At 37.1% G+C, this 109464-nt stretch overlaps 3 protein-coding genes and 1 pseudogene across 5 annotated transcripts; 2 read left to right on the top strand and 2 right to left on the bottom strand.

Moving 5' to 3' along the window:
• The first annotated feature begins 18669 nt into the window (after positions 1–18669).
• Positions 18670–46269, top strand: LOC127421628 (collagen alpha-1(XI) chain-like). Its single transcript, XM_051664767.1, has 8 exons — positions 18670–18748; positions 29912–30073; positions 30757–30967; positions 31462–31624; positions 32889–33011; positions 43144–43272; positions 45870–46085; positions 46237–46269. Exons 1-8 carry the CDS (start codon positions 18670–18672, stop codon positions 46267–46269), a joined length of 1116 nt encoding a protein of 371 aa, XP_051520727.1.
• A 1010-nt stretch (positions 46270–47279) lies between these two features.
• LOC127420987 (collagen alpha-2(XI) chain-like) lies at positions 47280–72878 on the top strand. Its single transcript, XM_051663665.1, has 57 exons — positions 47280–47338; positions 47630–47671; positions 48809–48871; positions 49079–49153; positions 49602–49688; positions 49786–49842; positions 49987–50040; positions 50206–50259; positions 50458–50511; positions 51030–51083; positions 51327–51380; positions 52024–52068; positions 52231–52284; positions 52542–52586; positions 52728–52781; positions 52970–53014; positions 53211–53264; positions 53485–53529; positions 53839–53892; positions 54316–54360; positions 54437–54490; positions 55085–55192; positions 55407–55460; positions 55554–55607; positions 56173–56217; positions 56330–56383; positions 56506–56550; positions 56647–56700; positions 56787–56840; positions 56943–56996; positions 57149–57346; positions 57517–57570; positions 57846–57953; positions 59306–59413; positions 59558–59611; positions 59695–59748; positions 59934–60041; positions 60138–60191; positions 60349–60402; positions 60866–60919; positions 61030–61083; positions 61405–61512; positions 61596–61649; positions 61779–61832; positions 61936–61989; positions 62293–62346; positions 62442–62549; positions 65708–65761; positions 65876–66037; positions 66226–66279; positions 66397–66432; positions 66622–66675; positions 66771–67050; positions 67142–67254; positions 68368–68436; positions 68866–69102; positions 70599–72878. The coding sequence occupies exons 2-57, from the start codon at positions 47633–47635 to the stop codon at positions 70743–70745; spliced, it is 4146 nt and encodes a 1381-aa protein (XP_051519625.1). The 5' UTR covers positions 47280–47338; positions 47630–47632; the 3' UTR covers positions 70746–72878.
• Positions 72879–73254: 376 nt separating this feature from the next.
• On the bottom strand, positions 73255–85255 carry LOC127421627 ((3R)-3-hydroxyacyl-CoA dehydrogenase-like; annotated as a pseudogene).
• Positions 84782–105415, bottom strand: LOC127420993 (bromodomain-containing protein 2-like). Of its 3 annotated transcripts, none has more exons than XM_051663683.1 (12): positions 103331–105415; positions 99307–99601; positions 98891–99028; positions 92470–92614; positions 92159–92355; positions 91370–91828; positions 90708–90836; positions 90193–90417; positions 89828–90081; positions 88922–89247; positions 86443–86571; positions 84782–86327 (listed from the first exon to the last, which is right to left on the bottom strand). In XM_051663683.1, exons 1-12 carry the CDS (start codon positions 103360–103362, stop codon positions 86203–86205), a joined length of 2454 nt encoding a protein of 817 aa, XP_051519643.1. In that variant the 5' UTR covers positions 103363–105415; the 3' UTR covers positions 84782–86202. The 3 variants fall into 3 exon arrangements, with proteins under 3 accessions (XP_051519643.1, XP_051519645.1, XP_051519644.1); XM_051663685.1 differs by having other exon boundaries at positions 104820–105415; XM_051663684.1 differs by having other exon boundaries at positions 90205–90417; positions 103331–105414.
• Between the last annotated feature and the right edge of the window lie 4049 nt (positions 105416–109464).

Here is a 109464-nt window from a genome sequence, read left to right as displayed (position 1 = left end):
ATACAAAAATAATACAGCAACAAGACAGAGATGACAATAAACTAGAGTAAAAGTGAATGGAAAATAAGTATATATGGAAATGCACAATAGGACAAAATATATACATATGTACAATATACAAATACAAATCTGTTATATACAGAAGCAAGGGGTTGTTGTTGCCACAGCCTCGTCGTCATTCCTAGCGTGAATAAGGTCTATGCTCACAGTTTATCCACCTTATTTTTCAGCAAAACTAGGGTGCCGCCATTATCAACCTTGAATGTTGGCCACTTCCAGCTATTTTAGCTATACAAAAATACCTCATTATGCTGCTTTATATTACAGACTGGCAATACATGTCGACATATTATCATTAATTACGATTTTTATAAACATATTGGTTTTGAACGCATATAGTTTTACCGTTTGTTGCATTTTGCCATTGTTTTATCACACACTGTTGCACTGGCAGAATGAATGAAAACAGGCGCTGACAGTCCTGGGCGCCATCTGACACACCTCCACAAACCTTACACAACCAGCAGAGAGAAGATGCCGGGAAAATGCTGCTTCAACTTTCTTTGCATCAAAACTGCATCTTGTTTCATCTTGACAAAATAAATAGTAAACGCCTTTTACTCTCTGTTCTTGTCAGAGAGCATTCTCTCTTTCTTAGCAGTGTATAGTAAACAGACACGCAGATCTCACATCCAGCATGGCTTATGAAACATTGCCTTTGGAAATAAATAAAGGCATCATCGGAGGTTATGCAGTTACATATGAACGGAGATTTACATAGAGACAAGAAAGACTGCATCGTCACAATCTCATAAAAGAAAGAAGCAGATTTTATTACCGTCTCTTCAATACAACAACACAGCAACAAGTGAATTATTGACTTTTTTTACTATAAATGCTGACGTTAGAAAACTATCTGATATTGGCACATAATTGTGCTGTACATCCTGTGGTTGTGTGATACTTTATAAGACCATATCACTAAATTCTGGTATTATAACCTTCTAGTTATTTACACTGCGGTCAATGCCAGCGGAACTTTCTCACATTCGCCGAAGTGCAGCTGCTGCTTACTTCCGAGTTGCTAAATAAGGTGGATACGAGTAAGTGAACACCAGCTGTCACGAGCAGATGAGCCCTTAACTGTTACACAACAATAAAAGGATAGAGGAGCCCCCACATCACAAGTTTCATGAAGTGTCCTGCAGTGTGTGAGCTGTTATAAATCTGAAACTATTTGAAATATTTGTTATAATTGTACACTCAAAAGAATATTTGAGCATATTTTTAAGATTTATGCTTTTCAGTTTTTGTAATAAAACGGCAAAAAATTGACAAGTTTTTTAATTTAACCAAATTAAATGAATAAAACTTAAATGGAGTTTTCATAAAAATATTTTAGCCTATTTTTAAGATTTATGTGTTTAAATTTTTAGAACAAAATTCAGTCAAATTGAATTGAGGAGTCTTTAACAAAAGTGAGTAAAACTTTATGAAATGTGTAAATCTTAAAAATAGGCTAAAATATTTTTGTGTACATGCAGATTTACTACATGAATCATTAGTAGGCCTACTTCTGATCATTTAAATGAATAGGGGAAAAAAAGCTTAAAGGTGACTAAAAAATGTAGGTGTCTTGGAAGAAATGGTGACTAGTTATAGAACCTTAAATATACATATAAATACATTTTAACCAGACATTTTGATGTTGAGAAAATGTTCATGGACACATTATTTGTTAGCTACTCTTAAACTGGGGTTTTCCCCTCTTTCACAAATTTAGTTGTCTAGTGAATTTGTCTTTGACCTGTCTTTAGTTACGAGGTGGTAGCGTCCCGTTTGCTTTTGGGGGTCCCTCGGGCGCACATGTGAGTTAGTTTGGACCTCAGTCCAGCAGGACCCCCGGGTTCTGAGCGGCTGCTGGCGCTGCAGTGTTCTGCTGTCACCGCTAGAGGGAGCACTTCTGAATCACCAGATTAAGCAACAGTAAAGAGATGTTCTGGCTCCACACCTTCACTTCATTCTCCTCCCTATTTTTTCTAAATTATTGGCTACGCTTACAAATAAATAAATAAATAAAAATAAGGATGATAAATTTAAGTCAAAATGTTCAGTGCCAGTGACTTAACGCCTACTGACATGTGACTAGTGCATTTTTATTCACAGAGAGCTTATATATAACTACAAAAAAAAAAATATATATCAAACTTGCTCAAACCGTGCATCAACATGAGGTCTGTTGAACCATTCTGTTAGTGTGACGGATTTTAAGTCAGTTAATTGAATAATTGTACATGGTTTTGGAAAAAGAGGTTGCGACATAAAAATAATTTGAACCTGCACAGAAATGTCTCCCTGCCCTGTGTGAATGATGCGCCTGTAGTTCTCCTGTCGGCCTGTAGGCGGAGCTCTTACAATGACTGCTCTGTATTGGAATGATGCTGAGTCCACTTTAGGGCCGCATATTTTCACAGTCATATTTGCGCAGTAAACTCACTGCATTTCAACATCTAAAGCCAAATCCTGAAGCCATTTCAGAATTTTGTTTGCAAAAATAGTAATTTATGTTATTTCTCACAACTCTGCCTTCGTATTACTCTGAAAGTAGTGACCCCTCTTCACTCTGTTCCTCTCATGTAGTCATTTATTGATTGTGGAGGGTAAAATAGCAAAATATTGAATTTTTTTTTTTATGAGAAAGGAGTTTACCTTTAAAGTGGCTAATTTACACTGGAGCTGCATAGGTGGGGTTGCTTATCAATTAGCAGTACGGGTCATCCATAAGAGGATTGCAAATTAGCACTTTGGCATGTGAATTTTAAAAGCAAAATGAGGGGACTTACAGAGTTCCAAAGAACCCAAATGGCTGGTTCTCAAGCGGCAGTATATGGCAAACATAGACATATTGCTTATTCAAAAAGAAACTCAAAATGTCAGTGACGTGATAGACCCTTTAAAAAGGTTTAATGAATACCAGATTAAATCTACATATACAAGGGCTCCCTAATCTTCTAACTGAACATGCAGACATAATTTAATCTTAAGGGAAGTACCACAAGTCGACTTCCTCAGTCTTTATCCCTCGATATATTAATATTAACATATATGGCCACATATATTCTTAGGTGTGTTTCTCATTTGTCAATACTGCCTGTTTGCATTGCATTCAACATTCAAACCTGTGCAAAAGGTTTAGCATTATTTGAAGTTCCTGGATTGTTTTATTATTATTTTTTTTTGTCTCTGGTTTGGTTTGTGTCGCAGTGCAAAATCAAAGACATGCATGCTTGTTGTCGACCAAAATATAGAATAGTTGTGGTGGATACTTCTATAACCGTGTGGAACTGCCAAGCCTGTTCTCTCAGAGAGAATTCTGCTCATGGTCAATATAATTTCAAATGTATAGTTACAGTCAGAAGTCTTTGTGTAAGTACACATTGGACAGCAAAAGAGAACAAGTACTGGACACACTAACCAGCTACATCATTCTGGACTTTTCAAAACATGGAAGGATGTTTTTTCCCCTTTCTTTTTTCAATAAAATCAGAAGCTAGAGAAATGTAGTGAACATCAGAAACAGGAAGACGGAAAGGGGAGAGGAGGAGTTTATTATTCCATGTGGTTATTTATTTATGATGTCACTCACTAGATGTGACAAAAGCTTGATGGCTTTGGGTTTCTGTGTTTTGATGGCTGGACAAGAGAACACATTATTGTTTTACATTTGACAACGATTTGCACATCCTAATGTATTACCATTACATTTTAATGGATTACATAGAACTAAAAAAAATTAATTCTAAATGTTGCTTTTATTCAAACTAAAATATCATGCTTTTATTGTTTGTGTTGTTTAGTCAGTTAACTTATAATTAGTTAGACTTATCACTTTAAAAAATCTTGTTGTTTCAACTTAAAAAAATAAGTGTTGGTGTTACCTTAAAATTTTAAGTTTTGTCAGTTTGAGTGGTGGTGGTGTAGTGGACTAAAGCACAGAACTGGTAAGCAGAAGGTTGTTGGTTCAATCCCCACAGCCACCACCATTGTGTCCTTGAGAAAGGCACTTAACTCCAGGTTGCTCCAGGGGGATTGTCCCTGTAATAAGGGCACTGTAAGTCACTTTGAATAAAAGCATCTGCCAAACGTAAGAGGGAAAGTTGTTTAAACAGAACAAAGTTTAATTAAATCAATATAACTTGTTAAATGAGCACAATGTCTTCATAAGTAAACTTGACTTTCTTAGTTCAATCAACTTTGTTCTAATTTAATTCAAACTGAATACAGAGGTTCAATTACTTATATTATCATTTAATATTATTAATAATCATAGACTGAATTAGGGCTATCCCATTGACAGAGACTGACATCCGATCCTTTTATTATATTCAAACTTAAGCTTGTCAACGAGACACGCATGGGCCTTGAGACTTTACAATCAAATCACAATGATGGTGGCAATCATCAAACACACTGAGTAAAAAGATGAGCTTTAATTTGTTGCTACATAACAAATTACTGAAAGCAGTGGTGTAGCCAAGGGTGGGCCGTAGACCCAGGCCCATCTAGAATGTTAGAGATCATTCTTTGACTTCAAATATATATTTATAGACTTTTTTCACAGCAGCGCCATCTTTGATTTTTGATGGGAATGACAACGAGGCTGTGAGGGATAGACGTACAGTCAATTCAATGGGTTGTGCAGTTGTTTAAAGTGTTCTTGGATCATTCTGTTGCCGAAACATTGAAAAAATATCTTTCCAAGAAATTTCAGTAGGCAAAAACTCTAGGAAATACAAGTTGTGGAAAATTAGATGTGATCTAGGAGCTTTTTGATAGCTTTATGGACTGAATGCCATTGAAGAAACTGTAAGTATATCCCTCACAGCCTTGTTTTCATTCCCACCAGAAATCAAAGATGGCACTTCTGTGAATAAAATAGTTTTAAAACTGCATAAATTCAGATTTCTGAAAGTGTGACAGAACTGTTTGAATGTGCCTTCTCTGTTGTAAAAGAAAATTTGGAGAAAAAAAAATTTGGGCGAAAACTTGGCCCATCCATTTTGATTGAGGCCCACCCAAAAGTAATTTCCTGGCTACGCCCTTGACTGAAAGTGATAACAACCACAACAACCAACAGCATAAATAAAAGCAGCAAACACTAAATAAAAAATTAAAAGACAGTAACAATGCAATTTGCATAATTTATTCATGCCGCAGTGCATGCTGGGAATATGCACAAATATGTAAATGAGATGTGCGTAGTTCTCTTGACTTTTATTATTTATTTCTGCTGAATAGTTTTTCTAAGTTCAATAACTTATCACAAGTTCAGCCAAAAAAAAACTTGGATAATTGAGTGATCTCAACAAGATCAATCCAGGGCAGTTATTCTAACTCAATACAAGTTAAGCTCAATCGACAGCATTTGTGGCAAAATGTTGATTACCGCAAAAATATTTTATTTGTTTTTAAAAAAAATGCAAAAATCGTATTTACAGTAAGGCATTTACAATGGAAGTGAATGGAGCTCGTCCATAAACATAGCACATGTACATCTCCGAGATGTTTGTTTAAGAGCGTTTAATCTGAAAAGACACTACAAAACTCTATTAAACAGTATTACACACAAATAGGAACAAGTACTGCTCCATGTTTTCGTTTCGGGAGCAAATTGCTTGTCTTGTAAGTCCACTTCTCTCTCTACCTCCCTCCACTCCTCTCAGTGTTCTACTGTACCTCCCGCTCTCTGTATGTCTCTCCCTTCCTGCCTCACAAAAGACCCTTCTGTACTCTGCCTTACTCTGGCTGCCTCACTCCTTTCCTCAACACCTAACTGGTACATTCCCTTTTCTCCTCATCCTGCCCCTGGAGTGCAGGTCTCATTGATCACTCCCATTGTGTGAGCTCTCTCCTCCTCAACTTTAGCTTTAGTCTGGCCACAAAGGAGAATTATTACAGTGCAGTGTACAGATAGTCTGTGCCACAGACACCTCAAGCTGAGGTGTGAGCACTGGTTCTGCAAATAGGCCTGTTGTTTCACACAAGCTGTTGAGGAGCATAGTGCAATGTAAAGATGCTTGCCTCTTACACATTTTGCCTAAAGACTGATGCCTTAAAGGGATAGTGTGCCCAAAAATGATAATTCAGATATTTACTCTCATCATGTTGTTTCTAAACCTGTATGCCTCTCTTTCTTCAGTGGACAATGAAACGAGATGTTGGCAGTATGTTTAGTTTCAGTCACCTTGCACTTTAATTGTATAGAAACAAGATGCAATGCAGCAGCATAGCTAGAACCTGGCTGATGGACTGAAGCCCCAGATCTTTTCTTAATAGCCCCAAATGTTTTTTTGTGATGAAAAAATAAAAAATGAAGGCTTAATGTTAATTGCATTAGGGTACAAATGCAACAAGTCAGGCTTCAGTTCTGGCTTCAAATGTAAATTCCGATCAGTGATCCCAACTTGCATTAGACAGTTTGCACTTTGACTTTTACCTGCTGTTCGTGCTCAAGTTCATCAGACACGTTATGAACGCCTCGAGTGGAGGCTTTCTGTTTTCTCTCATGGGGGTGCAGCTTTTCTGTATCAGAGGCAGGGCTGTAGCAAGGTAATCTGGGCCCCCTGACTGTACTTTGCTTTGGGCCCCTTCTTAAAAAATACAGTTTAGAATTTGTTGTGGGGCCCCCTGGATCTTTGGGCCTCTAGAATCGTTACCAGCTTTCACCCCACTAGCTACGGCCCTGATCAGAGGCACTGAGGTTTGAAGCGTTGAAACTTTGCCTTGTTAAAAACAACCTGGAATCATGTTTAATAACAGTCATGAACCCCAACGCAGGTGTTTCGAGTTATTTTTAACTTTACATGGCGATCCCACGATGGGATTTAATTGCCACGTAAATAAAATAAATAAATACGATTTGATAATAAAGTCGTAATATTTTGAGAATAAATTTATAGCATTATGATATTAAATTTCGTATGAAAATAAAGTCAAAATATTTAGAATAAAGTCATAGAATTTTGAGATTATAGTCATCATAATATTTTGAGAATAAAGTAAAAATTATTAGAATAAAATCTTAGCATTGTGAGAATAAAGTAGTATATTGTGTAAATTAAGTAGAAATATTAGAGAGAAAAATATCTCAATATTAGGCTAAACAGAGCATCATCACAACGATAGAACGGACGCAGAGTCAGCAGCTTCATTAATACAAGAGATGGATGTAGAGGATGTAGTTAAATCATACTTTAGGATAGGATTTAGCAATAAAGAAATTCTTGATCTTCTGGCGCATCAGCACATAGTAATTAGTATCCGGACACTGCTAGCGGTTATTTAGGAAATTTAATTTATTCACAAGAAAGAACCAGACAGATTCGAGCAGTCCTGCTAAGTGTTGTTATCAGTTTTTCCTCTCTAAACAATACTGTAACCGAGGGTATGTTACGATGTATAATATCTTGATACTGACTTATATAAATCACAGCAGTTTCAGTTATTTTTTGCTTCACTTGAGTGCGAGCCAATATCTCGTGCCTCCCTTGACAGACGCCCACATGTTGAAAACACCTGTACGTTTTGTCTGGCACACCTCATTCATGAACGGAGAGCTCTCAAAACTTCCCACAAATTCAGCTCGGTTGTAAAGCCAAGTTATCTTCCTGATTAGTGGTGCTGTATGTAAAGACCCAGATGCTCCACTTTGCTGTTATCCACCACATCACTTTGATGTCACTAACCTTACTAATGAACAATGAGCCAACAAGTTGTAATTCTCAATTTGATCATCTGCAATTTAAATTAAAACGTGTTTGATCCGTTTATTGTGCACCTGGCGTTTGCTCATATAAAGTTCTGAACTGGTGTCAGTGTTGCACTTAATATAATTATTATTTGACAGATAGGGTGGTAATATTTTATGTCATGGAAGGAAGGGTTCTTCTTATTTTTATATTGTAATATGGCATGTGGGCTAAGCCCTGGGTGACCCTGAAGTCTAGTGACGCCCCTGATGCAATGAAAGTGAATGGTGACTGAGGTCACTATGTACACAAAGCACATTTTCTTATGCTCAGAATAATAATTATTACGTGTATCACTGTTGACTTCAGGGTTTACAGTGAGGTAAAACCAAAGCATATAAAATGGATAGTTAAAATTTTAAAATCTAGTCTACTGAGCCTAGTTTGGAGGCATTGTAAAATAACCTACAGTATAAATACACACCTGTGATGTCATTTTTAATTTAGATTAAAGTGGCACATTATTAAATAAACAAATTACTTTGTGGAAGAAGTGCTTATTCTGATTTTAACATTTGGTGTCTTATCATAATGCTTTAAAAAAAGGTAATTTTTGTCACGCTTCGCTTTGCCCTAATAACACCCCTTAACCTTGTGTAAACCGCTGTAACGGATGGTTTCTCGTGGCTTAATGCTTTATTTTGTAACATATTAAAACATATTAATGGAGTCAGAATAGATATTAGAGCAAGGTAATGGTTAGAGTTTAGAAACAATACTGAGTGCATTCACATGCACAGCAATACACTGTTAACTGCTAAATATCACCTTATTCAAAAATGTGACAATGCAAGAAAACAATGCAATAAACATTATTATCTGCTTTTGACGTTAAAATGTAAACAGGCATGCACACAATCCTTGTGCACAATGGATAAGCTGGTGAGAACACCAGTTAAGGTGTTAACATGCGACAGGGAATGAGGGTAATGGACAAAAATCTGTGTGCTGATAGTTTTTAGCTTAAAATCTTTCTTAAAAACCTTACCCTGATAATGGAAACCATTTACAGCATTTACTTTACCTCACATGTTGTCAGCTTATTAAGCATAACTATGCATCAGTGCACCTTGAACAGCCCTAGATAACTCCAAAACGAAAACATTAGGTTGATTTATCTTTAGCTAAATTCGCTCTTTGCTTACTGAAATGCAAAACACTGCCTCCAGTGTCCAAAATGGTAACTGTTATTGGGTGTATGGGCATGTGTGAGCTCTATTTTCTGGGTTAAATGTCCACCGGGGGGCGCCAAAAGCGAGTTGTGAAGCGAGTGTTTTTTCAGCTGTACAGGCAGTAATACAGTGAAGAGGAATTCATATTTTATAAACTGTACCTCCAACCCAAACCCCAAACCTAACCCAAACCATCAGTGAAGTAAAAATGTACTGTTAGAGGGAAAAATGTAACCTCTGAATCACGCTTGTCACTGATTATGCAAACGTGACTGCTACCTGGATTCAACAAGGTATCCAAACCCGCACCACAAGGGAAGGCAAACACACTTGAGCTGATGCAAAACATGTTTGATGGGAGTTAGCGCTTGTCTGTAAGTCAGCATAATGTGTCCGCTATAGGGTACTAGAGCTCTTTTAAACAACATGCTGACTTCCCGTCTTGTTGCAGATATCTCCAGCGTTGCAACGTGTGTAGAGGTCAGGTGGGGCATTTTGACATTAGTATGATGCTTTGCAGTGTGAACACACAGGCTTTGTTTATGAACCACAGACCAGAGGGCTTTTCCTCATTTCCTGTTTTTTTTTTCATACCAAAATCTGTGTAGTCAAGTTAACTCTTCACTGTTTGACCCACTAATTTTATGTGAGAATTTGTTATACTTAATTTATGAGGGATTACAAACTGATTACCTGTAAAAAGGTTTATAATGTAAACAGCTGGAGGACACCTGGGCTGGAAGCTACAAACAACTTACTATACAGTGTGCAGTTACCACGAGTTACAAATTAAGTTGGTGAAGAGGGTTGCTTGTTTGAACTCCCAGAGAAGAGAACTATGATCAATCACCACTGTGCCCTTAAAGGAATATTTCGTGTTCAATACAAGTTAAGCTCAGTTGACAGCATTTGTGGCATAATGTTGATTACCACTTAAAATGTAAAAAAAAAAAATTTTATTTTAAAAAAAGCACTTACATTAATTCTTCTGTTAAAACTCATGTATTATTTGGCTGTAAAGGGTTTTAAGGTTTGTTGACATCATCATGGCGATGAAGTTGTAAAATTGGATATAACTTTACACAGAAAAGGTTAGTTAGGGATTTTATCACACTAAAATCATGTTAACATATTTTTTATGTCTTTTTATGACTTTCGAAACAGTGAATATTTTAATGTTTGAAAACTGGCCTATTCACTTCCATTGTAAGTGTCTCACTGTAATCCAGATTTAGCTTTTTTTTAAAGAAAAGGAGGGGCAAGTCATAATTTATTTTTGTGGTAATCAATATAATGCCACAAATGCTGTCGATTAAGCTTAACTTGTGTTGAACCCGGAATATTCCTTTAAGCAAAGCACTTAACCCCAAGTTTGTTGGGTTGTCCATGAAATAAGTGTACTATACATCATTTTAGTTAAAATAATCTGGTAAATGACTAAAATAACTGATACTTTGAAATTGGATCATAAAATTTAAACAAGATTTAAAAAAAATAATGCGCCTCTTCTTCAGCTTGGACTCCTTTATTTGTCATTGACCCAAATTTTCAGGGATATTATTTATGTTTGTTTGTCTGTAACAATATGACTACATGTCTAGGACTAATAGCCAATGGATAGTTGTTTTTCAATGCTATGTTTCAAAAGTAATTTATCTTTGTAATGCAATTTGATATTGCAACCAGGAAATTCTCAACCTCTCTCTCTCTCTCTCTTTGTCCTTTCCATCACTGTCCCCTCCATTGACTCATCAGTATGTCTCCAGATTTCCACTTCCGTCAGTGGGTCATTTGAACCTCCTCCCTTCTGCTCCTGCTGTCTGACTCCCTCATACCTCTCTCTCTCTCTCTCTTTCTCTCTCTCTCTCAGTCTGAGTAAATAATGTTTGATCTCTCTCTCTCTTTCACTCTCTCGCTCTCTCTCTCCCTCCATTTCCATCAATAGGTCTCATTCATTCCCTCTCTTCTCCTGCATGCCATTAGACCCCCTTTACCATCACTGTTCATTCCAGTGATTTTTTTTCCTCCATGAAGCTTTCTGTGACTTCTCCAGTGCTGTTCATGACGTGTTCTTTCTCTTCACATCATCTCTTTCCAAAGCCCTTTTTAAGACATTCTCTCTCTCTCTCTCTCTCTCTCTCTCTCTCTCTCTCTCTCTCTCTCCTCGTCTGTCCATGTTTGTTAAATAAACATTGTATTATTTCTGTGACATAGGTTACTGTAAGTCACTCAGGATAAATGTGTCTGCTAAATGCATACATGTAAATGTATGTCATAATACATGCATAACATAGAGTAAATGGCAAACTTTCTGTTGCTCAGAGGTTGCCCTTTCATTGCTCAGGAAATTTAATGGATGTCTCGTTTATGTTTCATTCAAGCATTGGAAAATGGAAACAAATGTGACAATTGTTGACAAATAACAAGTAGAGATTTAAAATTAAAGGAATATTCCAGGTTTAATACAAGTCAAGCTCAGTCGACAGCATTTGTGCCATAATGTTGATTACCACAAAACTTTTTGTTGTGACCCTCCTTTTCTGTAAGAAAAAAAGAAGCAAAAATCGAGGTTACAATGGAATTGAATGGGGGCAAATTTGAGGGGGTTTAAAGGCAGAAATGTGGAGTGTATTGTGTGTTATTTGAGCTGTTGTTTAGATTGTCGTTTTTATGGTGGTTTTGGGTTTATGGCCTTACGTCTTAATGGCAACAATGTTGTAAAACTGGCTATAACTTTACACAGAAAAGGTTAGTAAGTGATTTGACCACACTAAAATCATTTTAACATGCATATTGTTTATGTCTTGTTGCTATACTTTTCAAACAGTGTGTATTTTAACATTTATGGATTGGCTCCATTAACTTCCATTGTAAGTGCCTCACTGTCTAGATTTTTGTTTCTTAAAAAAGGAGGGAAGGGTCTAAATGCATTTTTGTGGTAATCAGTATTATGCCACAAATGCTGTCGATTGTGCGGAACATTCCTTTAAAATTCGCATAGCTCAGATAATGTAGTCTTGGAGGAGTTTGATGAGAATTGTTTTAAATTAAAATTGAAACTTTAGAGGAGACACATCAAGATTACATGTGTTATCTTCTCTGGAGAAAACTCTGAGAAGCAAGAGAAGTAGGTAAAGTCTCCTTTTGCACTTTATTTGACCTCATTGCTGTGATTTTTTCCCCTCATCTTATGGTTACAAATGTCCCAAACATTTTCCTAAATTCCCATTAAATGAGCTTTAATTATTTATTTATTTTTATACATTTTCTTACATTCCTGACTTCTGTAAGTAGCTATTTAATATTGTTTAATGGTCACCATTAGTAAGGGGACTGAGAAACTTCAAGTAAATTTTGCTTAATGATGCATAATTGTGCTAAATGATCTGAGGCAGTTTGAGTGGCCACACTCAGAAAGTCAAAGAGAGATCTTAAAGCAATAGTTCACTCCAAATGAAAATTCTATCATCATTTACTCACCCTCATGTTGTTCCAGTCATCATTCACTTTCATTGCATCTTTTTTTCATACAATGAAACTGAATGGTAACTGAGGCTAACATTATTCCTAACATCTCCTTTTGTGTTTCACTGAAGAAAGAAAATCATACAGGTTTGGAACAACATGCAGGTGGGTAGATATGTTCAGACTTTTGGGTAAACAATCCAAGTAATAAAAGCCTTTTATATCAGTGTTTACACACTCACACATAATACTCATTAGGCAATTATCAGTGAATCAAACAAATAAACATATATTTGTTGGTGTTTTAAACTCATACTGAAATTTGATATAGCCACACATACAAAAAAACTCTTATATACAAACTGGCATAGCAACATTTAAGATTGCAAACATTTGCTTTGCACAAATACCGCTCGCCGAAAACGTCTAACTGGCCCTCATTGTCTAACCCTCTCTTGCCCTTCCCAATTTCACATTTGATCTGGGCATGCATGAGTACCATATCTAAAATCACTGACCCATTCTTTCTACCTCTCTCATTCTGTGTGGTTATATCAGGGTCCCCACTTACGGGGAGCTCATAGCTTACACACAGAGTCACATACATCAAGTCATTTTTTCAATGCTTCTGCTGTAACCCTGTACCAACCCAGTCCATTTCCTCACAAACACACATGCACAAATACACACATGGCAGTCTATTTCCTCACCCCCTCTTCTCCGATCTATTTCTGTATGTTGTACTGTAGTGGGCTAGGGTGTGTGTGCATGGTTTGCAGCCCTGCCCAGTAAAATACAGACTTTTTAAAAAGAAGTCTGCAATATAATCTGGTTGCTTTATTGTAATTACAAGGTCCCCATTTTGGAACTAACCAGGCTGTCTACAAGCACTTGCCATGTCTGTCTCCAAGGAAAAATTATGCTGGCTTTTGTGTGTTCCCCCTGCGTGGTTCCTACCAACACGTAGCCCGAGAGCCGGTTGTCTATCGGCAGATAATTCATTTTCTCAAAGGTAGCAAATTTAATTTGCTCATTCAGATATAAAATATGTTAGCATGGGTGGCCAACCGAAACCTACATAACCGCATGGCTAGTGGCCTGTTGTCAAACCCTGAAATCACTGTGGACAAATTAGTAGGCTGTATTAATCTACACAGCTGTATTCACTCAAGGTGGGAAACATCTGTCTTGATGATTTCTATGTCAAAGTTTGAGTGGCTTTTTACCTTTTCATATTCTTCTTTGTCCCAATAATGGGTCCTAATAATTTGTTTTGATATGTTTAGGGTTTGTACACATGCCAAGACATTATGTCAGTCATCTGTTTATGAGTTCTTCTCTACAGCGCTTTTCACTGTTTGAGTTGAAGTTGTGTTTCAATGCCTCCCTGGATGTAAACTGGTCTTGGTCCATTCAACCCCAGCTGGACTTTTATAACTTCTCAAGGTCTGTGTTCACCTGTGCTTTAACCCCAGATTAGTTTTAATACATTGTATTCTGAATGTCCAAGGACCATGTTCTCATAATCAACCATGAGCACAGTGCAAGAATGGGGAGGTTTTATTGTTTTTATTAATGTTAAATCTCAACCATTTTATTGTCTGCCAGTTGAAAATTGTATACAATGGCTTAGGAAAGTCATAGTGCAGTAATAGTACGATTTGACATTGTTCATGTCTGTAGCACAAACTGTCCGAGATATTTGTTTATTATGCAATCATGGCTCCTGTGAGGTGATTCTGCTCACGTTCCTCATTCTCCATGATCGTTTTTCATTTTTAAAAACATCTTTATTTTTTCTCACATTCTTATTTTGCCTCTCTGTGTCAATCGGTACACCTCACATTTAAAGGGTATGATTATACTGTTTTAGTATGGAAACACACTTAAGTGCACTGGCAAGAGGCAAGACAAAACACATGCTATGATTGTTTAAGGATTGTCTCTTTTGGACTAGAATGGGCAACAGCACAGAAGCACCGAATTGAATCACTGTTGTACTTAGCTGCAAGAATTTCTGTTACAACAATATTCAGTGCTCATAATCATGCACAATGCAAATCCAGTCATATAAATCACCCTGTAAACAATATGAAAGCAATCCAATTGAAAGCCCTCTTCAGCAACTAATGTTATTGGTGAGAGTTTTAATGTTGTTAAAGAACAGTGCAGATAATTATGTTATTAGTGGCTGCTCACAGTGTGGCACTTTACGACCGATTAATGGCAATAATTCTAAGGAACCCAAGTCTCACTATAAAAGTGGGGTTTCTTTAAAAGCTCATGCATTTATAAAGATCCTTGGACAGAGGAAAGGTGTAACCTAAATACTGTAAATTACTATTTATTTTTTATCCTTTACTTTGAAGAAATGGAGTCTGCTGCATCTATAAAGTAGGCTGAGAGAGTGAGGGAACAAACAAAAGAAAGAACAAAACTCAAAATTAACCAGTTTCTTTGGTGTATCAGAGAATAAATTAGATATCAAAATTAGAGAGGGAAAGCATGATTAAACATAGACTTAATCATTCTGACTAGTGCCGCTGATGTAAAGCCATGAAATTTAAAACACATGTACCTAAATTTATATATGTTAACACCCTAAGCAAAGCAAAAAACAATTTTTTTAAAGAAAAGAAAAATGCCTCAATAGAGGCTCACATTTACTCAAAGTTTACTGCATAAATATACAATTTCTTTCCTCAGCCTGACCAACACCACTGTTTACAATACTTATACTATACTATACTGTGCTATACTATACTACTGTATACTATACTATACTATACTACACAACACTGTACTACACAACACTAGACTAGACTACACTATACTACATTATACTAAACTAAACTGTTCTATACTATACTAAACTAATCAAAATTCTGAATTCAGGTAAATTGGGCCATGTTTTGACACTGAGATGACACTTCTTGACTTTTACTGGAATTCACTATTCCATACTTTACTATCCTACACTATTTACCTGAATTCCCCCTTCTATACCATACTATACTTAACTATACTAAAGTCTGAATTCAGGTAAATTAGGCCTCTTCTTGACATTTAGATGACATTACTTGATATTTACTTGAATTCATTATAGTATATTACTCTATTTACCTGAATTCACCTTACTATACTATACTATATTATACTATACTATACTATACTATACTGTACTATTCTATACTATACTATGCTATATTATACCATACTATACTGTACTATACTATATTGTACTATACTATATTATGCTATAGTATACTATACTGTACTATACTATACTATGCTATATTGTACTATACTGTACTATACTATACTATATTATATTATATTGACCTTTACTATGCTATATTATACTATACTGTACTATACTATACTATGTTATATTATACTATACTGTACTATTCTATACTATACTGTGCTATATAGTATACTATACTATACTATGCTATATTATACTATACTATACTATACTATACTATACTATGCTATATTATACTATACTGTACTATACTATGCTATGCTATATTATACTATACTGTACTATACTATACTATGTTATATTATACTATACTATGTTATATTATACTATACTATACTATAATATACTATACTGTACTATTCTATACTATGCTATGCTATATTATACTATACTGTACTATACTATACTATACTATACTATGCTATATTATACTATACTATATTGTACTATACTATATTATGCTATAGTATACTATACTGTACTATACTATACTATGCTATATTGTACTATACTGTACTATACTATACTATATTATATTATATTGTACTTTACTATGCTATATTATACTATACTATACTATGTTATATTGTACTATACTATACTGTACTATTCTATACTATACTATGCTATATACTATACTATACTATACTATGCTATATTATACTATACTATACTGTACTATACTATGCTATACTATACTATGCTATATTATACTATACTGTACTATACTATGCTATGCTATATTATACTATACTGTACTATACTATACTATGTTATATTATACTATACAATACTATAATATACTATACTGTACTATTCTATACTATGCTATGCTCTATTATACTATACTGTACTATACTATACTATGTTATATTATACTATACTATAATATACTATACTGTACTATTCTATACTATACTATACTATACCATACTATGCTATATTATACTATACTGTACTATATTATACTATATTATAATAGATTATACTATACTGTACTATACTATGCTATGCTATATTATACTATACTGTACTATACTATACTATGTTATACTATACTATACTATAATATACTATACTGTACTATTCTATACTATACTATGCTATATTATACTATACTTTACTATACTATACTATACTATACTATTTTATACTAAAGTCTGAATTCAGGGAAATTGAGCCACTTTTTGAGATTGAGATGGCATTTCTTGGCATTTACCTGAATTCACTAAAAAGTGGAGAAATTTACCTGAATTTACCTTACTATACTTTCTATACTATGCTATGAGATGCTAAACTCTGAGCTCAGGTAAACTGTGCCACTTCTTGACATTGAGATTGAGATTACATTTCTTGACATTTACATGAAATCACTATACTATACTATACTGTTTACCTGAATTCACCCTACTATACTATACTGAAGTCTGAATTCAGGTCAATTGAGACACTTTTTGACACCGTTAAAAAGTGGACCAATTTACCTGAATTCAACCAACTATTATATACTATACTATACTGTACTATACTATACTATACTATGCGATGCTATGTTATGCCATGCTTTACTACATTTTCTATACTATTCTATACTACACTAAAGTCTGAATTCAGGAAAAATTCTGAATTTGTTTTCATTCCCGTTAAAAATAAAAGATGGCACCACTGTGAAAAAGGTCTATGAATACTGTGACTAGACTATACTATACTGTAGGCTACTGTACTGTACTGTACTATACTATGCTATATTATTCTATACTATACTTTACGATGCTATGTTATTCCATGCTATACTACATTTTTCTATACTATACAATACTATACTATACTCTGCCATGCTATGTTATGCCATGCTATACTACATTTTACTATACTACACTATACAACACTAAAGTCTGAAAAATTCTGAATTCGTTTTCATTTCCATTTAAAAATAAAAGATGGCACCACTGTGAAAAGGTCTATGAACACTATACTATACTACACTACACTACTCTATACTACACTATACTTCAATAAACTAAAATAGACTACAATAAACTTCAGTAACGGTAGACTACTGCTTTGCAATATATCAAAATAAAGTGAAGTATTGCTGACAGGGCTGAGCTTTCACCCCGTTCTGTACCTGCTGACTTGGTCATTTACGAGTCGGACCGGGGCATGAAAATGTAGGTGGACGGTGACGTCACGAGCGGATATGGATCTGATTGGCTGACGAAATTCTCCATGGCTATACGGACCCATCGGTCCTACATGGTTCAGCTGTCTAACAGAAATAAATACGGAGAAATAATCTGGCTGATCTACATGCCTATCGTTGGCACGTCAACATTAAAAGCTCCTTTAACCATTAAAGATATTTTGGGCCATACAGATCCTTTCGTTAGTTCAAACAATTCACATGAATCGTGTAAAGGACCACGAAAGTCCGTATGCATGATTTCCCCTCCCTCTCCTTTTGCTCTCTGCCCCCTCATTCACTCTCTCTCCACACACACACACACACACACACACACACACACACACACACACACACACACACACACACACACACCCGTGCTCCTTCGCATTTCGTGGGAGAAAGTAAGAAGAGGGAGAGAGAAAGAGAGAGACTGAGAGAGACTGAAAGAGAGTGATTTCAAGTCTCTCTCTGCTTTCTTGTTAACTCAATGGGGCTCTAGCATTAAGGATTTCAAGCTGTAAAAATACATATTTATTACCCGTTCCCTTTTTTCTATTTAAGTTTTGTACATAAGATAGGTAACTTATTAAAGAACAAGGTGGGTGTGCGTAAAAAGACGTCTCTTAAGGCGCACCAAGAATTTTGTGGCTCCCTGAAAGTCAAGTCGAAGTTGATCTCGACTGACTTTCTGTGAGAGAAAGAAAAAAGTAACGCTAATTTGACATTGTCCTGCCTTATAGTCCAACCAAACCGGTCAAAAGCTTGGAAAATATGGATATTCGGAAGAAGCGGAGGCCGTGGTGCGCTCTGGTGTTTGTCGCGCTCATGTGCCTAACTCTGGCACATGCAGGTGAGGATTTTACTTTTATTTTGGTGAATTTTTGGACGTCTGTGGAACTGACTTAATTTGGACAAAAATGTGTTTTCTTTAAGCTGTTTGCATGCAACGTTGGGCGTTGCGCGCCTTTACGCGCTCCAGGTAAATCTGTATTTGTGTTTTTGGTTGATTATGGATGAATTACATGCACTCGTTTTGTTTATTCTAATTTATCTGCAGTTAAATCACAGGTGATTATATTGTCAGTTGTTCACCTTTAATTTTATTGGGACATCCTTTGGATGTAATTGCCTCCTTGGTTGAACTCAGTCTAAACTATTATATTTTGGTTCAAATAATAATGATGTAGCCATTCGACTAAAAGCAGGTGTTTAGCTTGTAAAGATGTGTGAAGAGCTGAAATTTACACACAATCACAAAAAGGAAAATATAGGCCCATTTGTTGCTTCAGGCCGTGTTGGCATATAGGATAATGTGGCATCACCGGCGGGGGCATAGGATAGGACGGTGCGTTTAAGTGCCAAGGTTACATCTTCTTCTTAGTTCGCCGAGCTTCCTTTCAGCACAAAAAAGATAAAATAAAATAAAAAATCTTTTGTTGCTCGTTTGTTGATATAGTGCAAACAAACATATATAATGCACTAAACTAATCGTAGATAGCCTACCACCAGTATGTCAGAGTTTATTGATTTGACTGACTCTCACTTCTTAATATAATTTTTATTTTTCGTTTTTATTTTTATTATTAATTCATTTTTATCAACTTCTTTTTCTGCTGCATTTTCAATTAATGACAGAATTTTCTATCTGAATTTTTGTCGGAACATTTTTACGTTTTTTTATTATTATTATTATTATTTTTAATCTCTATATTTTAATACTTCACAATTCACCCCAAAACATCCCACCAGGGCCAAATGCACTATTTAATTTTGCGTACTTAATGTAATAAGCAGCATACACTGTACTGTTAATTAAAGGCTGCAATTCTAGCGTTCACCACTAGTTGGCGACAGACAGTAAATAAATATTCTGCACATTTTCCGCGAAACGTTTTCCAGAGGATAGCAGGCATAATCGAATAAGACATTTAAGAGTAGAAATGATAAACCGGACTTCATTAATCTGCTTAACCACCTGTTTAACAAAAGTAAACAAAGAAAATATATTTTAGATGATTGCGTGCACCTACATTTCCCTCAAGCGTGGATGTACTTCCAAATCTCAGATTCGATCGCTCCTGTTTCTCCCCATTCGATTCCCTTGTATATTTGAAGGAAGTCTCTATATTTTTCCTTGCATGAGTAGGTTATTATTCTGCAGTGAGAGAGCGGTGTAGTGAATGAGTTTAGTGTCTCCATGTGTGAGCTCAGTGATATTTGTGTCTATTACACATGAAGAGTATTTTCCACAGTAGGCTAGTGAATGTGTCACTACTGAAATGTTTCCACAGTCTTATGAGGCTATTTTTGAGATTAAAACAGAGAACTAATGTTTCTTGCCACTATGAGTGCAAGTAAAAAGAAGAAAGTAAGGTTGTGTTGTTTAAAACGGTCCCCTTCCACTTTTTAACCAGTCCCATTTCATATTGTCGAAGTTGCGAGAGTTTTGAGGGACAGTAGACTTTTGAGAGCGCAGTGATTTTAGGTGGGGAATATTTATTTAACATGGATGTTCCTTCAACCTCATTTCAAAGGCAGTATTCTCAAAGAACGGTCTGTCTCACTTCTGTTAACCAAACACACTGAACCAAAGCAAGGCAGAGGACTGAATGGAGCCACTGTGTGTAAAGGAAATGCCGGTGTTGTGTCAAAGTCTGTTCCCCCTGTGTTTCACCTTAGGTTAGTGTCGAAGTCTGTTCCCCCTATGTTTCGCCTTACTTTAATGTCAAAGTCTGTTTCCCCTATGTTTCCCCTTAAGGTTAGCGGCGAAGTCTGTTCACCATTTGTTTCCCCTTAGATTAGTGTTCCCTGTAGCACCGTTAAACATTAAACATAGGGGGAACAGACTTCAACACTAATCTAAGGCAAAACATAGGGGGAATAGACTTCAAAACTTAACCTAAGGCAAAACATAGGGGGAATAGACTTCAACACTTAACATAAGGTGAAACATAGGGGGAACAGACTTTGAAACTAACTTAAGGCGAAACATAGGGGGAACAGACTTTGAAACTAACCTAAGGTGAAACATAGGGGGAACAGACTTCAACACTTAACCTAAGGCGAAACATAGGGGGAACAGACTTTGAAACTAACCTAAGGCGAAACATAGGGGGAACAGACTTCAACACTAACCTAAGGCAAAACATAGGGGGAACAGACTTCAACACTTAACCTAAGGTGAAACATAGGGGGAACAGACTTTGAAACTAACCTAAGGCGAAACATAGGGGGAACAGACTTCAACACTTAACCTAAGGTGAAACATAGGGGGAACAGACTTCAACACTTAACCTAAGGTGAAACATAGGGGGAACAGACTTCAACACTTAACCTAAGGTGAAACATAGGGGGAACAGACTTTGAAACTAACCTAAGGCGAAACATAGGGGGAACAGACTTCAACACTAACCTAAGGCAAAACATAGGGGGAACAGACTTCAACACTAACCTAAGGCAAAACATAGGGGGAACAGACTTCAACACTTAACCTAAGGTGAAACATAGGGGGAACAGACTTTGAAACTAACCTAAGGCGAAACACAGGGGGAACAGACTTCAACACTAACCTAAGGCAAAACATAGGGGGAACAGACTTCAACACTTAACCTAAGGTGAAACATAGGGGGAACATACTTTGAAACTAACCTAAGGCGAAACATAGGGGGAACAGACTTCAACACTTAACCTAAGGAGAAACATAGGGGGAACAGACTTTGAAACTAACCTAAGGCGAAACATAGGGGGAACAGACTTTGAAACTAACCTAAGGCAAAACATAGGGGGAACAGACTTCAACACTAACCTAAGGCAAAACATAGGGGGAACAGACTTCAACACTAACCTAAGGCAAAACATAGGGGGAACAGACTTCAACACTTAACCTAAGGCGAAACATAGGGGGAACAGACTTCAACACTAACCTAAGGCAAAACATAGGGGGAACAGACTTTGAAACTAACCTAAGGCGAAACATAAGGGGAACAGACTTTGAAACTAACCTAAGGCGAAACATAGGGGGAACAGACTTCAACACTAACCTAAGGCGAAACATAGGGGGAACAGACTTCAACACTTAACCTAAGGCGAAACATAGGGGGAACAGACTTCAACACTAACCTAAGGCAAAACATAGGGGGAACAGACTTCAACACTAACCTAAGGTGAAACATAGGGGGAACAGACTTCAACACTAACCTAAGGCGAAACATAGGGGGAACAGACTTCAACACTTAACCTAAGGTGAAACATAGGGGGAACAGACTTTGAAACTAACCTAAGGCGAAACATAGGGGGAACAGACTTCAACACTAACCTAAGGCAAAACATAGGGGGAACAGACTTCAACACTTAACCTAAGGTGAAACATAGGGGGAACAGACTTCAACACTAACCTAAGGTGAAACATAGGGGGAACAGACTTCAACACTAACCTAAGGCGAAACATAGGGGGAACAGACTTTGAAACTAACCTAAGGCGAAACATAGGGGGAACAGACTTCAACACTAACCTAAGGCGAAACACAGGGGGAACAGACTTCAACACTAACCTAAGGCGAAACATAGGGGGAACAGACTTCAACACTAACCTAAGGCAAAACATAGGGGGAACAGACTTCAACACTAACCTAAGGCGAAACACAGGGGGAACAGACTTCAACACTAACCTAAGGCAAAACATAGGGGGAACAGACTTCAACACTAACCTAAGGCGAAACATAGGGGGAACAGACTTTGAAACTAACCTAAGGCAAAACATAGGGGGAACAGACTTCAACACTAACCTAAGGTGAAACATAGGGGGAACAGACTTCAACACTTAACCTAAGGCGAAACATAGGGGGAACAGACTTCAACACTTAACCTAAGGTGAAACATAGGGGGAACAGACTTTGAAACTAACCTAAGGCGAAACATAGGGGGAACAGACTTCAACACTAACCTAAGGCAAAACATAGGGGGAACAGACTTCAACACTTAACCTAAGGTGAAACATAGGGGGAACAGACTTTGAAACTAACCTAAGGCGAAACATAGGGGGAACAGACTTCAACACTAACCTAAGGCAAAACATAGGGGGAACAGACTTCAACACTAACCTAAGGCGAAACATAGGGGGAACAGACTTTGAAACTAACCTAAGGCGAAACATAGGGGGAACAGACTTCAACACTTAACCTAAGGCGAAACATAGGGGGAACAGACTTCGACAGAACACCTAGAATATTTTCGTTGCACGTGAAAAAAGACTGTTCTCACTGGAGTGTCCGTCAGTCCTCACAGTTTCATGAAATGCAGCTTGTCATCATTTGTTACTTTCATTCATAACCTGCTCCCTCATCACCTGAAGTAAGTTGGCTATATGAGGGCCTAGAGCCTTCAAGGGCCCTCTTATAAGAGGGCTCTTTCAATTTGGGCTAGTAAGCAACCTCCTAGCAACCACCTATAACACCCTATAATCATAGCAGCACCTTGCACATCTTTTCTTCAGAGCATGCAAAATTTTGTTAGATGATGCATATATCATTACATTAATATCCTTAAACTTTTAATATTATTTTGATATCTTTAACATTATTAATCACCCACTGAGATGCATTGTCTGTTGAAACAATACTATCCCTAGTCATCCAATTCCATTTCCACAACCTAACCACAACAGGGCCACTAGAGGCTTCACACTTCCACAAAGTGTCAACAGACTGATTCCTTTGGTTGAAGAAGCCAGCTTTGTGGTATGTTTGACAGACATAGTTAGTCACCAAGGTTCAGTCAACACATTCTTTGTTGGAAAGGGTTCCTTCTCTCTATCATTTGTTTTAGCTTTAAAAAGGTCATAGGATATTGGTGTAGTGGTTTGTGCAAATCCACAGATGCATTTGCCTTGCATAAATACCTGAAATAGATTTCTTTTTCACACATTTCCTTTGTGTTGTGGAGTTGGTTACACTGGAAATATTTTTAAAAGTGAAAACAATACAAATGGCTTTATCAAGATAGTTGATTCTGTAAAAGTTTAACACCTCTTGGTCTAGTCTGTCATTATACAGCTGCAATGTCTGCAAATTTCAGTATGTTTTATATCTCAGAATAATTTCTGGATCTCAAGGTTTGTTTAAAATTAAGTTTTTGTAGAATGCAGACAACTGCACCACAAGAGGGCCAAACTTACGCTCAAGCTTTTTAACTCGGTAGCACCACATCTAAGGGATTCACTGAGCACATAATAAGCACTCTCATCCTTTGAGTCTGGCTTATTTTCTATTAGTCTAGGAGAAATTTTTTGCATGCCTTATGATAGTAACTGTCTAAGTTCTTCAATGACAGATGGTCAACTTTTCAAGTTGATGAAAGTTGTCTCTTCTCAGACTGGGAAAACTCAGTGCTTAAGATCACAAAGACTTATCAAGTTCATCAAGCTATCTGTCAACAATAGAATTGCTTTACCATTGAGAATTGCTTTACCATAGAAATAAAGTTAAATAGTGTATTTGTTTGGTTGGTATACTGTGAATGAGGTGCCTGTGTGCTTGCATTTGCAGTGGACTTAAACACACCGTCATGGCCAGTCTTTTCCAGCATTTTTTTTTTCATACAAAAAATAAAAGAGAGCACCCTGCAAACAATGTTCTCTTTCACCTTAATAGTTCAGAAATAGCAAGAGGTTCAGTGCAGAACCAACCATTACTGTGATCCTGAATTGCTATTAATAGATGCTCAGAGTTTGAGTAATTCTTATGTTTTTCTTAGGTTATTATATAGTCATTTTTTTCTAAATTGTGTATACTTTGGTTTACAGTGAAGGGTGTATACAGTATCTGTGGGGAGTCTGTATAAATGTTCAATCTTTTTTTAGTTTACATGATGTTTAATATAGTGTCCATGTGGTCAGTTTATCCAGCCTGGCAGTGCCAAGCAGAGGTGCTCTGTGCACCCACACTGACTCATACTAAACCACACAGAACCAGCACATGCTGGCACTGGAGATATACTGTATATAATATACAATCAATGTATGGCCTTTGTTCATATATTCAGATGCAGTGCTACCACAAATGTGTATGATCTAAGCAGACTTACAAAGGCTCCTTCATTTTAATGCATATATACTGTATAGGGCATGATAAACTCAAAGGTTTGATCCCCAGGGAACACATAAACTGATCAAATTTACTGTATACCATTATTACACTGTAAGTCACTTTGGAAAAATCTGTCAAATGCATAAATTTGACATATTTTTCTAAAGAATTATTTGGAAATGGAGCAACATAAATGTTTTTCTAGCATGAAATAACTAGTCTGGTATACATAGGTAGATAACAGTACATGTTTGTTCACAAATCATTTTTAAAATCTCAGTGGGTGTCTTAAAGTCATGAAAGTATTAGATATCAGTAAAATGTCTAAAATGTAAAATCCCTTAAAATGTACATGTACTTACATCTGCCATAGGCAATTTTTTAACCTTTCATCAAGATCAAGGAAGTATGAACCGCACTGACACACTTGGCAATCTGTGAACATAAAATGCTTGTTTGATATATACAGTATGTCTCTGTAACCCAATATTATGCCAGTAGTTGGTATGATGGCATAGCTGTCTGAGTATTATAAATAAATCATAAATATAGAGAGCAATGATCTAAATTATACATGCATGAATAACTATTGTGGTTGACTGGAAGAGAGGGAAGAGACAGATCCAAACACATGATGGATTTATCTTTTAATCTATTTGAAGTTTGTAGTCGCAGTTGTTGCAGGTGTTTGATATATTCACAAGCGTCTTCTTGCGTTTGTTTCTGAATAGTTTAATCTTTTCTCGATCTTCTTCCTCTTCTTCTTTTTCCTCTTCTTCATTTTTTTCTTCTTACTTTGTTTTCTCTTTTTCCGTTTTTTTCTTTCTTCTTTTTCTTCTTCTCTGTTTTCTTTTTATCTGCCACTGCAGCTGTTGCTTCAATCCATTAGTTTCACCCAAAACAAGGGCATCTTTGTGAGACGGTGAAGGTGAGAGTAGAAAGGTCAAGGTGTCAGGTGATACTGTCTTGCTGGTATTTAGCATAGTTATTTGAAGAACCTCACAAGAATGGGAGTTTGGAGAAGGTAGAGAACCAAAGGTCAAGGAAGAAGAAGATGGAGTTAGATCATCAGGAATGTTTTGTCACCCACATTGCATGGTCACAATAGAGTTCGGGTGGTGGAAATGCGTTTGGAAATGTTGGAATCACCTTGACTATCAGTGGCTGACTGTTTGGAATGTCTGTGCTAGGCATCGTACCTAGAGAACCTTTGTCTGTTTCTGTGTTTGCACTCCGTGTGAACACACACAGTGTTTGTTTGTATGAATGGGTTGTGAGAGCTACAGGTCTCACTTGGTTTTGTACCTTAAAAGACATGTTTGCAATGCACATAATGTTTTTTCTTCTCTGTGTGTGCTCTTACCTCTATTCAATGCTCTTATATGGTAGATGCAATTGGAGCTATACAAACAATTAGAAATTATGTCTCATAATATATACATGGCTTAGCAGAATTGGTGACAGTCTTATCAAGCGGACCAGTCAGGATTAGTTTTTGACTGGTACTGTGATCATTCTGATTTTGTGATCTAATGAAACAATATAAGAGTTAGATGTCTCATTCTGATCATTTGAAAGTGTTTATGATTGAACATGATCTTCTTTCAGTTGAACAGATTGAGCAAACTTCTTACAATCCCAAATGTTTTTTGTGTTATTTTTAATTTATCCAACAGTTAGTTCCGGTCTTTGAATCTGATTGAACGAGAGATGTTCCAAGAGTGCTGATGTCTCACACCATCTGCACTGGGACACTTTACTGTTTGCATCACTCCGCTTGTGTTCCTGGTGTTCTAAACTAAAGTGTAAGAGCAGCTCAGATATGTTAAAAGCAGCTTGATTTGTGTCTTTTCATTGTTCCCTGTGACATTAAAGATTTTAGGCAGCAGGTGGCAACAAAAGACCTTTTTTATGTGTTATGAGCCAGATCAGTTGATGTTCATTTGAGTCCACGCTGTCAATCAGCGAGTGGTTTCTTAGAAGTCGTTGGGATTGTCTCTCACTCCATAATAGCTCTGATTACTACTACACTACAGCTGGGAAATACAGTTAAACTAACAGCTTATGTTAATAATCATGGCTGTGATTACCTGCAGCACTCGGCCTGTGGCTGAATCACAGCGGTGCTGATATAGGGCCAAACAGCATTTTTACTTGTGTAATATTGCTTTAGTATGATTAGTATGGTGCCATGGTATCTCACAATTGTGACTTTTATTTTTTGCAATTGTGACTTTAATACTCGTAATTGCATGTTTATGTCTTGCAATTGCAACTCTATTTCTTACAACTGCGAGATATAAACTTGTAGTTACAAGAAACAAAGTCACAGTTGTGAGCTAATAAGTCAGAATTAGGCTACCTTTTTATCGTATTTTTGTCCTGTGGCGGGATCAGGCTTCCATAGATTAGGCGCTATTATTATTGCTAATACTTGTGATTAGAGATTTGAACAAATCCCAAAACCTATAGTAGGCATATTTAACTTTGGTACTTAACTCGTCTGTACTGTTTGTGCTTCATGAGTGGTAACTCTAATCATGCAGCTTGCAGAGGAGACTTGTGCTATTATTTTACTAAGTCATCAGACTTATTATTTTCTCCTGGTGGATGATTAAATGGATGGAAAATCCCATAGACTTGCATTGAAGTAGGGACCAGAGTCATATCTAGAGAAGACCCGAATATCATAGAACCTTGGTTGTGGGCTCTTTTGACTTATGCCAACCACTCAGAACACCCTACCGCATCGCAACATACTGACAACTGCCCACAACAGACAACACCCTATAGCATCAGGGCAGCCATATCAGAAAGTCCTAGCGGCAAATTTACCATTTAAAGTGAAAATTCCAGTCCTAGTCAAAATCTGTGAATATTCTACAGAATAAGCAATAATAGTGCCTCTGAATCATCCACAATGTCTAATGTACTGTACTTACCTTTATTCCTACTTTCATATTAAATTTTAAATAAATATTTTAAGCAGGGGACTGTTTTCTCACTTTCTCTGCCCCTTTAAAAGCTGTATGAACCAGAAAGGACCAATGGGCAGATGTTTTTTTTTTGTTTTTGTTTTTTTGGCTGAGCTCTCAAACAGTGGCATACATTGTGCACATTGTCCTTCTTTGGAAACTGATACAGTGACCAGAGACTTAGAGAGTCAGAGCTCTCTCATTCTTGTTGACCTCTCTCCGCTGCATTTAATTTGGTTCACCTTTTGAAAATCACAGAAGCATTGCATTTAAGCTAGAAACTCTTTATGGGTTATTCTTGAACTGCTGTCAGACAGTTTTCTCTCAGTGTTGGAATGAATATTGTACACTGCACTATTTTGTTCTCCTCTGTAGTGTATTAGGCTCTTTATAAACATGTCTTTTTATTTCAAGTGGCTAACTGTGAACACACATTCTAATTAGTTTCCATAAGTAGTATCCCTTGTTGCTGGTCTACAATATGAATTTCTTAGTTACTAAATACAAAATGACTTTACCACCCCATTGTGGTAACTACACAGACCATATTTTGGTCAGTGTGGTTATAGGGACTGAAAATACTGGCAAAACCTAGAGAAAAATGCCACCACTAATTTCAAACAAAAACAAAGATTTTTTAGTGTTTAGAAAGTGTATGGCAGTTTTAAAATTCTAAACCTCAAATATGTGTTGCAGATACATTAAGGCTTATTACAGAGTTCAACATTGTTTTAATATAGTGAACAGTACAGACAGTGAGTGGAGCAGATGGCATCAGGATTCACTTGAAGCCCACAAAGACAGACATTGCTGCCAAGAGCAATAATAAGATGGAAATAAACAAAAATGTGAAGCTTGCCTGTGGGGGGCATGTTGATTCAACATCTGTTTTCAAACCACTTTTCAAATGCATCATGGGAACTTTTGAATATTTTGAGCCATGTAAAGTGGTGTTTGCAGAAACAACTGTATTTTTTAAGTCAGGCACATGTCTGACTTTTGGGATATATCATTTTGCAAGGCCCAGACTACAAAGAATCTATATGCTGTTGATATTGTCAAACATTTTAGATACAAATGAATGAGAACTGATGTAATGGATTATTCTAAAGTGAACAAACAGTCTTGGAATGTGTAGAAATTGATAATGATATCGTTTGAATTCTGCTGAAATATCCAGAGCATTCTGCGAAGTTCTGAAGTCCGCTGGTTTTATGTGGGCTGATCATAATGTTCGAAATGATCAATTAAAAGGAATGTTCCAGGTTCAGTACAAGTTAAGCAAAATCAACAGCATTTGTGACAAAATATTGATTACCACAAAAATGTATTTTGACTCGTCCCTCCTTTTCTTGAAAAAAAAAAGCAAAAATCTGGGTTCCAGTGAGGCACTTACAATGGAAGTGTATGGGGCCAATTCTTGAACATTAAAATACTCACTGTTTCAAAAGTATAGCCACAAGACATAAAAGATATGCGTGTAAAAGGATTTTAGTGTGATAAAATCACTTACTAACCTTATAGTAAGTTATAGCCAATTTTACAACTTCATTACCATGACGATTTAATGTCAACAATCCCTAAAACGACTGTAAAAATTACAGTTTAAACCATTTTACAGCTAAAATAGTTTAACGGAAGAATTAATGCAAGTGCATTTATAGAATTATAAGCATCACATTTCAGTGTTTAAACCCTCCAAAAATGGACCCCATTCACTTCCATTGTAAGTGCCTCACAGTAACCTTTTTTTTTTTTTTTTGTAAGAAAAGGAGGGACGAGTCTAAATAAATTTTTGTGGTAATCAACATTATGCTAAAAATGCTGTAGATTGAGCTTAACTTGTATTGAACCCGGAATATTCCTTTAATGTTTAAACCTAATAAACTTTTCTCTCCAGTTGAATTTAGGATTTTTTCTTCTTCTTGAACACCAAACTATGTTTTCCCCCTAAAGATCCAGTTGATGTTTTGCGGGTGCTGCAGTTGCCTTCCCTCCCTGAAGGTGTACAAAAGGTTCCGGGTTTCTGCACATCACGTCGAGCCGGTACTCCTGATCATGCCTACCGTATCACCAAGAAAGCCCAGATCTCTGCCCCCACTAAACAACTATTCTCAGGTACGTTCCTTAATATCTGATCATTTTGATATGATATGATATGATATGATCGTGAATTGCATCATAGATCAAAAATAATTTCATATCAACACAAGGTATTCCATTGTGTTCATAGTCAGTGGCCTAAAATCACTTCAGTCAAGACTTCTATAAAAACAGATGTAACAGTCTTACTAAAGTCATTTATGGTGTATGTTGGTATGTCTATGTCTAGAATATGAAATAATACATACAAAAGGCTATGGTTTGAGCAAAAGATAGGTTTATAATTGAAAGGTTTGCAAGGAAAATGCTGAGACTTTTTATGTTTAGCAATTGAATTTTGATTATAGAGAATGTACATTATAGAGAAGGGATTATATTAACTGAGAAATTAAATATATAATCTTAAATTAATATTGTTGTTTTCTTGACAGTGTAATTCTCACACTCAAGGCTTTTTGTTTGCATGCTGTTTTATTATGCCTAAAAAGAATACTGGGTTGTGCGAAAATCGTTTGAGTTCCAACCGTGTAATTACTCCACCAGAACAGGATGAGAACTTTTCAGCAGCTTATACAATTACTACTGGATCTGAATGTCAACTTTGGTGTGATCCTGCAAGGAAAGGTTTTATGGGTACCATTTATGCAGGTTGATTTATGAAACATGGGGCTTTTTTTTTTTTTTTTTTTTTTTTGTAGGACGTTTCCCAGAGAACTTCTCCATCATGACTCTTCTAAAACCCAAGGCTGGTCTTCAGGCCTTCCTTTTGTCCATATACAATGAACAGGGCGTACAGCAACTTGGTCTAGAATTGGGACGCTCGCCCATCTTCCTTTATGAGGACCAGAATCGCAAACCTGCCCCAGAGGACTACCCACTGTTCAGAGGGGTCAACTTGGCTGACGGCAAGTCAGTAACCAACTGTCCAGAAAATATATCCAGAATCCAGAAAACTATAGTCTTCGTGACTTTCATTTATTTATTTTTTATTTTTTTTGTGGATCACAAAAGGAGATCTTTGGCAGAATGTTAGCCTCAGTTAACATTTACTTAAATTGTGTCGGAGGAAAAAATGGCATGAAGGTGAATAGTGAATGAGGTTCCACAAAATAAATAAAGCAATGGATCTGGAGTAAAATAATGATTACAAAATTATTTTTTGGGTGAACTTTCCAGTTAAGCCAAGCAGTGTGTAATTCTTAGTAATAAATATCACTTTCTAAACTAGGAAGCACATAAGCAGGGACTCAAAAGTCTATTTCACTGTCCCTTGGCCATAATCCTTAAGAAATTGTGTTACATAATAATGGGAAACCTAAAACTTTATATACATGCAGTACTTTATGACTAAATGCACCAAGTTCTCATGCACACTTACCTGTAATACCTCTCACATCTTGTAGGTGGCACCGCATTGCTATTTCTGTGCAGAAGAAAAACATTACTTTGATTCTGGACTGCAAGAATCGCATCACCAAAGCTCTGCCGCGTAGCAAAAACTCAGTCTTGGACACCAAGGGCATCACTGTCTTTGGGGCCCGTTTACTGGACGAGGAAGTGTTCCAGGTCTGATATACTCAAAAAGTTCTTAATGCATGTAAAAACTCCACATAATAAATAATTCACTGTCCTTAACTGTCATTTGTCAATCGAAAAGGTCCTTAAGGAATTCTGTGAAAGACAGTTTTTGTGATCAACAAAGGACAATTAAGAAGGGTGTTTTTTATTATGTCGATTAGATTATGTGTAGATTATGTGTTTATACTATAACACTGATGCAACAAGAATTGTAGACAACAACATTAAATATAAATGCACCATATTAACTTGCTTAATATACATTTTTGATCTTATCATGCATATTATTCCAAAAAATAAAAATGTTTGTCATTGTTATCAAAATATATTAACTTGCTCTGCCTCTGAAACGACTTTCCTTTTCAGCTGACGTCACCTAGGTGTGGCAGGCTATTGGGTAATGCTTAATTTATAGCCTAATAGTTATTTTGCCATTGTTTTTTGGTTTTGTACTGTAGGTAATACAGCTTAAAGTTTTTTATTTTGTATTTTTTATCCCCTTTTCCCCCAATTTGGAATGGCAAATTCCCACTACTTAGCAGGTTCTCGTAGTGGCGCGGTTACTCGCGTATCTTATCACGTGGCTCGTTGTGCATGACACCATGGAGACTCCGCATGTGGAGGCTCATGCTACTCTCCGCGATCCACGAACAACTTACCACGTGCCCCATTAACCGTGACTACGAGGAGGTTACCCCATGTGACTCTACCCTCCCTTGCAACCGGGCCAATTTGGTTGCTTAGGAGACCTGGCTGGAGTCACTCAGCACACCCTGGATTTGAACTCGTGACTCCAGGGGTGGTAGTCAGCGTCAATACTCGCTGATCTACCCAGGCCCCCAAGCCTAAAGTTTTAAAAAAGTCATTCTCTACAATTGACTGCAAACTCACTTTCAGTTCTGGCTCCATTCAAGTGTTGAACGCCCATTTTTAACAATCCAATCAATTCCCAATGGATAAAATCAAGTCCCGAGACTCCCTCCCTTCATTCTGTTTCACTCAGAAATGTCATATTAAAGAAGTAAAATGGGTTGCGAATGCTGTTTTATATGACATAATCAGTGAATGATATTAACATACAACAATTTCAAGTACAGTTCACTTCACAAAAATCTTAATCTTTGTTTTAATTAAATAACCTTGCACAATGCTGTAGTATCCCAGATGCTCTGACTTTGACCCCAAAGATGGATGTTTCATTCACAACTGATTATTGAACTGGCATTCCTTTCCTTTCTTTGGTTCGTTCCAGGGTGAGATCCAGCAGTTGCTGATCGCTTCCAACCCTCAGGCTGCCTATGACTTCTGTGAGCACTACAGCCCGGATTGTGACTCCCCCCTGCCCAAAGTCCAGTCTCAGGACCCAAACACCTACGTGAGTACCACAGCACATTTGTCCAACAATCTTTGCCATTTGAGTGAGAACTTTGAGTAAAGTATCCTGATGTGAGATATACAAATGTTGTTCCATTACTAGCAGGTGTTTGATGGATAGTTTATATCTATGCACTTATTCTCAAGGCATCTAATTACCCTGCTGGAAAAAAACAAAAACAGGCTAGGATGCTTAGCTGGTCATCAAGTCTGGCCAAGCTGGTCGGTTTTATTGGTTTTAAATGGGTTTTAAGCAGGGGCGGGTTTACGATTTCTGACGCCCCAAGCAACCGACCAACCCGGGGCCCCATTTAGAAAATTTTGCTTACCATTTACATAAATTTCATAAAATTGATTTAAATCATAATTTTAAATTCATCCTATCAGCCGTTGTAGCCAAGTACATTCAAAATGTTTAATGAAATAAAATTCTAGTTCAAGATAATTAATGCATGTTTTCCAGTTTTTTCAACAATACATAATTATATGCAATATTTACCTACATAGATTTTTACAAAACACTTTTTTTTTTTTTATGAACAGGGTGTGCAAAACCTACTACTTCACTCAATAACATTTTGAAATTCAGTTGTTATATATTATTATTATAACCCAACAATTATTCATTGTTGTCCAGTTTTTCATTATAATACAGTATGATACAGTCTTATTTACTTTCACCTGGAGCTTATATTCTAATGCTGCAGTGTACTGTTCATCATATTGCAAAAGGCTGTATTTTATATAAGCATCGTAGACAACATTCGTTACAGTAACAGTAAACATAGAAGGCATGGCAGCCCCTCAGCACACTAGAGCAGAAGAAGAAAAAAAACATTGCTGTTTATCAAGTGCTGAAAATTTACTTGGTGCAGAATAATCTGGAATAATGTTAAACATTGTAACAGTCCCCTCTTTGCAACCTAAATTTGTTCAAAACGTAAAATCGTTGTGACACAAAGACAGACACAGTGCAACGAATGAAACAGAACGCAGGTGTGTCGACATGCATTTTTGAGACCTGAAGTTATTTTTAACTTGACACAGTGTCTAAAAATGCGCCGGTCCTGCGTGAGACGGCCCCCCACGTCCGAAGCCCCACACAATTGCGTGGTTTGCGTAGTGGTTAAAACCGCTACTGGTTTTAGGCACTTTCAGCTGGTTAGGATAAGAGACCAGCTGGCTGACCAGCTAAAAACCAGCTTGGCCAGGCTGGGAGACCTGCTAAAAACTAAATCTTAAACCTGCCGACATAAGACCGGCAAACCACTTTAGGCTGGTTCAAGCAGTTTTTTTGTTGTTGTTGTTTTTTTAAGCAAATTTAAAGTTTCTGAATGAATGCCACATTTTTTATTTACTTTCTCAACAGAAACACTACCAAATATTTGCTGTAGGATGTTTGACTTAGATTGGACATGTGCTAAATGCTTGAATAAATATGGGCCGATGAAGGTCTTGTCAATGTAACACATCAGAATGCAGGCTAATTATTTATATTACATACCTCTGAAAATCAACCTCTGCAATTTTTACAAAAATATAGTATTGTGAAATGTTTATGTAGTTTCCATTAAGACCTTTTCAAGATTCATTAGCATTAGTCCTTCATTTTACACACTGTATGTAGAGCCCCTACATTTTAGCTTACCCACATCAACACATTTTCATGCATCCAAAGCTCTTCCATGTCATCAAAGGTGCTCTGTACTAATGCAGTCTCAGTTTGCATCAGCTATGTCTTATCTTTTCAGCACTGTTTGCTTTATTCTGCCTTTTGTGAGATTTACAGTATCTCTTATGAAAAATACATAAGAGATATGGAATTTCACTTTTTCATTTAAGCGTGAATGGATTTGAAATGACTACAATATGTGCTGGTAAAATGGATATACCATGATGAAAATTAAATGTTGCTTTTTTAGTTTTGTTTTCCTTAAGTTTTAATAATCAAAGATGCTTTAACTACATAATAATAATAATAATAATAATAATAATAATATATATATATATATATATATATATATATATATATATATATATATATATATATATATATATATATTTTATAGAAATGGATAGTTTTGACGACCACATGAAATGTTTTTAGGAACATGAATTTCTCTTTTAAACAGGAATCATTTTTTATTTTGCCAATAGCTTTTAGTTTGCATTATAGGCCGGCAAAACCATGAATTCAATATTTGCTTATATTAGAGATCATTTTATTGGATAAATGTTTAATATGCCTTTGCGTACAAGATTTTTAATCCATTTTCCCATATAAATGCAGAAGTTTACTTTTTGGAGAACACTAGCATATAGAGCATTTCAAATGTGTTACTAAAGTCACAAAACTTCCATTTTTTATTTCATGGGGTCTATAAAGGAATAGTTCACCCAATAATGAAAATTCTCTCATCATTTACTCACCCTCATGCCATACCAAATGTGTATGACTTTCTTTTTTCAGCAGAACACAAAAGAAGATTTTTAGAAGAATATCTCAGCACTGTATGCCCATACAATGTAAGTGAATGGTGATCAGATCTTTGTAGCTCCAAAAATCACATAAAGGAAACATAGGAGTAATCAATAAGTCTCCAGTGTTTAAATCTATACAGTATCTTCAGAAGCGATAGTATAGGTGTGGGTGAGAAACAGATAAAAAAATAAGTATTTTTTTACTCTAAATTTCCACTTTCACTTTAACCTTTACATCTGAAAGTCACATGTCGTGCCTGTTTAGTTTCACGTTCACATCTGAAAGTGAAAATTAAGAATTATAGTAGAAAACAGTAAATATTGAACTGTTTCTCACCCACACCTATTATATTGCTTCTGAAGATATAGATTTAAACACTGGAGTCGTATGGATTACTTCTGTTTCCTTTATGTGATTTTTGGAGCTACAAAGGTCTGATCACCATTCACCTGCATTGTAAGGGCCTTCAGAGCTGAGATATTTTCTAAAAATCTTCGTTTGTGTTCTGCTGAAGAAAGAAAGTCATACACATCTGAGATGCCTTGAGGGTGAGTAAATGATGAGAAAATGTTCATTTTTCGGTGAACCTTCCCTTCAAAGGAAGTATTTTCCTAATTTTCTTCCTTTTTTTATGAATGAGCTTTATTTCTACAGACAGTATACTTGTGTGTTAGCTTTTAAGATGAATGCATCTGTTTTCTTGTTCATTAAAGTTCTCAGTGTGTTTTGCAGTAATGCAATAACATAAAAGTCTTACTCAAACTCATGAGTCTGATGAACAAATGAAAAAGAAACATCATGCTTTCACCCTACCTTTGCTAAGACCCTCATTTCTATATTTCTATAGTTCTGTATCTCACTCTACTCATCCCTCACATTTCTCTCCTCTCCACCTATTATTCTCTTTCTGAAGTCTTTCTTAAGTTTCTCTCCAATGCTCATTCTATCATTTTCTAGATTCCCTCACTACCACTCACGTGCCCTCTCTCTCCATCTCTGCATTCCTCTGGCTTCACTTCTCCTCTCTCTCTCTCCGTTCCCTCCATGTCTCTCAGTACTTTGATGAAGAGCGGGATGATTATGAATACCCCTATTATTATGAAGGAACTACCAATGCCCCTCCTGCCCCATCCAGCCCTCACTCAGTCCCAACCGGCACCCTCATTGAACAGGTAAAGAGGGAGAGCGAGAATGGAGTAAATCAGAAAAGAGAGGAACAAAAGAGACGACACAAGAGTAGAGTAATAAAGAAAAAAATAGATTTGCATTTCATGAAGGAAATATCAGCGCTTGCATGGCAGCAAAAGAATAGCACACAACAGTGACTACCCAGTTTTTCTCTGGCATTGGTTCTGGAAGTATTGTATTTTTGGCATTAATTTTCTCCATTGTGATTTAAAAAAATGACTCAATAAAGATTTGTTAAGCCTTGATCTAAACCAACCAGCACTGAGTTGAATCACAACATGACAAACTTTTATTTGAAGCAAAATAATGATTGAAAATAGAAGAAAAAGACTGAAAAAGTATAATTAGTATAATAATAATTAGTATAATAACTAGTATTATTTGAAGTTTATTGCAAATGATTAAAATATATACAAAAGTAAAAGTAGTCTTGAGTGTGAGTGTACATAAAGTGAAAGTGAAGTAACACTGACGTATTCACAATTGTTTCATGGTAATGGGAGGGAGCTGCTGAGCACTTTCTCATTTCCTTGGTAAAAGCGACTTCTCTGATTGGTGGTGGATTCAAGGAGGCTGAAATAAGTCTGTACATTAAGTGGTTCAATCTAAATTGACTGCAGAAGTTTAACAGTTAGTGTTCAGGGTTTAGAACAAGCCAGAATGCTTGACGCATGCCAATAAAGTGCTGTCTTCAAGCACTGTTATAAAAAGATGAGTATCAATACAATTATAAATGTTAGACTAAGGTTCAAGTCAACAGCTCAGCTCAAACAAGAGTGATGTCACAACTGAGTGATGTCACAATTGGACTATGAACGTGTAGTTCATCCTCTCTTTTCTGTTCACTCGTCTCTCGCATCATCATATGTAATGTACCTCCTCTTTCCGTACGCCACCTAGTTTCACCATTACCATTACACTATATTGATGTTATTTGTGTCATCGTATTTGTACCTGTATTAGTGTTGGAATGTTTGTGTTGATCAATACATGCTTGTGTGTATGTGGACTTTAAAGGGGCACTGGAGACACAGCTAAAGCAGTGCTGTTACAGACACACACACACACACACACACACACACACACACACACACACACTGTGATCATGGCCCCACTGTGTTAAATCAACAGCTCTGTAGACAGACTCTGCAAACAGAGAGGGACGTTTTAGTACTTTTGAGTATGAATATAATATTTGGAATAAACTTTATAATTTTTTAATATAGAACAAGTTGTTTCTAGTTTCACCTTGATTTATTTATTTATTTGTTTGTTTGTTTGTTGTTTATTTCAGTCATTAGAACAGAATAGTTCAGGTAGCTCAGTTTATCGCCACTGTGATAACCACTGTTCATTCTTCGTATTTGCATGACATTACTTTTCCTGAAAGCTGGTTTTATTCTATCATACGTATATTTGCATGTTTTCACATTTCATCTGTTGTGTCTTCACTCTTGTCTGTTATTATGTACCAGCAGCGTCTGTGTCCATGTGTTAATTCATATCCATCTCTTCACTTCTTTGCCCTGCAGTAGGTTTACTTTCACTTTGGCCAACTTTTTACTCATTTAGTGTTGTCTTGCCTGCCTTGTGGACAGTCAAATATGTGCCCTCTTGAATGTTGAAATAGCTTGAATTTATTATGTGTTTTACTGTGAGTGTAATTCCACTGTAATTATTGTTTAATTTACATAAAAATGTGTTGACGTGTAGATTAGTCTTCAGTTAAGATGCCTGTTTTATACTCTGTACAATTTTTGCTTGTCATCTCATCTTGGGCAGTCTAATTCAGTAGTTCTCAACCTGGGGGTCGGGGCCCACTAGGGGGCCTCAGCACACTTCCAGGGGGGCTTCAAGAGCTCTTAAAATTATTAAAAATATGATAGATTATTATAATTTATTTATAATTATTATAATTCAACTTATTGAAAATGCTAAAAGTTTAATAACTCCCTTCAACAGCTTGCTTTTTATGAAGAATATACAGTTCTAGACATTTCTGGAATCACAAGTTTTAAGGAAATATCTTATAATATAAATATCTAATAGCCTACATGGGGAGCCTTCAAATATTTTCTCTGACAGTGGGGGGCCTTGGAGTCAAAAAGGTTGAGAACCACTGGTCTAAGCCATTCATACAGAGCCTTCACAATGATTCATGAAAAATAATAATAATATTAGAATCAATATTAGAAATTGTTGATGTTACATGCTTAAAGGAATGTTCTGGGTTTAAAACATGTTAAGCTCAATTGACAGCATTGGTGGCATAATATTCATTACCACAAAAGATAATTTTAACTCGTAAATCGCTGATACAGTGGAAGTGAAGGAGGCCAATAAAAGTAATTGTAGCCAATCCATAAACGCTAAAATACGCACCGTGTAACCGCCAGTAATGCCACTAAATCCCTGATTTTGTCACACTTACAGTAAATCATGTGAACATGTATAATGTTTAGGTCTCGTGCCTGTACTTTTTTTTTAATAGTGTGTATTTTAATGTTTATGGACTGGCCTCATTCACTTTCATTGTAAGTGCCCTTTTGTAACGCAACCTTTACTTTAAAAAATATAAATAAACAAAGTCTGTTGATTGAGCTTAAAGGGATAGTTCACCCAAAAATGTAAATTCTCTCACCATTTACTTACCCTCATGTCATCCCAGAAGTGTATGACTTTCTTTCTTTCTGCAGAACACAAATTAAGATTTTTAGAAGAATATCTTAGCTTTGTTGGTCCACACAATGCAAATGAATGGGCACCATAATTCTGAACTTCCAAAAAGCACATAAAGGCAGCATATAAGTAATCTACAAGACTCCAGTGGTTAAATCCATATATTCAGAAGTCATATGATAGGTGTGGATGAGAAACAGGTAAATATTTAAGTACTTTTTTGCTTGCAATTCTCCTTCCTGCCCAGTAGGTGGCAATATGCATGAAGAATGTGAATCACTGAAAACACAAGAAGAAGAGTGTGAAAATGAAAGTGGAGACTGATAGTAAAAAAAAGACTTAAATATTGATCTGTTTCTCACCCACACTTATTATATTGTGTAATGGATTTAACCACTAGAGTCTTATGGATTACTTTTATGCTGCCTTTATGTACTATTGGGGCTTAAAAATGTTGGTCACTGTTCACTTGCATTGTATAGACCTACAGAGCTGAGAAATTTTTCTAAAAATCTTAATTTGTGTTCAGCAGAAGAAAGAAAGTCATACACATCTGAGATGGCATGAGGGTGAGTAAATGATTAGAGAATTTTCATTTTTGGGTGAACTACCCTTTAACTTTAACTTGTGTTGAACCTGGAACATTCCTTAAAAAAAAGAAAAATTGTTTTATGATGTGACACTGGACTAATTGATCAAATTTACAATAATCATTAATAAAAATAGTCAACAATAAATTTGCCCCTTCCCCCTGATTATTTAAAAAACTCAACAGATTAATCGATTATAAAAATACTGTTAGTTGCAGCCTTATGTGGCACTTGCAGGTATCATTGTGAAGGTATTTATGATAGCATAATGAATGGTGTGACATGACTATCTCACTTCCTTCATCTATATATCTCTTCCTCCTTGCAGATAGGCAGCACAGTATACCAGCCATGCATCAGTTTTATCAGCATATGCTTAATTTAAGCATATTTCGCCCCGGTGCCTCAGCATTATGTCCCCATGCGCACAACATGCTGCTTTTTTAATGTGGAGAATGGCATTACTGGAAAAAACAGTGTAAATTGTGTAGTTATGACCAATTAAATCTGATTTGAACTTTTACTGTATCCAGTAATGCCAGTAAAATCTCAGTCAGCGCAAGTGATCTTGAATTCATTGTGTTGTAAAACACCAACTCATTGTCTCTCTCTCTCTCTCTCTCTCTCTCTCTCTCTTTCTGTCCATCCCACTGCTTTCAATCCCACCCACCCCTGATATCTTCCTCTCTCTGTCCTTTTCTCATTCACTCTCTTTCCAACAATTCTGACCATATAAAATATGACACTTAAAAACAAATAAATAAAAATAGGACAGCAAGGCTAACAATGGCAAAGCTAATAAATCCAAACCTGCCCCAACCAAACCCACCCCTGGTGCCAAGTCTGCTCCTGAAAAGACTAAATCTGCTTCAGCTAAACCAGCTAAAGCCAAACCTACTCAAACAAAACAAACCCCAAAATCTGCCAAGCCGAAACCTACTGCAGCGCAAATGTTGCTTTCAAAAATCAAACCTACCTTAGCTTCAAAGCTAGCACCCAAACCAAAAGCAACATCAGCCCCAAAGAATGCCAAGAAAGCCAATGATAATGGAAAAGCAGTTGTGGATAAAACAAACAATGGTCAGGGAAAAGTAAATGGTAATGGTAACGGTAATAGTAATGGCAATGCCGCTAATGGTGATACTAAAGTAAATGGCAACTTACCAAATGGCAAGGCTAAAATCAGTGGCGAAGCCAAGGCTGGCAGCAGGGCCAAAGCTAATAACAATGGCAATGGGAAAGCAGCTGAAGCTAAAAAAACAAACGGCAATGGCAAAGCAGCTGACAAGAAAAATGGCGAAGCTAAGGCTAATGGCAATGGTGCAAAAATGGCAAAGATTGAAAAGACAGCAGTGAGCAAATTAACAACAGCAAAGAAATCAGAGACAACCAAAAAGACCACCAAAACGGCGACAAGCGAGGTGAAAGCAACGAAAAGCGAGACTGTGAAAGCTAAAGCTAAAGAGGTCAAACCAAAAGTAGCTAAACCTGAAGTGTCCAAATACAAGACTGAAAAGCTAAAAGCCAATCAAGCACCCACAAAGCCTAAGGTGACTAAAACGGTGGTAGAGAAGGCTCAGACAAAAGTCAAGGAGGTCAAAGTAGCAGCTGTAACTCAAAAGCCTGTTGTTTTCAAACCTACACCTGCGCCTTTGCCTGTCCCCATTCCTTCAAAGACCAGGGTGGTGTTGGACGTCAATAACATCAAATCCATGTCCAAAAATGTCCCACCCTTCGACAAGGCTGCTGTGAGTGGCCGGACCATCTCGTCTTCAGAAATACCCAAGAAGAAACCAACCAATGGTTATCAACAGGTATAAAATCGAGAGCCCGAGTTGGCTGTCCAAAGCTGTATCTCCAACCTCATCTTCCCAGTCTAGGACTGCATTCATAAACAATCCCAAAATACGTTTTGCATATATCTGAGGGTTTTTTACAGTAAACTGAAACTTTTTAATGCAATTTCCCGTAAAACCCATCAGAAAGACCATTCCAGTTAATGAGCTTCACCAACTGGTCCTGTACTTTCCAACAAGCTAGACCAGCACCAAACAAGCATAAATAAGTCTGGGCCAGAATGGAAATTCATGTTGGTCTAAGTTGGTCTTTCCAGTAGGGCAGCAATTTGTAAAGGAAACAGTGGCCATTTTTAATCTACAGTTGACAATAACTCCCTCTTCCTGAAACTTGTTCAACTCAGGATTAAAAAAAAAAAAAAAAGTAAAATCATAAAGGTACCATGACTTTGATCAGCTATGAGGTTGGAGACATACAGACTCACTGGATCTTCTCCACCCTGTCATATATCAAATGATCTGAGCGATCATGAGACAAATATGATAAGCGGTATTGACTGTTTCATCACCACATGGCTATTTGTACAGTCTTTTGTTTGTCTTCCATTTTATTCCATCACTCAAAATGTACACGTCCTTACAGCTCTATAACTTGGGTAGTTTGTAGAATGTAGATGTACAAATTAGAGCATGTGATCTGTTCAGAACCTACAGAATAATGAGTTTTAGGTATAGAGCTCAATGTTACACATGACACAACGAGTCTCTTTTCTCAATCTCACTTTTTCATTTTCAACCTGTTTCTCTTGTATGTGTTGTTAAAAAAATGCTGTCCACTTTTATTTGAATTTAATAGGTGACAAGCAGTTTCACAGAACAGATCTTATTTAAAAGAGTGACTCTGTGATACTGTGCTCTATTATTAACAATGTCTCCATGAAATTTAGAACAAATGTCCAAAAAGGTGTGTCCATTGTGTTTCAATGGAAATGACCATTGACACTAATGTCACCAACTGTAAAGTCAAGTTTCGACCCAAACGTGACCAACTTGACTTCACTATTTCCTTGACATGGCAATGTGGCTTATTGAACCACTTCAAATCGGAAGGAAAATCGGTCTTGGACAGCAAATCTTGGTGATTTATGCCAAGATTTTTGAGTCCAGCTATAAAAGTTTCCTGTTCTGATTTAACTATGAATCGAGAGCAATTGCGTTTTGCCACAAGACATATCGTCTTGACAGACATGTTGTCTTGGCAAAGGCACATTGGTCTCTTCTCTCTGCTTGTAACAAGTTCATAAGACCTGAGCTTGTTTCGTACTAATTAATCTCTCCCCTTCAAATCTGCTTACCTCCTCCCCCAACTCCACCCACCTCTTGGCCTCCTCCAATCAGGATGTAGATCCTGCTTACTCTGAGGCTGACCACACCCCCACAGAGACTGATTATTATTACACAGTAGAAGAAGAGGCGAGTCCACAGCCAGAGAGTGATCTAACTGGATATGAAGAAACCATTACACAGGTAACCCACACCATTTAGACAACTGGGAGAGATGGAACAGTTTCTAAATAGCTCACTGTCAAATTACTCTAAATCACTGGAGGTGAGACCAGCCTTATCTTAACTTAAAGACCCCACGAAATCACCAATAACCTTTATTTTACGTCACAGCCATGAACTATGACTAAATGTGTATAAATATCTGCTAAAAGATAATCTTGTCAACTCCTATGTGTACCCTAACATAAAAACCACCAAACTAAAATGTTGATTTCTTGGGGTCTTCAAAAAGTTTTTTTTACCTTAACAATTAACAATTCTCCAGCCACTTGTGCCAGGATAATTGCTGTACTTAATAGTAAAATGAACTGCATAGCATCCATTTTATACAATATTCTTTTGTGATTCTTATTTAACTTGTCTCAAGATTTTGCCTTGTTCCTATATCAAAGCTGGATATCTCATCTATGCACCAGTTGTTGACATACAGTAAGAACAGAAAACTTGAGAAACAGTGATCACACTGGAATGGTATAAATATGGAATGAAAACCATGCATTCATTGCTGGACAGCTTCTTTTGGAAGTCAGATGTTTTTTGGGAGTCACACTTACAGTACTGCTGATCAGTAAGGTTTGAGAAACTGATTTAAAAAATCATATATACGAATTTCTACTGTTAGTGATGGAATTACTCGACTTGATTAGACCTAACTTAAATCTCTTTAAAAGATATTTCTTCAAAAGGGTTCAAAGGATATTTTTTGTGTAGAGTGGGGCTTGACTTTTTTTGTCAGGTTTGTATTTAGGTATAAATCGGATTGCTGAGAAGTAGTTTGGAAATGGATATCCTACATGGCCATTAAGTTTAAAGAAAGATGATGAGACAACGATACAATGGTAAGAAACTAGCAGGAAGTAGTGCTTTGGTTCTTGCCTCGAAGGAAGTGTGTTGCTATAGATGTGAGTGGTTCTGCGTTCTCCTTTTCAAATAAATGTTTGGATGTACAACAGAATCAAAGATCACCATGGCTGTGTTCAAAACCTGAAAAGTGCTGCCTTCACAGGCTGTTCACAGAGGTAGGAATGCATTAAGTCATGTTAAAATCCAATCTCTGTAACATCCTGTCCACTAAAAAGCCTACTTCTGGATGGTTTGAAGGCAGCATAGATCTATTTTTGACTGCCAATGATATACCACAATCCAAAAAGAATACATATCAGTGGTGTTTGATGGAGGCGTTGAAGTTGAAATTAACTGAATTTGTTGTAGATCAAAAAACCGTTAGACATGACGTTATGGTGCCTTGGAAGCATGTCGAAACCAGTTGCCTCAGGTTAAAATGTATTTATTTATTTTTATTTTATTTTATCCCCTTTTCTCCCCAATTTGGAATGCCCAATTCCCACAACTTAGTAGGTCCTCGTGGTGGCACGGTTACTCACCTCAATCCAGGTGGCAGAGGACAAGTCTCAGTTGCCTCTGCTTCTGAGACCGTCAATCCGCGCATCTTATCACGTGGCTTGTTGTGCATGACACCGCAGAGACTCACAGCATGTGGAGGCTCATGCTACTCTCCACGATCCACGCACAACTTACCACACGCCCCATTGAGAGTGAGAACCACTAATCGTGACCACGAGGATGTTACCCCATGTGACTCTACCCTCCCTAGCAACCGGGCCAATTTGGTTGCTTAGGAGACCTGGCTGGAGTCACTCAGCACAGCCTGGATTCGAACTCGCGACTCCAGGGGTGGTAGTCAGCGTCAATACTCGCTGAGCTACCCAGGCCCCTTCAGGAGGTACTTTTATACGAAAATGCTGCCTTGGAAGTCATTGACTGTCATTGACAGCCTTTGGATTCGGACACAGCCTATGACTTCAATTTCATTTGAGGCACAACACTCAAACATCATCACAAATTTTGACTTAATAATAGATGCTTAGTCAATATCTTGAGGGCTGAGAGAATGGAAGGAGAAATGGACGTAGGAGAAGACAACTTTCTTATACTAAGCAATAAAATGGTGAAAGCGACAATAGATTATTACTGTAAAAATTAAAAGATACTTGAGGCACCATTTGGAGTTCCTCAGGTGGAACCCCATGTAGAACCACTAGGCGTCCTTTAAAGGAGTCTCAAATATATTGTTTATGTACACCAGTAACTTCAATATATATTTCAAGTTCCTTAAAGTTTTTTCCTCATGGTCTAACTGAAGGAACCAACTGACAGTCTTGAAGGAACAAAAACGAAGTTGTTTAGAGAACTGAAAGGGTGTTTAGAGGTTCAGAGGATGTCAGAGGGTCCTTCCAGTGTGGCATCCAAGTAACTCCAAATGGAGCCTTGAGAATCTTTAAATTTTTCAGTATTTAAATTCAGGTTGAGTGTATGTGTGTGTGTCTGTAAAACTGTGCCCGTGTCTTTCATTCAGGTAAGACTTATTATTATGTCTCTCTGCCCTGTCCTTTTCATTTTTTTCTCCATTTTCCCATCCTCTATCCATTTCTGCCCCATCACACCAAATATTCTTCCATTCCTCTTATTACGTCTCCATCACTATGCACTCCACCTCTACCTGCACCCCCACCTCTTCTTCCAATGGTACACCCCAGGTTGACGAGCCTGTCCCGGGTGAGGAGATAGATCTTACAGGTGTTGAAGGGGAGTCTCAGATGCCTGATGAGCCCTTCACTGAGGAGTACATAACCAGCGACTTTGGAATGAAGGAATATGACTATTCCTACAAGGACTACAATGAACCCATCTTTGAAAGCAAGACAGAAGACAGCCTAGGTCCCGCCCTGTCCGCTGTGACAGATGAGGGGGGCGTAAGTTACTTTATGCTTTCCAACAAATTTTCTTTCAAGCTTTGAGGAAAGCTGAAATTGAATTTGCTATGGTTTCACATCTTGGAAACTTGCAGAGGCATCTGGCAAGTAAATGTTAAGATCAACTAAGCCCAACTCTCTAATGTGTAAGCAATCTACAGGAGATGGTTCCCCTGACAGCTAGACTTATCCTTCACAAAACTTGAACACTGCTCCATTGTAACCTGTCTGCACAAGATTCCTCTGCAAGTCTGCATAGAGTGCTTGGTTTACTATTGCACTATCATAATTGGTTGACTCAGCTCTGATCTGAGACAAGACTACAATTTCATCAGTTCTTGATCAGCATAAAAGAGCAGCTTCTTCCTGGAAGGGCACCTGCACTGTTTCTGATCCCCAGAGCTTTTCAGTATGTGTTAATGTACTGTCGGCATTAGATCACATTACGTATGGAAACAAGTGAAAAAAAAAGAAAACGTATAGCAGTTGCTTCAGTCTCTAATGTACAGGACTGCAAAGCATGTTGAACATTTAGATGAATGCCATCACAACAGCAGACACGTGGAATTTTTAAGCCATTGCTCAACTATTTAAGTGACTTGTATCCTTAGAAAATACATGTAATTGTCGGTCATGAAAGGTAGCTTTCAATCTCACGAGAGTTTTGCCGAACAAGGGTTACCATCTAGACCAAACCATATACGTATCTTCAGTGTCATTGCTATATTGCAAGGACTCCCATTTTATGGGAAATAGGTCACGCTCTTAACTACAAAATGAATTGTAATACAGGTGGGTATACAATGCTCAGCTAGTACTGTACCTCCACGGCTACAGCTGCATTTTAAATGTGGACAAATGGAGGTTGTTTGGACCACTTTTAAAATGTTTTAAATAAATACTTCTAAGAATCGAGAAGCTTTGTTAATAATGTGAGGATCTATAGTACAGTAAGTATGATCGCAATAATACAATGCATAGACAACATAAATAAGAAACCTCATAGGCAATGTCAACACACATTGTCAATCAAACCAGTATCAATCAATCAAGTTCTCTTTTAAAGATTTGCATTCCTTTTTAAATCATTGTTTTAAAAGTTTTAACACTGTCCTTCAGTTATTGTTCTACTTTCTGGTTTCTTCACTTATTGTGTATTGACTGGACTCTATTTTGGGTTACATATCTGTTTTCCTCAGGCCTCCGTGCTAGCCCTGAAGGGAGAGAAGGGAGAGCCTGCTGTCCTTGAACCTGTAAGCATAATTTTTATAATGGCAACTTCAATAAAATTTTAGCCGCAGCCATTATGGCAAGAAATAACATTTGGAAATAGCAAAGGCAATGATGCTACAAAGTTGCAACCACTGCATATGTTCAGACTGTCTTTATATGGTAATTCATTTAATTTAAATAATGAATGACATAAAATTGGTCTTTAGTAGAATAAATAAGTGGTGTATAATAACTAATAAGTCATTTCTAAATGTATTATTTCATTTTTGAATGTGTTATATATGTCTTTAATTTTTTTATCACCCTCACAGGGCATGCTGATTGAAGGACCACCCGGCCCAGAAGGACCAGCAGTTAGTGCACCTTTCCTTAAATTTCTGATAAAATAGCATGTCCAGACCTCAGAAACATCCAAATTAGTCCCCTTTTTTATTTCTTTATCCAGGAGGAACCTATAATGTAATTTAGAGAAAAAAATACACATTTTACATACACCAATCAGCCACAACATTACAACCACCTGTCTAATATTGTGTAGGTCCCCTTTGTGCTGCCAAAACAGTGCCAACCCACATCTGAGAATAACATTCTGAGCTGATATTCTTCTCACCACAATTGTACAGAGCGGTTATCTGAGTTACCGTAGACATTGTCAGTTCTAACCAGTCTGGCCATTCTCTGTTGACCTCTCTCATCAACAAGGCGTTTCCATCCACAGAACTTCTGCTCACTGGATGTTGTTTTTGCCACCATTTGGAGTAAATTCTAGAGACTGTTGTGTGTGAAAATTCCAGGAGATCAGCAGTTACAGGAATACTCAAACCAGCCTATCTGGCACCAACAGTCATGCCACAGTCCAAATCACTGAGATCACATTTTTGATGGTTGATGTGAACATTAACTGAAGCTCCTGACCCGTATCTGCATGATTTTATGCACTGCACTGCTGCCACATGATTGACTGATTAGATAATCGCATGGATGATTGTTGGTGTCAGATGGGCTGGTTTGAATATTCCTGTAACTGCTGATCTTCTGGGATTTTCACACACAACAGTCTCTAGATTTTACTCCGAATGGTGCCAAAAACAAAAAACATCCAGTGAGGGGCATTTATGCGGATGGAAACGCCTTGTTGATGAGAGAGGTCAATAGAGAATGGCCAGATTGGTTCCAACTGACAAAGTCTACGGTAACTCAGATAACCACTCTGTACAATTGTGGTGAGAAGGATAGCATCTCAGAATGCTGTTCTGAGATGCGGGTTGGCGCTGTTTTGGCAGCACAAGGGGGATCTACACAATATTAGGCAGGTGGTTTTAATTTTGTGGCTGATCGGTGTATATATACTTACACATTTCAATGAACTACTGCTAGCAAAATGGCCAATTATGTTTCATGATTATGCTTGCTGGTTTGTGTAAAATATACACTGTAATTAAATACTATTGTAAATAATATTGTTTTTTCTTTCTGATTCTCTGTGTTAGGGTCTCCCTGGCCCCTCTGGCCCGCCTGGACCTCCTGGTTCTGTTGGTGATCCAGGTGAGAGGGTGAGTATGTATCCAAAGTTTTTATTTTTGACACTGTTTTCTGAGTGTGTTGCTGTCAATTATACATGGTGATGCTTATTGCTTTACTATGTTTTTCAGTAATTCCCAGTGCAGTTTCAAATCCAGTGCTTTACATTTATATTGCGTTAACTGTAGTGAGTAGTACTGTATAAAGCATATACATTTTTAATTTGGTTGTTTCTACAGGGTCCTCCTGGTAAGGCTGGTCTACCTGGAGCAGATGGTGTCCCGGGACCTCCAGGAACTTCAGTCATGCTTCCTGTAAGTATCCTGTCCTCTTTCTCTCTTTCACCCAACTCTCTGTTTTACCTTTGTTTTGAATCACTCTCTTCTGTCCACATATATTGTTACCATCCATCTCCTACTCTACTTCAATAATCAGGTCTCTAAAATTTTTACCTTTGGCCAGTGTTGCATACACTGTCCTCTATTTTTGCTCTATTTGTCATTTATATTTTGTAAATGCTACCACATTGCAATAATGCTCAGTGTTCATACAGTTCTCACACCACTAGATGTCAGCCTTACATAATAATTAAGCAATTGATATATGTATTTTGTGCTTGTTAAACTTTTGCTTTTATTTTAGTCTTGTTTATTAAATATCTCCTAAACATCCACAAGTTGATTCAAAGAAATGTAGTTTATGTCAAGCTCTTAATTTTCAAATCTCGCTCTCTCTCTTTTTTTAATTTTTATTTTCCTGTAGTTCCGTTTTGGACAGAGTGGGGGCGACAAAGGGCCCATTGTCTCAGCACAGGAGGCCCAAGCTCAAGCCATTCTGTCTCAAGCACGGGTTAGTAATATCTTTCTACACTACTTTCAGCAATTCATTAATTATTGATTTATTTATGAATCTGAATTTGGAATTAATGTAATCTTCTTCTATCTAGCTGGCTCTGAAGGGCCCGCCAGGGCCAATGGGCTTTACTGGCCGTCCTGGACCTTTGGTAAAGAAAATTAATTCAATTAATTAATTAATTAATTGATTAATTCATTAATTTACATTGTGGATTACTTAGATTGTGTTAATAATGTGATTATTAGTGTGATTAATGTGCTATTTTTGATTTTGTTTTCTGGTTCTTAAATAGGGAGCACCTGGAAGTCCTGGTTTAAAGGGAGAGAGTGGAGACCCTGGTCCTCAGGTAACCTCCTGTGTTTGTTTGTCTGTGCCATTATGACTCTTGGTCAAGAATATTAGAAGGACAGCATTGTTCATTTATTATTTATGTTTTTTAACACAAACAGAATCTAAAGAAACAACCTTCGCATTTCAGGCATTTATCATGTGTCACTCCTCTGTTTTATAGGGCCCCAGAGGTCCTCAAGGATTGTCTGGTTCTCCTGGCAAAGCTGGTCGTAGGGTGAGTCTACTTCAATTTCCCTAACTTTCATTCTGTTGATAGAAGTGTTTGTTGGGATTGTTATTCGTGATTGTTCAGAACATGAATGATACCTCACTAAGTGATCTGACTTTTGCCAAGTGAACGATAGAAACACCACTCACATTTCTTTAGAACATGTAAAAATTTAGTTGTTTATATGTGATTTTGTTTCTACAGGGTCGTGCTGGTGCTGATGGGGCCAGAGGAATGCCAGGAGAGCCCGGAATTAAGGTTGCGTAAAGCTGTGTTTTGTGTGTGATCCATTGTGTTATTATATATATATATATATATATATATATATATATATATATATATATATATATATATATGTATTTTTTTTTTTTTGTTTTTTTTTTTTTATTTCAGCTGTATGTGTCTACTCCATGTAAATTACTTAGACCCAAGGGTGTAGCCAGGAAATTACTTTTGGGTGGACCTCAATAAAAATGGATGGGCCAAGTTTTCGGCCCCAATTTTATTTTTACCATGTTTTCATTTACAGCAGAGAAGCAGCACATTCAAACAGTTCTTTCACACTTTCAGAAAACAGAATTTATGCATTTTTTATGAACTATTTTATGAATATATATTTGAAGTCAAAGAATAATCTCTAATATTCAGGGTGGGCTTGGGTCAAACCAGGCCAAGCCCAGCCCATCCTTGGCTATGCCACTGCTTAGACCTTTGAGTCTTTTGGGCAAGCATCCTCAACTCTTAAGTCCTTATATGTGTGTGTCTTTCTTTATTAGGGTGACCGTGGCTTTGATGGCCTTCCTGGTTTGCCTGGTGAAAAAGGTTATCGTGTAAGTGCTGGCATTTTTACTTCTTTGGTAATGTTAATAACCAGCTCTGTTCCAAAACTTAGTGAGCTGCCTACCTAGACAGCATATGCCAATTACTTTTGGACCAAAATCTAAGTCATCGTTGCATGTATCCTTCATGGAGAAGACCAGGCAACTCACTAGGATTTAGAATAGAGCTAAAGAATGTGTAATATCTACATTAAAACAAATTTAATTTAATTTGTGTCTTCTTGTTTTACACAGGGTCAAACTGGAGGAATGGGACCCCCAGGACCCTCTGGAGAGGATGGAGAGAGGGTACTTCTCAAGTATTTTGTTTTTCTATTGTGTTATTACAGTAAACTGACAGTAGCCAGTTTATAGTTCTTCATAGTTTAGTCATGACAACTCTCGGAATGATTTAGCATGTTAATGTGGGTATGACATATTGATTGGATATTGGTGAAGTTAAGCAACTGGACATGCAGCTGCACAATTAGACAAACATAAGATATGCTGAATCAAGCATGTATGACATGTATAGACATAAATAGAAATAAATGCAATCCCCATGTAGCAGAACTAGAAAGGTGGTGCTGGGGAGGTGGAGGGTTTCAGAGAAAACTCTCCAGAAAACCTCCAGCGTGCTGCAGTAAAACTGGCTGACTTGCAAACTGTGCAAATGTAAATGTTAGGCAAAAGAGACTATAAAAATTGACTGGCTGCCCGATTACATGTCAAAGGACCAATCAACTTACAACATGTAAGCTGATTGGCTTCACATATCATGTGTGAGTAAGGTGATTGGCTAACAGATAACTTAGCTTGCGCCAAGTAGAGTTTTATTTCTGAACTTTGGTCATTTATTTAAGCTTTTTTATTCTTAAATATCTTTTGTGAAACACAAAAATTGTGACCTCCTGGCCTTTATTTATTTATTTATTTATTTTCTAATTTTCAGGGAGATGATGGAGAGGTCGGACCCAGGGGTCTTCCAGGCGAACCGGTAGGTGTTTTTGTTTGTCAGACACTGTGCACACATAAGACAGTGTATATGTTATTATAGGCCCATTTAACTCATATTTGCTCTTCATTTTGTATCTATAAGGCTCTGTGTTGTATGTTGTAGAACTGTTGATGAGCCATTTCTATCTCTCTCATTCTGTAGGGGCCCCGTGGTTTGCTGGGGCCTAAAGGGCCCACTGGACTTCCTGGACCTCCTGTGAGTATTCATCGAAATAATTAAACTTATTTAAAATTATATATGTGCAATAAGTAGTCTTATATAACTAGTTAATTTTTTAATTGCTGTGGTTGTGCACCACGGTTACTCACAAGTTAAAACACAAAAAGCACAAATTTGTACCAAGGATCTGCAAATCTTCAGCACACAGTTATAAACAGAAGCATGATGATATTTATGCATGGATATCCAGATGTTTCTTTCCTTTATTTATCAATTTTATCTGCCTCTGTCAGGGTGTTCAAGGAAATGATGGTCCACATGGTCCAAAAGGAAACTTGGTAAGTGAAACAGAGTTCTCTGGTGTTCATCTAGAAGAAATAAAACAATTCAATATATAAACAAAAACCTACAAAAAAACTAAAACATGTAATATCTCTCCTCATTTATACATACTCATTCTCTTTGTCACTCTTTTTAAGGGACCCCAAGGAGAGCCAGGTCCTCCAGGACAGCAGGGGGCCCCAGGAACACAGGTGACCGATGACAATTTGTTCACCTTAAACTGATTACAATCAAAAGACAAAAACTCAGAACCGATGCACTTTCTTACATTTTTAAATAATTTGTTTTCTTAAAGTGTAAGACTTTAAAAAGTATTAATCTTTAGGAAAAAAATGTAAATTTGAAATGTATTTGATATTCATGCTTTTCTGTGCAACAGGGAATGCCTGGTCCACAGGGGCCTCATGGTCCACCAGGAGAGAAAGTGAGTGTTTTTATCCTAGCAGAACACAGAAATGTAAATAATAATAACTGGTGAATGTGCTTTACAAAATGTGCTCTATGCATCCGATAAGAATATATGAACATACATATTCAGTCGTATACAGAGATCATAACGTTTTCAATGCGTGTGTCTTTAGAAGTGAAAATGTATGCCATTTTTGTATGACTTCTAATAGGGACCCACTGGAAAGCCAGGTTTGCCAGGGATGCCTGGAGCTGACGGTCCTCCCGTAAGTGTTAGAGTTTGTTTTTTACCGGTTTATTTCTAAAATTTGCTTAAAAATAGAAGTCATGTTGGTTTGGTGAATTAATGACTTTCATTTAGTGTGAATAAATCATTCTAGACCAATTCTCTGTGTCTTTAATGTGCCGCTACAAAAATGATCTGTAAAGTGAGAACATTGTATGTGGTATTAACTGTGATAAAGAATGTTCATGTTTACTCCACAGGGTCATCCTGGAAAAGAAGGCCCTGGTGGAACCAAAGGAAATCAGGTGTGGCCACTTTGTTTCATGATTATTTTGAATTCGAAATCTGTTTTGTTAGTGCACAGTAGAGTTCTTCTTAAGGATTTGTAAAGTAAACATCATTTGAGCCAAACCATTTGTAAATCATTTGTATAATTCTGATGTAAAATTAACATCAGAGGATCTATGCAGCAATGATGGCATTTGTTTTAAATGACTTCAAAACAAAGGTATATGATAAAGATATGTCTAACCACAAATAGATTTGTCTTTGCACATCCAGCAGATTTTAAAGGTTACATTTTATTATTTTTTATTATTATTGTTCATATTCAGGGCCCAAATGGTCCTCAGGGGTCTATTGGCTATCCTGGCCCTCGGGGAATTAAGGTAATATATATATTTAAATAATTCAATATATTTCAATATTTTTGTCTATTATTCTAAAAATGATTTTCTTTGTGTTTAATTGTGTTATTGTCTTCATTATGGTACTGCAATAAAAACATGGGAGCAATTTTCTTTTGTTTTGAAACTGATAATATTTGCATAAATATTATTCACTCCAAAAAATTAGTGATAAAAATGATAATATATATATATATATATATATTGGTGATTGTTCATCAGAGGTTCTTTTGGTCCCTTGTCATTTTTTGTATAGGTGTCTATGAATAAAAAATTTACTTTGGAAGTTTAGAAATGCCTACTGATTTGATTGTCTACTCTTAATGGTTACACTGATATTTGGCATATGCCAAATTCATAAATGTAAATGTAGATAACATGGTGAACATATCATGATATTCACAGGGAACTCAAGGTATCCGTGGACTGAAAGGTCATAAGGGAGAGAAGGTAAGTGTCATTTATCAGCATAAACAACAATGTGCCAATCAGTATATGTTTACTTACACTTTTTTTTTTTTTCCAGGGAGAGGACGGCTTCCCTGGAATCAAAGGAGACTTTGGTGTAAAGGGGGAAAGGGTACGCTATACATAACATTACACATCAGTTAATAGAAGCTCATCAGTTGACATGATATTCCTGAAAATAACTTTCTGTGATTTAGAAGAAATATAAGGGGTATAAAAGTTGCTTCATGTGGCAGGTTGACAGTGGCAGTACTTTGCCCATTTCAACGGCCCACAGAGCTTTGTGATTGTGCCTTAAAATAGCTCATATATTACTAGAGTAAAGGGATAGTTCACCCCCCCCCCCCCCCCCAAAAAAAGAAAATTCTGTCAGCATTTACTTATCCTCATATAATTTCAAACCTGTGTGACTTTCTTTCTTCCGTGGAACACAAAAGGAGAAGTTTGCCATAACATTTATGCTGCTCTTTTGTATACAGTGAAATTGAATTGGAACAGGTGCTGTTGATCTCCAAAAAAGCACATTAAAAGAACAATAAAAGTAGTTTATATGATTCATACGCTATATTGCAAGTTTTCCGAAGTCACTTCATGTGAAAGAAGCTTAAGTCAATATTAGGTGAACTGTTCTTTCAAGAATATAATTTTTACATTATACCATGTCTATGAGTTTAAAATTAGATTTATCATTGTTGTTCACTAACAGGGAGAAGTGGGAGTGCCTGGCCCAAGAGGAGAGGATGGTCCTGAGGGTCCAAAGGGTCGTGTCGGCCCCCCTGGTGAGATCGGTCTAATCGGCCTGGTGGGAGAGAAGGTAACTTTGATTATATAAAATTGAAGGTCCTTGCTAACTTTGTTTCATGCAATTTGGACTCATGTTTCAAATTCCCATCATTTTTAACAGTTAGGTATAATTCAATACAATTATCAAAATTCATGATATTTCCTGAATATAAAAATTTATATTAATTAAATTACAATTTTGAAAATATTTGAATTTTTGGCCTTAATAAATTATGTCATTCCAGGGTAAACTTGGTGTGCCTGGACTTCCAGGCTATCCCGGAAGGCAAGGAATTAAGGTAAACCGAAATGGTTTTACGTGATATACAGCCAAGTCTTTCCTCAAATTAAAAGCATTTTTTTTTTCATCAATGCAATGTTTGTATTTTTAGGGCTCCCTTGGTTTCCCAGGGTTCCCTGGTGCAAATGGCGAGAAGGGTGCAAGGGTGAGATTTCCCCACAATTTGACTCTTGATTGTTTAGATCAGTCTTTAAACCAAGAGACTTTAGACTGGTGTAAGGCCTAACTAAAGCCTAAAAAATAAGGTCTATAACTAACCACATTAGGCACATTTCCACCATTGGGCCGAACAGTTCTCGTTGCTTAACCGTGCCTTTACATACCAATCTGGGCTCAGTGGTTACGTTTTCATTTTCCACTGTGTTACTGCAAAATCAGGATGAGAATAAACTGACTTGGCAAGTGACCAATCATGAGACGCCAGGTCACTAATCAAACCACACCAAACCGTATTCAAGTGGAAATGCTACTGCAACCGTTACTCACTGTGCTCAGAACCATTTAGCCTGTTTATTGTTTGTAGTTCGGGTAGAACTAGCATTTAGCCCAGCAATAGCACACTTTGGCAAATTGTTCAGGATTTGTAGGCTGTAAGGATTTAGCATGAATGCACATACAACTAGAATTGTGTTTCTATATGTACTCTAATAATGTCTAGAATTACACAGGCTTTTTGGGCAACAAAATATATTTTTTCTTTTCTTTTTTAGGGTTTGATTGGAAAACCTGGACCAAGAGGACAAAGGGGGCCAACTGTAAGGACCTGTTTTCATTGATCATTTCATTCATCATCTGATAAAGATCAATTCTTAATTCTGTAATTATGCATCAGGCAGTTATTTTAAGATTTTGTTGTTATATTTCTAGGGTCCCAGAGGTCAGAGGGGACCCCGTGGGTCAACAGGAAAACCAGGTGCAAAGGTATAAACATTATATAAGGGAGTTAAAAATGTAAACATTCATTAAAAATATTGAATCATCAATACTATCAACAATATAAAAATGATATGTATATATCTGATTTGTTCATTCTGATGTTGTAGGGTGGATCAGGCAGTGACGGGCCCTCTGGACCAGCAGGGGAGAGAGTAAGTTTATGCAAGCTACCCAATTGTATTATTTTATTATGTACTAGATTTTGGATTGAGATTTTATTTTACTGTAATGTTTACACATTTTTTCAGGGGCTGCCTGGAATCCAAGGTGCAAATGGATTCCCTGGGCCAAAGGGACCTCCTGTAAGAGACCGTTTATCGGTTTTATCAAATTCAAATAACTTTCATATTTCTATATTGATGATTGACCTGTCACTTGATTTGTGAAGGGACCCCCAGGGAAAGATGGACTGCCTGGACACCCTGGACAAAGAGGCGAAGTTGTGCGTACCCATTTTTCTTTTTTTTTTTTGGTTTGTTTTATGCATCTTAAGTACTTAAATGTACAGCTTTTTTAAATTGTGTGGTTTTTGTTGTATTCTTAGGGTTTCCAAGGCAAGACTGGACCACCTGGGCCACCAGGCGTGGTTGGACCACAGGTGAGTTTTGTTCTACCATCAGTGGTAGAAACAGTGTTCGGCAAAAAATAAATGATCATTCATAAAATTCCTTCCAGATTACACAAATTTTGTAATCAGTTCAGAGATATATTGAATTATACAAGATTTACTCAGATCAAGTTCTTGTTTAGGGTCCCTCTGGGGAGACTGGTCCCATGGGTGAGCGTGGCCACTCAGGACCCCCAGGACCACCCGGTGAGCAAGGTCTTTCTGGACCATCTGGTAAAGAGGGAACCAAGGGAGATCCTGGTCCTCCTGGCGGCCCTGGTAAAGACGGACCCCCTGGACTGAGAGGATTCCCAGGAGAGAGAGGACTGCCAGGAACACCAGTAATATGACATAAACTGCCATCATAGATACCATGATAACTGCTCTTAGGTGTCTTATAGCTAACTTACCCTATAGAACATCATCTCATCTTTTCTAGATGTATTTGGTCACTAAGACTGAGTTATAAACCCACATATATGTTCTAACTCGATATGTATGTATTCCACAGGGCACCGGGGGACTGAAAGGAAATGAAGGCCCTGCCGGACCACCTGGACCTGCTGTATGTTCCTCATAACCATCATATTATTGAAATATCAAGAGCAGAATACAGACTTTGATTACAGACCAAGCCAGACAGACTGATGTCAAATTTAGAGCTGTGCCGATACAATCATATATTGATAGATAATGATTTGTTCGTACATTTTATCAATACTTTAGATTTACATTGCAATGTGTCACATATCGTATTATCAATATACAACTGAATTTATAATTGTTTAGGAATTGTATGCATGTCTTTCAGTCCATTACCCAAATAAAATTTCTGTGCAGGGGTCTCCTGGAGAGAGAGGACCTGCTGGCACAGCAGGCCCTGTCGGCCCACCTGGACGCCCTGGACCTCAGGGACCCCCTGGATCTGCAGGAGAAAAAGGAGTGCCAGTATGTGTCTACCTATAGTTTTTCACATAAGGAGTGTCAAAAATTTCTGGAGTAGGACTGGGTAAAAAATTTATTTTCTGATGCATCGCGATCTTCATTTGAACCATCTCAATATCAATTCTTAAATCCCAAGATCAATCTCTTACTATATGTTCAACTCTCTACAATAAGAGTAAATATCTCACATATTAGATCAAATTTCACACTATGCAATTAAAAAAAAATTCTGTGATTTGCCACTGGCTGGTATTTCACTCACTAGTGATTAAGTAGTATATTGGCTAAGACATTCAGCAGCCTTTCACTGCGTGTTTAGAGTTAAAGTTTGGTTTGACTAGTTCGGTGTGTCCAAAGACGAGATGCATGCAATCCATCTGACATTGAATAATGTCTCTTTAAATACCCTTTCTGTTTATTTACAGTCAACTGTTGATCAAAAACAACAAAACATAAACATTTAATTCTAATCACAAATAGCACAGATGAGGGAAAACAAAAAGTAAGTCCTGTCTTGTTAAAATGCGCTCATTTATAGACACTCTTTACAGTAATGCCGGTTTTCTTAAAGAGACAGAACCAATTTTTAGCACATGTTCTACAAATCAATGTAAATACTTGTAAACAGTATATATTATGCATTAAACCATAAACATGTAATAAAATATAATATAATATATGCAATATAATATCATATTTATTGATGGAATGTATGGATTTGTACATTTAAAAAAAGAAGCTGCTAAAATGTGACCAAAATAATAAAAACAAATAAAATAAAAATTTTAAAATGAATGTTTTCATAATGTAACTAGTTAGGTGCTCCCCTGTATAATTAACAGCATTAGTTGGTAGAGAATTTCTTTCATATGCAAAATGGACATTATAACTGAAATGTACCCATATGAATCGATATTGAATCGAATCAAAATCGGAATGTAATCGAATCTGGAAATCTGTAACAATACCCAGCCCTATTCTGGAGTATTTGGACACTTCATCTACACTTAAAATTTATGAATGTACTTGCATTAGATAACAAAATATCAAACTAAGTAGCATCTCCAAACAAATGGTTCTAGGGCTTCTCTCAGAACTAACTTCACTTTTCTGAGCCATTTTTGCAATTGCTTTTAACCGACTGATACCAAAGCTATTTTAAGAGGATGTATTAAGTCAGTTCCCCTTAAGTTTGCACACGTGTCCTAGTATGGGTGTAGTACAGAACATTAACTGTGGAAATGTTCCACTAACGTTTCATCAACCAGAAAGTGTCCAAATACTTTTATCTAAAATAAGGTATAGTATATCTATTGCGTTATCAGTTAAGACCTAACAAACTTTCTATTTTAAAGGGAGAGAAAGGCCCAATTGGTCCAGCTGGTCGTGACGGCATCCAGGGTCCAGTTGGTCTTCCGGGCCCCGCTGGACCTTCAGGTGTATCTGGAGAGGATGGAGACAAGGTAATTGATCTTTTCATATCTTTATCTCAAATAATCAGAATCCTATGGATGTTCTTGTCAGAGGTAAATTCTGTTTAACTCTGCATTATTAATTGATATTAATAAAAGTAATTCTATATTATTTTGTGTATGTTTTGTGTATAGGGTGAGGTTGGGGAGCCAGGACATAAGGGAGCTAAAGGATCCAAGGGAGAACATGTGAGGAAATGACTGTCAAAACATTGAAAATTGTTGCATGCTTAACAATATCAGTCTATAATCAATTATTTGGATATTTACAGGGTCCTCCTGGACCACCCGGACCACAAGGTCCTGTGGGACAACCTGGTGCAGCTGTAAGTGAAAGGAATCTCTTGAAAAATCATACATATAATAACTAACAATGATCAATACTAGTTTTATGGAAACAAATGCAAGTCAACATGTTGTATTGGTTTATAAGCAACAACAACAATAACAACAACAACAAAAAAACATGCTTAATATCTAAACCCATTTCAAACCTTTCAAACTTCTTCAGGGTGCTGATGGGGAGACAGGTGCAAGAGGTCAGCAAGGGCCATTTGGTGCTAAGGGTGATGAAGGATCAAGAGGATTCCCTGGGCCTCCAGGCCCCATTGGATTGCAGGTATTGTAGCAAAGATTTCGTTTTATTTACTCTTATCAATGACACTTTATATACTGGATGCTTAGTTTCTATTTGTTCTTCATTCATGTTCTTTAGGGATTGCCAGGCCCTGCTGGAGAAAAGGGAGAGACAGGAGATGTTGGGCCACTGGTGAGTCTAAATGTTTTGATTGAAAGACTCATAAGCATGTAAAAGGAACATTTCCTCTGTATATGACATTCTAGCACTTTGAATCACCTTCGGGTGAATGTTTCTGTTTCCTATTAAAGTTCTTTAAGTCTTTGTATGTTACTGGATGTTTCTGTAGGGTCCTCCTGGTCCACCAGGACCACGTGGTCCAGCTGGTCCTAATGGTGCTGATGTGAGTAACTTAAATTGTACCTGTAATATTTTACAGTTATCAAAGTTTATTGTTATAGAGTCTTTTTGTAAGAGATAATGTACAGACACATGGTCATTATCACAAAATAATCCCAGACAGGATGATCAGGACTCAAAGTAGTTACCACTTATTACACGGCTACTTACTAAATAAAGAAAGAAATGGACTTGAAATATTAACTTGAGTTGACATTTTAATATTTGAGAATAAAGAGAGTGTAGAGTGAGATGAAACTAGCACAGCTATGTAGGAAATTGGTGTCCTGGGACAGCAGTCAATTATACAGTTTAGCAGACATTATAAAAACATATTTGAGTGCAGAATGCTATTATTGACCAATCAGAATCAGAAAGTATTCCAGAGAGCTTTGTAATAGATACTGTATAAGTGTCCTATGACATGATATGTGAATGGTCTCCATTGCTGTTCCTTCATTCTGCAGGGCCCTCAAGGTCCTCCAGGAGGATTGGGTAATCCAGGTCCAATTGGAGAAAAGGCAAGTATAGAAGAGTTCAGTTTGCTGCATAGATGTTGACCACATGATTGACAAGATATAGTTCTGATTTACAGCATATGCTGACTTTTATTTTTATATTATAAAAACAGGGTGAGCCTGGTGAATCTGGACCTCCTGGTGTTGGTGGAGAGCCAGGAAAAATGGTGAGAATTGATGTTTTAAAATGTATTTTAATTAATGGTTGATCGTTACGGATTTTTAATGCCCAATGTCAATACCTATAACTAGAGAGCAGGGTGGCCAATGGCCGATGTATGTATGTATATATATATATATATATATATATATATATAATAATCTCAAAATGGCCAAGTATTTGTTGATTTATCGGCCTGTCCACTATATCGGTCTGCCACTTGTTTTAACCATAATATCAATCAGCTATAGCTGAATCTCTTAAAATCCTTTGTATTAAGACACAGGTAACACCTTATTGGTTTTCTGTTCTTCTTATCCAATGACAGGGCCCCAGAGGAGAGCATGGTGAGAAGGGCGAAGCTGGGCAGCCTGGCACACCCGGTCCCCCTGGTGGAAAAGGCCCCGGTGGAGACGACGGACCCAAAGGAAACCCTGTGTGTATTTGTCATAACATAACCTTGAAACAAGAAAGAGATCTATTCATTACTATTTAATTCTTGATATTTGTCTTTTTAAGGGTCCTGTTGGTTTCCCTGGTGATCCTGGACCCCCTGGTGAAGTTGGACCACGAGTGAGTTGAGCCCTGGCTTGGTTTTGAATTGGCCATGATATTATCATTTGTATACATCTATTTTACAAATAGCCAAAAGCTAAAGCATCAAACTGGAAGTGATGACTTACTTTCTGATCTCTCTTACAGGGCCAAGATGGAGCAAAGGGAGAAAGAGGAGAGGACGGTGAACAAGGAGAAGCTGTGAGTGATCATACCCATATCTATAAAATACACATCCTAGAGATACTGTGTTTTTTTTCAATGGTTTTCAACATTAATTCATTAAATCTTTATATGGCTTTAGGGGTCTCCTGGACCAACTGGTGAGAACGGACCACCTGGGCCTCCTGGAAAGAGAGTAAGATAATCTAGATGTACAGCAGTCTAGTGTAATATACATTTTGGAGGAGATGTTCTTTATTGTTTTTATAAGGCTCATTAATGTTGTTTCACAACAATTTTACATAGAAGATATTGCATTTCACTGTAAAACTGCCAATAGGTCATTTAAATCTGCTGCATAGATATCAAGTGCAGCTTTCTGCAATAATCTTAATGAGTAGTTTGTAACACTACATCTGATATGCACACAATATTATAAAGGATCCTAGAGAAAATGCACATTTCTGAACTCTAAATCATGTTAATGGTCATATTTCAGGGTCCTCTAGGAACAAGGGGACCAGAGGGCCGTCAAGGAGAGAAAGGAAGCAAGGTAAGACTATGTCATCCAGAGAGAATACATCTGCAACAAACTAGTACTCCACAGTTCTTTTCCTTTTATCATGTCATCTTTTTGTATGTTCCTAGGGTGATCCAGGTGCCAATGGCCCTCCAGGAAAGACTGGCCCTGTGGGGCTGCAGGGTCAGCCAGGAAAACCAGGAACTGAGGGTCTAAGAGGGTTGCCAGGATCAGTGGTAAGAGACACAAAGCAGAATGCCTAAAACCATCTTAACTGTAGTAACATTCCTGTAAGTCCCAGCCTCTAATGGCTTATTGATTGTATTGTATGGCAACATCAATATAAGACACCAGTATTCAAAAAACAGTTGAATTTCACATTTATAATTGTTATAAACCATTCTTCTGCCAAGTACTATAGTTCTTAGTACAATATTAATCTGTAGGCAGTTTACGGCTGCTGAGCATTGAAGCAATTTGCCATATTAAAGGAATATTCTGGGTTCAGTACAAGTTAAGCTCAATCAACAGCATTTGTGGCATACTATTGATTACCAAATATAAATATACAGGTGCATCTCAATAAATTAGAATGTCGTGGAAAAGTTCATTTATTTCAGTAATTCAACTCAAATTGTGAAACTTGTGTATTAAATAAATTCAATGCACACAGACTGAAGTAGTTTAAGTCTTTGATTCTTTTAATTGTGATGATTTTGGCTCACATTTAACAAAAACCCACCAATTCACTATCTCAAAAAATTAGAATACATCATAAGACCAATAAAAAAAACATTTTTAGTGAATTGTTGGTCTTCTGGAAAGTATGTTCGTTTACTGTATATGTACTCAATACTTGGTAGGGGCTCCTTTTGCTTTAATTACTGCCTCAATTCGGCGTGGCATGGAGGTGATCAGTTTGTGGCACTGCTGAGGTGGTATGGAAGCCCAGGTTTCTTTGACAGTGGCCTTCAGCTCATCTGCATTTTTTGGTCTCTTGTTTCTCATTTTCCTCTTGACAATACCCCATAGATTCTCTATGGGGTTCAGGTCTGGCGAGTTTGCTGGCCAGTCAAGCACACCAACACCATGGTCATTTAACCAACTTTTGGTGCTTTTGGCAGTGTGGGCAGGTGCCAAATCCTGCTGGAAAATGAAATCAGCATCTTTAAAAAGCTGGTCAGCAGAAGGAAGCATGAAGTGCTCCAAAATGTCTTGGTAAACAGGTGCAGTGACTTTGGTTTTCAAAAAACACAATGGACCAACACCAGCAGATGACATTGCACCCCAAATCATCACAGACTGTGGAAACTTAACACTGGACTTCAAGCAACTTGGGCTATGAGCTTCTCCACCCTTCCTCCAGACTCTAGGACCTTGGTTTCCAAATGAAATACAAAACTTGCTCTCATCTGAAAAGAGGACTTTGGAACACTGGGCAACAGTCCAGTTCTTCTTCTCCTTAGCCCAGGTAAGACGCCTCTGACGTTGTCTGTGGTTCAGGAGTGGCTTAACAAGAGGAATACGACAACTGTAGCCAAATTCCTTGACATGTCTGTGTGTGGTAGCTCTTGATGCCTTGACCCCAGCCTCAGTCCATTCCTTGTGAAGTTCACCCAAATTCTTGAATCGATTTTGCTTGACAATCATAAGGGTGCGGTTCTCTCGGTTGGTTGTGCATCTTTTTCTTCCACACTTTTTCCTTCCACTCAACTTTCTGTTAACATGCTTGGATACAGCACTCTGTGAACAGCCAGTTTCTTTGGCAATGAATGTTTGTGGCTTACCCTCCTTGTGAAGGGTGTCAATGATTGTCTTCTGGACAACTGTCAGATCAGCAGTCTTCCCCATGATTGTGTAGCCTAGTGAACCAAACTGAGAGACCATTTTGAAGGCTCAGGAAACCTTTGCAGGTGTTTTGAGTTGATTAGCTGATTGGCATGTCACCATATTCTAATTTTTTGAGATAGTGAATTGGTGGGTTTTTGTTAAATGTGAGCCAAAATCATCACAATTAAAAGAATCAAAGACTTAAACTACTTCAGTCTGTGTGCATTGAATTTATTTAATACAAGAGTTTCACAATTTGAGCTGAATTACTGAAATAAATGAACTTTTCCACGACATTCTAATTTATTGAGATGCACCTGTATATATATTTGACTTGCCCCTTCTTTTCTTTAAAAAAAAAAAAAAAGCAAAAATCTGGGTTATAATGAGGCACTTATAATGGAAGTGAATGGTGCCAAACTGCCAATTTTGAACATACTCACTGTTTCAAAAGTATAGCCACAAGACATAAACAATATGTGTGTTAACATGATTTTAATGTGATTAAATCACTTACTAACATTTTCTCTGTAAAGTTATAGCCAATTTTACAACTTCATTGCCATGATGATGTAATGACAACAAACCCTAAAATGACTTTAAAAATGACAATTTAAATAACTTTACAGCTAAAATAAGACATGAGTTATAACATAAGAATTAATGTGTGCTTTTATAAAATGATAAGCTTCACATTACTGCATTTAAACCCTCCAAAAATGGCCCCACTCACTTCCATTTTAAAGAAGTCGAAATAAATGTTTGTGTTATAAACATTACTCCACAAATGCTGTCGATTGAGCTTAACTTGTATTAAACCCGGAATATTCCTTTAATATAAATATGCATTAACAGGTGTGTGTTTATTGTCATTTTACAAGGTCTCAACAGGTTCAATCATTCATTGAAGTTAGAATGATCTGTTTAACCTCTGTTTATTAGACAAAAACTAATATATCATTTACCAATACAATCTGACACTATATATATAGTGTATATGTGTGTGTGTATATATATATATATATATATATATATATATATATATCGTCACCCTTTGCCTAGAATTTGCAGACCTGTACTCTTGACATTTTCTCAACCAAATTCTTGAAGTATCACCCTGGGACGTTCTTATCTATGTTGGGCACTTATTGGCTGCTTTTCTTTATTATTTGGTCCAAGTCATACATTTTAGATTTATAATAAAATAAATTAATATGGTGGCACAATTATATTTTTGTCTACAAAACTAATTTCAAACATTTAAGCATACGCCTTCAGATCGAAAGATTTTTAAGATCATGAGAAACATTTCAGGCAAGTGTTTCAAAACTTTTGACCGGTAGTGTATATATATATATATATATATATATATATATATATATATGTATGTATTACTTTCCATCTAGTAAACACATTTAAATGATCTAGAATGCATCATATGCAGTCCCTATGTTTTAAGTCTTATGAACCTCGTCTAACTCTTTAACTTTATAAACTTTCAGACATTGTATATTGTGTTGGCTGTATTCAAACTGAATTTAATTTAATTGTGCATGTATTTCAGGGCGAGCAAGGTTCTCCCGGACCTGCCGGACAGAAAGGCCCTCCTGGACCTATGGTGAGGCATTCTGTATTATTAAATATACAATAATGAATTGAGTATTGTTATTCTTTTGCATTCTACAAGAAATTATACCTGGAAAACACTAAGAATTGCTGCTTCTTCTCACAGGGTCCTCCAGGTTTACTTGGTCTTCGTGGTGACCCTGGTGCTAAAGGTGAGAAGGGACATTCAGGTATGATCGGTCTGATTGGGCCTCCAGGAGAACAAGGAGAGAAGGGAGACAGAGGACTGCCAGGCCCCCAGGGATCCCATGGACCCAAGGGAGAAACGGTGAGGAAAGTCTAGTGAAGTCCTGCATACATCAAAATCTGCAGAACTTTCATTAGGGCCATGATACATGCGAACCTATCTCTGTTCAATACTACATTCCACAACACCACACATATTTTTAGATAGAGTGTGATGTTCACTAAATGTAAGCGTATATATTTTTCATGTCTTAATGTGTTGGATTTTAGGGTATGTCTGGTGGGACTGGACCTCTCGGCCCTGCCGGTCCTGCTGGTATGCCTGTGAGTATCGTTTTAATTGATTTCTTGATTTTGTAGACAAACTTGAGCTCTGAAGCAGCCAAATGATATTGTCTCAAAACATTGATTAAAGCTGAATGGATGTGATGTTTCTTACAGGGTCCAAGAGGTATCAAAGGAGCTAAAGGTGCCACTGTGAGTAATACTTGCAAAATACTTCCTTAAAGAATTATACTTAAAATGTAATGAATGAATATGAAAAGTAGGCTATACCATGAGCTATTTTACGTAATGGGTCACATTATACATAGTTAGAATTATACATAGGTCGCATTTTGTCATTTTACACTACAATTACACAAATTTTTTGTCTCTGTGGTACAGGGTGGAGCTGGTCCTAAGGGAGAGAAAGGTGTACAAGGTCCACCAGGACCACCTGTGAGTTTTATCCCTGTTAAACTATCTACAAAACCTGTTGCACAAGAATTCATTGGCAGTGAGATTGAATTCTGCTTCACTTCCTTTCACTTTAGGGTCCCCCTGGAGATGTCATCCAGCCGCTGCCCATCCAGATCCCCAAGAAGTCCAAGCGCTCCATTGATGCCAGTAAGATGCTCTTTGAGACTGATGCTGAGGCTGCCGACACCGTAGGCACAGCGTCCTTGACCGGTAGTGAAGGTATGGAGGAGATCTTTGGATCACTCAATTCCCTTCGCCAGGAGATCGAGAGCATGCGATTCCCGCTGGGAACGCAGGAAAGCCCGGCCCGCACCTGCCAGGACCTCCACCTCAGCCAACCAGACTTGAAAGACGGTATGATCGCCATGGTTACTGTGTGATTGACACATTCCATAACCAGTCGAAAGGTAGTTTGCATTCTATTCATTCTTATTCTCTAATTCAGGTGAGTACTGGATTGATCCAAATCAAGGCTGTGCCCGAGACTCTTTCAAGGTGTTCTGCAACTTCACTGCTGGTGGGGAGACTTGCTTGTATCCTAGCAAGGCGGTAGAAAATGTAAGACAAAAAACACTTTACATGTGTGTATATGTACAGTATAGTTGAGGTATAACCTGTCCATTATCAGTTTTATTGTAATCAGCATCAAAATGTTAGGTTAAAATGTATATGAATGTATAAGGGAAAGTGTATATTTTTGGTGCAGTGAGTGGTCACCATTTTAATGGTTTATTTAAATGATCCTATAGTGTGACAAATATAAACATACAAATATTCCATGTAGTTTCTCAATTAATGTAGTCATAAAAACAATGCACAATAAAATAATTATCAAAATGCAGTTTAAAATGGAGTACATACTATCACACCGCAGGACATGTCAGCTTCCCATATGTATGTTTACATCACGTTAAGACTAGTGGTTAACCAATACGGGTTTTTCAATGGCCGATGCCAATATCTAGAGAGCAGGATGGCCAAAATAAATCCAGATAAATACAATTTAACATAAGCAAATCAGAACAGAACACTTATTTTTTGCAATATTTACTCAAATTTGCATAAACTTGAAAATAAAAAACCTTGAAAACAGAAAGTGTTGACTATACATTTACAAATCTATTTGTTGATCTTGGAATTGACACAATGTAAAGTTGACACTTCAGTTAACCAACCAAGAAATCATGGTTATCAGCAGATGCCGATAATCGCAAAACGGTCAAATATCGGACAATTAATTGGCCTGGCCGATCTATCTATAATTAAAGCTGAAGTATGTAACTTTTTCTGTTAAAATACTTTCTCCTATCCAAGTTTAATATGCAGAGACAATTATTAGTCAGGTAAATAGTTTTGAAACTCTAAGCACTGTGTCTCTGTGGCACTATGAAAATTTCTCTGTTTGTTTTGAGCAACCCGCTTAGACCCGGACCAACAATGTTTCTCAGCCAATGGCATGAGTTGGGGGCAGGACTATCTCTTTGTTTGTCCAACGGGGGGGGGGTGGGGGGGGTCGGTCAAAAAAGCTGTTATGAAAACAAAGTTAATTTTTGCAATTCTATTTGGTGGCGCTAGTGTCGCAGAAATTACATCAGCTTTAAGTCATCATCTAAAATCTGGGCTGATCTGAATTTATCAGTTGCATTTAACTTGTTTTAAATTCTCTCATAGATAAAGATCAACTCTTGGCCAAAGGAGAAGCCTGGGTCTTGGTTCAGTCAGTTTGCTGAGGGCAGCAAGGTAAGTGTATCAGCCGAAGAACTCTTTCAAATTATTCCCTTTTTCCCTGTTTAATTTAAGTCAGCTAAAATGTATACATGAACCAAAAGCTCTGTTACAATTAAGGGCTGTTCACACAGAAAGCAACTGAAAGTCATTCATTTTCAATGAGAGTTGGCCATTTGAGGTGACATGAACGAAAGTGACCATCGCATATAAACAAAGTTGAGCTGAGTTTAACTTTATGCAAATACGCAACAAAGTAATGTGACAACTGCCAGTGGGAGTGCCAGTAGTGGAATATTGCAAATTTTAATTGCTGGTTGCTGTTTAAATGCTCTTTTAGACAAAAAAATAAATAAATACAATAATAATAAATCTGTGCTGCGCAAATGATCATTTTATCAATACATTGTGAGCCATGAAATAATATTTTATTTGTTATTTTAGCTTTCATATGTGGACTCAAGTGGAGAACCTGTGGGTGTAGTCCAGCTGGGCTTCTTGCGGTTGCTTAGCGTCCAGGCCCGGCAAAACCTAACCTACCACTGCCACCGTTCAGTGGCCTGGGCTGACCGCACTGCCGACAATGGCTACCAGAGGGCGCTGCACTTCCAGGCTGCAAATGAAGAGGAGCTCAGCTATGAGACTAGCCCATACATCAAAGACCTCGAAGATGGCTGCTCTGTAAGTTACCTCATTCAACTAATAAATGGGCAATATATATATATATATATATACACATATAGATATATAGATATATAGATATATATATGTGTGTGTGTGTGTGTGTGTGTGTGTGTGTGTGTGTGTGTGTGTGTGTGTGTGGGCAGGTTTATGTGGTTTACTTGGACTTTTTTTAGGTTATAAACTGGTAATTACAAGGGTATTATGCTATAAATGTGGTTTATGAGGACATTTCTAGTGTCCCCATAATTTAAATCACTTAAAAAACATACTAAACAATGTTTTTTTGAAAAAGTATAAATGCAGAAAGTTTTTTGTAAGCGTTAGGTTTCGGGGTAGGGTTAGGGGATATAATCTATAGTTTGTACAGTATAAAATAATTATGTCTATGGAGAGTCCTCATAATGATAGCTGCACCAACATGTGTGTGTGTGTGTGTGTGTGTGTGTGTGTGTGTGTGTGTGTGTGTGTGTGTGTGTTAAATAACTCTACTAGAAGAATTAATTACCACTAGTAATAACAAGATTTTGTTTAATATGCTGTCTACCCAGTTAGCACAACTACTGTATGTCATAAAAATATTTTCAAGTCGTGAAGAGGTTGTGATGATGTAATTACTGTGTTCTTCGTACAACAGATGTCTTTTTTTTTTACATGAAAAATGTAGCATTTGTTAATGTTGCAGAAACATTGCAAGCACTTTTTTTGTAATGAACAACATTATCTCATGTGCCCATGTTTTTAAAAACAGGACGTTTCACAAAGTTGCAATTTGGTCTGGTTATGTTTTCTTTGTAAAAATGTATTTAATATTTATTTAAAGTAGTTTTTATTCTACTTCAACAATGCCTTGTCAGCAACAAAAAAATGGGTAACACTTTATTCATTAGCATTACTTGACTACATTAGTTAACATGAACTAGTAAAAAACAATTCTTTTACAGGATTTATTAATTTTGTTTAATGTAAATTTCAACATATATTTTTTTATAATAAAGTTTGACCAATTATGAACAATGAAAAATGTATTTTCATGAATTAACCAACATTAATTAATAATGTAAAAAATGGAAATATAAAAACTTAATTGTTAGTTCATGATACTGAATGCATTTACTAATCTTAAAATAGAACTTTATTGCAATGTTAAAAAAAAAAAAAAACATTTACACATTTTATTTTGGTTCTATAAGAAGATATATTTGCAACTAAAATGTAATGATTCTCAAAGTCATAGGAAGGGGTGATTTAAATCTAAATATGTAAACTGCAAATTGTGTCTTTGTTTCATTGTTTATTTAGTTTTAGGTGTGTTTTCTAGTGTTTTAGAAACTGCAGTGTAACCTAACTGCAACCTAAATGCGATGTTGATAATGTTTGGTCTTGCTGGGTAGTTAGCGTTATACTTATAGCTACACTTTAAGCACAGTTTGTTCTTTATATTAAGGTATTTAATCCTTCCACTCAAATGTATCTTTCTTTTTCACTCCCTACAGTATCGTAAAGGTTTTGACAGGACAGTTCTGGAGGTGAACACACCACAGGTGGAGCAACTCCCTCTACTGGACATCAAGATCTCAGACTTTGGGGAGGACAATCAGAAATTTGGTTTTGAAGTGGGACCTGTCTGTTTCCTAGGATAAAAACACACACATGCTGAGGGCAAGGGGAATACAATCACAAATACAAAAGACACACACATTAAGCACACATACACACACTTAACCATGCACTTGACATAAGTACAACCATGTGCCAACACTAATAAAGACATTTGATGTTACGTTTAAGAGGTGGGACACATACATAAATTCATACATGCACACGTTGTTGTGAAACAAAATTGCACACACATGTACATGCCCAGGGAAAAACACTCCCAGTAATGGATGGACAACAGAGAAGAGAGCTCTGTCGAAGCGTTCTCGCAAGAGAGGAGAAAAGATATTGATGATTGTGGAGGTGTTTTCAGACGAGTAACAGAAGTGTGTTCGAGCAGATACGACTGGCATAAAGCGTCAGCTTCTGCAGAAAAGGCTTCAGTTCCAGCCCCCTCTCTCCTACATCTCCCCTCCTCACTGTTACTCTTCTGAGATGTTCCACTCTTCCTACCTCCATGCCTGATTGTTCCTTTTATAGTCCTGTGCAAGCTCCGCCCCCTTCCTACACTTCACTTCCTTACCATATATAGAAAAGAATCTGCAGGTACAAAACTTCAAACTGAGGAATGGATGAAAATTTCAATTACAAGGTGATTTAAGCCATTAAATGAAGAATAATAATAATAATAATAATAACCCTTTCGGTGCTGTAATAAAATCTTACTAGCAATGTAACTTACTGAATGACTGTTTCTTGGGCCAAATATATGCAATGAAAGCCATTAACAGTGTAAAGTTGTACTGAACTTGATATTGTTGTACATTTATTATAGATTGATGAAATCTGTGAGAATTTAGAATTCATGCCGTGAACATACTGCCATCTTACCAGTCCAGTATTTATGGTGAATAAAAGTTAAGCTGGTTATTGTTTCTCTACAGGAGCCATTAAATATTCAGCCTTTTAAAGATGAGGCACATGCAGATATATACACATTTGCATTTTTTCTGACAATCTTTCAAGTTTGTAAATGACAGAATGCACACTTTGTGCAATTCTGACCCACAGCATTCAGAATTTGTCAAACGTTGACCATTCGTGAGCACAGTGTTCAGGCTGGAATTGTGCATTAGAACCATTTGTACAGAAATAATGATATTGTATTGTATTTATTTTGTGAAACAAACAGGTGCTCACTAAAGAATGACCAAAACACTTGCAGTACAAAATAATGTGGTATTTCATTTGTAATTATTTACTGTAGATTTCTCATCAGTCTATTAAATATGTAAATTAAACTCTAGACAACAAGTCTGTCTTCTCCGTATGATGTATACTTGCTTGTGATCAATTATTGGTGATATCAAGTAGTTGCATTATTTCAAAGCAGTTCAGTTGCAACTAGAGGCTCAGGACAGTTTAGTGCAAGTGAAGATGACCAAAGACCAACATGTCTTTATTTTCAGTCTACAGTGGTGAAGGGACAGAGGAAAGAGAGGGAAGGAAACTGATTGTGGTTGGGAAATATGGTTTGCTAGTTTTTTATGTATATTGTTTTCTTTTTTTAAAACAAAGAGATGGAAATGAAAAGCTACAAAAATTATTTGTGAATTAAAAGTTGTTTGTGTGGGGTTTTTTTCACAAGGACAATACTGATAGCATTGTTTTTGTCAGTGAAAGACATTTTCTCTACAAAATATGGAAATATGGTGCTAAAACTTGTTTTGTAAGTACTTAAATTTGTTTCTGTAATATATATAATCTATTTAAAGAGCTGTTGGACTCCTTTGTTTTTCTTTACTCCAATTATTTCCAGTTAACTTGTCAATATTTTAAATCAAACATGTTTTTGTTAATATTTGGTCTGCCTGTTCATTTTTCTTTGCCAAATTCCCATTTTTCATCTTATTGTAATGGCTAACCAGTTACCCCAAAATGAAGATCTCCAACCCACAGCAGATGTCTTCTCAAGTCTCAGAGAACCAATGAGACAAACTGCATGAAATCTGGCCATTTTCCTCCAAACACCTTTCTAAAATTCTTAAACTATTAATAAATGGTCATGTTTCGCTCATAATTTTGTTTCAGTTCTGTTAGTTTGGGTTTTGAACTGTTACCTGTCTTACATTTTTGACAATGTTGTTTTGGTCTAGACTTTCCCATTAAACCACACATCAACGCATTTCCTCCTGTGTGAACTTAATTGTTTTTGGGTTACTTGGGTTGAGTGTAAAATAAATATTCACACTTCCAATTGTATAAATATATAATTTTAAGTTTAATTTGTTACATTTTGTACAAACAATATTTTTACAGCAATTAAAATTGAATTTTTACAAGGACAGTTATTTCACTTCCAACAATAAAGGCTCAATTTGGTGGCTTTCAACAGTAGATAGGAGTGTGTTGTCAGCCAATGAAAAGGTCACCTGTATCAATGAGAAAAGTTATTCAAATTAAAATTGGTAAAACAGGAGAACAGCCTATTTCTAAATGAAATCAAAAGCATTTCTTGTAGTTTTTCTGCTGAAGAATCTGTTCAATGCAAGATCAAGCTTTACCAGCAACATCAGTGCTGACTCCAATAATATATCGACTGTCATCAGATGCCAGAAATGCACATACATCAGCAACTTCTGCAGAGAGAAAGACGAAGAGGAGTAAGAGACAGAGAATATAGCTAAAAGAGAATTTGAAAACATAAACAATGACAAAATGTCTTAACATGCAGAATGCATAATACATAATACAAATAAGTAGTAATACAGATGTCAATCTAACATTATAAACAAATATATCAAAGGCATTTTCACAAGTCCATATTGTTTAAAAGGTTTCATATCATAATCATCAAAATCAGTTATTAAAACACTGTTTAGTATGGTACTCACTATTACAGATGTTGAGAATATGTCTTTCTCGTAAATAACATGTTAAAGTTAATATAACCTTAAATCCCAAAAGGTAAGATGTTTAATGAATTTACTGGGTTGTTTCAAATGTGTTCTACATGTTGAGTCAGAAGTCACAATGAGCTGTTTATGTAGAAATGTGTTTTATGTTATTTTTATTTTCAGCTTTCAAACGTTATCATAAAAATCAAACAATAAATGTTGCTTTAAAGCTTCTTAATGTGGTGAACAATGCTAGTCAATTCAAACGGATGTGCTGCATAGCGTTCTCTCTCCGTGAGTCTATAGAAGGTGCTTGCTACTTAAAAAAAGGTTAAGAGATAGATACATTTATTGTTAAGATTTACCAGTGTTGAAGTACTGAATTTGTTGTATTAGAAAATGCAACCTCATGAGAAGGCTAGTAAAATCAGACAATACCAAAGCTTGTCATTTTATTAAAAAAAAAAAATAATAATAATAATAATAACAATAATAATAATACATAATAATTAAAGACGTACTTAAGAAAATATTTGAGAAATTCTTAAGAATTTTTCAAGAATTGCACTTAGAAACATTCCCAAAAATGTATTTTAATTTATCCTAAGATCTTTCTTATTTTTTTCTAAAGAACATTTTTCGTAAATCTGGCCCCAGCTGTACAGGCAACACACCTCATCAAACCAACGAGCAGGAAGCAGAACCTTCCACAGACAACGTGCTTTTGAGCTCAGACAGAGAATGACAGCTGGACTGAGCAGATCAGTATGCAGAGTTCTCGACATGCTTTTTAAAGTTTCAAACTACGTTTAACTTGACACAGCTTGTGTGACTAGAGATGCTAAAAACTAGTGAGATGTGACACAACCAAAGTAAGACGTGTGATTATAGACCAACAATTAAAAATACAGCAGATAAAATTTGGCCAATAATAGGGTTATATTAAATTATATAGAAATAAAACAAACAATATTTTGACTTTTAAGCCACTTTTTGTATTGTTTAAATGCATTACTTGTCTGCTGCCATACTATACTGTATGTACAGTATATAATGTATTTGAATTATCTGAATTACAATATTTATTATACACTCACCGAGCACTTTATTAGGAACACCTGTACACCTACTTATTCATGCAATTATCTAATCAGCCAATCATGTGGCAGCAGAGCAATGCATAAAATCATGCATATACAGGTCAGGAGCTTCAGTTAATGTTCACATCAACCATCAGAATGGGGAAAAAATGTGATTTGGACTGTGGCATGATTGTTGGTGCCAGATAGGCTGATTTGAGTATTTCTGTAACTGCTGATCTCCTGGAATTTACACGCACAACAGTCTCTAGAGCATGGCTAGTCAACTGCTGGCTGATTTTTGAAAAATCAGAGCGCTTTCTGCACACAACTCAGCGTTCAAAGGCGCGTCACAGCAATCAGCAGTGAGTTTAACAATGCTCAATGGAGCGTGCAACAGCATTCAGCCGTCATCAGTTGTCCAGACCGGAGTGTGTGTTTAAGCTTTTCTGGCGACAGTTTAGTTACACCGCTTCGCAAAACATGGATCGCGCATTTGATTGTCTTTTTCAATCAAATGCATTTACATAAATTGCTTAGCTGTGTGACGTGGTGTCAAATCTACAGATGTAAAAAATGATCACCGCAGTTGTCACAGACATGTCACTTGTCAGCACATATGTACACCTTAGGCAAAAAAACAAAAAAACAAAACAAATGAGCATTCCAAGAAAATGTGCTGAAAAGTTATTTTATTTACTATCCTCTAAGTGTCAAACGTGCAAGTCTCATTTGTTTAGGGACGGTAGTGCTTGTAAAAACAGTTATAACATGAAATTAAACCAGCAAACATCCTGATAATATTTGGTTGTATATACAGATATGAGTCAGCCTTCTCAATCACGAACAGCATCAGCACAGTTTGTTCCTCTTTTACCAATATTACCTGCACGAATATCTGACTCCTCCACTATTCACAATATTTGAAGGACTAATTTTTCTCTCACTGAATAGGATGATACTTTATAGAGAAAATGGAAGAATAGACATTTTATCTCTTTTTTCCAACATTTTTTATTAATTTTTAAGTAAACATGACATTTCTATATGGCCGCTGTTTACATTTGTGGGTTGATATTGTGACAGGGCTTTAGCAGATCTAAATGTTCCTCCTCAGTTTTCATAATTTGTGAACAATAATAATAAAATGTTAATATGATAATTATGTTTTGTTTTGTTTTTTTTCTTCCAAGTACAAGTTGGTCAAAACTTATTTGTTAGTTAAGAGTGTAAGTCATGTTCTTCAGCCAGATCTTATGAAGAAATGTATGGCCAGACCTTAAAAATGATAATTCAATATACCTGTGACTATTTTAATATAAATAAATGCACAGTATTATGGGTGCTTTTTAAGTAACATATTACTTGCGATGAAAGTGCTAGCTAAGATGAATACGGAAAAAATGTTGGCCCCCGCCAAGTTTTCATATGGATAATTTGGCCCCCGCAAGAAAGTAGCTGAAGAGCCCTACTCTAGGCTTTAGTCAGAATGGTGCCAAAATCAAAAAACATCCAGTGAGTGGCAGTTCCCAAATCCGAAAGAGATTAAATTAAATAATACAAAAAAATTACATTTTGAAAGTTTTTCTATTTAATATACAAATTGCCATCACACTGAGGCAGTTTGCAATTAAAACACTATATCAGCATTAGCGAACACTGACTCCACATGCCCTAAAGGAAAACATATATATGGCTGCAAAGTGTTTGGAAATTACAGGCCTTGTTACTGTGTGACGTCAGAGTAAAATGGTAACATACTTGCTCAGCTCTTTGGCTGCGGTCCCAGTGAGTCCCTCCACCCCTCCTTAAGAAGCTGAGTAGTTTGCTTGGCCGATATTCCCAACCTGAAGCCAAACAGTAACAAGAAACTTGAAAGGCCTGAAAATTTTAATGACTTTCGTAACCATCAGTGGTGGTTACTCTCACTGTAATAATTAAAATAATCTTTATGTGCCACTAAACAGTATTGCATGCAGTAAGTGGTTGACCTTGCCCACGATACTGCCCACAGTGATGATGGATCCCTTCGGAGCACCTGCCGAAACAGGAGCCTTGGAGACCACCTGAGTCATAAGAAAAGTTCCCTGAAAGAAAGAGTGAATAAACAGAGAGAAACACAGGAATAGAAAAGACAATTTAACATGCAATCTCTCCAACATCAGATAAAGCTTTTTTTTTTTCCCCTGTACATTCAAAAGCAAAAACATCCGCATGGCTCTATAGCTTATTCTATAGTTCTATATCATGGGTGTTTTTTGTCTTATGGCAATTATAATAAAATATAGTAACTTTCCGGAGAGTATTACCTTGAGGTTAACGTAAATGACTTTATCAAATCCTCCTCTTCCATTTTGAGAAGAAATTCATCTTGTGTGATCCCACACAGAGGGTGGTTGCAAGTAGTGACGCTGCAGGAACGGCAACAATAAGCAGATCGTGAATATCATATAATCATGAAATAATGAGAATTAATTATTTACATGTGCTTCACTTGACCAGAATTATTTGTCCCATCTGAGTTCAATATGAAAGCCTGAATTAAAGGGTTAGTTCACCCAAAAATTTAAATTCTCTCATCATTTACTCACCCTCATGCCATCCCAGATACATATGACTTTCTTTCTTCAGCAGAACACATTTGAAGAAAAATAGAAAAAATATCTCAGCTCAGTAGGTCCTTAAAATGAAAGTGGATTGTGATCAGACCTTTGTAACTCCAAAAATCACAGACAGTCAGCATAACCGTCATCCATATGACTCCAGTGGTTAAACTAATCTTAAGTCTTCTAAATAGATACAATCGCTTTTGGTGTGAAAAAGATCAATATTTAAGTACTTTTTAACTATAAAGCATCGCTAGTGGTCAGCAGCAGAATACGCATTCACGAGAGCGCTGAGTTCATGTGGCCTCTGCTGAAGAAAGTAAGTCATACACATGTGGGATTGCATGAGGGTGAGTACATTTTGAGAGAATTTACATTTTTGGGTCTTCACATTAGAGAACCTATCAAGAATAGTACAGATACATGTCTATCATACTTGAATACTTGTCACTAGTTTCTCCACACTGTACTTTGATGACACCTCCACCCATAAGTGCCATGTGCTCCTGACCTCTGTGGTCACGTGACAGGAGTTCCAGGGTCTGAATGGCCGATTCCTCATTCAGAAGCACCTTCAGTGGCAAATCTTTGACACACTGCCCTGCCAAAGCCACCTCTTGACACAAAAAGACTCAGTTAGGACACAGTCTGACCTCAGGTATGATAGATAAATAGATGTCTGATATTCAACATATTCCAGTAAATATTAATTTACCAACGTTAGTAGACAAAAAAAAAAAAAAAATTGTCCATAATGTTACAACGCAAATCAAAGTCTAATTTCTTGTTGGTGAAAAGGGTAAAATTATTTGTGTGTGTGTGTGTGTGTGTGTGTGTATTTAAGAATACTTTGAAATACAAAGACTTTAAACGAGTAGACTAGAGAGTTCTGCTAATATTACCCAGGTTACAGAGCTCTTTTGCTGTCTATAATGCATTTCGTTTTATTGACTTAAGTCTACCTAATCTAACAGGGGTGTTTTCGTGAGCACTGAATGGAAATGTGGCTGAATGACTTGTCAAACAAAGGTGTAAACTGTTGGTTTGAATGTTGCCACATCAGCAGTCATTGGGTCTGTCCTCTGCACTTCAGTAACTGTCTGGTTTGGTTCAGCTACGAAATCAGACATCAGAAGACTACAAAGGACAGTTCGGACTGCTGAGAGGATTATTGGTTGCCCCCCTTCAAGAACTATACACTTCCAGAGTGAGGAAAAAGGCTGGAAAAATCACTCTGGACCCCACTCACTCTGCCCAGTACCTTTTTCCCTCAGGCTATCCATCTCATGAACAGTTAAATTGCCCCATTGAGCAATAACTATGTGCAATACACAGTTTAGTCTTTTTTATATTTTATCTTCAACATTCAACCTCTTCGGCCATTTCATTCCTCTGAGAAAAAAAAAAAAAAAACATTTGCAATGTACATAACAGATTGTATTTGCACTGTACATAACAGATAACAGATTTGTATTAGATTTGCACTACGTATGTGTATAATTATTTTTTATTTTTTATTATTATCTATGTCATGCTGTTGTTTTGTATTGCTTTTGTATTGTTGTACACTGGAAGCTCCTGTGTAAAAATGAGGTCATCGTGTCACTAGTGTTAACCTCGATATGAGACGAGAAGAGTCAACAGTGCCATGTAGTACCAACTGTGTCCACTAGGTGCCACCAAAAGACAAATAATCAGGGTGGTGTTCCACTTCAATGACCTCTTGCCTTTGAAAGTCCAACCTTGGCTGCAAGGTCTCACGGCCCATCAACTTTGAAAAATAAAATGTTTTTATATGCTTAAATATGTGGCCCCCACAGCTTATACAATGCCCTGTGAGTGCTTCCTGTTTCAAATTAGAGTGGTTTCTAATGGAGTGGTGGTGGCGAAGTGGGTTAAAGCACAGAACTGGTAAGCAGAATATTGACCGTTCAATCCGCACAGCCACCACCATTGTGTCCTTGAGCAAGGCACTTAACTCCAGGTTGCCCTGGGGGGGGGTATTGTCCGTGTAATAATTGCACTGTAAATTGCTTTGTATAAAACCATCTGGAAGTAGAAGACCTTGTAAAATAACTTCCAAAATAGCTACCTTCATATTTGAATGCACTCCTCTTTTTTATGTGAAATCTTTGCTGATTTTGATAAAGTAAAATTAACAATAACATTTGTTTAACCTCCCTTCTGTATGCAGACTCATCGTCATCTCAGATGAGGCAGATGACAGTGGTGTCGTCTGCAAACTTCAGGAGCTTGACAGAGGGGTCCTTGGCGATGCAGTCATTGGTGTAGAGGGAGAAGAGTAGTGGAGAGAGCACACATCCCTGGGGGGCACCAGTGCTGATTGTACAGGTGCTGGAAGTGAGTTTTCCCTGACTCACAAGCTGCTGCCTGTCCATCAGAAAGCTGGTAATCCACTGACAGATAGACATGGGAACAGATAGTTGGTGTAATTTATTCTGGAGTATAGCTGGGATGATGGTGTTGAAAGCTGAACTGAAGTCCACAAAAAGGATCCTTGCATATGTCCCTGGTCCGTCCAGATGTTGCAGGATATGATGCAATCCCATGTTGACTGCATCATCCACAGACCTGTTTGCTCGATAAGCAAATTGAAGGGGATCTAGAAAGGGTCCGGTGATGTTCTTCAGGTGGGCCAACACCAGTCTTTCAAATGATTTCATGACCACAGACGTCAGGGCGACAGGTCTGTAGTCATTAAGTCCTGTGATTTTTGGTTTCTTTGGGACAGGAATAATGATTGAGCATTTGAAGCAGCATGGGACTTCACACTGCTCCAGTGATCTATTGAAGATCTGTGTGAAGATGCAGTCTATGGGATTTTTTGACACTTTGAAAAAGCTTAAATGATGCCTTCACAAGGCTTTTTGATGGATGAATAATAATGGTAGCCAAGCTGTAGACTCGTTCCGAACAGAATTTCCCAAAATATTGCCAAATGACCACATTTTTGAGCCCCACACCTTTCAGCCCTTCAAAGCTCTCACAATGGAGGGTAAAGTCTTTAAAGGAAATAGGGTGTAGGGATGATCACTTCTGAATGGAATGCAGCCCATTATTCAGATGAGTTAGAAAAGATATAGCAGCGCAAGACAGAACTGCCTGAAATCTTTGCCAAATTTCACCAAACCCTTACATAGATACTGTAGGAGCCTACTGTATTTGTAAAAATTCATTAATATTTAAAGAGTTTGATGAAATTAAAATATTACATAATTTATTATGGCTCCTTTTAAATATATGTATTTTGTATGCATCATTTGTAGTATTTACACTGAGTTTACATTATGTATAACAAACACTGAAATGGTACTGTCTCTTTAAGAACAGTGGCTGTTCAGCAGATGTGTTTCGGTTGAGCGGTTAATTTACCACATCTGTGCTGTGTGTTTGAATTAATCCAACTGTAAATAAGAGAACAGGAATTAAAAGAGACTTAAATAAATGAAAATCGATTGTGTAGATCTCAACTTTAAAAGATAATTGGACCGGGGGGGCCAAAATAAACAAATTGGCCCCGGGGCCCCTTGCTAGTCATAATCCGCCGCTGACCATGGCTGGTTTCTGGGGAAATAATGAGAACAATTAATTAGCCAACGTTCCCATGTGGCTGTTCGAGTAAATGCAATTCAAGTGTTTCTTATCTATAGCTTTTCCAACCCAAACTGATATCATTTTTCACCATTAGATATCGAATTTTTCCAAAATATGCATGTTTTACAGAGACAAAGTTTACAAACGTCTTTAATACTTTAAAAAAAAGCTTTTAGATCACTGACATGCCATTCTTATAAGTATAAATACACGCACATCTCCTAGATGTCTGTTCTTTTCATCTTTTGGAAAGCATCACAATCTAATTAACAGCTGCTAATCATTTTAAAATGATCAGATTTACAAATAATCTAAATCTCAAAGACATCTGCTGAATCTCTTATTGACATCCGAGAGGTCATTGATGTAGATGAGCGAACAAACTACAAAAATACATCTTCCAGATGTTAACACGCCAATCAAATAGATGTCTGGGTGATGTACGTGTGCTATCAGGTTGTATAAATATTGATTTATTTATTCATTATAATTTTTTTTTTTAGCTATCTGACACTATATGCTTTGCTCAGAACATCTTCCTAATTTCAAAAGATAGTTTGAGTCCTTAAAATAAAAAATAAATAAATCTATCTTTTCAAACTATGGAAACTAGGACCACATGCATATACTTATTTTGTTGTTACCCAGTTTTCAAGGCATGGTTTACTTTTCTACTGAAATTTTCAAACTTTGAATCCATAAATGTTTGAACGTTTCAATTTTATTCAGATCTATCCTTTACAGATTGTCCAATAGTAGAAAAACACAGTGACCAGTCATAATATCTACTACATTTTACCTTGAACATTTTTGTTTTTTAACCTAAAATTAAATATACATTTCTGAAATCATGAAAACAGCATAATTCAGTGCTTTAGATGTTTAATATGTTGTTTACCATTTCATTACTGTTTAATCAGCTGAATGGAACTGTTTAGCCATTTGTGCAAATGGTACAGATAATCATGAATATGTAAGTCAAGGTAAATCAATTAATTTTCAAACCTTTATTAAAATGAGGGATAACAGTATAGTGTATAACACAAAGGTAATATAACAGATTTACCCACTTAAATAAGCAGAACAGGATGGACATTACTACCACTTTAGTGGTTCAACCCTTAACACATCATAAAATAATTTCTATGCAAAAGGGCTCTCAGTTGAAAGGGAGGGATGTAAAACCTGCGGGAGACAAGAAAACCCTTCGTAACTTTCCTGGGTTTTTTCAAAATTTTTGAATTATTTTGAAGTTAGCAATAGAAAAAAGTTTACCTCTGTGCATTCTTTTGTAGTAGCAGTATGCAGAAAAAAGAGCCACAATATGGCGATAAGGAAAAAAGACCAACCCACCACTAGCTTTCTGGTGTCGAGAAGCCGAGTCTGTGCGTGGGGGTAAAAAAAGAAAGAGAATGAACAAGTGACTGACCAAACTGCAGAGAAATGGTATGGACCATGGCATGTAAACTGGTTTACACTTTAATTTATGGCTACATCTAAGAGGGGGAGCTAAGGGGCCACTGAGACCTCCGGTTCAATGAAGAGACAACCACTTGCCCACCCTAAAGATCAAAATGCACCCCCCCCCAATGATCGCATCTTAGTAACTGCCCTATAATCTCAATAAAGACATCTCCATTGCATGTTCATGTAAACGTCAAAGTTTGTAATATTTACAATATTTATAACTCAGCAGGGAGTTGAGTTTGAAAGGGTGTTAACGTTCACTGGATGACAGACACAGTCACATACATAATCTCACTTTATTTTGGGTTAATTAAAAAAACAATTAGTGGGGCATTAGCTTAACTTACTCCACTGCACAATGAGAGGTTTGGAAAGACTGCTGTGTTCCACTTGACAGTCCACTCTCACCCCTCTGTGAAACAACTGCTCCAGGTATGAATGGAACTGGGGGCTCCAGTCCCCATTATCCATGAATTCTGTTGAGGTCACCTCCTCACTGACCTTTGATCCATTTATTAGCCAAAGGAAATGAATGGCCTCGGGGTAGAAATTGTAAGCATGGCACACCAGCATGGTCAGCTGACGGTAGCGAGCTTTCTCATTGGAACGTACGGTAATGATGAGCGGCACTGTTGCAAAGACAATGAGATTAATGACTGGTGAATGTTAACCATCTTCCTCTCAAATTTATATAAAAAATATTGAATCTATGCAACAATGGCTCTTGGACCACCTCAGACTCGACCGACATCGATTTTTAAAGATAATCTCTGAATGGCCAATATCGGTCAATTAATCCGGATGGCCACTATTTCACACACTCATTGAATTTCATTACATCATTTCCAGTTCCTCATCTTAATAGCAGTATACATAAATTAAATAAAAATGCAGAAATTAATCACAAGAAGGGACTACATAATGTAGTGCACATCATAGATATGCAGTTTCCACCTGAACTAGCTTTGCAGTGTCTCCAGTTACGTAGGATTGACCTCTTCCAAGAACATCTTGAAAAGACCAATCACTTCTCAAGAACTTTAACAAATACCATGTATCTGTCACTTAGACAACTTTATTCATAAGCAACTCAAAAGGAAAGAGGAATACACAAGAATTTTATCACACAAGAGCCAGTATTAACAGTGCCACAATACTGAATATCAAGAAGAAATCGTAGTATAAAAGCTTAAAGCAAATGGTAGTATTCATCCACAGAGGAGAGATTTATAGAGTTTTGGAAGCAAAAATGGTTTTGGTCATGTTGGACTGGCCTTACATGCCAGTCCTGTCTTTCTATATCAGCCATTTTTAAACTAAACTCACCTTCTGTGATAAGACACAAGAAAACGCAAAGTGCAAAACACTAAGGCAAGCCCATAATCAAGTGTGAGAGTCATTGGTGTCCACATCTCCAAACTCCTCTCCCAGTGCTGTAGTATTGCAATTTGAGGACTGAGTTTGAAAATGCGTGTCTGATTAATGAAGGAAAAAATGAAGGCATTTCTTGACTGTGTTGTGGTTAATTCCTCATAACTGAATGAAGCACTGAACACTTTTAATTCTCTATATGGCTTGTGCGGGGGGTGGGCATTTTGGCTTGACTCAAACAAACCTTATTGTGAAAGGAAGTTAAAAGAGCAGCAGCAGAAGGTCATTATTTCACATACCATCACAAAAGTTAAGGAGCATTCAGGTCGAAACAACTAAACTACAGAACAGTTTGTAACCCAATTGACTGTTGTCTAAACTAATGCTGCCTTGACTAGCTAAACTTATTCCTGAACAAATGTGAACATCACAGCACTAACATTTCTGAACAAGGAAAGCATAAAACAGATGCTGATGACTTATTCTCTATTTAAATTGCTTAGCAAGTTTTGTTTTTTGTTGTGTTTTGTGTTATTGCTTACTGGGGCATCTAGTTAACTAGCAGTTTAATTTACTTTCTCACGTTGCACTTTGGCCTATAATGTTGAAAACCTGGCACGACAATGCCATTGATACCAAGAGTATGGCCAAGTTTGGAATGACATACTACCATATTACTCTTACTATTTTTTCCATAAATAATTATGGCAGAATTAGTAAGAGTAGTGTGGGGAGTATGCCATTCTGAATGCAGTCTATGTCTGGGCAGAACAAAAAGGCTAGTGCCACCTAGTTGCCTTAAATGTGTAAGACACATTTTAAATTAATTGGGTTTAAGCACATTTTATAAGCATTTTTACAGGTTAATGTAAAATATATACTAAATAATAGTTGTTTTAATACTTATGTAAATATAGACCACTAAAAATTCAGTATTTAAATACTATAGTACAACCTTTCATTCCACTTGATATGATGCATTCATACTCATTCCATTGTACAGAAATCTGCCAATTTTCTTAAGAAACACTCTGGCACAAGGCTGTTTAAGGACATCTCACCCTCTTTATTAACGTGGACTTTTTCAGATGAGAATTGTGGTCGCATGAAACGTGTTTTGCTGTTGCTGTCGTCTTTAAAAAAACAAAACTATAATCAGTGGTGGAAACAACCAGCAACAACACTAAAAAAAGATCTAAAGACAGGAGTAAACAAACAAGAAAAAAATGCAGGATACAGAAATTGGGTCATATTGACAGATGCAAGCTGCAAAATTGTTACATATTCACACATTTTGAAAAGAAAAAAAAACCTTTTTTTTGTGTAACAGCATGTTCTATGTTGTTTCTATATTACAGAAACTATATTTTCAATCTTGGATGTTCTGAATATGAGTGGTGGTTAATTTTGTTAACCCCATTGACTGTGCACCAGTTCTCTGGGCAAATAATTAATAAATGTGCAAAACAAACAAACATATTCACACCTAATTAAGCAGCTCTGTACCTCTTATATGCATCTACGACTTGTATTTTTTACCATGTGGTTACAGTCACATTCAATTTATGTGTACAGAGAAACAAACGTTCACATAGCCCAGCTGATTTCAAAGAGAATTTGTTTGTATTTAAAACAATAGAACTGTCAAAACCTATTAATTTGACCACATTGTTTCTGATCAGAATAAAGCAGGCAGGATGGAGAAGGGAAAGGAACTAAAGCCAATGGGTTGCCTACTGAACAGAGATGGGTGACGTAATTCCCTCTTCTCTTATCTTCTGGGTCAACAGATGCCATTTGAATAGGTGGAGCTCTGTTTTCACTAAAGCTTGGAAGGTTCATTCAAATGCAGAACCAACCTACAAAACATCCATGTATGCACAAGTGTGTGTAAATGCACCCTATGTGGTTTTCTAACCACTGGATTCAATGGCATACATACATACAGATCATACACTCGCTCATGCAAACAACAGTGACAGAATTTTATCCAAGCCTGTTGTTTTCTTTAAGACAAACAACAGGTCAAACAAAAAGAGGGTGAGGAAAGAAAAAAAAAAAAAAAAGATTCACACCAAAAAATTACATATATATTTTTATGTTTGTTTGTTTCCCTATCAGGGAATTCATTAAAATTCTTCTTTATAAAAGAAAATGAAAATAGATATTTACATAGCTTTGTACATATATACACACAAAGGATGGCCTAACAAAAATTTGTCCCAAATTAGACAATGATGCACTGGGCTGCTTTTCCACCAGCTTCTTCTCACATGTCTCTCTGTCCAATATTTCCCAGAAATTCTTAAATGTTCTCATTAACCCTCCCTCTGTTCACATCTAAGAGAGAAAAGCCTACTCTTCCTTTTCATCCCTTTGTTATTTGTAGTGCAGTGGTCCTATTCTGGTCTGGGATGGAGTGCGTGTTTTTAAGGTGAAAGCTCCATGTCTGTTCTTTCAAATCGCTCAGCCCGAGTCTGAATCACTGGTGTCAGAGGATGAGGAAGAGGATGAAGAGGAGTCTGAGCTGGAGCTGCTGGCACTGAGGCGAGAGGCCATGGCGTGAGGTTCCACCGTGGTGGGCTTCTCCGCTGTGTGAGAAAAAAAAAAAAAAAAAAGATATTAATACAGTTTGCCTCAATCAACCTGATTTTCAACTTGATCCCGATCACCATTGAATTCATGTGTGAACATGCAAGTCCATACCTTTGTTTTTCTGTGGTTTCTTGGCAGAGTTGAGTTGACCACTGACGTCCTGGAGTCTTCTCTCAAGTTCCCTCTTCTTCTCCAAGGTTAACTCCTCACGGGATTTACCTGCCACAGCTTTGGTTGCCACTAGAAAACACAAAAGGCACATTTCTATTAGAGGATGTGTCAGGATGGTTGATTAGTGACATTATTTTTTTTAGGGCTGACAATTTAACGTTCATTTTGTGCCATCAATTATATTAGAAATAACGAGTTACATTTTTTTTTAACATTAATTAATGCCCCTGATCCGTACGCAAATAAGGAATGTTCCTACCATCGGACCAATTTAAGCTTGACGTACGACCTTAATTTTTTTAAATTAATTTGTTGCAGTAGGGGGCAGTCAGCGCTCCAGCTTTACAGGCAACACACCTCGTCAAACCAACAAGAGACACAGACAGCACAGCCTTTCATATATGCGCGCTATTGTGCTCAAAGATGGCTGGCCAGAGCACAACAACGTTTCAAACTACGCTAAACTTGACCGAACATCCTAAAAAAAACATGCTTATGACTAAAATGCCGAATATTTTGACTTCAAAGCCACTTTTTGTATTGTCCTAATGCTTTACATGTCTGCTGCCACAATATGTATATGATGTAATGTTTTTGAATTATCTGAATATTATATATCATCTTAATAGTTTTTATTTTATTTTTTGTTATATACTAAATTATCTTTATTTGGAGCCCTTTCTCAGTAAATACGGACATGCAATTAATTGCAATTAATAATTAATTTAATAACAAATGTTAATCGATTGACAGCCTTAATTTTTTTATTCAATATTTTTTTGTCAGTGGGTATGAATTTAAACTGAATTGATGAATTGCAACATCTTGGAGTGAAGGTTTTAGCATGCTGACAATTAACTAATACACCGTGTCTACACTATAAGTGAGCTTTACCCATTATAATCAATATAAGGTTGCAGTAATTTAGCCTATTGTTCAGTACCTGTATGTTACCCTATTGAAGCACTGTGCTTAGTGTCCAAAAATCTCTAAAAGCCAAAGTATACTTCATTTTTTTGCTGCAATGTCGCTATGTCTCACGCAAAGTGTACGTGATGTAAATTTCAGCATCAGCACAGGGCGTGTGGACTGTCAGCATACAGACAGTCTGCATTTGGAGTTGACCATATTTCAGTCATGCCAACTCTCTGAAAGATTTAACATGTGAAAGTGGGTATGACATTTGGATATTGGTCTTGGTGGACTAGATCTGCTACGTTGCTGCTGCAAGTACAAAGACTTGCTACTGCTAGAAAAACATATATACGGAGTTAGCATGTGGAAATTCTGCTGCACAATGAGACAATGCAAGACATACTGCATCGAGCATGTTACATGCTGCTGCAGACATAAACAAACAATCCCTGTGTACCAGATCCAGGCAGATGGAAGCTGGGGTGGAGGTGGGTTTCAGAGAAAACTCACAGCACACTATAGAGAAACCAGCTTAACTGCAAATTTAAGCCATTTAAATAAACACAAGGAGAGAAATGCAAGATGATTGGCTACCTGATAACAATTCATAGAACCACTCAGCTTACGCCATGCAAGCCAATTGGCTTAATGTGTCACATGTGAGAGAGCCAGCTGGCTAACAGATAAGTCAAAGAACTATCAGCTTGACCACAGAGTTGCATGGCTGAACTTCGGTCATTAAAGAGCATCACAAAGTAGCTGAAGTGCGCATGCTTTGAACGCATCCATACAGCACACGGTCAAGAGTACACTTTGAAAGGCTAGACCACTCGACTATGTGCAAGAACGTAATGGCACTTCCTTAAGACTGCATAGTTGAGGAGTAGTTCAAAAATCCCACTTACTAGTTGAATTTGAAAAAATATGTAGTTTTGCACATCCACAATTTCTATATCACATGTCTAACTTCTAAATTAATAATTTTTTAACTGAACTTTTTATGGTATAACCAGTCGAAAAAATATGTTCTTCTATATTAAAGATTGACCAAAGACCCAAATTCAAAATTTAAATGGATGAAGAGAGTAGGTTAATTACGTTAACAAAAAGGTCATGTGAACTACCATATACATTATTTATTTGAATACATCCACTAAAACTAGAGCACACCAAATGAACTGGGCTTGCCCTCTCTACAAACTGCATCAATAGGTGCAAAGGTTAAATAATAAAACAAGTCACATGGGGAGTCAACAATGGGATGACTCTTGCTGGTGTCTTTACATAAGTGTGAGGAATAAAAGAACAGTGTTGTGTTTGTTTACAGTAAGGGTTAAAGGGCAAATGACTGTCTATCTGTGGCATGTAATGAATAAAACTGGGACAGGTGGGGCTACACTTTGCTTTATGGATTTAAACTCCCTTTTTCTAAGTAGGCTGACTTTACAAATCAACTGCTCAAATAGACAAAGGGACTGAACATTAAATCAAAATGTCCTTTTACCAAATAGTTTCCGTGGTTTCTTCCGTAAACACATCATAACGTAGCGCTCCAGCTCCCGCAGTGTTGATGGTTTGAGAGTCTCAAAGTCGATCTCGATCTCCTCTGGGTTGGTGTCACGTAGCGAGGGCTCTCGCGCTTGGATTATGTGGACTACGCGGCCCAGTTTCTCACCCGGCAGCTTGTTGATGTCCAGACTGAGCTGCCGTTTCTCATCGTAGCTCATTGGACTGGTCTCCTCCTCTTCCTCTGAGTCATAGTGGGGAGTAAGGCCACCGTGGCTCATGGGAAAAGAATTGAAGGTGGCGGCTTGAGATTTCTTTGAGGATCTGAGAGAAATGTAAGAGAATTTAGATACACTTAACGCAAACCAATGGTTTTGATCAATTTCACATTAAAATGAAGTAAACTTCGCACCGTGACAATCAGTAACTTAAATGCACAAATGTGTAAATTTATGGACCTCATTTAAAGATGCTGAATAATAAACTTCCATGACTTTCAGTTGTTCTTGATAGGGATTATTTTTTTAATTGATAGGGACTGTATTCATAAAGAACAATTTCTTGACAATATATCATAACTGCGCTTAACTAAAAAAAACTTATATAAATTTTCATGACTTTTCCCAGCCTGGAAATCACAATTTTAGAATTCCCTAACATTTCTAGGCTCCCAGTTGCTTGCAGAGTTGGAATGCCCAAATTCACATTCTTGCACCTTGAATAAATTTTTTTTTTTAAATATTTTGGATAATTTGATCCTGCTTTCAGCTACCAATAAGAGTATAGTACTCGCAGCTGTTTTACACATTTTACCATATTTAAAGAATTCCACTGATTTTTCCTCCAAAATAAACAGAAAAGGTCTGCAGATTCTGTCTGGGCCTGCATGTATGTGAAGACTTACTTGCTCTTGTTGCTCTTCTTATTGGAGCCCTTCTTGCCCTGAGTATAACCTGCCGATTTGCTGTTGCTCCGGCTCTTTGGTGTCTTGGAGAGTTTTGGCATTTTTGCCGGCCGTATGACCACCTCATCCTCCATCATACTCCTCCCTCGCTTATGTTTCTCTGGCTTCTTCTTTTTCTTTTTGTCTTTCTTCTTCTTAGGCTTGACGATGGGTGTGGATGACAGCACAGCCAGCTGCTCGTGCACCGCCCTCAACTGCAGACAAGCGAGTCAATGAGTTTCAAGGTGTCTATAAACCAACGGCCACGTACAAATACGCATCTGTCTTTGAGCTAATGAGCTGGTTTGGAAAGGTTCAGTTGCTACCTGTGTACACACCTGTTCCTGAAGCTGGGCCAGGCGATGCGCTCGCTCCTCCTCACTGTCGGAGCTTCGGCTGTTCTCGCTCTCACTCTCACTGCTCACATCACTCTCTGACGACGATGAGGAAGAGGAGGATGAGTGACCGCCCAGGCCGCTGCCCAGGGATGCAGGTGGGAGGGAGTCCAGGGGCTCATCGGGCATCTTGGCGAAGCTGAACTCAAAGACATCCTGAAATATATATAAAAAAATCCTTTTAATATACAATTTTGTATGTTTTTGTTTGTTTGTTTTTAAATGTATTTATGTCCACAGTCCTTTGTTTTTACATTATTGGCGATTGAAAACAAGTCTGTGAGGGATAGTTAAATACCATGGTGTTGATTGTTCAATTGATGGAGCATTAAAAACACATTTAAAAAAAATAAAATTACAGTGGATAAATCAGCCTCGTTTTGAATCGCGAATATTTTACAACAGACTACAGTGAAGATGTTCAAAGAAAGGGAAAGTGGCTGCACCTGTAATTTTCGGGCCATGGCCACCACATCATGGTCTGGGGGATTGTACTTGTAACAGTTTGAGAACATTAGCCTGATGTCAGCAGCAAACTGTAGTGCATCTCTGTACTCGCGATGCTCCACTTTCCTCTGTAGATAAAGACATGGAGATTATGACTGGTGATCAGGCACATAGTTTAATTTTTATTTAAACAGTGAAGTCCATTTAAGGTAAGTCAGTTCAATCTGTGGCCATCTCAATATGCAATTGGCATACAAGCACAGCTCCCATCTTTTTTTGGGGGAAAAGACCAAAATCTCAAAAAACATTTAGCAAGATTTCAAATTAACAATAAAATGTGATTAATAACATAATACATTTTGCTTCTTTAGCTCAAAGGTCCAGCTAGTGTACATTGTGCATAAAAAAAAATAAACAAATAACAAGTGAAGCCTCAAACAGGCGATTGGCTCTTTTAACTGTAAGGCGAGACGTTCATTTCTACTGCTACCAGACTGAATGTCGCAATTTCTCCCATTCGTTTCTTATTTATTTTTATACAATTGGTCCATTTTCTCCTTATACTGTTCCTGTATTGATGCAGGAACACTAAACATCTAATCTAATGTTCATATCCCTTATTAAAAAAAAAAGTGCATTTTAGACAATCTTAGACAAGCACCTTTATTGTGCTAAGATCCATTGGATACTTGATAATATCGTGATAGTCGTGCAGTCCCAATGACGAAGCGTCCACTGGCTTGTAAAAGGGCCAGGCATAGGCTGCATGCTTCTTTGACAGAAGCTCCTTCAGAATCCCGCTGCAGTATTTCAGCTGCTGACTAAGTTTCCCACGTCGCACCGGTTGATGTTGATGCTGGGAGTCGGGCAAGTCTTTCCGGGGTGGCTTGATGGGCCTGCCACTGCCTCCTCGTCTTGCCAGAACTTTGTCTCCAACCAGGCCTCCAACATGGCTCAGGCCAAGTGACAAGCTATGTTTGGGGTCCACCCCTAAAGCAGAAAGGGTGAGCGGGGAGTCACCGCTGCCAATGCCAAGATTAATGCCACCCATGCCCAAGGTGAGGGGCATGCCTGTGGTGGTGGGAGTAGTTGTGTCTGCCTTGCGCTTGACACCCTTTTTCTATAGAAAGTGAGGGAGAAAGGTGGAGAGAAATATTAATGAAAAGTTGATTTCACTAATGTGAAATGTGACTAGTGAAATTCACTAATGCTGAAAGCTAAATTGCAAAACACTTCTGAACAAACACACCCCAACCATGGTCAGGTGAACCCGAAACCAAACGAATACACATGGCTTCATGAAGACAGATTAGTCGTCTAGACAAACCTATCAACTAATTGATTTTAAAAATATGTAGTTTTGCACATCCCTAATTTTAACTAGCTGAACTGACAACTTGAGCATCATCACTGTATAAGTGGAATCATTGGGGAAACAGATGTTTCTTACCTTAGCAGTAGGTTGGGTAGGGAGTAGGCCCAGCAGAGCGGGGTTGCCGTGTGGAGTGGTAGGCATAGACTTGGCTAGAATTGTCAGGGGTGGGGTGGAGAGGAGAGAGTCTGGGGTGTCGGGAGTGGGAGGCGAGTAGATCGACTGGGACAAAGAGGATATAGCAGGGACCTGATGAGCTGTCATTCCACCTGGGGCTAAAAGCAAGATGGAAAAAAACTGTTCAAAGACAGTCAAACAGCAATTACACACAACACATCAATAGCTCCTCATACATGTATTGAGCTTCCTGTTTTCCAACCCATTCTTACTTAATCTGCAGCCTTTTTTGGGCTTTCCTGGTTTACCCCTTGGGGCAGGTGGTGGGATTTCTTCTTCGACTTGGGGCATCTGTGCCACCTTCTGCAGGAAAGCCTTCTCCAGAGACTGAGCCATCAGGACAATGTCATCTGTTGGCTTCAAACACACCACATATTTTCAGGCCACCTGGCAAGCTCACAGGGGTGGGCGTTATACCGGTATACATGATAAACCGGAAGAAATTTGGCAACCGGTATACATTTTGGATTATAGTCTGTATCGCAGCGTGCAAATCATTCTATTCATGTAACATGTACCCGGTACACATTCTGTCGGAGAAATGGAGGAAGACGGAGCGGTTTCAGTTGGGACTGAGAGAATGGAAGAAACAGGATTTTTCATGTAGGCTACTGACAATTTTTTGCCGGCCGCACAAGTGAAAATTCGGGCTGCCAAAGCAAATTCAATGACATTCATCTCACATTATAATGGACTACTTGCACAACTGCTACAGGCATTTCCTGTCACCGCATTCAGTGCGCCTACATGCAGAGATTTATTCATTGGAGGCAGATCATTTCTTTTTTTAGGGCTGTCAGTTGATTAAATCATCCAATCATATTTTTGACGCTAACATGACGCCTCATTTTTTATAATTAGCTGAAATTTGCCTCTAAATATATATATTTTTTTCCTTTCCAAATGTAGCTGAACTCAGCTCCTGAATAATAAATCAAACATGTATAAAATGCAGCAGTCTGTTCGTCTCATTAACATGCATTTCATTCATTAATGATATTTCATACCAGTTGAGATACAACGATTGCAAATGACTTTTCTTTGGATAAATGTCCCAGATGTTTTTATTTATAAATACATCAGCTGTTATCTTACTCAGACCAGGCTTTACAAACCACTCAGAACAGAATGAAACAGATGTATTATCAAATTAAATAAGTAAATAAATACGCACACTATAAATATATTTAACCACACTACATACAGGTGCATCTCAATAAATTAGAATGTCGTGGAAAAGTTCATTTATTTCAGTAATTCAACTCAAATTGTGAAACTCGTGTATTAAATAAATTCAATGCACACAGACTGAAGTAGTTTAAGTCTTTGGTTCTTTTAATTGTGATGATTTTGGCTCACATTTAACAAAAACCCACCAATTCACTATCTCAAAAAATTAGAATACATCATAAGACCAATAAAAAAAAAAAACATTTTTAGTGAATTGTTGGCCTTCTGGAAAGTATGTTCATTTACTGTACATGTACTCAATACTTGGTAGGGGCTCCTTTTGCTTTAATTACTGCCTCAATTCGGCATGGCATGGAGGTGATCAGTTTGTGGCACTGCTGAGGTGGTATGGAAGCCCAGGTTTCTTTGACAGTGGCCTTCAGCTCATCTGCATTTTTTGGTCTCTTGTTTCTCATTTTCCTCTTGACAATACCCCATAGATTCTCTATGGGGTTCAGGTCTGGTGAGTTTGCTGGCCAGTCAAGCACACCAACACCATGGTCATTTAACCAACTTTTGGTGCTTTTGGCAGTGTGGGCAGGTGCCAAATCCTGCTGGAAAATGAAATCAGTATCTTTAAAAAGCTGGTCAGCAGAAGGAAGCATGAAGTGCTCCAAGATTTCTTGGTAAACGGGTGCAGTGACTTTGGTTTTCAAAAAACACAATGAACCAACACCAGCAGATGACATTGCACCCCAAATCATCACAGACTGTGGAAACTTAACACTGGACTTCAAGCAGCTTGGGCTATGAGCTTCTCCACCCTTCCTCCAGACTCTAGGACCTTGGTTTCCAAATGAAATACAAAACTTGCTCTCATCTGAAAAGAGGACTTTGGACCACTGGGCAACAGTCCAGTTCTTCTTCTCCTTAGCCCAGGTAAGACACCTCTGACGTTGTCTGTGGTTCAGGAGTGGCTTAACAAGAGGAATACGACAACTGTAGCCAAATTCCTTGACATGTCTGTGTGTGGTGGCTCTTGATGCCTTGACCCCAGCCTCAGTCCATTCCTTGTGAAGTTCACCCAAATTCTTGAATCAATTTTGCTTGACAATCCTCATAAGGCTGCGGTTCTCTCGGTTGGTTGTGCATCTTTTTCTTCCACACTTTTTCCTTCCACTCAACTTTCTGTTAACATGCTTGGATACAGCACTCTGTGAACAGCCAGCTTCTTTGGCAATGAATGTTTGTGGCTTACCCTCCTTGTGAAGGGTGTCAATGATTGTCTTCTGGACAATTGTCAGATCAGCAGTCTTCCCCATGATTGTGTAGCCTAGTGAACCAAACTGAGAGACCATTTTGAAGGCTCAGGATACCTTTGCAGGTGTTTTGAGTTGATTAGCTGATTGGCATGTCACCATATTCTAATTTTTTGAGATAGTGAATTGGTGGGTTTTTGTTAAATGTGAGCCAAAATCATCACAATTAAAAGAACCAAAGACTTAAACTACTTCAGTCTGTGTGCATTGAATTTATTTAATACACGAGTTTCACAATTTGAGTTGAATTACTGAAATAAATGAACTTTTCCACGACATTCTAATTTATTGAGATGCACCTGTATATTTAATCCATTTCAAACGTTATTACTCATCTTTAGTAGCTCTTACTTATGCATTTGCATTTCAACATTTATCGATATACAGTAGGTATCAGTGAATCAGTGACAAAAACAAAAATTAAAACATACATTTAATTAAAACATGGTGATGCTCTCTCACACACATATGGAACATCAGTGACTGAATAATGTAGTTGTTTAATTTAAAGAGCGCAGCTGGTGCCGACACCAGTTGACTCATTCAACCTTTTGTCGTTTGCGTTTCGATCTGATCTGTGGTTAAATGTCTGCTACAGACCTCCGTAATTGGAGTTTATACCAGCCATTGCTTTCTCAGAGCGGCTCGGGCTGAATTAAAGCTGTGAAAACTGTTCTTCCACTGAAATTTGAAGACGCTATACACGGTAATGTTCAAAATATTTCTTCTTCAATCTCTGAAAAGATCCGTATTTTAAAATCCTTTTCGAAAACTCATTTTAAGTATCGTTTCAGGAACTAGGCAACTACGGCGCATGTAAACACATTTAACCGGAAACTAATGGGCCCATTAAATAAAAAAATCCAAAGATTTTATAAGGTATTATGATAATATATTCTCAAATATACGTAAAGTTTTAAAGATATTTTTATGTTTGTAATGTATAATGCTATGCTTCATGTTCATATTTTGTGTTAACCTATCACCAATAATAATAACAATAACAACAACAACAAATTAAATAAGCTTCTCATCTTTCTGTGTTTTACGTGATTGGCCATTATTACACTTCCGCTTTCGCATAGCTTAGTAGCGTACGGGTACGTTTACACGACAACGATGTACTAAAAACGGAAAAGTTTTTCCTTTGCGTTTCTGAAAAGTTTCGCGTACAGACGATAACGTTGTCAAAACTATCCTTCTTCACACGGATCCGCTAAAACGACTAAAAACGCTGTATTATGCAGGCCAGGCCAGTAGTTGGAGATGTCACTTTGTAAACAAACACTACGCGCCTGCGCACATAAGCATTCTTCCACAGAGCGGTGAATACAAACAATGAAGATGACGAAAGCATCGAGCAATTTTGTCTGGACAAAATCTTGAGCAGCACAAACACAGTCCTGTAGTGCGCCATTGCAGTTTTGAAGTACTCGCGCGCATGCCTATAGACTGAACACGTAATACGCGTGCGCATGACCTCAACGTTTTTGTATGTCTACACGGAGACGATGAGGGCATCGTTTTCAAAAACTTGCACTTTGAAACCCGTTTTCAAAAGTTTGCGTTTTCAGGCCCCAAAACACCGTTGTCGTGTAAACGGTTTCAATGGCAGTGCCCTCAGCGTGGAATTATTATGGCTTATTCTATGTACAATTAATCTCAAATACTTAATCTAAACAGACCTACCTCACCTTATAATCATTACTCATGGATAATGAAGTATAGAAAAACGGTGTCATGTTTTATTATTTTAAACAGGATGTACACTGGCAGCCAAAAGTTAGGAATAATGTATAGATTTTGCTCTTATGGAAAGAAATTGGTACTTTTATTCACCAAAGTGGCATTCAACTGATCACAATGTATAGTCAGGACATTAATAACGTGAAAAATTACTATTACAATTTGAAGAAAAAATTCTTAACTACTTCAAAGAGTTCTCAAAAAAATCCTCCATGTGCAGCAATGACATCTTTGCAGATCCTTGACATTCTAGCTGTCAGTTTGTCCAGATACTCAGGTGACATTTCACCCCACACTTCCTGTAGCACTTGCCATAGATGTGGCTGTCTTGTCGGGCACTTCTCACGCACCTTACAGTCTAGCTGATCCCACAAAAGCTCAAAAGCTCAATGGTGTTTAAGATCCATAACACTTTTCCAGTTTTCTGTTGTCCAATGTCTGTTTCTTTGCCCACTTTAACCTTTTTTCTTTTTGTTGTCCTGTTTCAAAAGTGGCTTTTTCTTTGCAATTCTTCTCATAAGGCCGGCACCCCTGAGTCTTCTCTTTACTGTTGTACATGAAACTGGTGTTGAGCGGGTAGAATTCAATGAAGCTGTCAGCAGAGGACATGTGAGGTGTCTATTTCTCAAACTAGAGACTCTGATGTACTTATCCTCTTGTTTAGTTGTACATCTGGGCCTTCCACATCTCTTTCTGTCCTTGTTAGAGCCAGTTGTCCTTTGTCTTTGAAGACTGTAGTGTACACCTGTGTATGAAATCTTCAGTTTTTGGCAATTTCCAGCATTGTATAGCCTTCATTCCTCAAAACAATGATTGACTGATGAGTTTATAGAGAAAGCTGTTTCATTTTTGCCATTTTTTTTTTTTTTTACCTAATACTGACCGTAAGACGTGCCAGTCTATTGCATACTGTGGCAACTCAAAAACAAACACAAAGATATTAAGCTTCATTTAATGAGCCAAATGGCTTTCAACTGTGTTTGATATAATGGCAAGTGATTTTCTAGTACCAAATTAGCAATTTAGCATGAATACTCAAGGATAAGGTGTTGGAGTGATGGCTGCTGGAAATGGGGCCTGTCTAGATTTGATCAAAAATGACTTTTTACAAATAGTGATGGTGTTATTTTTTACATCAGTAATGTCCTGACTATACTTTGTGATCAGCTGAATGACACTTTGGTGAATAAAAGTACCCATTTCCTTCCAAAACAGCAAAATCTGTACATTATTCCAAACTTTTGGCTGCCAGTGTATGTGAGCAGGGAACACTTCACAGAGTACAAGTACGTTTTTTATTAGAGGAATGCAAGAAAATATATATATATATATATATATATATATATATATATATATATATATATATATATATATATATATATAAAAATTGAGTACATTTACACATTAAAGAGCATAATAGAGATCCATTTAAAAATGTTCAAATAAAGAAATGTTTCCATCCAAGAGTCCAATTACAGAAATTAACTGGTTAAATCGTTGTATATGTGGAATCAGGGCTGGAGCAAGATAATCTGGGCCCCCTGACTGAATATTGCTCTGGGGCCCTTTCCTATTAAAAACTACAGTTTAGAATTTTCTGTGGGGCCCCCTGTACCTTTGGGCCCCTAGAATCTTTACCACCTTTCACCCCACTAGCTACGGCCCTGTGTGGGGTTATATCCTCGTGGTCCGAGTACGATGATTGAAGCGTCCACTCATGAGTCGCGACCGAATGCAATGTAAATAAAACAGAGATGAAACTGTCCCAGTGTCTACAATTATATTATATTCACAAACGGGAGATGAGCATGCTGCAATAGTGAAAACAACGACATTAAAACACTTAAACGCTGTCTCTTCGGACTTGAGATGAGCACAATAATCATCTGGGAGTAAGCTGAACAGCGCATGCAGCTCCTTGTGATCTGGAAAAACTTGCCTAGCTCAGATATTATTACACATTAAAGTGCTAGATAACACATGAAGTGCTATGTTACTCCAAAGAAACGATTAAACGGCTTATGTTTACTGCCAAGTGCACCCAAGTTGGCTTAATTTATTTAGAAAAACTGCAATTGTCCATAGACAGATCGATGGGTGTATGTTTGGATACGCTAAGAAAATAAAAATACTAGTCAATATCAGACTGAAATGTGGCATAATGTGAAGTTTACCATTATGGTAAGGTTGATTTTAAAAAACAAATTTAGTTTTCTTATTACTCTATGTTGGTCAAGTTCCAAATAAAGAGAATTATATAAGAGGGAGTAGTCATTTAATTAAGTACTTTATTAAATGACAAGATTATTCAAAAATAGGCATTACAATATGGTTATGTAATATATAAACCATTTTTTTGTAAATTATATAAAAGGCTGGGTGAATAAACAAGACTGACCTTGTTGTAGATGTAGCAGTTGGTGAACATGGTGTTGAAATCCTGCATGCACTCGCCGGCACTGCAGTAATAATTGTTTTCCAGTCTTTTCTTGATGGTGCCCATGTCCATTGGCTGCTTAATGATTTTATAGTAGTCCTGAATTACATAAAAAGAGTCTTAAGCAGGGAAATATTATTTAATGGCATCTTTTAATGTTCATAAGGTGAAGTGATTCTGTTTTAAACACAACCCAATGTCTTCCATTGTTTGGACAAGCTGGTAGGCCCATCCTAAACTCAAGCTATTGTTTGAGTAAATTTTGTGTCAGGCCATGTCAAGGCTCAAACAAACAAACAAATTATGATTCCTTTTGGTGATGCTAGTGGCACAGAAATTACTTCATTTGGCCCCAAACAGTCCAACAACAAACTCACAGGAAGGTTGAGCTTGGCAGCATCCACCGGCTCATGGAAGGGCCAGGCAAAGTGATGCCTCCATAACGTCTTATGTAAAGCCTTCTGGAGGAACTGCAGCTGGTTGGTCATGCGGCCCTGTCGAGTGGGGTCCCGCACAGGTGGTTGGGAGGGTCCAGATTGAGGTGTCTGGAGTAGAGCAGGACCTTCAAAACCTTCGTACAGCAGCGATGGCTTCCGGATGCGCTTGCCAGGGCCGGAGATGGTCTGCTCCATCATTGTGAAACCCTGCATGCCATCGCCCCCACCCAAAGAGCTGCAGAGAACAAGAAAATGAGTGAGAAGGGTGAGGGAAGTCGTGTATGGGATTTGGCAGAGTAGAAAAGAGTGAATATTGGCAGACTTTAAAGGGAGGCAATAAAATATATTTTTAAATTAATTTCTTTAATACCTAAATAATTTTAAACTATAAAACTACAAAAACGGCAAAGTACTTATCACTACTATGGGTGAAAATCAAATAAAAAAAATTAAAAATAAAAAGTTTTATGAATGTAATTAATGTTAAATATGTATTAACTTATGCAGTCCTAAAATATTAAAACTAAATTTAAAATACTGAATAAAACATACTAAAATGGAAAAAAGGAAAGAAAACAATGGGGAGAAAAATGGATAAACTAACTTTATAGATTGAAAACTAACTTCAAACAAAAAGTGAACTGACAGGACAAACTGAAACAAAAACTGAAAAATTTAAAACAAATGATCCTGTCAGCAAGGAAGGACTTCTCTTATGACTAAACATGAACTACTCATCACATTTTAGCATGAAATGCAAAATGCATGTCTCAGACTTGTCATGACTCAGACCCTATTAAGTGTTTTGCTCATGAGCACCGTATGAAGACACAATTGCCCGATCAGCAGCTCGTCTGCCTGGGTGAGTTATGGCACATTCCAAACTGATGCGCCTCAGTTTAACTGGAAACTTGGGGTGTAGCCTGAAAAAGACCTATTAAGCTAGATTGGCCTTGCATACCAAACGGCATAAATGATGCCTTCGAGGGGCACTTCGAAGGGAGAACAATCATGAAAGCCATATTCTAAAGTTGTTCCAAACAGAATTTACAATAAAAATTACTTTCGAAAGTTTTTTTTTTTTTTTTTTAGCCCCACACTTGTCAGTCCTCCAAAGCTCCTACAGCTGATGATAAAGTCTTAGAAGGGAATAGGGCATAGGGATGATCATTTCTGAATGAAACACGCCCCAGGTCATGCTTACATGTTTGTGTGATCAGACAGCGAGTAAGCCGTCTTCAAGTCAAATAGTTGGAATTATAAATAAATCACTACATCAGTCCTTTGTGTAATTTTACTCATGATTCCCCCTAAAATAAGTTTTTGAACAGGATGTAAATGTAATATGCTTATTTTAAAATGGGAAAATTACCCACATATAAAGTCTAGCCTTTAACACACTTTAACCTACTGGTCTGAATATTTGAAGGCTTCAGTCATCAGTATAGATCAGGACTCAATGTCAAACCGTTATTTTGAGAATTGTGTTGTGATCATTTTACTTCTAAAACAACCGTTCTTGATCATTGTAGTTCTATGATCATCATTACAATTCTAAACCTCTTTTAAAAAAAAAAAAAAAAAAAAAATCATTTTGATAAACAGAATGTAATTCCAAAAGCGCCTTTCACAGATTTTTAGTATGTTGTAGAATATTGCAAAGTTTACTTCCTAAATGACAGTAAAGAACACCTCCCTAAGACTTACCTTCAGTGGTCTATCCTATGCCCCGAGCCCTTTCCATTTTGCTTTCTAGCTATCGTTCATAGACACTGAAAAATCAAGTTCCAGTCACAATTCATCTCGCTGTGCACATTTGGGACCTCACAGATGATGCTGCAATACTTGTAAAACTATTGCCATATTTACAGTACTGTGCAAAAGTCTTAGGCACATAAGATACTTCACAAAAACAGTTGTCTTAAGATGGTTTATATTTTCAGCTTTAGTGTCTCAATAGGAAATATACATTTTAGACTCAAACACTTCTTTTGCAAATAGAAGAACAGAGAGCCCTGCAACAGATGGCATGGTCCCCACAGAGCCCCTCCCCCACTGAATATTGAGTCAGTCTGGGATTACATGAAGAGACAGAAGCAACTGAGACAGCATAAATAGATGGAGAATTTGCCACAGTTCTCTAAGAATCTTGGAACATCCTATCTGCCAACAACCAAGAAAAACTGAGTCCAGGTGTACCTAGGAGAATTGGTACTGTTTTGAAGGCAACGGTGGTCACACCAAATATTAATTTAGCTTTTTTATGTTTACTGGACTTTGTATGATGTTAATTGATAAATGAAAACTATGTCATTATTTTTGAAGACATCCTCACTATGCAACATTGTCACAAGTGCTTAAAACTTTTGCACAGTATACATGTCATTAATAATATTATATTATTATTATACAGCAGCAGGCATTCACTAGTCTCTGCTGGTGGATGTTCACTTTTGCTGTAGAATGTTGCTCTCCTGACTTCCAGCGAGTTTCTGTCAGTGAAGGGTGAAATACCTGCACCAGTATGCATGGAGTATAATTACACAATACAGGAGAACATTGTCATGCTGTTTTTAAGGTTTACAGAACTTTGAAAACTTACGTGATGGAGCTACACAAATCTCAAAATGCATATTTCAATTAATAAATCTCAAGTCAATTAAAAATTAATCATAACGTTGTAAGGTTTAAGAATTTTACTTATACACAATATAATCTAGTACTGAATGATACAAGGTCACAAACAGTTCACATTGAAAACGTTTTTATTTTCATAAATGTAAAATTGATACACGTTTGAAAAGAAAAATAAATAAAAAAGATCTTAAGAACGTAAAATTAAATATTTCCTATAGACTCCCTGTCTATAATGGGGGTTACTCTAGTCTACTGCATGCTGGCTGGGGGCAGAAGGCTGGGTTCATGGCTACTCAGGTTACTAAGCAACCAGAAGGCGACAATCCCACAAATTATTCATTGTGCCATTATATTTCCCAAATCAATGGCACTAAAAAGCCGCCCTGATCTGATCACATAGAAGCTAACGCGCAGACAGAGCTGAGGCCTTTGACGCGTGTTGACAAAGCCCACGTGGTACGAGATGGAAGCTCATGACGTAACATGCGTTTCAGACAAAACTACATTGATCCAAAACATTGTATAAAATCGTCGACTCTAACCACCAAGCAAGCCAAAAATATCCACACTTATAAAATAAACGGGGTGGAAAACTTGCAGAGATATCTGATCGCGAAATACAACAGTTAACGTCGCTAAGGGTGAGTTTAATTCGCTATTTCGGCTCTAGAACTAACTCTTTAATACCATATCGATCCTAACATGCCTTTACATTGCGCCAGGCAGACAAGTCACTGCAGATCAAATTCACAGCCACATGGTAACTTTAACCTACTTCAGTTCAAAATAAACACTGGTTACATCACAGAATACAGGGTGCACCTTTGCGAGTCTTCATATCCCCACAAAGCAAATACCAGATAACATGTCAACAGTCTCTATGGTCATTAGAATAATCAGACACCTTACCCTGCTATGCTGACGTTAGTACCGCATTCATACTGTACACAGTGAGGGCTAGAGTTCAAACAAACACAAATAGGGGGGAACTGCGATTATGCTCAAACCTTACAGCTTGAACACTGGTCAAATTAACGTGATTAAACACGTCTTTCTGTGAGAACGAGAATGCGCCTGCGCAGTGCACGCGGCCAGATGTTAAAAGTAGTACTTCAAAAACTTCGCGAACTGTCGACGTAAAGTGTCCTCATCTAAATGCCAAATAAAGCCAGTGCCGTCTGAAAATTACGGTATTTCACTCGATGTTATTGCGGCAGGTCGCAACTGAGTAAAACAAAATTATTCCGAAAGATGCAGACTTTTGACAATATCCCAACAACATTTTCCTTCACAGAATAAGTATAATGTCATTTGCTCCAACCGGTACCTGTCAAAGGGCGGGCAGAATGCCGTCTCCATCGGGATGGATCCGGATTCAGTTTCTAAACCGGTTTCGTTCGAACGTCCGAGTTTCGCGGCTTGTTCTGACCTCCTTTATCCTCCAGCTAAGATCTACAATGAAATGGCAACGTTGTGGCTCCGCCCGACTATTTATAAACCCGACGAAGACTCCATTGGCTGATGTAACGCTAAATGTACACGCCCACACGTATTCTACAGGCCACCCTATCTGCCAGTCACATAGGCCACGCCTTCACATCGTTTCTGAGCACGATTTGAGGATTTCCAGCAGACTATTTCGCACAAAAACGTAAAAGCATGACCGCCACTAAAGCAAAGAGACCAGCGTTTAACAAAAACAGTATCGTTAATACTTTTAAACACTCAAGAATATGGTTACGTTCTCAGAGGTTTCTGTTACGTCAACTCAAGTCTAACGGACTTCAGTGATTGGTCCCTCAAAACTAAGGAGCGATCATCCGTGGCAAGTTGGAAGCACGTCATTGGTCAACCCGGTTAGTCACGTGTATCAGACAAACGCAGAGATCTCGCTTCACAAACTGTTCCTCTAAAACGGTATAAAACTACACACAAAATATCAATTAAACTTAACGTATAAAAGGCAAGTTTGTTATATTGCTACGACCCAAAAATAAAAACTGTGAAAAAGCAGTATTTTTCCGTATCTAAAACTTTGTACTAAAAAAAAAAAAAGCAGCGTTGAAGATTAAATATAGCACACTCAGACCCAATATTAAGACAAAAGTTTCAACTCAACGCCCTTCTCCATGCTCTCTCTCTCGGTTCAACATGGCCTACAAGGAGTGTCCTCCATGAAATGACGCAGCAATGTTGAAGTTTTGAAGAGACGCCTAGCAGTGGTTTAAAAACATAATTTAGCGCTGAAATGCATGCCAAAACGACGCTAGGCATTAATTGAACTATCGCAATTATATTCAGTATTTACAAAGAAGTAAAAAATACTACTACCTATTAGGCCGCAGCCTAATATGTTTTAGGCTGCGGCCTAAAACATTATGTTTTTCTCCAATACTTAATTGCAACTATAATAACTCAACCTTTTTTAAATAATGCGTGTAATTAAAGTAGAAGACGTCTGAACTACATAAATACATAAAACGCCTTCATTAGATCAGATATTATTAATAAATGGTATTTGCCTGGATATAAATATCCTGACACAACAAACTATTTTTAAGTTATCTTCAAATTAAAAGTAGCACAACAGATTTTTGGTAAATGTGCTGCACCCATCCCATCCCCCACTACCAAGGTTACACATCCGAAACAATGTCATAGAATGTGGGAAACCAAAAACCGACCGAATTCCATATTATCTATGCATTAATTAAATTAGAACGCCTAACTAAATACATTTAGCAATGTTTCACAATTAAAGCATTTTGTTTTCTAATAATAATAATAAAAATAAAAAAATCTGTTTACATATATACCTCTAGCCAGATTAAGTGAATTGAAAATAAAATGGAAAAAAAAAGACGTCGAATTCCTCATTGTTGGGGGAAAAAATCCGGATTTTCTTCTTGTCTTCGGCCACGTTTCTTTATTCAACACATTTCCCTCAAACATGTCCGACCTTCTTCTTGCCCATTCAGGGAAAGTCATGTGATCTCGGTTTAAGGAGGAAATAAATAACACGTCTTTCTTTTTAAAGAGTATGCACCTAGAACGTCCTCTAGTTAATAAAGATATGATGCATTTAAAATCCATAAGATGTAAACGAATACTTTAGTCAATAACGTTGATAAATCCCGAACAAAGAATAGATGGCTAACATTGCCGCGCCATGATTGGATGGCACTGATCACGTGTTCCGCAAAGCACCGCGCCATCGTAAAAAATAAACCTGATTATCGTCACCGAGATTATCTTCTGGAATAATCCAATTTCGTCCGTGTGAGCGTTCAAAATGGTTTCAATATTGGAATTCGGTTATGTAAAAGGCGTTGCAAAATGTTTGTTAGGAGCGCAAGTAATCCGCGTAATCAACAGCTTTCATCTCCAGTGAAAATAGCTTCTCTGCGCATGAGCAGTTTCATTTGCCGCCCTTCCCCCCCGAAACCGCACACAGTTGGTGTGGCAATGTCAACTAATATTGGAAACGTGTTTGTCTGCGACTAATTGTTTTTCACTGATTAACCCTTGTGTGACCTTAGGGACATTTTTGTCTTTTTAATTTGTGTTTTTTTCGATCATTTTTTTCTGTGTTAATGCCAACGGTATAAATTTGGCCAAAGGTGTATATTTTTGGAGGAATTTTGATATTTCAACCTCAGTTCCTAAAATACACCTATCATCAGGGTTGGGGAGTAACCGAATACATGTAATGAGATTATGTATTTAAAATACTAAATATTAGTAACTGTATTCCACTACGTTTACAAATTAAATTGTCGGTAATCAGAATACAGTTACATTCAAAAAAGTAGTTTGATTACTGAAGAGATTACTTTGTTTTTATCGTCATTTTTTTCATTTAATATTTAGTCTATTCAGTTGGAAAACATTTATACATATAAATGATGCGATCAGAGGAGCTTTTAAACAGCGGTGAAACACTTTATTATGATTTGTTTAATTCATAGGAGCGCTTTCACCTTGTTGTAAGCGAAAAGGTGGATATGACGTCACTGAGGAACTTTCCCTTGGGAGCTTAATAGAGGAGCTACATAATGTTTCTACAGCTTAACAAAAAACAGTTAGAAACACTTTGAAGGATGAAACATAAATCCAATAAATACACAATGACATGCCTGTCAATGTTTTTTATGCAGTTGTAGACTTTCACATCATATAGAAATCTACAAATAATATATATAATAATTCTATGAACAGAATCCACTTACGATCAGAAAAGGATGTTGTTGTGTACGTGCTATAAGGTTTTGGAGTTCGGAGCAGCAAAAATAGTTAACTGTGTAAATTGTCATGTTAACATTTAGTTTTAAGCTAAAATGCTAATTCTTGCCTTTACATGCATCTGTTACCAGACGGCAGACGCAATTATATTTTATAATGAATTCTATGAAGAAAATGCACATTGGAGCATATCTTTTTGTTGGAAGACCTTTGATATTAAGGCAAAGATCTTATTCTTAAAGAATACAAATATTATTGTCTTGTAAAAATATCCTTAAAACAAGATACATTTAATTGAGTAGAAATACTGCATAAGATATTTAAGCTTTTTTTTTCAGGGAATATATTTGTTTTACAGTGAAGTGTATTTTCTTACTTTATTTAATTGTTTATAGTCAAAACAAGTGAAAACATCTGCCAGTGCTGAAGAAGTAATCCAAAATATTTAGATTACATTACTTACCTTGAGTAATCTAACAGAATACGTTACAAATGTCATTTTACAGCATGTATTCTGTAATCTATAGCGGAATAGTTTTTAAAAGTAGCCCTCCCAACCCTGTCTATAACACTGTGTACACTAGTAACACTCAGGACCTTAAGGACAAAAATGTCCCCATTGAAATTCATTAATACTGCAATATTTGATCCCAGTGCAATTAAAGCATAAAATCATGAATTCTATGATATTATGCTTTCATTCCAGAGCCCTGGCTTCAAAATGTAAATTTTTTATATTTCCCACCAGATGGCACCATTTTCTCATGATTAGCCTATGGAGCAATTACATGCTTTTTTCCTATTTTCTGTTTGCTGTATAATAGAGCACTGCAAGCCAATTGAATAAATGATGCAGCTAAAATTGTGTGGGTGTGTTGGTATGGATGTCAGATTGTGTTTTGTATGTGTGTTTTGAATGTGTGTCTGTGTGTGTAAAAAAACAACAGTGACATTATGTAAACAAACTAAAATCCTGAAAATGAATGAATATTTTGTAGTTATGATCAGAACTGATGTTGGTTAAAAAAAATTTTACTAATTGAAAGTGGAAAATAATATCAATATATAATATTATGGCAGTTTTTTTGACGCAGACATTTTTAAATTGACGCACAAGGGTTAAAGAGGAAGAAGAAAAGCCATATTGGAATCAGGAATACATTTAGTTAGATATGCATTTTAGCGTATGTCTCATCAGGTCCAAACCAAAGTAAATATCAGTGAATTGATTGCAATTAAAGAAGTAGGGCAGAATGGACAGTCAGTCTGTCATAATACATGGGGGGGGGGGGGGGGTGTTGGGGGTTTTATCCATATTTATAGGAATATTAAGAAAAGGAGGGACAAGTCCAAATTAATTGTGCTTATCAACATGATGCCATGGATAAGATCAATTGATCTTAACTTGTAATGAACCAGGAATATTCGTTTAATTTAATATATTTTAATTTGGCAGTCATAATTATACAAAAATATATGACCACAGAATTGACCAATCAGAATCAAGCATACCAGTCAAAGCAAGCAAATTGCTTTGCATCAACTTCCTTTTAACAGACACATTTTAAAATGAACATATTGAGAGGACTATTTTACCATCCTAGATGTTATGATTCTAAAAACCTTTAGTTTCCACCAAAAGCTACCAAAAAAAAAAAAAAAAAAAACACATTTATATTTGCTTCAACCATTTAACCGTCTTAGTTAGCTATGTAACTGGGTTGTACCTCAAGCCAATAATGTTTGTTAGAAATGCAAGACAAATGGGAAAGATCAAGGTGGACATGGCTGTCACTCATCATGTCTCCCACTAACCCAGTCTGACTCAGCGTCACAAGGCAATATGGCCAGCAGGGAAAACAGTTGCTATGGGGCTCCATCTTAAACTTTTTAATTTGATCTAATAGCTGTCTGTTCTTGGTAACAGACATAGTAGGTTGAAGGAAAGCATCTTGTGCAGTGTAATAGTTGATGGTAGGTTTTAGGTTGGGAGGCCTTTTCACTGGTTTGCACATCTTGTGTTTGTTTTGCAGGGAGGGCTGTGTTCTGTCCTTCTCAGTTAAGAGGATCTCATTGTATATAGTGCATTTGCTTTTCAGTGGGCACACTGTCATCGCAGTTCTTCATCATCAGACATGCTGGTCAAAGGCTGAACAATTAACCCTATGAAGGTGCTTCTGTTTTATTTAAAATTGTTACACCTAATCTTAATTCATCTTATGATTTCATCAGAACCCACTGGACAACTTGGAATATGGAGGAATTAACTTTTATGTTAGGTATTTCATATATATAAATAAAAAGCCTTGTTATTTAAGAATGATTTGAACAGCAGAATAAAAAGAAATGTTCTGGGTTCAATACATGTTAAGCTCAATCAACAACATTTGTGGCATAATATTGATTATCACTAAAATGTATTTAGACTCATCCCTCCTTTTCTTAAAAAAAAGATACGAAAAATGTGAAGTTTCAGTGAGACACAAACAATGGAAGTGAATGGGGCCAATGTTTGGGGGGTTTAAAAGCAGAAAGATGAGGCTTATAATTTTAGAAAAGTATTAATTCTTCTGTTAAAACTTGTGTATTATTTGAATCATTGTTTCTACAGTCATTTCAGGGTTTTAGGGTTTATGTGTTACGTCGTCATGGCAACAAAGTTGTAAAATTGGATATAACTTTACACAGAAAAGGTTAGTAAGCGATTTTTATCCCACTAAAATCATGTTAACTCACATAATGTTTAAGTCTTGTGGCTATACTTTTTGAAACTGTGAGTATTTTAACATTTACAGGTTGGCCCCATTCACTTCCATTATAAGTGCCTCACTGTAACCCAGATTTATATATTTTTTTAAGAAAATGAGAGAAGAGTCAAAATTAATTTTGTGGTAATCAATATTATGCCACAAATGCTGTAGAATGAGCTTAACTTGTATTTAACCCGGAATATTACTTTAAAGGTGCATTCTTTAATGTTTTATTTTTCACATTGCACTGGCCGATATTCTTGGACTTACTGGCATCTAGTGGTTGATGAAGCAAAATACAAAAGCAAAAGTTTGCAGAAATCGTTGCCATTGTAGTGAAGCTCTATTCGCTGGCACATTTTCATCCAATGAAAAATGTACTTTGCAACCGAAAGTGTCCAATAACAAGTGAGTTTCAGAGTTAAAGTGAGTGGTATTTGGCTGGTCATGTGATCTCAATATGTCGGCC

The sequence above is a fragment of the Myxocyprinus asiaticus genome, chromosome 30 (genome assembly GCF_019703515.2).
Source record: "Myxocyprinus asiaticus isolate MX2 ecotype Aquarium Trade chromosome 30, UBuf_Myxa_2, whole genome shotgun sequence".
Classification (NCBI taxonomy): domain Eukaryota; kingdom Metazoa; phylum Chordata; class Actinopteri; order Cypriniformes; family Catostomidae; genus Myxocyprinus; species Myxocyprinus asiaticus.
The sequence above is the reverse complement of the archived record's forward strand: the minus strand, read 5'-3'. Positions and strand labels throughout refer to the sequence as shown.

What these genes read in the sequence shown, in the direction of transcription:
- LOC127421628 (XM_051664767.1), top strand. Translation starts at nt 18,670, where the DNA reads ATGGATATTCGGAAGAAGCGGAGGCCGTGGTGCGCTCTGGTGTTTGTC. An exon ending in CCTAACTCTGGCACATGCAG is followed by an intron (nt 18,749 to 29,911) that starts GTGAGGATTTTA and finishes TTCCCCCTAAAG; the next exon opens with ATCCAGTTGATGTTTTGCGG. An exon ending in CTCAGGACCCAAACACCTAC is followed by an intron (nt 33,012 to 43,143) that starts GTGAGTACCACA and finishes TCCTCCAATCAG; the next exon opens with GATGTAGATCCTGCTTACTC.
- LOC127420987 (XM_051663665.1), top strand. Translation starts at nt 47,633, where the DNA reads ATGCTGATTGAAGGACCACCCGGCCCAGAAGGACCAGCA. An exon ending in TTGGTGATCCAGGTGAGAGG is followed by an intron (nt 48,872 to 49,078) that starts GTGAGTATGTAT and finishes TTGTTTCTACAG; the next exon opens with GGTCCTCCTGGTAAGGCTGG. An exon ending in ATGGTCCACCAGGAGAGAAA is followed by an intron (nt 53,015 to 53,210) that starts GTGAGTGTTTTT and finishes GACTTCTAATAG; the next exon opens with GGACCCACTGGAAAGCCAGG.
- LOC127420993 (XM_051663683.1), bottom strand. Translation starts at nt 103,362, where the DNA reads ATGGAGACGGCATTCTGCCCGCCCTTTGACAG. An exon ending in TTCTGCCCGCCCTTTGACAG is followed by an intron (nt 99,602 to 103,330) that starts GTACCGGTTGGA and finishes TGTTCTCTGCAG; the next exon opens with CTCTTTGGGTGGGGGCGATG. An exon ending in GAAACCACGGAAACTATTTG is followed by an intron (nt 86,572 to 88,921) that starts GTAAAAGGACAT and finishes TGTGTTTTCTAG; the next exon opens with TGGCAACCAAAGCTGTGGCA.